The sequence below is a fragment of the Ostrea edulis genome, chromosome 6 (assembly GCF_947568905.1).
Source record: "Ostrea edulis chromosome 6, xbOstEdul1.1, whole genome shotgun sequence".
In the NCBI taxonomy this organism is placed as follows: domain Eukaryota; kingdom Metazoa; phylum Mollusca; class Bivalvia; order Ostreida; family Ostreidae; genus Ostrea; species Ostrea edulis.
The window spans coordinates 48,576,127-48,720,305 of NC_079169.1; the positions used below are offsets into that span (position 1 = coordinate 48,576,127).

A 144,179-nucleotide genomic window follows, 5' to 3' on the forward strand; every position below is an offset into this window, starting at 1 on the left:
GTTGACATTGTGACGGACTTAAGACACAGACAAGTCAAACTGACGATTCCTCAATCCCAAACAGATCAATTAGGCCAGTCGTCGACCTTGTTTTTTTTCCAGACACGGTTGGGGGGGGGGGGGGGCTGCTTGTCCAGTTGACTCATTTGTCAAAGCCGTAAGAAATCACAATGCCCCAGGGCAACAGTCAATTATTAGTTCATTTCGATGGCAATCCCCTAATGCGTCATTGGTTCACATCTATTTTGGGCAAAACCTTGAAATTCTGCAATATTAAGAAGGGGCATTTTAGGTCTCACTCATTTAGGATTGGGGCAGCTACAGAGGCAACAATGAGGGGGTATTTCAGATGTAGTAATCAAACAATGGGGTAGGTGGAAGTCAGGAACTTTTTAGCTCACCTGAACCGAAGGTACAAGTGAGCTTTTCTGATCACATTTTGTCCGTCTGTCTGTCCGTCTGTAAACTTTTCACATTTTCGATTTCTTCTCCAGAACTACAGGGCCAAATTCAACCAAAGTTGCCATAAAGCATCCTTAGGTGAAGGGGATTCAGATTTGTTCAAATGAAGGGCCATGTCTCTTTCAAAGGAAAGATAATCACAAAAATGCAAAAATGGGGTGGGGGTCATTTAAAAATCTTCTTCTCAAGAACCACTGAGCCAGAAAAGCTGAAATTTACATGAAAGCTTCCTGACATAGTGCAGATTCACATTTGTTAAAATCCTGGCCCCCGGGGGTCGGATGGGGTCACAATAGGGGATAAAAGTTTTGCATGCAAATATATAGGAAAACTCTTCTTCTCAAAAACCACTGAGCCAGAAAAGCTGAGATTTATATGAAAGCTACCTGATATAGTGTAGATTCTAAATTGTTAAAATCATGACCCCCGGGGGTCGGATGGGGCCACAATAGGGGATCAAAGTTTTGCATAAAAATATACAGGGACATTCTTTAAAAATCTTCTTCTCAAGAACCCCTGAGCCAGAAAAGCTGATATTTACATGAAAGCTTCCTGATATAGTGCAAATTCAAGTTTGTTAAAATGATGGCCCCGGTGGTAGGATGGGGCCACAATAGGGCTTCAAAGTTTTACATACAAATATATAGAAAAAATCTTTAAAAATCTTCTTCTCAAGAACCACTGAACCAGAAAAGCTGATATTTACATGAAAAACTTCCTAATATAGAGCGGAGTTAAGTTTGTTCAAATCATGCCCCCCTGTGGTATGATGGGGACCACAATAAGGGATCAAAGTTTTACATACAGATATATAGGAAAAATCTTTAAAAATCTTCTTCTCAAGAACACCTGAGCCAGAGAAGCTGATATTTACATGAAAGGTTTCTGACATAGTGCAGATTCAAGTTTGTTCAAATCTTGGCCCCTGGGGGTAGGATGGGGCCACAAGGGGGGGGGGGTCAAAGTTTTACATACAAATATATAAGAAAAATCTTTAAATATATTCTTCTCAAGAACCATTGGGCCAAAGAAGTTCACGTTTACATGAAAGCTTTCTGACATAGTGTAGATTCAAGTTTGCAAAAACTATGGCCTCCAGGGGTAGGTTGGGGCCATAATAAGGACTAAGGTTTTACATGTAAATAGATATAAAAAGTCTTCTGATATGGACCAAGGTGACTCAGGTGAGCGATGTGGCTCATGGGCCTCTTGTTCTTCTTACATTTGATTGTCTTAAGTTATGCATCGTAGATTTTGCATAGATTTGGTGAATGCATAGATAATTTTTGCCCATTATGTTGTGAAGTCTTGCTAACAAAGACCACGTTTTGCAGGAAAATCAATTGCAGTTTGGATCATGGGATCTTCCATTGTTCATTGGTCTGCCAGTAGGTCTAACAGTTGTCCTGGTGGGAAGCACCTTGCGCTCCTAGATAAACATGTTCAAATTTATTGGTTCGGTGTCACGGAATGAAATGGGAGCAGTTTGACTCTCTTTTTATAACAAATTAGGGAAAACCCCGGCACCTAGATATTTAATAGTGCACTTGGGATCTAATGATCTAGGGATTCTTCCTGGTCTAGAGTTTCTGAATTGCATAAAATGCTCCTTTTTCCGTTGTAAGTTGCTGTCCCCTGACACAACTATAATTTGATCAGACATGCTGTCACGCTTATATTGGCACAATGCCAAAAAAGCTTCTAGAGTAGATGCCATGCGCAAGGATGTCAACCGCAAGCACAAGAATTTTCTTAAAACAGAGAGGGGTTTAGTGATTAGGCACCCAACAATTACATATACCGAAAAACAGCTCTTTATGCATGACGACACTCACCTGAATGCATTGGACAATTCTGTGCTTCTTAATGACTTTCAAGGGGGTTTGAAAACCTTTTTATCAGATCCAAAACGGGACATCACTGTATATCCAGACGAACTGTAGGTTGATTAATAAAAATGGTAAGCGGTACTAATTCGATAATTTAACTGGCTTAATTATATTTTTATCTTGTTCTCTTTAGGTAAGGAACGGTGGGTGAAAGTTTTAGGCTCGTAGCACTGGAACACTGATACCGCCTTGTTGGTGGGTGAACTTGTATCTAGACAAGTCCATTTGGCGGAACTCGGGGATTACCACGAATCAGGATCTCGCTTAAATGTTGCTCTAAACTCTGTGTATTCCATCCTCATTACTGGGGGGAATGTGGGGGTCACCTTTGTTTACCTTAGGGACCGGCTTGACCCTTGTGGTATCAAGAGCACGTTTTGGGCTTATCCTTGTATATGGTACCAGGGGAGGCGGGATAGAGTGAGGACCTGAGTCAGTACTTGATTTCCTATTCACATGTGGCATTCTCTCTTGTTATGGTACCAGGAGGTCTCGCTCATCACGGTCACCCGTGGGTGCTCCTTTTGCCAGTTGATGGAGGCATTTGGTAATTCTCCGGTTTCCGCCTGGGGAACTTATACATTATAGAAGTGGATTGTGACAAATAGTCGCCACAAAAATTGTAATATTCAAGTTTTTTCATTAAGTTTTGTAATTTATACGATTTGTCACGTTCGTTTCTGCATCTGGAATTAATGTATATTTATACATGTATATTTATGATTAATTTTGTAGAATCAAAATTTGTAAAAGTTCCAAATCGTTTTGACTGGTGTTGTTGTAAGTGTGTCAATTGAACTCGCTATAAAAAGATTTGTGAATTTCGCACAGATTATAGTAGATATGATGTAAAAGGCCAGATGTATTGCTAACGTGACATAATGCACATCAAATATCAGACACTGTTCCTAAATTAAACACATTTTAATTATTGTCTCTCCGTATGAGATATCGATGTCTGGAAGGAAAAGGAAATATTCAATCATTCCCATAGCGTAGCAACAACAAAAAAGGAAGAAAGAACTGATGATTGATGTGTCTATATTTCCCAGGCTTACAAATAAAACGATACGTTCTGATACCATTGCTCGTTTTACTCAGCCTTTCATGTAACAAGAAACAAAAATGGAATATTGATATCTTTATATTTTCCAGGATTACAAGCAAAGCTGCATCTTACTATGCTTACGAGAAAGCGAAGAAACCGAACAGCAATTAATCTCATAAATTCAAGTGCCGTGGGGATCCTAGTTAGAATAGGTCCTTAGTACCCCTTGCTTGTCGTAATAGGTGATTAAATAAGGCGGTCCCTCGGATGAGACCACAAAAACCGCGGTCCCGTGTCACAGCAGGTGTTGCATGATAAAGATCCCTCCCTGCAGTAAGAACCGAGCAAAGGCCTACATTTTGCAGCCTTTCACCGGCAATGGTACCGTCTCCATATGAGTGAAATATTCTCGAGAGGGCCGTTAATCAATAATTAATCAATTAATCATTAATTCAACAAAGAAAAACGTTAGCGTTGGGCAAACAAAAACGTTTGGATATACTATATGTGGGACCAGGTGCATAGGCGGAGTAATGATCCCCTGTTAATCAGTCACATCCATCGCGAGTCTGTTAAACGGAGTATTCCATAGTCAATAAACGGTCTGATAGCATTCAATCTATAGCTGCTGGGATAAAGGTAGGACAAACCACAGAGTTAGAAATCCACCCCTAATAAAACGTTATTATCTTGCATCGTCGTTTTCAAACTTTTGATTTAAACATTCAAACATATATTCCCATTACATTTGTCTCAAACCTTTATCAGTCACTATGTTGATTATAAATGAAGAGAGAAAAGGAAATCATTAAACAAATCATTTTTACCAATATGTTCAATGCCTTACCAAGGCAGGTAAAATTCTAACAAAACACATTTGAATTTTCAAGCTTAAGGAGAAGAGAAGAAATATTATGCAGAAACGGTATTGTCATGGAATTACGATAATTAGACTTGTATAATCATTCTTCTGATCAAATATTTCAACTGATACAAGTAATTGTGCCCGTTTCCTTTCGTTTTATTTTGTACTTCAGTCTGAGTGTAATACAGGTCCGAGATATACATTTCACAATGTACGTGTATGACAACAGATACATGTAGAATAAAGCTTCTCTTCAAGACTAAAATATATTCTCAGGGAAGACGGTTGATGTACAGTTTAACATCGTAACATTGACATCCAACTACATGTAGCAAGTCAACAAAAATGTTAACTTGGTGTAAACGAAACAATCCAAAAATAAGGGATATTGACTAACTAATCATCTTACGTAAAACAGGATGAAACTCAAACGTGGGTCAGTGCATGTATCAATTAAAGAGTCGCACAAGCCTGGTATATGACGGAAGTGCATTCAATCATATATCTATAAAAATTTCTAATGATAAGTTGAGCATTAACATAATTTGATTTCCTCTTCTTCAAACATATAAATAAGGGTCATCTTAATGTTTCATTGTGTTCCTGTTATAAATCCATGAACAATTGAACATTGTGTACCCTACTATGAACTGGGTGGCGGTGGTAATCCTTACGGTAAACAGCTTTGGTAAGTATTTCAGGTCTACGTGCAAGCAATTATGATAATTGTTTTTTTTTAAATTAGATTTAATATTGCTACTATTTGACATTGCGACAAATATATGAAATACATGTATTTCAAAATGTGTCCATGGCTTATAAAGAAAATACGAGTAGGAAAAACTTTAAAAATAATTATTTTGACTACATATTACTCCGTTAACCAAATAGTGATATAGTGCTTAGGAAGGGTAAATGATCTCACTTCTGATATGTTTGCCCTACTTGCCTTTTTTAAAATTATTTGTATGTAGTATCTATCAGATTGATCACAGTTCATTATCCTCTCTCTTTTCATTGCACAAATATTATAATTCTAAGCAAAGAACTCATGTTATCGCAGCGTGAATGTTTGAAAGAAAACAATCTTTGAAACCTATTTCATAAAAACTAGATTTTCCTTGATCACAAAAACTATAACATGGTTTTAGATGATTGAAGAGTTACTCAGAGCTATATTTAACGCTATCAATCATGGAAAGACTGCTTTGAACAAGTCCGATTCTATGCACAAGTATTGTGAAATACATGACAATATTTAGCACGTCTTTAAGGTCAGGTTGGAATTTCCATGGACACTATTGTACTCTTTTCGTAGCTGACCTGTTTTGTATTGATATATGTCTGCATGAAAAAAGAATTATTTGGCTGTGAAATTCAATGGCACTCGTAAAAACTTAAACTCACTGACGATATTGAAAAATTTGCTAATGGTGACAATATTATGCACGATTAATACATTGCGTTTACTTGCTCTACTTTGGCATGATGTGTCTAAAAACGATTTGAGTGAAAAATATGGCGTTTCACTAGATCTGAAGTTGCGCTTTATCTGACGAGCATATAATCAAAAAACGTAGCAGGTAAAAATTATACATGCGGCCAAAAATGGGAAACGGTCAGTCTGATTAACCCCCCTTTTTGTAAGAGTCGACGGGCGGACATAGAAAAAAGGAGAGCAAGATTGAAGGTCTGGTTTTAATCAGGCTCTGGAAACGGCATACTCCCCAACTGACATCTAGATTCCGCAGTTCTCGGACAGGAGTAAATAGGAGCACTACCTCATTAACTGACCTCAAAGTGTGGACAATTCTCTCATTCTGGATGAAACGAAGCTCCAGCTATTCCTGGGAAAGTACGCAGAACACAGCGTTTCTTTGCTACATTGCATCCATCAGAAATGCCATATATTTATCTTTGAGGTTTTCTTTTGGGTCCATCAATTTCCTTCCAGGTCGAAGAAGCTCAGATACTGCGGATAAAATTTCCAGAACATATTTCCATTGGACCCTGTACATTGGGTAAAATGGATCTACTGCCAACATATACTGGATTATCTTCTGTCGAGATGTACTACTAACTCTTCTGGTGATGATCGTCAACCACATAAAAGGTTCTCTCTGCGAAGTCCTTAACGAATGTGTTGCTGTCTTGTGCACACTATCATAAACAAAACGTAGTAATCGTGTGGAGGGAGAATTTCCAAACATATAAACCTGTAGATATTATCTTTTGATAGTCTAGGATCGTTGTTTGTATTGAAGACCATATGAAACGTTTCAAGTTGCGAGGGTCGTTCCTGATTGTAAAAGAATGGAACATATGTTCTATATCCCTCATGACTGCTATCGTATCTTTTCCATGATGCTGGGAAAGTAGCTGTCATCAACTGAGATGCTTGCTTCATAATAGCTATGGGAAAATATCACACGATACTGCTTTATCATACAAAAATATCAACTTTTTGACCTCGGAGACGTCGAGATATGCCGGATAATTCATGAAAATTGAGCATTGTTCAGGGGGCAAGACTGCCGACTTGTTGAAGAGGACATGATTTGGTTGACGAATTCTATCTAAACAGGATTCTACTATCAGTGTTTCCAACCAAGACTAACCTCTGGGTGAAGGTCGAGTCAGGTTGCTAAATACTTTGAGACAGAACATGACGAAAATAAGGCGTATCCCTTCCAATAAGTAAGAGAATAAATGGAGTCAGCTGGAAAATCTAAAACTTAAAAAAATATGTTATCCATAAAGCATTACATATCTGCTTAATATTTGAATGAAACTATCAACTCAACTTTATGACTAACTTTATCTAGCAATAGTTCATTATTACATGTATATGAAGTTTATGTCTCTTAACTGATTCAATACATGGGAGCATTATCTGCGTATGATCAGTAAAGACAAGCTGCTGTAAATGAGTTCACATTGCTGGGATTTCAAGTGTCCACACAAGTGAAAATTTCTCGAGAGGGACGTTAAACAATATACAACCAAATATCGTTTAAAGTCAGCACGTTGCAAATTCCATAGTCGTTATCGTGGGCTTATTTGCAAATTTAACTGTCATTGAGTTGGATACCAATTGTTAGGCTGTTCTTTATGTATTCATTTTGATTACTCCGTTTACTTGATCAAGGTATAGGACTCTCCGTAGTTGTAAACGGTCAACACGGGGTGCTTACTCCTTCTAGACACCCGGTAGAATGCCCCAAATGTTTACGAAACGTCTGCTGTATTACATCGTAGTAGTAGGTCTATTACTATAACGCCACTGTCATCAGTTCAAATGTGTCCAGATGCTCGTGTTTGCCCTACTCTTAATTTTGTAGGAACTATGAGATCGATCACCATTCGTTATCTTCACTTTTCACACACGTACATATAACACCATTCCTTTGTTCTACATAGAAAGTCTGAAGATAATGAACAGTAATCAATGTCACAAATCCTCATACTTATCCCAAACAATTGATTCCCAATTTCGGCACTACTTAAAGATCGGATCCACACTTTCTGGGTGACAATATACATAGGGTACAAGTCTACTATTGCAAATTGTACGATATGATCCTCCAATTACACTTGTGTTGATCAGTCGAACATGGAAATATATGAAACTGTGAAATATTGCATTGATTTCATTCTAGGAGTTTACAATAGCGAAGTTGCAGTCTCCAGCCACACAATATCCAAAAATGTAACTTTATCGGAATCAGGTAAAATATATATCAAATCCCCAGGGTCTCCATTCCAGAATTACAAGAAAAACACAATCTACATATGGACTGTGACGGCTCCGGAAACTACTAACGAAATCCTTATCATAATGAAAGATCTGGATATTTCATATATTCCTGGACACCCTTGTGAGGACTCTATAAAGGTTTTTATTAGTTTGTAAAATCGTGAAATGCCCATGAAATGATTATTTATTTGAAATAACATATTTCAAAGTTGTTTCACTATGATCTTAATGACAATTATAGATACAAGACGCACATGATGTGTTATTCGAAGGATGCGGGAGAGCATGGAATTTCCCTATCTATGCTAAAGGAAACAAATTGAAGATAACACTGTTTTCTAATCGTGACGATCTTACAGGAAAAGGAATGTGGTTAGAACTGAGAGGTACATGCTAGTTTACTGAATTAATGATAACTGACTGAGAATCGTTGTTTAAAAAACAACAAAGGACTTTTGTTGTGGTAAACGGTTACATTTTAAGTGAAAGGCAAATATGCGTTTTTGAACAAAAATAGCATAAGCATTTGAGTCACAAATTCACGCAATGCCTCGTAGTGAACTTTCTTACAAAGCGCCTGATTTTTTCAATGTAATTATAGTCACTAAAGTAACATCACAGCCAACATCCAGCAGCATTAGGACAACTGCACCCGTAGATATGACGTTATCGACATTGGTAGAGACTACAAATGAACGTTTAGGTAATCATTTGAATATCTACAAAATGAATTACAATGCCTAGACTGTTTTGAGTTTGAACAATAGTGTCTGGATATGATAAAAAAGCGATAATTATTTAACAACCTCTTCCTGATTTTGTATTTTACATACGTTTCATGATATTCACTATTGTTTGTTAAACTAACTTTTTCATAACCGATTTGTAAAGGATCGAGGCCAAGTCTGAGTTTTGATGTGATTATTTATAAGAGGAAATACATCGATCCTCCGCTTAAAGGAATTTGCTTGCTATCATTTTTATTTATAGTGATAAACTCTCTTAAACAGTATACAGTGAGTTCATTTACAACATGTATATTTCTTTTAATGAAAAGTGAAACGAACATCAGCACGACCTACAAGCAGTGATATTCTACTGACGAATTCAGCTGACAAGGACGTTTCAAATTTTGTTGGAAATACAACTTTTTCTTCAAGTAAGGATAATTAAATCAATGAAAAAAGATTCTGTTGTAAAATATTATCAAATTGATTAAATAGTCAGGTATCCTCATCTTTATCTAAACCGCACAACGCGTTTCTTATCAATCATTCTGACGTTGAATTCAGGACGACCTATAACAAGAAAGATAACCCAGACTACATACATGTATATGACAAAGACGAGTACCACGGTGACAAGTGAAAGTCTGACAACGATAGGCTCAAGAGGTAGGTGTGGAATATAAAAATTTTAATTTTCTCGTTTACTTGTATGTGTTACTTAATTGGTAGATCAGAAACAAAATGGAAAATCATACAGATATCAGTACACAATCGCAATAAAGAATAACATGGACTTACCGCATGTATGTATGAACTCAAAACAGTCATCAACAATATGCGACATTCAAGGGGTAACGTAAGACTATTGTCAAGACTACAGTGTATTCGACAATTTGTAAGCCGGTATATGTATATCTGTCCTAAATTCCATTGTTAACAAAAGTTGGGCTGTTCATGTCACAATTCAATATGTGCTTAAAGTATACCAGAGTACTATTTTCAAGGAATGAAAGTAATTATTCCTCTTTTTATACGATATAAACCAAATTGGGTTAGTTTACGCATCATAAACCACGACGCGGTTTATCTAATAGCGTAAAATAACACCAACCGAAATTGCTCTAGCAAGAAAATGGAAACGGATCAACAAAACGTACTGTGACGTCATAGCTAGGACGTCATATAGTGGAACTAAACGCCAACTTTGTTTATATTATAAAAATTATTTTGATTAAGAAAAATGAACCAATAAAATCACGTGTTACAGGTAACGTCGAATTCTTCTTTTCCTTTTGCTCTATTTATCACTTTTATGAGTCAATTCAGTGCTTTACTTTAGATGATATATTATTGTGTAATATTGTTTATCTGTTTTATATTCCCCTGAGTGTATACCTTACTTACATGAGCTTTGTTGCAAATTACCTACATTCAGAAAACTTCATCTGGTATTCGAACTGCGGCCTTTTGAAAACTTTAGTGTATTTTCCCTCTAAATTTCCAAACTGGCACATTGTTTTACAAACCTAATACATTCGTAGGTAAGTACACTTTATTGAATTGCTTAATCTAATTCTAAGATATTAAATGTAAAATAAAAGTTATGTCAATACATTTTGATTTTGTCAGGATGTAGAATGATATCAACAAGCGAGGCCTGGAGTTAGGAGTCCGAGTCCCGCTCATTCCATGCCGCATCAAATCCAAGACGTAAACATGAGTTATAATTGCTCCTTCGCCAAACACTCGGCTTTTAGAAAAGACGATGATAACGAACAGTGATCAGTCTCATAATTCCTAATATGTAAACGGTGTGACCGTTGAGACGAGCGAAGACCCATGACATCTTACAACACGACTTTAGGCATTTCATTTAACGCGGGAAATATAACGCGGTTGATGTAAACAGTGCATTGTGATGTCATCATTAGCTGCTACATTATTTTCTTTCAAACCAATCAATTATCCACAACAAAACGTACGAAGGTATGGGAAAGCTTGTTTGGAATTTAAAATCATTTGTGGTACTTTCCAAACTATTTATTTGTTTTATCTACGGGGTTGTCAATGAAGTATACCGTAGTGACGGCGACATCTTTCCGGAGGCATTATGGGTAGTTTCCATCATTTTTCAGCTGATGAAGAGCAAACCACGTGACTCCATTGCGTAATCATTGGAGCGAGCTCGTCGCGTCGCTTCGCGACGCGAGCTTCGCTCTCTATAAAGAACATGTATCTCCACTAGGTCACCAACAGTTTTAGCTACATTTATAAAACAATCATTGAAAAATTTACATTTTATTCTTTCTAATAGATACACGTAAAAGGGTTTTGTTTTGTGGGGATATTATATCTCCCTGTATAATGTGAAGGTATTACATCTCTCTGAACGGTCGCGGTACATATATGTAGTTCATAGGTAGAGATTTCGATTCGAAATCGGTAGGTCGTGAATCCGAGCCCCACTAGTGCCATGGCCGCGTCAAACCTAAGACGTACCAATAAATAGTGATTGCTTCTTCGCCAAACGCTCGCCATTTAAAAGTGAGAATCACAGGTCTTTCGGATATGACCTTATAAACGGAGGCCACATGTCGCGACAGATGTTGACACATAAAAGAATCCTCACTACTACAGCCATAAGCGCTAATGACAGGTCTAAATTTGTGGTACTTGACTTACAACTGGTGACGTCTCAATGTGAGTGAAAATATCTCGACGGGACGTAATACAAGCAAATGATCGAACAAACGAACAAATATCTTTCTGTGTATCACTGTAAAATCTAAAGTTTAAATCGCTTTCCTTTCACTGACTTTATACAGGCAATTAAGTACTTCATTACCAAACTTTCACCCATACGTCTACATCGGGGTTGAAAATAGCTCACTTAGAAAGATTTATTTTTAAATACTAGTACATGTACCCGAACTGATTTGTAATACTTGATTTGGTCAGTCTGGTAGATTTTAAGACGACTGTATAAAATTAGTTTGCTATACTTTTTAAAAACAGATTCTGCTGTAAAACTTTTGAGACAGGTTAATCTACTTCATTGGTGAATTAAATTTCATCTTAGTTTCTTTACCACCAAAAAAAAACAACACCCAGTTTATGATTAAATTTCCTCTGTAAATGTGGTTCAGGTTAGCATATTGTTAATTTTGAAGTATTTTCTATAGTTTCAGAATAGAGTATTTGTAAAACTCTAATGAGTATATAAGTAAAATAACGAGTATCAATGTGTTATTGACAGTGTCAATTGCCGTGAATCAGTACGCGTATTGTGTAGTAAGTAAAGTAAATGTATGCGCTGAACATTCTAAAAGTACAAGTATAGAGTAATAAGTAAAAAGATACACAAATATAATCAGTGTACAATATGCGGTTCGTAGCACAACATATACAGTGTTGTGATGTAGCGTACAACAGTTGAGGTACATACACTATTTGAAAAACGTGCAACTTGATTTTATAGATCCAGGAGAAGTGGAATGGTGACCGGTGGAAACAGAGAGGTTCCGATATCAAATGGAGCTATTGTAAATTGTATAGACCCACCACCAGTGATCCGCCACCGAATATAAGTCAATAACTGAACTATAGCTGCAGTACCATTACAGTGAAAATGAACAACAATAATTAGTCTGAATTATTGTCCAATTAAAAATATAAAAAACGATATCGAAATGATAAAATGCCCTGTGTAACATTTTCATGGTATTTTGCTAAAATTAATAATGACAATTGCATTCCTTTTTATGTTAAAAGAGGGTTGTATAGGTGGCCAGATTCTTTGGAATAAAGGTTCACCAGCACATCAAGATAACTGTAGACCACAGGGAGGGACCTGTTTTGATACACTTATATAATATATGATATGATATTACTTGTGCGCACTGAGTGACATTACAATACACATAAAACTCACACAATGTTATCTAATTTGCAGATAATGTCCTATACATGTCTTTTGTTTAAGACATTGATACACTATACTTTTGTCTGTTGGAAATACGACACAAATTACACATGAGTTTTACATTGCATTGCTATGCATTTACGAAGGTTGCCCCACAATTCCGTGGACTGGGCTTATAACTTTTAAAGTATCGATTTAATTTAATAAAAACTGCTATATATTACTAATTATACCATTGTTGACCAATAGCCAACATTTCAACTGTGTTTTACAGGTACACTTATCCTTCGAATATGAAATCTTTCTTTGTTTTTCTTCATTTTTTTTAAAGCCGATATACCCAAAGTGCACATACCCTATGCAGACGATCTGTTGATTCCAAAAATTCCTTCGAGCTTTCGTACGGTCTGACATCTCTCCTCTTGCAGTGTCATCCTGTAATTTCATCGCATTTTCGTCGATTTCCTTCAGCAGACCTTTTCCTCTGGCGTACTGTCCTCATATCATTCAGAAAATGATTTATGCCAGGGAACGAGAAACATTTCTCTACGCTTCTGTCAATTTTAACTTCTTGTTAATCTCCATTAGAGCCAAGCCGAGTTCCGTGCAATTTTATGACTTCTCGGTGCGCCGCGTTTGACGCTGACAACACCATTTCAATCAAAATTTGCACTCCCTAACATGTGGCACGATAAGTCATAATTAATTTAGATATTACGTCATCATGATAACATTTTCCGGGTATAAATGAGTATCTAAACAAAATTTCTTCATCCCCATGGGGTCAATTTTGGTAGAGGAATACCTACTCTTTCTAAATATCTATTAAGTGTCAATATAGTATCAACAGCACTAAAAATGATGTTATTTAAGTGTTTTACACATAAACACTATATACCAAGTTTGGCCCCGCCCTGGGGTCAGAACCCCTACCATCCCGTGGGGATTCGGGTTCGAATAGGTCCTCAGTACCCCCTTGTTTGTCGTAAGTGGCGACTAAATGGGGCGGTCCTTCGGATGAGACCGCAAAAACCGAGGTCCCGTGTCACAGCAGTTGTGGCACGATAAATATCCCTCCCTGCTCAATGGCCATAAGCGCCGAGCATATGCCTAAATATTGAAGCCCTTCAACGGCAGTGGTGACGTCTCCATATGAGTGAAATATTCTCGAGAGGGACGTTAAACAATATTCAATCAATCAATCAGAACCCCTACCCCGGTGATCATGAAATTTACAATTTTGGTAGAGGCCTTACTGTTCTCCATCACAATGCATTTAGTTATTCTTACACATGTGCGGTTCCTGAGATGTTTGAAAATTGGTCAATTTTGGGCAGTTTTCGTCCTGCCCCTAAGGCCCCAAGGGTGCAGGAATCCTGAATTTTACAATTTATGTTCCCCTTGTTCCAAATGTTTTTATATTAATTTTGAAAAGAATTGGAATGATAGTCATCAAGAAGAAGTTAAAAATATCTATTGTTCACACATTTAATAACTGACCATTTTGGCCTCACCCTGATACCAAAAACCTCTACCCCTGGGATCATCAAATTTACAATTTTGGTAAAGGACTACCACTTCTTTCTAACTATCTATTTACTTTTAATCTAGTATCAATACCACTAAAGAAGATGCTATTTAAGTGTTGTACTTATAAACATTATATGCCAGAACCCCTACCTCGGTGATCATGAAATTTACCATTTTGGTAGAAACCTTCCTGCTCTACATCACCATGCGTTTAGTTTTTCTTACGTGTGTGTGGTTCTTGAGAAGAAGATTTTTGAAAATTGGTCAATTTTGGGCAGTTTTCCCCCGCCCCTAGGGCCACAGGGATGCTGGAGTCCTGAAATTTACAATTTATGTCCCTTTGTCCCAGTGATGCATTATACCAATTATGAAAAGAATTGGACTGATAGTTATTCAGAAGAAGTTAAAAATGTTCAATTGTTAACGCACGGCGCACAACGGACGACGACTTGCAGTTGAGTTGTCAGTTTGAAGTTAATGTCTACTTTCAATAAAATATCTAAGTATGAAGCAGAAGTGGATGACTCTGTGGTGTCTTTTATTTCAAGCTCACAGGGATATATCAAATCGACATATGAATGAAAGCTATCATTGTTAATAGACAAAACGTCATCGATATATCTAAAAGTCGAATTGAAGGTCACAGCGAGATATTTTTTCTTCTCACGTAGAAGTTTTTGAATAAATTCTGCTTCATATGAATATAAAAACAGGTCAGCTAACAACGGAGCACAATTCGTGCCCATGGGAATTCCAACAGACTGTTGGAAGACCTGATCACCAAAGACCACGAAGATATTGTCAATGAGGAACTCTAGCATATTTTTTATTTCAACTTCAGAGTACTTGTGCGTGGAATCAGAGTGGTGTTTAACAAAGTAAGTTTTTGAATGACTGATCACTATATATGAATATTTCCGCTACCCGTTTTTGTTGAAGAAGCAACTGTCTATGATGTCAACAAGTCTAGTCTTTAATTTATCGTGAAGAATGGTCGTGTATAGTGTTGAAAAGTCATAGGTTTTAATGTTATTGATTTGGGAAAAATTCTGTGATTTCAAGTTTACTAAAAGTTCTTTAGAATTTTTTAGAATCCACATTTGATTAACACCACTTCTGGCATATGTAGTCGCACAGTAAGTTTGAAGTTTCTCCTTCACAGCTGTTAACATTTTCGTGAGGAGCAAAGATAGGGGCTTGGTAGAGCACTTACTGGATCCAGCAATGCATCTTTGTTTGTAAGGGTTTTATGAAGTTTAGGAATCCAGTATAGGTACGGTAAATCATATTCATTCAACCCATTGACTGGGATATTAAATGTGTCCAACACTGAAACATGGTTTTGAAGAATTTCATCTTTTGAAAGGGCAGTTGAAGTATAAGTATGATTACCAAAAGTGGAATTAATGCCAAGTTCGTTTAAAATACAGTTGTAATAATGAGCCTTACAAACAAAGACAATGTTGTTACTAGCTTTGTCAGCTGGAACCAAAACATATTCCTCATGTAACCTATCTAATTATTTTATCACTTCTGGTTTACTAAACACAGAAGGATAGATGGTACGTACTTTTGTTTTCATGTGTCTAATGCGGGATTTTAATATCCCTCTTATGCTTTTAACCCATTCTGACAATGTATCAAGTTCTTTTTCATATTTAGCCCATCGTCTGGCATAATCTTTGACAGAACTCATAATAGAGATGAAGTTCTGTCGCCAATTAAAAGACCGAGGTTCTCTGTATTTAGGACCTTTAAGAATAAGTGATTTGAGGTCCTCGTTTTCAACGATATCAACATAGAAAATAGAATAACTCATCGAATCATATTCTTACATTTTGATTAAAATCTCAACAATTGCTTGCATCGAGACAATTTACCATCTATGCATGTGAAATTTGGATATCGATTGCATAACCAGAAATCAATCTCTTTTGATTTCTATACATAACCTCTTGTTATGCAATTGATCGATTAGCAGGCGTGCATGAGTAAAGGTTTTATTTCAAGAAAAGAAAATTTACAAACATAAAGATTAAAATACTTTGTTGATAAAATATTACTTATAAATGACTTCGGAAAGAGGATTTTCAAATTGTTTGATTATTATGTGCATCCTTCCGTTTTCTTCAATCTCCAAGTCTTGAAGTGGGTTGAATTTCAATGAATTCAGAAAAAAATAAAGAAAGTGACTTCGAGGTATAAATAACACAACATGCCTGTCTATTCACCTTTCGTGTAGGTTTGTCTGTGAATGATAACCACCGTTGATATTCTCTTGAATACTCACTCTTTCTAAGAACTGCGATGGTTTTAATCGGAGTTGAAATCTTAATATTTATGGCGTACATGTACTTAAATCCACCAGTGTATATGTAGTTCCTACCTCATCATAACAATTCGTATCAAAAATTAAACCGATCGCAGGTAAAGTTTAACCGCGAGGAATTTGCAAACATGCAACGTTCTGCAAATCGCAAGCGTTATAGAAAGGAGTTACCCCAAATACACATTCGCAATTATAGTGTACCCTTAGCTCCAAGAAAATTAAGATTTTAGAACTGAAACAGCAAGGGCACCAAAGTTCACGACTTTTCTTGAATATTTAGAATAAAAGAGGCATTTCAATTTATCCATCACAACATTTTCGATAATGTTCTTGAACAATTTTGGGACATGAATTTAGTCTGTTCTAGCTGATTAATTAATTCTTTATAATATCTCAGTTGAACTTTAAAATTATTAAAGATACTGGTAGATCTACAAAATTTTGAATTCTTGGAATGCTCACAAGAAGCATGAAATTTTTTTTTGTAGGTTGTATGTATATATCATGAATTCATGATTATTTAGAATTTAGAACTCTTTAAGGACTCAGACAATATATACATACACATATGCACGTATGCGGCATTTCTTGCACCCCTTCCATCTCATTGTATCTCGTTGCGTCATATCTAGCACATTCATTTACCAGCTTCATTCAATTCTTTGAAATTATGTGGAAAATCAATTTATGTATATAAATTGTTTAGGTCGTTTGGCTTGTTATTTTTAGACTAGGTTCTCATAATAGCCACTTCTTTATTTAGAACATGCAGAGTGCTCATGCGTAGGTTCTATATTTTTTCCAGCGCATGCGCTTTAGATTGGCTAGATTTAGTAAACATTGGCGAATTCAGATCTCATGGTTGTTTTCCTGCTATTTTCCCTTGGAATATTACTTTTGACATCAACTCTTCTGCACGAATCGATTCTTTATTCCCGTTGAACCTTCATGATCAGGTAATTTGATCGCTGTGGTACCTGTATTTTTTATATTTTAATAAGTTTCAACTCGGAGGAGCTAGACGCCATGCATGGAAATTTGTGAGCGTGCTTCTGTTTTGATGACTACAACCCTTTGTACTGTGTGCTAACTATTGCTAATGTCCTTCTCATCGGAGATTCACATATTCGCCGGTTTCAGCAGTATTTAAATGCCACAAACTTCGATTTCATTAATATAGCAGGTTTGGGTGCGCTACGCTTCTATGGTATTAGTGGCGGATCTATCGGGACGAGCATCACATCCAATCTATCTACTCCGTTGTGAGAAACTGGGGACCACGTCGTGTGATCGTGAATTTTGGCGGCAACGACCTAGACTCAACTGAGGATTTTTATTTCCAGCTTAGGATGTGGACTGTGTTGTGTTGCGATTAATTTGTTTTCTCACACAACTCAGTAGACGTTTTCACCTTTCAACTGTTGTTGTGTTGAGTTTTATTCAACGCCACAGAACCAGAAACATACCTCCCCATTTATATAACGCTCGTGTGAACGAAGCCAATTCATTAATAAAAAATAACGCGACTATGGCCAATATCCGGTTTTGGAAGCTGAGAGGTTTTAAAAATAGTGAACATAACATTTTCTGTGATGGGGTTCATTTCAATTGCCTGGGACAATATAAGTTTTTGAGACAGATCAGGGGAATTCTTTTAGCTTTTCTTGATACCAATACTTGTACCCTTTGAAGACTGGGGCTTCAGCGTACTATTATTTCCTGTCTATATTTTCATTTGTATATTTTTGTGATGTATATTTTTCTTTTTCCCAGCCGGATGATCTGTTTACTGCATTTATAATTCCAGCTGTTTGACGTAGGTGTTCCGGCGTTTACACTGTTGCATTTCCAGGGATATTTACTTTTATATTTTGCCTGGAGTAGGTAAGACATAAATTATTATTTTTACAATGGGATTTAAGTCCCCTTTAAACCACATTAGCCTTGGTGCTATATATGACATACTGCTTTAATTAATCATAGCAAGCCAGCCGTGGGCTATGTTAGTGGTTTGACTTTACTTACCTTGTGCCACATATAGTGGCCAGACTTAGTACATCACACCAGCCTTTGTGCTATGTATGTGGCTTACCTTATTTACTTTACTTACCTCATCATCCTTTGCGCTATATGTTGCGGTTTGGTTCAATTGAATCAAATCAGCCTTGGTGCTTCGTATATAGGCTTACCACATCAGCCTTTGTACTACGTTTAGTGGTTTGACTCATTTACATTACTTACCATATCAGTTTTCGTGCTACGTATAATGGGTTGGTTCTACTAAATCAAACCAGCGGTTGTGCAACGTTTAGTGGTTTGACCTAAATGGTTTAGACTGGCTTTCTTTTTATACTGTTGTACTTTTCTTGTGCAGGATGGCTTCCAGACCTAAACGAAGACGAACTAAACCTGCGTCCAATCCAACCATTGTTCCTGCTGCCGAACAAGTCACCCCTCAACCAGGTCCAAGCTCCCCCTTGCCTGATGTTAGTGCCATATTTCAGACATGCATGGCACAAGTCATGCCCACTATAGAGGACACTTTTAAAAAGTGCATGGAAAATTATTTCCAACAAACTCCTTCATCGACTGACAGCTCTCCAAATGCCAACCTTTCGCAGTCTCCACCAGCTCCGTCCCTTCTACAAGAACTTACAGGACACATCCAGCAAGAGATCTCAGGTACCAATAATTGCCTTTTCTCAGGTACCCTCCCCAATGCCCCTTCAGCTAAGACAACGATTCACCTTACTTTGGGTATTGACCAAAAAATTCGAACTGAAATTCACAGTGTGGAATACGTCAAATTTGCCGCACTTCTCAAACCTGCTGAGGCAGACTCTGATAGTAAGTAAAATTATCACACTGTGGATAAAGACGGTCAGTTAGTCTTTATTAAAGCCACCGACAAACCCACAGTTATTTCTTTGACCAGATGGATGGAATGTTTTCACATTTTTGTGGCTATCTACTCTGAAAAATACCCACAAGAAGTACCAAATTTGATGGCTTATGCCCAAATCATCCACAATCTTTCTCGCTCCAGTGGAGACAAGGCAGCCATCACTTATGATGAGCGATTTAGATTATGACGCCAACAGGACCCTGACTCCTGTCGTTGGCAGCATAAGAATCTTTAACTATTCCAAGAAGCAATAGTGTAGGGTTTGGAATTTAAGCTAAAATCCAAAACCCAGCCCTTTCGTGCCCCCCAGGCAAAACACAAATATTGCTTTGCCTATAACAGCACTGGATCCTGTCTTAAGGGATCGTCCTGCCCACACCCCCACGTGTGCCAAAATTCTGCCGCCAATCACCACCGCAGGCAATGTCACTCCACACCAAAACCCTATAGCAAGGCAGACGCCAAGCCCACGAACGCCTCCAACAAGGCATTGCCCCCTTTAACAAACTATGATCTCAGTATTGTTTCACCCATTAATGTTCACTACCTCCAGCATTATCTGTCAGGGTATGACCAAGCCCTCTCTAATTTCCTCATTGATGGGTTTTCTTTTGGTTTTAAAATTCCCTACATTGGTGAACGCAAGTTTCGATTATCTGATAACATATCCTCTCTCAAGGGGAAGGAACATATTTTGTTTGACAAAATCCAAAAAGAACTTGAAACAAAACGGGTAGCAGGACCTTTCATGTCACCCCCATTTCCCAATATACAAATGTCCCCCCTTGGTTTAGTGCCCAAAAAAGCACCTGGCGAGTTCCGATTGATCCATCATTTGTCTTTTCCGGACGGTGACTCTATTAATTGCCACATACACAAAGAAATGACTACTGTTAGCTATCAGTCTATTGATACAGCTATTTCTCTTATTAAACAGGTGGGAAAGGGGGCTCTCTTGGCTAAGACCGACCTAAAAAATGTTAACAAGGTCGTACTTGTAAATTGAAAGGCATCCCCTTTTTAGCTGTGACATGTAGCCGTCGGTGGCTTAGTAAAATATCAAAGTTTGAAATATACAATTTGCAATGCCCAAGCATGTTCATTAATACTTAAGATTAGAGGTTTGAGATTCGATTTTGTTGTAAAGTTCGTTGAAATTAAGAACAATACCGTCTTTTGAAATCAGGTTTGTTTGTTTTTGTTAAATCTCTATCGATATTTCTCAAATGACAGGTGTTTAAAGGTTTTGTTTATTTCGAGCACAAGGTTGTCGAGATTTCTATTGTATTTTTTTTTTGTAATAAAGAAAATCATATCCAAAAGGCAAGAATTGATAATCTTCTGTTGGTGATAAAATTCATTAAAATCTGCAAAAACTACATATTTGTTCTACTTCATTTACCTGTATTGACTTTGTCGTATCCAGCTGAAAATCAAATCAGCCATGTGATATTCCGTGTTAACCTAATGCTCTAAACACTCGTCAGGGCGCACGGTATTGTCGACTACACAATCGGAAATCCTCGAATGCCTCGTACATTCGACATAAAGCTCGGATGTAATAGGATGGCATCAATGAGAGAATTTCAAGAATTGTAATTTATGACGTATGTAACGTTGTGCAAGTAGTGCTGTATGTTGTGACGTCATGATTACCATTTAAAACTTGACGTACTTGGAAACGCTGCCTTAAATATTGTGGATTAATTCGCCAAAAGGATTGTAAATGCAATGTATATTTTCAATACACAATTACTTATGCTTAATATGTTATCTAAATCGCCGCATCTACAGTTAAATAATTTTGAATGATTAACATTTATCTATATTGAATTGAAGTAATAATGAATTTTGAAAAATTGAATTGATGTTATGTCACCTATGGACACAATGCTTTTTTATCTTCCTTACTCAAGTTAGCACTGTTGCGTGATAAAAATTCCACTAAACCTGTAAGGGAAATACGTGTTGCATGAAGTGGTGAAGATAACAAACAGTAATCAATCTTATAACTTCTATAAAGAATATGAAATTAAGAACAGGGCAACAATGGACCCCTGGACATACCGCAGGTGGGATTATATGCATAGGAGGAGTAAATATCCGCTGTTGACCGGTCACATACAGTAGATGTAACTGCGATATTCATGAAAATCAGAAAAATATGGTCGTCCTGCCAATGATAATTATGTATGCATTTATTTCCCATTGCAATTTTAGCATTGGCATCATTTGATTTCCTTATGTCAACATATATAAAAAGGGTGATGTTGATATTTGATTGTGTTCCTGGTATACAGTGATGCAGGTTGTTTCACCGCACAACGTGAACCCTAACATGATGTGGATGACTATGATAATCCTTATGTTAAACAGTTTTGGTAAGCATTTTCATATTATCTACATGAAAGCAATTACATGTTTTAGAACCACTGCTATTTGTCATTAATTTGGCGAGGGTCTGAAAGAGATTGACGACCACTGATAAATCTCCTCAATTCTCTTTATAAAACAATAACATATAGGACAAACACAGTTACTTGGAAAAAGCAAATGTGCGTTTCTATTAAGCGAGAAATTAACTCATGAGTATATTTACTCGTGATCAAATCTGTTCCTTTGTGCAATTGTAAATTTGCTACGTGTGTCCGTGTGATGTTAGGTACCGTGAGTAAATCAGTGTGTAATCTACCACTATGTTCATTTGTAATCATGACATCCATAAGAATGGCTTCATTCAGAAAAGAGATTTATTCCATATTTATTAATAATTTGAATTGAAGTAGGATGCTCCAATAAGCGTGAAATGTAAAGAAAACCACGATCAAATGTCTACTTTGAGAGTGATGTTCTTAAAAATTTCAATGACGAAAAATGGTTTGATAATCTTAGAATGAAGAAAAATACCTTTGTTTTTATATGCATAAAGATTAATGAAAAGGTATTTCCACCAAGAAACACCGTGGAGAAACCTCTCAGCGTAAAGATGAAAGTGGTAATTTCTATATACATGTATTACCTTCCATCTTCAAATTTGCGTTTCCACACAAAAGTAAAGAGATTTACACAGATCCCTGACTAGGTGTAAATATGCATACAAGAGTATTTTTGTATATATGGTAGTGTGTTTTTACAGGGAGATATGCTTATAGAAGTATATTTACGTATATGCAAATTATTTGCATATCAGTAAAATTTCGTTGTATGAAGGAATTTGTATCCTTTGTTGATCGGTCACACCAGTCATGAGCCTCTATCTAGATAAGGTAAAGAGTTGGTTTGTTGTATATTGTTTGACGGCTAATGGCGGTTGTGGTCGGTCGACAGGGTATGTTTACTCCTCTTGGGCACATAATCCCACCTCTGGCATACACAGGGGCCATGATTACACCACTCTCTATTTTGTATTTCTTATAGGAGTTATTAGATTGATCACTGTTTGTTATCTTCACATTTTCAGATATAGATATCGTATATAATGGAACATTGTTTCATGAACATGGAAAATTGATCATCCAATTTGTTATAGAATTGAGTTGATAGTTTACCGTTAAATCTATGTTCTGTGACAAATCTACATACCAATCGAACATGGAAGAATTTGTTGGTTATTTTATTTCCAGTTTACTGGGAAATATCAAATAGACATTGAATACATATCTATTGTTAATAGATGTATGTCTTATATTCTGGACCACATGAACGACTACTTTATTGTTAAATACATCATCCTGGAAAAATAATATATTTGTATTTTTATCATTATAATTACATTAATAACCAATGACATATTTACATTATTATAGCAGTATGTTTTGGTGTCCTTTTTCAAACATCTAGTTTGTATGACATTTTTACATACCAGTAAGCCTTGTAGAAGTTTTGTAAATCTAGTAATGACTTGATGAAATATGGAAGCATATTTTTCTTAAGAATTAAAGGCGGAACTAAGATGATTTAAATATCTTTATATGGTGACTAAATCTTGTAAGGGTTACATATTTCATGCACCACTTATTAAATCATATCTTTGTAATAAACATCTGTAATTTTTCCAGACAACCCTATCATGTAGTGATATACATGTATTACCGTATCGGACGTTAGTCTATAGTCAATTGAACTTCCGTTAAAAAAAGATCCGCTTGGCACATTTACCTACATCCAGTTTATCATTTATACGTCATCACCTTTGGATCACAATTTACACTAAGTACATTGGTACACTTATCCATCAGGTTATGTTCCTTTATATAATGTAAACTATATTTAAGGAATGACTTTAATTCTGGGGCAAGTTATACGAGTATAACCTGGTTTGGGTCAGTTTACGCTTTTTTATAATCCGCGGAAAGTTATACGAGTATAACCTGGTTTGGGTCAGTTTACGCTTTATAATCCGCGAAGCGGATTATAAAAATTCGTAATCTGACCCAAACCAGGTTATACTCGTATAACTTGCCCCAGAATTAAAGTAATTCCTTATAATTTAATGCAAGAGACAAAGATGCTAACCTTCGTTTATCAAAATGTACATAAACTCGGAAAAATACAAGTCAACTAAGGCGCGCTATGATTTACTTAGCAACAGCGACACGAAGTGTCTAGCTGCGAAGCCGAAGGTCGCCATCCTTTATCTTAGTTCTACGGAGCCTAGCCATTTATCAAAATATTGTTTATTATGATAGAAAATATGTGTAGACTATCCATGCAATGCGTATTTCGCTGCCCTATAGAGATAGAGATCGACTTTGAAGTCGCTCATCTTCGACAGATTGAGAAAATACGGGGAAATGCATTGTTTAGGCCTACCCAAAATAAATCTTCAAATATCAGAAAATGCAACAATTTACGGCTTTCAACTCTGTGAAAACGTTTACTAGATGAAAACTTATCCTTGTATGCAATGTTGTCGCTAACAGTAAATCCGACACAAGAAAATATGTAAGCAAGTAATAAATAGCGATCCACATGTCAATGTGTCTGACGTCATGTGATAAAATATGACGTATGAATTTTTGTTTGCTTTGTTGGAAGACGGATCAAGGAATGAAACAACGCACCCCCTTCCTTTTCCCCAGTGAGAAATGTATTTCAAAATGAACAGGGTAATGCTTACTTGGCAAATCATTAATTCGAATATAATATCTTTGTTTTAATCTATTATTCGACCATACATACAGAGAAAGATGTTTTACAACAGTGATTTGCGTACAAGTACATGTGTATCAAACCGAAGTATCTTATTGTGCACGTTGACTTTCTTATTCCATAGAGGCTGAAAACAGTGCTGCGATGTAAATTTAGAGAGAGAGAGAGAGAAAAAATAGTTCCGACATCTGGTTGTCAAGGGGAAGTGTCCCATACCAAACCAGGTTATACAAAAATAACTTGCGTTCCTCAATTGGAATTTGACCAATCAGAGACAAGGATACAATAAGAATTAAATTATTTAGAAATATTCTTAAATAATGAAATACCACACATGATTGTATTCTAGGAATTTACTACAGCGAAGGTGCAGGTTCCAAACACACAATTTCCAAAAGCATAACTTTACATCAATCCCAGGAAGCATCCATTAAATCCCCGGGGTATCCCACAAAGCATTACGAGAAAGACACAGTCTACATATGGACCGTGACGGCCCCGGGAACAACAGAGGAGATCACTATCAATATATTAGACATGGATATTCAATACACTAAAGGACTCCCTTGTGACGACTACTTGAAGGTTTTCTTGTTTTCTACATTAGGAATTTAACGCAAATGAAATCTTGAAATTCAATTTCTTATTGCTATTTATGTAAGAAAATGTACTTTGTTAATCGGAAAAACTGTATTTCGGTTTCCTCAATAACAGATACAAGACACAGATGATGAGAACTTCGCAATATTCAATCGATGCAAGAAACCAAGGAATAAAACTGTTGTTGCTACCGGAAACAAATTGAAGATAACGCTCTTTTCTAATTATGACGATCTTACAGGAAAAGGATTTAATCTAAGTTTGAGAGGTATTATACTGAACTAAAATGTTTTGATAACAGATTATAGATAAACAACGAATCACTATATAAAAAACTGTCTATCTGGCATTCTAAATCTAAATCTAAATTCCAAGCAAACATGAACTTCCGAGAAATCATTAAGATATAGTAATAGAAGTGATGAATTTCAGCAGAACAACATTGTCAGTTTATCTACAAAATGACTGATTCCTTTCATGTATCTGTAGTCACTAAAACCGAGCTAACAACAACACAAACAACAACCAAAGGCATTCCAACCACTACTCCAGTACCCATGACGTCACCAACATCGGTGCAAACTACAACTAGACGTTTCGGTAATCTTTTGAATGCCTCTAAGATAGAAAATAATGTTTAGAATTTTCCATTTTGACGAAAAGTGCTTCAAAATAAAACCTGTGCCAGAATTTCACCAATACAACACGCAATTTTATTTGTCTTCTGTCTGAAACGTGATATACACGGGATGATTGCAGCTTCTCCATCGTCAACTTCCCATATTTATGTAGCATTATTCCATTATCACCCGCATATGGTGTTTATATATTTCAACTGATTCGATATGCAAGAGCTTGTTCTCCGTATAGTCAGTTTTTAAATCGAGGTAAGCTACTGACGATACAGGGGTTTCAACAGTGTCGATTGAAGTCAGCATTCCGCAAATTCTATGGTCGTTACAACGATCTAGTTCGTCAATACATTCTATCATTGGGTCAAATGCTGTCTGACGTCTTTCATACCGATTGTTAAGCCGTTCTTGGCACACTGATTTTGACTACGGATAACCCCGTTTACCTGAACAGGGGTTCACGGCGAGTGTGACCGGTCGACAGGGGATGCTTACTCCTCCTAGGCACCTGATCCCACCTCTGGTGTGTCCAGATGTCCACTGTTCGTTATCTTCACCTTTCATATACCTGGTACTGAATTATGTGACATCATTTTCATTTCCTCGATTTATCAATTAAATGTCAACAAATAGTACAATTTCGTGATAATGTCAGAACATTTATAATTATATTTGCTTTATTAACAAGAAATATCAGTAATGATATGAGAGAATCAGCTATTGATAAATGTTGATAAACGTGTACTTATAGTGATTTCTTTTCCATTAATGTGTCATATTAAGTATAATAGTTAACATGTAGTAAGATACAGACATATAATATATTTGATAGAAGAACTATCATTCCCTTGATCATTTATTTTGTGAGCATTGTCAGCTGTGAAATACACTGAAGTGTTGGATTATCATAACACCCAAATGGGAAAACGATACAAGCTAATACGGTGTTTATTGAATTAAAGATTCATCATGCAATCAGTAGTAAAGAAAAGTACAAAACTATGATGCTAAACGAGTTTTGTTGAAATAAATTTCCATTGAAAGTTAGTCTTTCAAATAATTAAGATACTTACTTCCAGTGACGAATTCATGCAAATGTTCACTTGGTAAATCGATTTTGCAATTCTTATGTTTTATCCGTACTTAAAGTTAGACAGTGAACATATCTACAATGCGTTTGTTTCTTTCATCCTACATTGTATCTAAAGTAACGAAAACAAACCGAACAACAACACGACCAACACCGAAAAACATCCCAACAACTACTCCAGTACTCGTGACGTTATCAACATCAGTGCAGACTACATCTAACCATTTAGGTAATCTTTTGAATGTCTCTAAGATTGATTGCAATGTCTGGAGTTTTCCGTTTTGAGGGGAAATGCTTAAGAATAGACCTGGCGCCAAAATGTGAATAATACAACCCGGAATTCTATTTCTGTTTCGTCTGTAACGTGATCAACCAAGTACTGCATTGTACGACATCATCATTTTCATTTCGTCAATCCATCAATTAAATTTCAACACGTGACATTAATTCCACATTTAATAATCGTACTTATAATCTGATTTCCCTTTCATGAGATGAAATTATTCAAAATTACACTTCAGGTTTAAACACATTTCATATCCCGGTCAATAAAACGAATGGATATGAGTTACCATACCTATAATGGATTCCTAAATTTCACAAAAACCCTAACAAACATAAATACATAGCACGATCCAGTAAATGTACTACCAAGCCCCTATACTTTGCAACATAAGAAAATGTTACGCAGGTACATTAAAACAAGTTAGGAGAATGAAAGGCAAAGATAACGTACAGTGATTGATTTCATAAATCCGTCAAGGAATACAAAATAAAGATATAGGAAAACGCTGACCCCTAGACACGCCAGAGGTGGGATCAGGCGCCTAGGAGGAGTAAGCATTTCTTGTCGACCTGTCACACTCGCTGTGAGCCCTGTCTTAACTACGTAAACGTAGTAATTTTTAGTCAAAATCAGTGTGCCAACAACGGCCTGACAATCGGTATCAAACACCTCTAAGACCATTTTACACAATGATAGGTTATAAGGGCAAACTAGATCATTATTACGACAACAGAATTTGCAAACTGAAGACTTTAAACGATATTATTGAAATTCCTGTAACGTTAACTTGTTTGTCAGTAGCCTGTCTTGATTTAAAAACTGATCATACGTAGACCAAGCTCTTGCTTTTTTAATCAATTAAAACATATAAATACCATTTCCAGGTGATAATGGAATACTGCTACATACATATGGGATGTTGACAGTGGAGAAGCTGATATCATTTTGTTTGTCATAAAGTTGAGTTGTTAGTTTGCCGTTAATATCCATTTTCAATAATGGATTTATGTATTTATGAAACAATATCCCATTATCACCGGTGTATGGTGCGTATGTCTCTCAACTGTTTCGATACGTCAGAGCTCATTTAGTTTGGATGCGAGCAGGTTTGTACCAAATTTCAACAAGTAAATTAATTCACCCTTACCAATCTCAAAATTGTTTCACAAAGATATCGGTAGTGTTACCTGTTCCCAAACTGTCAGCTGATTTGCTACTAGGAAATTTCATATTTTAGATTTAAATTCATCATCAACTACCAAGGGATCACTGAAAACAAACGTGACAACTCTGACGACATCAATAACGACAACAGCAATGAAAACAGCGTCAGCAACGACGAAAACGTCGACGATATTACTGACGTTGACATCAGAAAAAACAATACCGCCAATGACACCCACAAACACTCCAACATTATCGACAGCAAATGCAGTCAATACTAATGCATCGTCAACACGAAATGCAACAACGGTAATCTCTACAACTGTTAGCACATCATTTCCTTCTGGAACATTTATATCAAGCCGATCAACACAGTATTCATCAGCCCAATCAATAACTAATTCCACACCTAGTCAAGCTGGTAAGAGTCTACCAAGATGTGGCTTCAAAGTAACATGAAAACAAAACTGAAAATGTAACTGATGTAACTACAAAGAAATCACAGAAAAGAGAAAAACAAAGTGCAATAGATTCTAACATAGAAATTTGTTTTATTTTTAAAGAACCATATATAAATGTTGTTTGTTTACAAACTACATGAGACGATTATCATTATTACAACATTATTATGATTTCAACTTACATAAATTAGGAAATGCAACGAAGACGACCCAAACGTCAACGGAGTTATCATCTGAAACGACATCGACAACATTTTTCCAAGAAGAAACATGTAAGTTAACTGTTTAAGAGGAAATTGGTTTTGAGCTTCCGTAAACTAAACAAAAAAGTATAGTTAGCAGCTTACGTATCAGAAGGAATTAAATAAGTAAGGGAAAGGACTATCTTGCTAAAGCATTTCCATGACAATACCATATGCATCCGAACTTTCAAAGCTTTTCATCACTTATAAACAGTTTTGGAAAAAATATTAAAAAGAAAATAAGATCATTGGAACGTACGAATAAAAGACATCTCTGAAATTCCTAAAGATCACGTAGATATTATCCGGTATATTTTCGTCAATAGCTATTACAACGATAATTGTTCGCTATGTTTCCCCTCAGTGTTACTGGTTTTGGCGATAGCAGTTGTGGAGATGACAGTGCTTGTCATTGGTGTTTTAGCTGTGCGAAGACATATACAAAAGTAGGTCGTCTAATTATATCAAACACTATTTACTTCATCGATGCCCTCAGTACATACGTTTACTCTCGTAATCTTATTAATTTACACGACTATATCTTGCGTTAAGATTTAACATTGAGCTCACGGCGGATTTGACCGGTCGACAGGGGATGCTTGCTTCTCCTAGGTACCTGATCCCACCTCTGGTATGCCCAGGGGTCCGTGTTTGTCCAACTCTTTCTTTTGTATTCCTTGTTGGAGTTATGATATTGTTCACTGTTCGTTATGTTCGCCTTTCATTTGAAATCACATGAATTTTATCGGTTCAATGCTGTCATATGTTACACATTATCCTATGGTTTGATTATCATAGTACTTCATATCCAGTACATTATCTGTACATATACAATACATTATTCCCTTATGTTCAGTGAGTCACCTGTACCGTTCCTTAAGTGGTATTTGAGTGTTCAATAAGTCATAATTACCCTCATTCTCTCAGCTTGTTACCTGTATGAGTTCAGTAAGATACGCTTAGCGTCTAATTAAGCTATGTGTACCTGTAGCTGCCGAGGAAGTTAATTAACACATACCCACCAAGTAAGCTATTTCTCCCAGAAAGTTACCTCAAACCGCGCAGGACGTATTCTGTATCCGCCCAGTGAGTTACTTCAGGAAGTTAATTGGCATCTGACCAGTAAGTTACAATAGGTGATTGTCTACAGCCAAACTCTATTAAACTGAATTCCGTGACCCAGTAGATTTACTCTTTTATATCCGTTATTGGTTATATCCTTTAACAAATTATTTCTACAGTTTAAAAATCACATCCTTCTCCCGATTCTTCACCTTTGTTCATGAAATAAACTAAAGAACAATAAAAAAAAAAAAAACGTTTTAAAATGTGTTTTAAGTCCCGTTGAGAATGTTTCATTCATCTCATATTGAGACGTCACCAGATGTAGGTAAGGTACCACCAACAAATTATTTCATTTTTTATTAGTGCAAGGTTTCATGTTTAGGAAATGAGATCATACATGTAGTTTTTCAAATGTATGTAAAAAGTAAATCATATGGTAGCCTGTTGTAAACATTAGATTCATATTTGATATCATGTCCCCGCATTGCTTACAATTAATTAAACATCAGCAGATATTATTTTTTGTCACTTGTATAATGAAAGGCGAAGATAACGATTAGTGATCAATCTCATGATTCCTATAAACAATACAAAATAAAGAGTTGGGCAAACACGGACCCCTGAATATACCAAAGATGGGATCAGGTGCCTAGGAGAAGCAAGCATCCTCTGTCGACCGGTCACACCCGCCATAAGCCCTATATTTTGATCAGGTATAATCAGATGATGCATCTCTCATACAATCTGTCAGTATTCTAAGGGATACGTAGCAAGGATTTGTTTGTTTGCTTTACATCTTTTCTCATTCATGTCATGTTGAGACGTCACAAGCTGTGAGTGTTACTTTAGACATATGCTTAGCGCTTACATCTGTAATATATGTCGCGACACGGGACCTCTGTTTTAAAGGTAATGTCCTTTAAAGATCGGTGATTCTCACGTTTGAATACCTATGTTTATGTATAAGGTTTAACGCGACCATGGTCTGAACGGGGCTCAAACTCACGACCTACCGGTTACGAAGCAAACGCTCTACCACTGAGCTATCGCGACCGGTAACAATAATGATTTAATTGATAGAAATAATCATTTATGACTAGTTAGTCCCTGATAACGAAATTAACATCCAAACATAAGTTGTGAGGATGCTCGATGGTAACAATAAAAATAGGAACATCCAGTAATTATAGTAGATGTAGAAGTATTAAATGTCAATAAAACTGATTGTCCAAGAAAAAGAATTTGTTCTGAACGAATAGAAAATACAAAAAATCAATGTATCTTTTATAGACGAGTTACTATAACCAGGAGACCCATCAAAGGAAATAATCGTCCAGTCTCTAGAAAGACAATTTATAGCATACCGAATGTGTACGACGTCATCCCATTCGATGAAGTAGACGATTCGGACGAGGAAAACCCATATAAAGATCTCCAAGATGGCGTTTATGATACGACATTCAAACGACGATCTCATCTATCCGGAAAACCGAATCGCGATGATTCCAGAGGAAGTTACTTTTCTCATTTTCTTCGAAATTCCAAAATTTTTGGGAGTTGGAAATTGAAAGAAAATCAGCCGATGGAAATGAAAACATTTAGAGGCTAACAAAAGCAAAGCAAAAGATTTAATTCATTTGCTGTAGCAGATAGAGCTCGGAAAGCTGAAGAGACAACATAGTAGCCTAATAATTAACAATGTAGACAAAAACAGACATAAAAGAAACATACGCAATACGTGCGTGTTGCCACGACAAGGCACTCTTACAGATCGAATTTCCTCTGTCTAATTTTAGAGCGTTGAAGTTATTAATTATGGGGTGTCCCGTTTCTGCTGACCAAATTACCATGAATAAGCAACCATTCCGTTGTCTGCTGGTCTTCTGACGAATTTCAATGTGACGTTTAGCTTTTAAAACTCATATTTAACCTAGTCTGTATGCATGAAAACAAAATTACGCCATTTGGAGCGTACAACACATCCGGACAAGTGAGGATTTCAATTTGTTACATGCGCCCCCTTCGGCAGAATTACTGGTTGCATATGGCCATGACAAGACAAAACCGGAACCAGTATCCTTCAACCTAAATATGATTATTATGCCCTGGTGGTTACTTTTATATGACATTCTAAGTTACCCTCCATTCTTCTCTTTCATTTGCCTCTGCTGTAATTCAAATTTCATTTACAGTGCATTATGAAGATTCGCATCAGGTCCGTGTATTTTGTTTCACTAAAGGATCTGTTGAATTGTTCTTGAATAATAAGCATATTGAACAGTCAGTTAATTACAATGAACATGTACTCTGTAGTATGAATACATTAGTAGTTTTACGTAGACTTGGCTTATCCTTTGCTACATGTATTTTGTACATATTAAAATGTCTTTACTTATGTAATGTAAATATTTCTCGTTTGTGAGGAGGAAGAGTCAGATTTTCAAAACAACTTTATATCCTTTTTTCAATTTAGTCCTTTTGATAAATAGAAGAAGACAGGACAGGAGAAGGAGAAAGAGAAGAGATGTATGAGAAAGAGAGAGAATGAGGTAGATAGAGGGAGATAAGAAAAAGGAGAGAGGGGGGGGGGGGGGTGAGATGGAGGGTAAAACAAGAGAGACAGTACTAGTACATGTATCTAACACCTTCCGATGTCTCTTTGTATCGTATCTGCAACATATATATCAATTGTACATGCATCGTAATGTACTAATGTCTTGTTACTTCAGAAATTCCAAAACATTAAATTAGATGAATACACGCAGTCTAGCTTGTATATTTTGATAATTGTAGTTCCTGTCCACGTCCTTGAAATGTTTCCCTGTAATGATTGCTAGGTCTCCATTATACAGCCTCAGTATTCCATACTATACAATTATTGACTTTCGGCATCGGTCAACCAATAAGCGATTATTAAATGATCGGGAATTCCATAACATTGTTGAATGAACAAAAAAAAAAATACTGTGAAAATCACAGTATTTTTGTTTTTGTTTTTTGTTCATTCAACAAATAAAACACATGTATCATGATACACTATAACAATATTTCAACAGACAAACCAACAAATTGTAATAGTAATAAAAGGTATTCATGATGCGTAATGTTCTTGTATATATTTTTATTTTCATGCTAAGTATTCCCTAGATTTATTTTCCTTTACATCTTCAAGAGTTATTTTCGCTGATAGTGTGAATTAGTTATTTTTCTATTCTGAAAGAGTTAATGTTGTTTACTCCCTGTTTACTTGTTCTGGGTGTGACCCACACCACCGTTCACCCTGAGCTCCTCAGATATTCATTCGTTTCCAGGCACACAGTGTAAGTGCATTGTGATATTTCTGCATATATATATATATATATATATATATATATATATATATTCTCATTCACTCTTAAAAGTATGGAAAACCATTATTGTCAGAAACTTTATATGTATAAAAGTACAGTTCTAACAATTTTTCTATGGAAAGTCATTTGTGTTATAAATACAGATTTTGGGCTTATATTATTACTTTTTGATAGTTCTTCAAGCTTTATTATTATAATTACCAATTTGTCATGTTTTCATTGTATTCAATTATATATATATATATATATATATATATATATATATATATATATATAGCTATCACATATGTTCTGTGAATTAATTAGTAATTAGAGCATGCATGTTTCTTTGTTACAGTCGTTTGCGCATATGTACATGTACATCGTCTAGAACTAGCACCGTGCACTTCGAAAGCAATAAAGTCTACTGAATTCCACTGACATCTTTGTGAAGTTTTATACATGTACAGTATCATGATTATACTATATGCGAACGAATGGGCAGAATATAATGAATCAGACTATAATTAGTAATGATTGCTACAATAATTAACGGCACAACATTTTACTTATCGATTCTTGCTTTTAAAACACGCGCAATCGTATCTAATCGATAAAATTTCAGAAAATACATTGCTGGTCAAGAGATAAATGCCGAATAAACTCTGAAAAGTTGATATTGAAATTATCTCACTCTGACATACACACCAGGCGGTCATTTCACTAACCGATCGTAAGTGTACCATTACGTTTGCAACCACTTTGACGTGCACGTATACGAGCGTTTCACAAAACCTGTCGTAGTTGTAGCACTTAAGATTGCGATTTATGTCTGACATTTGAACTCTTCTTTCTGTGGGGTAGATTTAAAAACAATCTTACCATGGTGAGAAATATCAGTTATTATTTCCTCGTGATTTTGAATATATACTTATCGTCTGCAGTGATTTATGAATAAATATTCATGTTGTCTGAATGGAAATAATGGAAATTTTGAGTCTGATCTATAGTGTAACATACAGAAAATTCCTAGAATCTTAAAAATATTATTTGGATAATTTTTATTGACTTCCACTAAACTTAGAATTGAAAAAAGTATATATATATATATATATATATATATATATATATATATATATATATATATACACCGCCTAACAGGTAAAGATCTACATTTTACAGAATTTTAAATGCCATTTCTTCTCAAATGAAATAGGCTAAGTTTCCAAATTATATTCAAAGGATAAAACAGGAATAAGAAAATGAACTGATAATGATCTTGAAAAAAACAATATATAGTACAAAAAACCTCATACAAGTATAGTAAATTGTATCCTATATCATAAATTATATGTTTTATCAAACCATGGGCATTTGTATGCATTCGTTTAATTCAACGTTTGTTGTAAAACTACGCAATATCTGTATAAATTTCAAACAAATCGCGGAACCTAGAGTATAATCAATATGTCTCTTAAATTACTAGAAATCTATTTTCCCATGTGTTTTTATTGCATACTTCTCTTTTTCCCGTTTAGGCATGTGAACATAATTATATATATCCGGTTTTACGTGATGGTTTATAATGCAAATCATTTATTTAAAATTATTATTGATATCGCACTTTTAAAATAACAAGGGGTCGAAGCCCCAAGGATCCAATAACGACCCTTCCCTCTCCTGTGTATAAAGCTTGTATATTCAATTTTTAATTACCTTCATCAAACTCTACAGAAACGCTCCACTATATAGCAGACTTCGGATTTAACCCCTCTCGCATTGCCAAATTATGATCATATCATATTTCCCTAGAAATTTGTATTATTCGTTATTTAAAATACATGTATTAAGATGTTAGTCACTTGCATCGGGATAGTGATAAAAGTTCCATCTCACAAAAAGGATGAGATTACGTCTACACTCTATCTTGGCTTAAATCGACACCTGCTTACGGGTACAGGTTAACATAAAGCTCTTAGCCCGTACACTTCCTGTTTCTCACACCTGTTTTTGTGCAGTTTCCTTCTTTTTTAAGAATGTATTCCCAAATCCTTTTTTCACATCATCAGCGTCCCCGGTCCCACAAGTGATTAATGCAAAGTTTATATTGTATAAAATTGAAGAAGTAAAACACAATGAATTGAATGTACATTTACGTGTGCCATGATGATCAAGTCTTGGAATATCCATAGGCTCAAATTGCGCTCATTTATTAGCTGACCTTTTTACATATTCTTACGAAGCAGAATTAATTCAAAAGATTGTACATGAGAAGAAAAATATCTTCTTGTTGCCTTCAATTTATGTAGCAATATACCATTATCCCTTGGATATGAAGTTATTGAGTTAATGTCTCTCGACTTATTCGATACGCACGAGCATGTTCGGCGTATGACCATTTAAGAGGTAGGCTACTGACAAATAAGTTGATGTTTCAGGGTTTCCGAAGTCTCGTTCAAAATCAGTATTTCGCAAATTCTAAGGTCGTTAACTCGAGTTTCTAGCCGTTTTCTGAAACGCAAATTCGGTCCATCTAAATTTTGACGTAATTAGTTAGTTGGACTGACTTATGACAAAATCTAAGCCTGTTTTGTAAAACGGGTCCAATGAAAGATCGTATCAACCAAACAGAACGTATCAAACTTTCTTATCATTTAATTATTACACTGTATATATCTGGCGTCGTCCGTACGTATGGCATCGATTAGTCATTCAAATAAACCTCAGTATTCAAATCATTATGTACCTAAATTTAACAACTCCAGATGCAATACTCTTATAATGTTTATAGCTATCTTATAACCCGGAAATGAAGATTAAGTGAACGGAAAGAACTAATACTTCCCAACGCCATTACAAATTTCATTTCCTTCATTTCCCGCCTAGTGCATCAGATATACAGCGCTCATCCTTTTCTTTCATGGCTAATAAATTTTCTTTTTTACAAATTAGAATTAAAATCAAATAAGAAAGGTTTCAGTACTAATCTGCACATGCGATGCATAACGACATACAAGGAAAGCAGTTAATTAGGGAATCAATATCTGGATTGGTAGGTACATGCTATGATTAACTACAATGGAAAATGTAATAATTTACATGATGGCAAAGAGACTGAAATATCCAAGGCATTCATTTGCATGAAAGTGAGAAATTTACATCTAGTTGTGTATGTAAGGATATTAACATGTCAGAGCTCCAAAGAGCTGGGAGACTTGAAAAGAGTAAAGAACTGAATTTGTAATATTTTTGCCTTTTTATCAAAATCAATGAACCGCATTCATCACGACGTGACAAGAAATATATCATAGGAGTTATGAGATTGATCACTGTTCGATACATTCACCTTTTTCATTCTGTATTACAATGAATTCATTATGCAAACATACTCAGCGGAAGCTGTAGCAACTGACAATATCTTCACGATTTCAGGGTCTTCAGCTACATATTCCGCTGAATTTGTTTCCCTAATGAATTCATTGTAATTCTTATTGATTTAGATGTATTAAAATGTATTACATTATACCTTCCTCTTTATATCTACCATATGTTTTCCTCCCTAAACATCTCCATCAGTCTACTCTGATATGTGTTTGTTAAGTTTCTCTGTATTTATCTGTTCAAGTGGGCAATGTCGTTATTGACAATGCATCATGTGCAAACTATTATGTTGACAGATGTTCCACATGGTCTGCAGTGGCAGATTTAAGGGGGCCATAGCTCCCCCCTAAAACTTTATAATTTAGGGTAAGTCGTAGTATCTTATTTAGAAAAATGTAAACGATAAAAGAAGCAATAATTTCTTTCACTTTCAGAGAAATAAATGACAAAATCTTTTGATTTACTGAATTACTTTTATGGGGAGAACTTACATTTGTTTTTAAAAAACCCTTAAAATTTGTGTCATTTTATCAATTTCGACTTATCAAAAAATGACAGAAAATAGTAAGAATAACTACATAAGATATGGGGCTCACGGCGGGTGTGACCGGTCAACAGGGGATGCTTACTCCTCCTAGGCACCTGATCCCACCTCTGGTGTGTTCAGGGGTCCGTGTTTGCCCAACTATCTATTTTTTATTGCTTCTAGGAGTTATGAGATTGATCACTGTTCGTTATCTTCACCTTGCATAAGAGACATATTTCAAGCCCTGTAAAATCTAGGAGTTTCCGGGAGCTTTGCCTCCTGAGTCCACACCAGGGCTTTGCCCTGGACCCATTGGGGGTCTCAAGGCGGCCCCTAGACCACTGCCTCATATCGTTAAGCCCTCTAGCCTCAGTTCCTCGATCCCCCCCCCCCCCGGTCTGAATATGTTGAAAAATTATCCCCCAAAAATCTTGTAAGCAAAATAGGTGTGTTGTCTAGATTTAAGTTCATTCTTGTCAACGGAATTATTACTGGAAAATTTTGATGCAATAGTCTCTCCTCATTTTAACTACTGTTGTGCTGTTTGGGGCAATGTGAAAAACAAGGACTGTCATCACAAATTATGTAAAGTTCACAAGTGAGCTGCTAGAGTCATTTCAAATCGAAATATTTATACAGACACCAACAGCACCGCTTGTCTTAACGTTTTCACTCTGGCAATTAAGAACTTATAGATTTGTTTTTGCTTTCAGTTTTTTGTGTGTATGTAACATACACTGTACCTGCATATGCTAATTTATTTTGTATCTGTATGATACTGCTGTCTATATATGTTTTCAGGACCACACTGTAAACTAGTTCTGAAACTAATTAGCACATCCTGTATACAATAAATAAAGAACATTATAATTATCATTATTATCATTATCATTATTATTACTCTTTGACACTAGATTGTTCAAGCTGATTGATTGAGTGCGGTATTACCCCGTTTTGGGTAATATTTCAGCCATTTTACGGCGGTTAACTAATGGAAATATGTTTGGTTGTGAGTGTTTGAGTTTCCCCTGACGGCCCCCAGTGAGCTGACTCTTTTTCGAAAATCAAGAAAACTGTCTTCTGTGTGCCAAGGGGTTAAGATCCTTACACGTCTCATGCGACGGATATATATGTATATTCAGGCTGAGCTTCGGAAAATAGGATTAGAAAAGTTTCTTTGAGATGAGGTGCATATGTTTATGAAAGATACAAATATGTATATGATAAGGCGAAAGATACAAATATGTATATAATTACGCGAAAGATACAAATATGTATATAATTAGGCGAAAGATACAAATATGTATATGATTGCGCGAAAGATACAAATATGTATATAATTGGGTGAAATATATAAATATGTATCAACAAAAGCACCTGATAAACAGGAAATCTGCGATTGAAGTATCCTGGCGGAAAGCGTCGAAATCCATGCCCTCATGTGAACGCTTATAAGCTCACCCAAATCCATGCCCTCGTGTATTTTCAAAATTGAACGCTTATGAAATCACCCAAACACATGGGACTCCGCCCTACACACCTTTATCTCGGGTTTATTTTCAGTCTTTATCTACATAGATACTTTAGAAATAAAGGTCTTTATGCTGTGGTGCCAACACTAATATGTACAGGAATGTCAATCATTAATTTCAATAAACGACACCCCCGCCCCACATGCGATATATGTATAATTCGAAATCGTAAATATCAGATTGATGAGAAATCATTTTTTTCCGAGAGCCACATGAACATTACTGCATTTCTGATGGGAAACATTGTAATTTGTCAGTGCATAATAATTACTAATACAGGACTCGTAATTTGTACATTCCCGATTAATGTAGATGGTGACATTGTGTACTTCTATCAAACGTTTCAGTGAATCTGCAGTCGTGAATATCATAATAATTTCCAACCTTGCAAAGACTGTGAATGAGTGCACTTTCCAGATATTCAGTAAATAACCTTTCCATTACAGTGTTTCAGCAATGGGACAATATTTATGTATATTTTGAGCGTTTACCACTGACCAAAATGGAAACTTTCTGTGCAGTATCTTGAATTCCCGATGATTATAAAGGAAGATGAGCATGATGAGAATTTCTATTTTCTGAACTATATATTTATTTTTATCTTCAACGTCCTTGTCATGTAAAAGTGGAGAGAGCGAGGCTAAAGTCATATGATTCACATAAAAAATCATTGTTTATTCCTGAAACATTATGCATGCATTGCTTTAAAATTAATCGTAGCTTCAATTATTTACTCTTCATTTAATGTCAAGAAATCATTCCTACGGTGTAACAAGAAAAAGAAGAAAATATGGATGCGCTTAATTTTCCCAGCCTTACGTGCAAAGTCACATGTTATGATGTTTATGTGTCTTTTCCTAAACCACTTAAAATGTTTGTCAATCAGAAGAGGTGTATGAGTGATCAGTCTTCACCGAACGATCTAAAGGTCAAATAAACTTGGAGTGAATTTATGTCGGTGAAGCATAACACTGTAGGGAAGGCGTTCTACATGTATCAATCGATGGAATTGTGACCTTCTTGAATTTCAATTTCGAAAGCATGATTTAGTACTAGACATTGTACTTACTTAGATGAATATACTGATAACGCCCCTTAGTGCAGGTCATTAAAGTAAATAAGGTCTGTCAGGGTCATATCCATTACCATATTTACAAAAAAGAAACACGGGTTTTACGCGTTTCTATGAGTTCTTTATTTGATTACTTAAATTCTGAACTGCACGCTGTGCACATCTGATGAGGTCCAATGCAGCTTTGATTAGTCTCATTTATGAACGTATAAAAGCATAGGCTGGCACAATTCTTAACTATTATTTGCGCATAATGAAGTCACTTTTCAATACAATTATGATGATGATCCCTATCAAATGAAAGTCTACGTTTGGATTTGACAAGCATGGATAACGAGTCAAAAAGAAGACTCGTGCATTGTTTTAAATATAAAAAAAGACTGACAGATTCACGTTGTGGCAGTCCTTCTCATTCAGAAGAATGATACACTTGTACCAGTAAAACGTGACTTATCACCCATTACGGTGTAGTGTGTAGAAAACCTGCTTCTACAGAAAACCTTCCCCATACACAAACTTCTCTATAAGAAAATATACCTTCATAGACAAAAACAATCCCCTGGGGAACATTTAATACGCCTTTTCATAAATTGATTTGAATTGTATATCACATCGAGGACAATTTTTATCCAATATAATTGTTTGTCCTTTACAAAAGTGATTGCCATTTTCACATTATAACTTCATAAATTTCACATCAAATATGTCTTCTTGGTTTGCAAAGTGATTGAAACTGTATAACAGTCAATGGGAGGACAATTTATTTTATTATCATCATTATTCATTTTACTGTTTGTTTATTTTTCCTATCTATCCAATCAGTTACAAGCGAAAATTAAAGAACTCACGTCAGTAACTTTGAACATCTTGCACGAAAGCTTCTCCATCGTCGACTTCCCATATTTATGTAGCAATATCCCATTATCACCTGCATATGGTGTTTATATCTCTGAACTTATTCGATACGCAAGAGCTTGTTCTGCGTATGCGCACTTTTTCAATCGAGACAGGCTACTGAAAAACAAGTTGATGTTACAGGGGTTGCAATAGTCTCGTTTAAAGTTAGCATTTCTTAAATTCTATGGCTGTTATAATGATCTAGTTTGCCAATATACATGTATATGTAACATCATTGGGTCAAATGCAGCCTGATGTGTTCCATATACCGATTGTTAGGCCATTCTTGGAACAATGATTTTGACTACGGATTACTCCGGGTTTACCTGATCAAGACATTGGGCTCACAGCGGGTGTAACCGGTTGTCAGGGGATGTGTACTCATCCTAGGCACCTGTTCCTTTTTTATTGAATATTCAACACCAAGATAGAGGTTCTTTAATCACTGTCTTCCCCTGAACTAACTCCCAACGCCTTCATCAATTTTGGAACGTTTTTAATCATTGGGTCAACAAACTTTAATTGATATATTTACTGTGTAAAGATAAAATTAAGATGTCATCCACTCATAGTTTTGAAAAAACAAACGCTTTTAACCACCTAGCTTTTAATGAATATATTTAGACCGCTTATTCTAAGTTCTTCTACATGAAAGCGTTTCCTGTTTGAATAGAAATGGCGGAAATGAGGAGAGAAGATGCTGTAATAGCTGCAGTTCCAGCCCTAACGCTGCCACCTCCTGATATTGTTAGACTCTTGCGGAAACTTTCAATACTGACGCCACCTCCTGCATGATCCACATTTGGATGTACGTCATCGTCTGTGTGTTCCAAAGCCTATGCTTTGGAGGGGTAGAGATGTTTTGGACTGTTCTCCTCAAACATGTATTTCTTTTTTGAAATTACTGGTGAAAGCCCAGACTCGTTTCGAGAGATTGTCCGTAATGTGTTTGCATTTCGGAGAAGAGCAAACCATGCACGCCACATACTTTCCCCAAGAGAATCGGGCGCTCCTGTTCATGCATGATCTGGTTGAGATGCTACCCTATACTTACTATCTGCTATCTGTAACAGTAAATGAAGAGATTAGTTCTTTCATTGAGCCATTCTACACTTATTTTCATTCTTTTGTATCTTGGCCAACCACAAATGAATGGATGCAAATGTTACAAGTTTGGCCTAAGTTGCCATATGCAGTGAGTGCTATTGATGGAACTTTTTTGAAATTTATAAACCAAGAACAGAGCCCCAGGAACTGTACTATTCTGGTTATAGACACTATCACGCTATTCATGCGCAGATTATCGTTGGTAATTCGGGTATCATACGGTACGTTAAATCTGGATTCCCAGGGCATCAGAATGATGCCCAACAGTATGCCCATTTACCCGATATTTACAACCCAACAGATAAATAGACAAAATCCAGTAGGAAGACGGAAATACAAAAAATACAGTAGAATACTTTCCATGCATAAATCCCTTGTAGAAAGATCCATTGCAAAGTTAAAAGCTTACAGAACTTTAAACACTGTTTGGCGTTACCCCAGATCTATTCTTCCAAATGTTGTTGAAATCATTGCAGGATTAATTTGATAAAAAGAATTACATGAATAAAATTCGGAAACTTTTGAAAAATCCTTTTGATTATGTTATTTGCATTTACAATGTAGCATATAAAGGGGGTGTAATAAACTAAGCAGAGTTTTTAGTGGGTAATGCGCTCCATACTGAATATCCGTGATCGCTATTTTGTAAATGTTCACCCAACCGAAAATGTCGATTAGGTGTTATGAGATTGATCACTCTTCTTTATCTTCACCTTTCATAGACAGGCTTTCAGACAACATTAGACACACAAACACTCAGACCCACGTTATCTTCACCTTTTCACATATATAAAAGCGCTTAATTCAAACAACCGATACACCAAAAATGACAAATGACATGGACAATATGATATTGTGAATTATTTTTGGGTCGACCTTTCCATTCTTCGGGACCAAATCAATAAAATGGAAATTAAAACTAACACTAAACATCAACTACAAAGGGTGAGAAAAAACAGAACGTCTACATATCCCTTACCAAAACGAAATGTTTACGGCAAATAGATTTGTTTGTCATAACTATTCACCAAAACATTGCAGAAGTTTGCCAGTAGTGGCAAACAGTTGTAGCAAAGTTCGGGTAAACATTTGGGACTTTTAAAAAGATTTACCATTAGTGGCAAACAGTTGCGGCAATTTTCTGCAAACAATACAGGTTTCTTGATCCGTCTATCAAAACATAAAATGCGTCATATCCTGCTAAATGACGTCACGTCGCATCGATTGACATCAATCGGATCACGCGCTCGTCCTTTCCCGTAACCGGTAAGAAGACTGGGACGTGGATCGGCGCAAGAATTGCATCAAATCGATGCATTTCCTCGCCGGAAGCACGGCCATGAATGAGGTTAAAAGGGCAGAACCGAAAACCTGTATATACAGTTTCGGCAATTTTCTGGCAAACAATACAGGTTAAATTTCTTGATCCGCATATCAAATCATAAAATGCGTCATGTCTTGCTAAATGACGTCACATTGCATCGATGGACATGTCGATAGCGATCTGTGAATTGCATTTGTATTTTACTGTGTCGGATTGAATTGGTGACAATGCTCGTGCTCTGGTAAGTTATAACGTAGTTTGATAAAACTTTAATGAAATAAACAGCCTCAAATCATTCTGCATTTTCTGTTACATATGGCGTATTTTGTGTGATGTCTGTCTGAGCGACTCCAAAGTCGGATCTTGTGCTGCGAAGTACTGTAAACAATAGACCTACATACTATATGTAGGGACAACTGCACTTTATCCCATATATTTAGCCTACTCATGTCTCCCTAATACCTATCGAGATTTGTTTCATACTCTAACTCCATCTTCATTTTTTAATTTGGTGATTATGGCAAGATGGCGGCCTTCGCTTCGTCGGTGTGTTGCGAAGTGAATCTTTGTGTGGCGCAAGCGATTTTTATTTATCGATGCTTTTTTACCTTTTTATGAATTAAAAGTTTGTACACTGTAGTTTCAACGAACGAAGCTAATAAACTTTAACCAATATTAATACTTGATGCAGAATATCACAGACGGGGAACACTTCTAGTATACCGGTCCCCAAAATATGGCGCTAAAATGTGTGTCGCCGAAGGCGGTTTAGTATATATATATATACGATCGCGTTAGCGATCAGTAAACTCGCTAAAAGGGAAAATATCACAAAAATAAGCCCAAATTCGAATTCCTTGTTAATAATGAAGTTTAAAAAACTTTTTTAAATCAGTTTTTAAAATCCGAAATGAAAAATAATGCAAGAAGACGTACATTTTTAGTTGCAAAATAAATGGAATCCGTTGTTGAGCAAAATGGTCACGTGCGATTTGTATACGTAATTCTCATGAATATTCGTATGATACGATGTCACTGGTGTTGATGTAAACAAACTGAACAGCTGATTTGCGATGAAATGCCCCTAAAACTGAAAGAATTTTTTTTGGATTTGTGCTGATGTAAGAGACTTGATTCACTGGTTAATAGGATTATCTGTTTTGATAAATTTGGACGGCAAAATCTGTGGCAGCTGTGACAACGGGGAATTTGGATTAACCCTTTCTCTACCGGCACATTTTAGAGGTTTTTAAAGACTAAATGACAATATTTTTACATCGAATAAAATCTGCATGTATCACGATTTGGGATAGGGATATGACATATAATTTTCTTAGGAATTGGACAGGGAATAATTTCTTATAAAGTTTGTCAAGGTATCCCATGACCTCAAAGAGATCTACGGGGTCAAAGGTCATATATATGTACATTTTTGCAATTTATTTTGTCTGAAATATATATATTACGACCCCTCTCAATAGATTAGAGTCAAAAATAGGAAATTCTAAATGTATGAGCTGATGTGCCTTTGAAAATACTACAAACGCATCACAATCAAATTAATCAAATTTATTGACAAACAAATATTTTTGGTTGCTAAGTAACAACACTCGTAGTACAATTTTGACCATAATTTGCATTTCTACATACATTTGACACGATTTAAACACAATTACATTGAATGATGATTAGTAAATGTCACATTATTTTAAAAATATGATCTTTAAATAAGTCTTAATCATTTTAAAAGGTTTAAAAAATATGATGAAGAGAATTAAGGTCAAAGGTCATAAAATGGAAACTTTGTACTTTATATACATTGTACATATCCATCATTTTCTAATAATATGACGTTTTGCCATTATGTTCCACTAAATAGAATAAATATTGCAACATTAAAACAAAGATCTTTATTGTTAATCTAAAATAATTTAATTTTTTGCGTTCAAATATATTTGGTTGCTAAGTAACAGCAGTTACAGCACCTTATCAAATGTTATCAAAAAGTACTACCCGTTTTTCCTCTGTAAGTTCAACGCATACGAATGTTCAAGTACTTACTTTCAATCACTAGATCTAAATGTACTTGCATCATATTTAACAAAAATGTTCTTATATTCAACCTCTTAAAACTTATTTCTAGACATCATTCCTGATACACTGTACTGGGTTGTTCCGAAAGGGGCATGCATTGGCCAATATCTGTCTATCGACTGGAACTTCACAGCAAACATGTATAAGATAATGCACGAAAATCTGGAAAAAAAAGAATTTCTGAATACTTTGCCATAAATACTAATGTATTGTCAGAGCTTTTGAATGCTCAATTGGCTCTGTAAATGTTTTCTATAGCCAAGGCCCTCATTCTCTCACCAGAGGGCGCGTTACGCAAGCTTCACATACACTTCTGTCAACGCTTGGAATCACGTGACAATATAATCACATGATATAAACAATTATTTTCGGTTTCCTTTCCCTTTAAAAGTTCAGACAACAGGTGATACATCAGGCTCTTTTCATAGCCAACTGACACTTTAATAAGTGCATATTTACCATTTAGCTGTTTGTCTTTTATTTCACAAGTTTTATCGTATTTTTACAGCCTTTCTTACTTTTGATTCCATGTTTACATTTAAATCTCCACCACGTGTATATCCTACATTCATACGCATATTATGAAGTAGTTCCAAATTTATGATCAGGAAACGGCGATTTTAAACAATTTACAGTAAGCATTAATTTGATTGCACCAAAAACATACCATAATATGACTAAATATTTAGTCCCAAACATAAATGTTGGATCAAAGAAACTTTTACAAGAATTCTCTAAAAAGCCGTTGACAGAGGTATAGTGCGAGGAGCGCACGGAACTCTGGGTAGAGAATGCCAAGGCCCTCTGAAAATCACTAGTATGCATTAATTACTTATGAAATTTTATCAGAGGTAATTGTAGTACACATCTAATAAATGGTTCAAGCCCAGTATTCCGACGGTCCGATAGTCCGACGGGCCGGTAGTCCGACAGTCCGACGGGCCGGTAGTCCGACGGTTCAATATTCCGACGGTCCGATAGTCCGACATGTTGACCATCACCAAAAATGTTAATTAATAGAGTTAAAATGTATTCATGTCAGGCATTATTTTAAGGAAATTACCAGAAACCGCCAAAATTGACACGGCCTGATTATAAATCAGACAATCAATTTCTGACCAGAATCATTTAAGTGTAAACTTACGGCGGCGTAGAAAGGCCATATATAAATATATTATTCGTTCGGACGAATTAGCTATTTGTTCGCACGAAATAGAAAATCGTTCGGACAAATTAGCAATTTGTTCGGACGAATTAGCTATTTGATCGGACATATTAGTAATTCGTTCGGACAAATTAGTAATTCGTTCGGACGAATTATGGATTTGTTCGGACGAAATACATTCGTTCGGACAAATTAGCCATTTGTTCGGACGAATTAGCTATTTGTTTGGACAAATTAGTAATTCGTTCGGACGAATTAGCTATTTGTTCGGACGAATCAGCAATTTGTTCGGACGAATTTGTTATTAGCTATAAGGCAACGCCAATGCCGTAGTCAAATACCGTAAAGTGTTGGTAGGAGAGCACAAAACTTAGATTGGGACACATGCTAAAATGGGATACAATTCCAAAATTTTCCACATAAACGTCATGAAGATGGCGACGGTAACCTACATAATCACCCCCAATCCCTGAAATAACAAGCTAAAAATGGTAGCAATCCCTACACCCTGCTCAGTCTTAAAAGTTTGAAGTAACTCATAGCATACCAGTACCAGCATGTATGGATCACATGTAATTTATGGTCATAAGCTACTCAGCGTATATAAAATACATGCATTTGGATAAAAGAGAAATCTATATGATTTTTCATTAGCCTGTCATAATCAGACTTTGATGTTACGTACCCCCCCCCCCCCCATTTCGGCTCAAACACACATTTCGTTTATATTTCTGTTGCAATATGAAGAAAATAATTCAAATTATGATAATAAATTATATCATTACAATGACGTAATATGTGTTTTCCTAACAGGCTGTGTTTTCTTTTCATAGAAAGATAATTTTTAATAAACATGGAAAAATCCTGGAAAATAGCCCTCTAACCAGCGGCCATGAATGCCCAGTCTGATTAAAACCACACCATCCCCCTTCTCATTGTACACTAAATCCACCCACTTCTTACACTCGCGCGTCAGGTAAGGAGATAATTCAGGAAAAGGGGGGATGTTAATCAGACGGATTGATGCCGGACCAGGACAGATTAAATGATGTCAGCTCTTAATAAACAATTGGGTGTTATTCACTTGGTTTAGATATCATAAAATATAAATATTTTCTTTCATGAAACGACAAATTATGGCATCAAATCGCGTTGATTAATCGTGAATTTTTCATAACAAATATGCAATTTTTTTTCTAGTCGGCCTATGTGGCTACATCAACTTACATGTACATGTTTATACTGAATGCATGATGGTTTGGGTCATCCTGCAACAGGAATTCCAGGGCATCTTCTTCTGACATCAGGTCGTTTTAAAGATGTAAAATACAAGCCTTCCCTGTGACAGTGAAACTATGTTGTTGTTTTCGTTGAAACGGAAACACGCGTGTTGCCAGTGCACACTTTCAGAAAACCCCGCGGGACCCGCTATAGGCCTATAGGCTATATGCGAACTTCTTTTTAGTTTTATTTGTTTGGCAGGGGGAAAATTATTACTACTCCGAACAAATGTAACGTTTATATCTGAAATTGAAGTATTTCATTTTTTTTTTTTAATTTACTCTGCCGATGTAACATTGTCAATAGGTGTTTTATGAAGTTACATGTAGGTTGTGTAACTGTTATATACCAATATTCGTTTTATGCTTTAAAAAAAAAGCAGAAAATACCTGGCTGATTATTTCATACGTATGTGTACATTGCTTTAGTGTATCAAAAGGTACTGAATTTACTAAAAGATGACAATAGTTTTCACCACTTTATTGTGCGACGCGCGTCGATCGCTTTTAGCGACGACGTTTTGTCGCTAATTTTAAAGAAAACCGCGCAGCATGTCCCAATTTCATTTTATCGTAATATAAAAACTACCGAGAATTATAACACGAATAAGGGCCCATCAAAATGGAAATGCCCTCTACTTTTACAGGCTGTATTTACTTTTCCCTATTTCCATATAAAAATACAGGTAAAACGCCGATATGTTTAAACATTGAGAAATAAAATCGTAAGAAAACGTTCATGTGCAAAAAATTGCCAGGCATTAAAAATAATTTTTATATCTTCTGAAAGCAGGGAATATATGCTTTTCAAAAATATAAAAAATATTGAATTCATAAGGAAAATAAAAATAAAAAAATCATATCGAGGGGAAAAATGACCATGCGAAAAAGCGTTGCGTCATATTTAGACGAAGCCATCCTTCACTTTAAATGCTTTTTTTAATTTAATGGCTTTACTTACTTTATTGATTTTTACATAGTCAAAAAATAGAGGAAATTTCCAAAAATATGATATATAGATCATATATCTTATGACCGTAGTTTCAAAGATTTAGAGGCACTCCTTTTGCGTTGCCCTGTTTTTACGCGCCACCGGTCAAATTGACCAGTACGGTAGAGAAGGGGGTCATATTCAAGCGACGGATTTGTATGGAGATGCAAATTTGCCAAAACCAGATTTCTATCAATATGCATACCAGAAATGTTTGCCAGAATCGTTTGCCGCAAATTTGCCAGTACTGTTTGCCACAAACTTGCCAGAACTATATGCCACAAAGCTCATTTGCATGGCAATTATGAATTTGCAGCAAACTTGCAGCAAACATTTGCCAGAGGTTTGCTGCAAACTTGCGGCAAAACTACCACAACTGTTTGCCAGAACCTTTCTATTTCGGTAAGGGTATCATTCACAAAATGATTTATGTCATTTGAACACCAGGGAACGAGAAACATTTCTGTATTTTAACTTCTTGTTAATCTCCATTGGAGCCAAGCCGAGTTCCGTGCAATTTTATGACTTCTCGGTGCGCCGTGTTTGACGCTGCCGTCGCCATTTCGATCGAAATTTGCACCCCCTAACACGTGGCACGATATGTCATAATTCATTTAGATATTACGTCATAATGATAACATTTTCCGGGTATAAATGAGTATCCAAACAAAACCTCCCCATCAATATGAATATACATGTACTCTCAGAAATGAAATGAACAATATTTTTCCGCGATTGTAATTCTGTTAAATAATTTTAATTCGCCATATTTACATTACGTCGCTTTATGCTTCTCTATGATGAAAAAACAAAAATATTCCTATATAATATTTATTAATATTAAAATTTATTATATTTTTTTTATTGAAAATTGTTTGCTCTTCATGTTGTAAAGTTTAATTTCTCAGTGACATTAGATAACTGAGAAACGCTGCTTGTCCATGGAATTTTGATACAACCCTCGTAGACACAACAGACAAAGTCTACTTAAGGACTATACTATTGCATAATACACTCCGTGGCGATCCGGGTTACAATAGGTCCTCAGTACCCCCCCTGCTTGTCGTAAGAGGCGACTAAATGGGGCGGTCCTTCGGATGAAACCGCAAAAACCGAGGTCTCGTGTCGCGGCGGGTGTGGCACGATAAATATCCCTCCCTGCTCAATAACCATAAGCGCCGAGCATAGGCCTAAATTTTGCAGCCCTTCACCGGCAGTGGTGACGTCTCCATATGAGTGAAATATTCTCGAGAGGGACGTTAAACAATATTCAATCATTCAACAATACACTCAACATTAGTTTCATCGGTACAATTTTAAAAAGAATGAAAATCACACGTATGAAATAAAGTTAACACTACATGTAACTCCTATAAGCAATACAAAATAGGTAAGTTGGGCAAACATGGACCCCTGGACACACCAGATATGGGATCAGGTGCCTAGGAGGAGTAAGCATCCCCTGACGACCGGTCACACTCGCCATGAGCCCTATATCCTGATCAGGTAAACAGCGTTATCCGTACTCAAAATCAGTGTGCCAAGAACGGCCTAACAATGAAACACGTCAGACAGCATTTGACCCAATGATAGGTTGTATTGACGAACTAGATCGTTAAAACGACCGTAGAATTTGCGAAATGCTGAATTCAATCAAGACTGTTGAAACCCCTGAACCATCAACTTGTTTGTCAGTGTCTTGCCTCAATTTAAAAACTGACCATACGCAGAACACCATATAATTTGTGAAATGCTGACTTTAAACGAAACTCTTGACAGCCCTTGCGCATCAACTTGTTTGTCAATACCCTGTTTCGATTTAAAATCTTATCACACGCAGAACAAGCTCTTGCATATCGAATTAGTTGAGATATAAACACGATATGCAGGTGATAATGCATATTATATTGCTGCATCAAAATGGGAAGTTGATGGAGAAGCTGAAATCATCCCTTTTGTCATAAAGTTGAGTTGTTAGTTTGGCGTTAATATCTACTTTCAATAAAATATCCAAATACGAAGCAGATGTTTAAGACTCTGTGACTTCTTTTATAGAGAGTTCACAAGGTTATATCGAATTGACATATGTGAATGCAAATTATTATTGTTAATAGATATACATACAAGAGCCCCATAAGCCTCATCGGTCACCCGAATAATAGTGAAAAAGTATCACTACTTCTATGGGCCATGAAATCTACAAAAAAAATCTTGCTCTGAATATATAAGCTAAATTCTAATGTTCAGCAACAATATAAACAAGATGTGTTCTTAAAACTTCACTGCTCTCAAAAGTGCATACGCTGATGAAAGGCTTTAAATACATGTAATAGGTGTATTAACATTAAAATATCAAAATATATGACTATTTTGGACTCATCCTTACATATTGTAAGTCATAACTCTTGGTTATGAAATTCACCATTTTTGTACATCCTTTTCTGCTATCTCTAAGTATGCTTTAGATTTTATACAGTATCAGCCAACTTACATATACATACTATATACTAAGTTTGGCTCCATCCTGGGGTCAGAACCCTTACTTTGGAGAAAATCAAATTTACAACTTTGGTAAAAGACTACCTGCTCTATCCATTTAGCATTATATACCAAGTGTGGCCCAGCCCTGGGGTCAGAACCCCTACCCCGGAGATCATGAAATTTACAATCTATGTCCCCCTTGTTCCAAATATGCTTCATACCAAATATGAAACGAATTGGAATGCTAGGTATCAAGAAGAAGTTAAGAATGTCTATTGTTCACACATTTAATAACTGACCATTTTGGCCCCACCCTGATACCAAAATCCCTACCCCTGGGATCATCAAATTTACAATTTTGGTAGATTGATTGATTGAATATTGTTTAACGTCCCTCTCGAGAATATTTCACTCATATGGAGACTTCACCATTGCCGATGAAGGGCTGCAAAATTTCGGCCTATGCTCGGCGCTTATGGCTATTGAGCAGGGAGGGATCTTTATCGTGCTACACCTGCTGTGACACGGGGCCTCGGTTTTTGCGGTCTCATCCGAAGGACAGCCACATTTAGTCGCCTTCTACGACAAGCAAGGGGTCCTCAGGACCTATTCTAACCCGTATCCCCACGGGATCAATTTTGGTAGAGGACTACCTGCTCTTTCTAAATATCTATTACGTGTCAATATAGTATCAACAGCACTAAAGATGATGTTATTTAAGTATTTTACACATAAACACTATATACCAAGTTTGGCCCCGCCCTGGGACTAAAATCCCTACCCCAGGGATCATGAAATTTACAATTTTGGTAGAGGCCTTCCTGTTCTCCATCACCATGCATTTAGTTTTTCTTACACATGTGCGGTTCCTGAAAAGATTTTTGAGAATTGGTCAATTTTGGGCAGTTTTTGCCCTGCTCCTAGAGCCCCAACAGTGCAGGAATCCTGAATTTTACACTTTATGTTCCCCTTGTTCCAAGTGTGTTTTATACTAAATTTGAAAAGAATTGGAATGATAGTTATCAAGAAGTTAAAAATGTATACTGTTCACACATTTAATAACTGACCATTTTGGCCCCACCCTGATACCAAAAACCCCTACCCCTGGGATCATCAGATTTACAATTTTGGTAAAGGACTGTCACTTCTTTCTAAATATATATTTACTTTCAATCTAGTATCAATACCACTAAAGAATATATTATTTAAGTGTTTTACACGTTAACACTATATACCGGTGATCATGATATTTACAATTTTGGTAGAGGCCTTCACCATACCATATTTGGCACACAGGTGGATCACCCTGAGACGATGTGTCGGGTACCTTTATGACCTCTATATGACCTTGAACTTTGACCTCAAGGTCAAAATTGAGTATAGAGTTTTGACATAGTCATACCATAAGACATGGGTGTATCACCATGAGACTATGTGTCATGTACATTCATGACCTCTTTATGACCTTGACCTTTGATCTCAAGGTCAAAATTATAGGTTTATACCATGGATTTGTGTTCGGACTATATCTTCCATTTTCTTCTACAAAGGCATACCATTTTTTTACACTCAGGAAAGAGTTAATTTATACCTATTAACAACACCCTTTGGGAGATTGGGGTAAGCGGGGGTATTCTTAGTGAAGATTGCTCACAGTACCTCTTGTTTCTTCTCATGTAGAAGCTTTCGAATAAACTCTGTTTAATAGAAATATAAAAACAGGTCAGCTAACAAAGGAGCACAGTTCGTGCCCATGGGAATTCTAACAGATTTCTGGAAGACCTGATCACCAAAAACTGCGAAGATATTGTCGATGAGGAACTCCAGCATATTTTTTATATTGACGTAAGAGTAATTGTGCGTGGTATCAGCAATTTTTTGGATGATTAATCAATACAAAGGAATATTTACTTTTTCCATTATTACTGTTTGAGATGTGAAAAGTCTTACGTTTTGATGTTGTTAATTTGAGAAAAGTTTTGCGATATCAAATTGTAGGCATTTGAATCGAGTGGGTGTTTTTTTTTTATCTCGTACACACATGGCTTAAACTCATTGCAATGTTTTCTGATTGCATGCTAGTCCTATATATTCGCAACTTATAACAGTCCTTATGTCTAAATTGTATCTGTAATGTGTGTAGGCGAGAAAATATCCAACCAAAACATCAAAAATGTTAAATAGGTCAACAAAACATGAACAAAATCTAAAATCGTTTTGATTGTGCGGATGACACTAATGATTCTATATGTTACTGAGACTTTTCGTATTTGACACACCTGTCACTATGTTTTAGAGTGACACTTGTCTGCAGAATGTTTACTGGATAACGCCCTCTTGAAATGTAGTGTTCCACTTGTATTGGAATTTCAAATTAATTTCCTGATAATGTACAAACGAATTTGTGAAAAGTCAATATAATGTAATCACATAGACAAACCAATGTTCAGTTGGTAGATTCGTTTTATGTATCGTGTAATGGGAAATACTTCAATTTTATCGTTCATACTGTTTTTCTACAGAATAAATACTCAAACATGTTTCATTCAAAGTGTTGCCCTTCAACAATCTGGAACATAGCATCGAATTTTCCCGTGGAAATATGTAGATATGTGGCGTCGGTGGCCGAGTAGTTAAACCGTCAGACTCTCGACCGAAACGTCGTGGGTTCGAGTCCTGGCCGGGGAGGGCTGACGTTGTGTCCTTGGGAAAGGCACTTTACATGAATTTCCTCACTCCACCCAAGTGTAAAAGGGGTACCTGGCTATGGACAGAGAAAAATATTGTTAGAATGTTAGTGCTCTAGCGCTTGTAATGACAGCTTGCACTGTATGCTTCCTAGGAGGCTGACAAAGTTCTAGATTGATATAAGGTCTGCCGGGGTAATAATGTACATTAATTATTGTAAAGCGCTTTGAGCATCATACGCTGGAAAAGGCGCTATATAAAACCAATTATTATTATTATTAGATATGAACTAACTTTTATAAAAGCACAAGGAATATATTTCGAGAAAAAACTTATCACAACTAGGGTTCCAATCCACACAGTTCTCATTGAATTTGGCTCCACTGTCCCTTTTAATGACTTTTCCTGTATACTTTTCACAATAAGGCAAACATTATTAAATCAGAGAATACAAATCTTATCAAACGAATTAAATAGCAAAATATCGCAATTTGCATTTTAAATATGCACCTCATTTCTGATAAGTAACTATATTTTTTCCAATCATAAAACACAAGTTAACATATCCGACAGTTGCATATTCGCTTTTTCACTTTAGGATTACCTTCAACAAGAAAGTTATCCCGGACTAAATTAACCACGGCTACAAGTGAAAGTCTGACAACGATAGGCTGAAGAGGTACATATGTGGGGGATATAAGATCTGAACTTTCTCATATACTTTTATTTGTTGGTTAATTAATAAATTCTAAATGAAATAAAATACAATCAAGATATAATAAACTGCCACAAAAGATGAAATATATCTACTCAAAACATTCATGAACGCTACAGGACTATCAAAGTGTAAATTCAAATTGTTATCACGAGTAACGGTTTTATTCCAAGAAAAGAAAATTTACAAACATAGAGATTAAAATGATTTGTTGATAAACATTCCTTATGAGTGACGTCGGAAAGAGGATTTTCAAATTGTTTGATTATTATGTGCATTTTGCCGTTTTCTTCAATCTCCAAGCCTTGAAGTGGGTTGAATTTCAATGAATTCAGAAAAAAATAAAGAATGTGACTTCGAGGTGTAAATAACACAGCATGCCTGACTATTCACCTTTCGTGTCAGTTCGTCTGTGAATTATAACCACCGTTGGTATTTCCTTGAATACCCACTCTTTCTAAAAACTGCGATGGTTTTAATCGGAGTCGAGATTGAAATAAAGCATTCTTGATTAATATTTAAGACGTACATGTACTTAAAACAACCAGTGTATCTGTAGCTCCTACATCATCATAACAATCCCTATCAAAAAATAAATCGATCTCAGGTAAAGTTTAACCGCGAGTTATTTGCAAACATGCAACGTTCTGCAAAGTGCAAGTGTTATAAAAAAGATTTACCCCAAATACACATTCGCAATGATAAGTGTACCCTTAGCTCCACGAAAGTATGACTTGTCCACAGGGGATGCTTAATTACTCCTCTTATGTACCTGATCTCACCTCTTGAATGTCCAAGGGACCTTGTTTGTCAAAGTCTGATATGTAGGAGTTATAAGATTGATCACTGTACGTTTTATGAATTCTCATGATTCCTATAAAGATACAAATTTACGAGTAGTACATACTAGAGATGGGATACGGTGTCTAAGGGGAGTAGACATCACCTGCCGATCGATCCCCATATCCCGATGAAGAAAATAACAGACTAGACATACTGTTAAGATGTCTACGTCTTAATGGTACATTCAGTATATTATTTGATGATTCTAAATTTAGTTTATATGATAAACATTCATTGATAGAAACTGCAAGATAGTTGTTCAATAGATGAGTTTACTACATATATCTTAACTGAGTTAGATTTCTACCTAAGAAGTTAGATAGTATCATTACTGTAATAGAGCGTGAAAATGGATTTTTCTTGCAGCATTATATACTACAGAAATGGTCTAACAGGAATTTATTCTTTGCTAACATTTGTGTCATTTCTATAATCACCTGAGCAGATACAAAATCTGAGCAGTTACTGATTCCCGATTCATAATAAAACATTTCCATATTTATATTTTTCCTTACTTGTTATTACAAATGTGCATGCAATAAATATGCTCTTCCAATTTTAGCGAATTCGTTTATAACAATGCTTTTGCATCAAGTGTATCACCAATGACATATTTGTCATTTCTACGTAAAATTACATCTGAAGTTTGACTAAAATCATCAACTAAACATTGTCTTTTAGTTTTGCCAACAAGAACCCATTAATTGCCATTTTATGTGACCTATATATGAACACTAAATTCAAATGTGAGTTTTCGGTCTCCAGCTCGGTCTGATCTCAGGTAGGCCTATACTCCCTCACTTTGTGTTTTTGTCGGCTCGCCGCAAATTGGAGTGGTAACGGTCGCAAAGCCGCCGTCTGTGTAAGAATTGTTTTAGTATTAACCAGCTGTTGTTTTTATACCCTCGTCTTTAGACGGGAGGTATGATGATACAGCAATGTACATGGATGTACTTCCGTCCGTTCAGAGTTTTCTTTTTCTAATTTCATTTCTGTCACTTACCAAGCTGAAACTTGCTATGTAGATTTTTTGTGGATCATTGTACATGTACATTGTATTGGAATTTTGACCCCTATTGCAGGAGTTTTGCCTCTTTCTTTGAAAATTATTGTTATATGGAGTCTACATAATTTTTCCGGCAAGCTCCTCCCATAAGTTTCAAGGGATGATCATCTTGCTTTACAGAGTCTTTGTATGGATATTGAAGCTATGCATTTGGCAGGGATTTTGATTTTCTTCGGATTTTAAGAAAAAAATACAGGTTGTTGAACTTACTCTGTTTTAGGAAATATCACAAATATAGTACATGAATTGTTCCGTCAACTCCTCCCACAGTTTTCAAGTGAAAACATTCGCATTTTACAGGGTGTTTATATGGTTATTAAAGGTATGCTAGACTTGCTCAAGTCTCTATATTTAACAATAAGTGCTCTCTTTAATACTTTTTAATAATGCCAAACATAATCGGTGACATTTAAGTATTGTAGAGAGCAGATGATTAGACTTCTGAAACACAGTAAAATTTGGACGAAATGTTAAAGTAATAAAAAAAGCATAGAGACTTGAGCAAGTCTAAAGTTGTGCATGTAGCAAGGATTTTGATTTTCTAAAATTCTTAACAAAATTACAAGTTGTTGAACTGAGTCCATTTGGAATAAATGTTATGTTAAATAAAGGACATGGTTGTCCTTATAATCCCTCCCATAGTTTAAAACGTATGAGTGCAAGGAGTTTGATTCTCAACAATGTTAATTTTCTTTTGCCAATAATATTTATATCCACATTTATTTCCCATCGCAATTTTAGCATTGACATCATTTGATTTCCTTTTGTTAAAACACATAAATAAGGGTGATCTTGATATTTGATTTTGTTCCTGGTATATAGTGATACAGGTTGTTCCACCGCACAACGTGAACCCTAACATGACGTGGATGACTATGTTAATCCTAATGGTAAACAGTTTTGGTAAGCATTTTCATATTATTTACATGATTGTAATTACATTTTTTTTCGAACCACTGCTATTTGCCATTAATTTGGCGAGGGTCTGAAAGACATTTATGATCAGTGATCAATCTCCTCAATTCTATAAATTATAAAAAAAAATAGAAGACAAACACGTTTACTTGGAAAAAGCATATGTGCGATCATACATGTATGTCTAAAGCCAAGAAAGCGAGAAATTAACTCATTAGTATATTTACTGGTGATCAAATTTGTTCCTAAGTGCAAACGTAAATTTGCTATCCGTTCCAGTGTGATTTTAAGTACATGTGTACCGCGAGTAAATCAGTGTGTAATCTATTATTCTATTCATTCATTCATATGTCGATTTGATATATCCCTGTGAACTCGAAATAAAGGACACCAAAGAGTCGTCCAATTCTGCTTCATACTTAGATATCTTACTGAAAGTAGACATTAACGGCAAACTGACAACTCAACTGTATGACAAACGGGATGATTTCAGCTTCTCCATCGTCAACTTCCCATATTTATGTAGCAATATTCCATTATCACCTGCATATGGTGTTTATATATCTCAACTGATTCGATATGCAAGAGCTTGTTCTGCGTATAGTCAGTTTTTAAACCGAGGTACGCTACTGACAAACAAGTTGATGGTACAGAGGTTTCAACAGTCTCGATTGAAGTCAGCATTTCGCAAATTCTATGGTAGTTATAACGATCTAGTTCGTCAATACAACCTATCATTGGGTCAAATGCTGTCTGACATGTTTCATACCGATTGTTAAGCCGTTCTTGGCACACTGATTTTGACTGCGGATTAACTCCGTTTACCTGATCAGGATATAGGGCTCACGGCAGGTGTGATCTGTCAACAGGGGATGTTTACTCCTCCTAGGCACCTGATCCCACCTCTGGTGTATCCAGGGGTCCATGTTTGCCCAACTATCTATTTGTATTGCTTGTAGGAGTTATGAGATTGATCACTGTTCGTTATCTTCACCTTGCATTCATTTGTAATCATGACATCTATAAGAATGGAACCCATTCAGGAGAGAGAGATTTATTCCATATATATTAAGCATTGTAATTAAAGTAGGATGCTCCAATGAGCGTGAAATTTGAAGAAAACCACGATCGAGTGTTTGGTTTGAGTGTTCTTAAAAAGTTCAATGACGAACAATAATTATTTAAAGACCTACATCAATTCAAACAAACCTTATTACCTTTACCCTTACCAAATACTTTACTTCCCTCTTTCTGAAATAAAGACACCATAACAAGTTTCACACTTTATTTGCCTTATTGTATACAGATAAATGTATGTACTTACCCCCAACCCCCTTGTGCCGATTCTTGGTCGTGGCAATTAAGCTCTGGTAGCTTTATGCAATACTGCTGTAAACTTCACCCTGATAATGGGCTGGCCGCCAAAATGACAAAATAAAATGCAAGGAACGTGAGGTCTTACATTAAAATAATCTGATATAATGCTGACTGGCTTGATATTATAGTGGAACTTGTTGTTTTCAATAATGATGATTTCTCCTTTGCCATCTTGATCTGTTTTAGAATGCTTTAATAATAGTCTTAATTTGCTTTGTTTTGGTACGAATTCTAAGTCCCGAAAGCTGACTGCATGGTTGGTATTATGAGAACCACCTCCTCTTAACTCCCCCACTCTGAAAAACTCAAAAAAGGTCATGGAATATGCAGCGGCAAAAAGCTGAACTTCATAGTGATTGAAACAAACAACTGGTAAAATGTGTAATTTTTTCTCTAATAAATCTAAAGTAATTGAATCTTGATTCATGGGTCCTAGCCTTTCTCCTATAACCTTCCAACATTTTTCTAACCATGAAATTTTGTGTTAGATCAAAATGATTGCTGTCTTTTGTGCAAAATTTCTAACTGACATAAAAGTTATAAACTGCACAATGTAATCTAATGTTGGTGGCCATAAAAATAGAAAATAGAAATAAAGCCACATTCTGACGTCTTCCTTAAATTCCTCAGTAATGTTGATAAGATGGTGAGATGTTTAATGTCGCATGTTGCATCATAAAACCTTCTATTAAATGCCCTAGCATTAGGTACACCCTTACTAAAAAAAAATAAGACTACCAACCAAACTCTGAATTTCCTTAAGCTAAAGAGACCTTTTGAACAAGGTAAAATTTAATAAACTTTTTTAATTGTACAACCTTGTCTGAAGGAATGCTAACCACCATATCAACAGTATCTATTTCCAAACCTAAAAATACAATTTTTGTTGCTGGGCCTACAGTTTTGTCATGTGCAAGTGTAAGACCAATGTGATCACTCAAGTTTGAAAAGCCCTCCATTAACCTTAAACATTCATCTGAGCCTACATGACCCCAAAATTGAAAATCATCTAAATAATGAAATATTGTGTCAAGCCCAGTCCGCTTTTTCAACTCCCAATGGAGGAAAGTACAAAATCTTTCAAATAAACATGAAATAGAACAGTCCATTGGCAAACACTTGTCGATGCAATACTTTTCTTCAAACTTAAATCCTAACAAATCAAAGTCTCCAGGATGAATGATTAATAATCTAAATGCTGACTTTACATCCATTTTTGCCAACTGTGTTCCTTTCCCCATTTTAACTACTATCTCTAGAGCCTGATCTAATGATGCATATTACAGAACACTTATCCAGATCAATAAAATGATTAACACCCTAATTTTCTGGAAAAGACAAATGAGTGATTAGTCTCCATTTTCCATCTGCTTTTGATACAAGCCCAATAGGTGAAACTTTTAGATTAATAATATGTTTACTGTCAAATGGCCCAGATTTTCGACCTAGTCCTACTTCACTTTGTGTTTTTTTGTTTTTGTTTTTTTCTCAAAATGATCACTGACAGACTTGAGTTTTCTTGCTTCTCGCCCTATTCGGGGACCCTCATAACCTAATCGAAAACCAAACTGAAAACCATCAGCCAACTCCTTTGTAATATTTTGGTCATTATAGTTTTTCAACAAACTAATTAATTTGCCAACTTTAATAGGTGTTTTACCTAAACTCTAAACATTAGAAGGATCCCTTATCTCCCCTACTTTGATACATCCCCCTTCCCCTCCAGCTGCAATGATGGGCTGTGTTTAATCTCCCATGGGCACGAAAATTCTGAGATCCCCTAAATCTCCTTTCAGATGGACCCCGTTCCTTATTAGAACAGAGTGCATAATGATAACTACCATTACATTTGATGCAAGAATGAAGATAACCACAGGGAGTTTTGAAACAGGACCCCTGATAATTGTATGTGTAACACTTTCTAAACTGACCCTGGTTAGTTGGAACAGGAGTCATGTCCTTGGTGTTAATATTCACTACATACAAAAGCCAGAGTTCAGAGTCCACTTCACTCCAAGAACCTGTACGATGCCTAGCCATCTTTAGCCTAAGCTGTTGGTCATAATTCTTAAAACCCTGATTTGAACAGCTACTAGCTGCTAATCTAACATCTCTCATATATTTCTACAGTTCCAAATAAACATTAGAGAAAATGAGAAAGGCATCAGTCCATTGCTCAATATTATTGATCTTCCTACTATATTTTTCAGCTGCCTGTAATTTGCCATTAACAAGTACTAGGGTTTGTTTCTGAAGTTCATTGTAATTTATGAGCATCTTGTCTAACTCAACATATTCACCCCTTATGATTTTATTTTTCAATTCTTGGGACACATTGAGGCTTAAACTATTTTTATAGCTGACAAATGAGTTTGTAAAGTTAGCCCCACCAGAGCCTAAAGTGGGTAGACTATCCGACACAGAACACATACCTATCTCCTCTCTATCACCTCCTCCCTGACCAACTTGTGTTACTTCTTTTATAGATGTGGGTCCCTTTTGTTGAACTGATGGCTCAGCGGAAACAACTTCAGAAGTTTCTGTTACTTCCGAATGGGATTCTGTGTCGTTTTTCTTTACCCGCACGGGTTCCGTTTTTTCTCTTCTCCTGCGAGTCGCCACTCTTCCCATTGAGACTTGTTTTGATTTCGGCATTTTCCCCGTTTTGCTTAGCCTACAACGTAGGATTTAAAACTGACTTTCTTATTATTTCCGAGCACGTTGTAACCCCATCAATGGTGAATCACGTACCATGTATGCATGCAGGATAAAATTAAAATCCATCAACATCGAATAATATCAACGTTTAATCGACAGAAGAAAACCTCAAGGCTTAGATTTCACTATATCAATATATCCAGATTAATCCGATGAACTGCATTAACGCAAAAACTATTTGTCCAGAATTCTAAACCTTCGCTTTTACCCGAAAATATTGAAAAGGAAGTAGAAGTTTATAACAATAAAAACAAAACCTCGCTGCAACTACAAATTTTCCGGAATAAAATTCCGGAATACACATCTGTCAATATCTATTCTGGCTTAAATAACCTAATTTATTGTACAGCAATAAATTGTATTAGATAATTTTAGAATGAATAAAATTACCTTTGAGGAACCTCTCAGCGTAAGGAAGAAAGTTGTAATTTCTATATGCTGGCTTGCATCTTCAAATTTGCTTTTCCTCACTAGAGTGAACTGATTTGCACTTACCCCTGACTAGGGGTAAATATGCATACAAGAGTATTTTTGTATTTATGATCGTATGTTTTACAGAGAAATATGTTTACATAAATACAATTATTTACATATATCCTAATTATTTGCATATCAGTAAAGTTTGCTGTATAAAGGATATTATATGTCCTGTTGATCGATCACAACAGTCGTGAATCCCCTGTCTAGATCAGGTAAACAGTTGATTCGTTGTATATTGTTTGACGGCTTTTGGCGGTTGTGACCAGTCGACATGGGATGTCGTGTTATCTAGATTACGTTCATTCTTGTCAACTGAATTATTACTGACATTTTTAATACAATTGTTTTTCCTCATTTTAACTACTTTTCTACTGTTGAGGGCAATATGAAAAACAAGAACGGTCTTTACAAATTATGCAGACTTCAAAAGCGAGCTGCTAGAGTGATTTTAAAGAGGAAATTTTATACACCTACAACATAAAGGATACAACAACGTAGATAGATTCCTCTGTCAGACTATTTTCTATATAGAACTATCATTCTTGTCTTCAAAGTTTTACATGGTCTAACCCCGATTATTTAGATGTTTTTCAGTATGTTCATGAAATTAGCAGTAGATCTACCAGATTAAGCCATAATAATTCATTTTATATCCAGAGAGCAAAGACACAATATTTTAGAAGATATTTTACAAATTACGGTTCACATTTATGGAATAATATGCCAGAATTTTAAAAATATTACCCAACGATTCAAACTTTTAAATCCGCTAATCTTAGAATTAAAACTATATATATTTGTTTTTGATTTTTTCAGTTTAATTATTTATTTATTTTAAGTTTTATTTTCAGCTTTAAATATGTAAATAGAGTACATACATGTATACAACATACCTTCATATACCATTTTATATTGTATCTGTACATATGTTTTCAGGACCACAATGTAAACTAGCTTTTAAACTAATTGTGCTATCCTGTTTAAATAAAGGGCATTAATATCATTATTATTATGTCCATTCCTCTTGGACACCTAATCCCACCGCTGTTATACACAGGTACCATGATTACACCACTTTGTATTTTGTATTTCTTATAGGAGTTATTAGATTGATCAATATTCGTTATCTTCACATTTTCATATATAGATATATGTAATGGAACATTGTTTCATGAACAGGGAAAATTGATCATCCAGTTTGTGATAGAATTGAGTTGGTAGTTTTCCGTTGAATATATGTTCTGTGACAAATCTACATATCAATCGAACGTGGAAGAATTTGTCGGTTCTTTTATTTCCTGGGAAATATCAAATAGAGATTTGAATACAACGAGTATTGTTGATAGATGTATGTCTTATATTTTCGACCATATGAACGACTAATTCATTGTTTTAAAAATATATCATCCTGGAAAAATAGAATATTTGTTTATTATCATTATAATTACATCAATAACCAATGACATCTGTACATAATGATGACTACAATGTTTTAAATAACATTATAACAGTATGTTTTTGTGTCCTTCTTCAGACATCTACTTTTTATGACATTTTTACATCAGTAACCCTGTAGAAGTTTTGTAAATCTAGTAATGACTTGATTTGTTCATAATACAACAAAGAAGCAATGATGAAATATGGAAGCATATCTTTCTTATGAAATAAAGGTGAAACTAAGATGAAATAATTATCTTTATATGGTAACTAAAATTGTGTAAGGGTAACATATTTCATGCACCACTTATAAGATTATATCTTTGTAATAAGCATGTGTAATTCTTCCACACAACCATATCATGTAGTGGTATGCATGTATTACCGTATCGGACGTTAGTCTATAGTGAATTGATCTGTTAAAAACATCCACGTGACACATTTACCTACATCCAATTTATTATTTATACGTCATCACCTTTGGATCACAATTTGCACTAAGCACATTGGTACATTTATCCATTAGGTTAGGTTCCTTCATAAAATGTTAAATATATTTAGAAATAGTCTTAAATAATAAAATACCACACATGATTGTATTCTAGGAATTTACTATAGCGAAGGTGCAGGTTTCAGACACAAAATTTCCAAAACCATAACTTTACATCAATCCCAGGAAGCATCCATTAAATCCCCTGGGTATCCCACAAAGCATTACGAGAAAGACACAGTCTACATATGGACCGTGACGGCCCCGGGAACCACGGAGGAGATCACTATCAATATATTAGATCTGGATTTGCCATACACTCCAGGATACCCTTGTGACGACTATTTGAAGGTTTTCTTTTGTTTCCTACATTAGGAACTTAACGCATATGAAATCTTGAAATTCAGTTTCTTATTGCTATTTATGTAAGAAAATGTACTTTGTTAATTGGAAAAACTGTATTTCGGTTTCCTCAACAACAGATACAAGACACAGATGATAACTTCGCATTATTCAAGCATTGCGACAAATCAAAGTATAAAACTGTTGTTACTACCGGAAACAAATTGAAGATAAAGCTCTTTTCTAATTATACATATACTACAAAGAGAGTTTATGATTTGTTCCATGAACTCCTCCCGCAGTTTTCAAGTGAGAATCTTCCTTTTTTACAGGATGTTTACATGGGTATTGAAGATGTGCAGATGGCAAGGAGTTTGATTTTTCGTCACGTTTTGAGAAAATTACTGTTATTGAACTTACTCAGTTTTCAGGAGCTATTACATAGAGAGTACATGATTTGTATATTTTGCCTTCCACAGTTTTCAAGTGAGGACCTTCTTATTTTGCAGAGTATTTCTATACGCATGGAAGATGTATGTGTGGCAAGGATTCTTATATTCTTCAATTGTTAAGAAAATGACAGGTTGTTGAATATAGTCAGTTTTGGGGAAATATTGCATAGAGAGTGTATGATTTGTCTTTTAGTTTTCCTTCGACAGTTTTCAAGTGAGGACCTACCTGTTTACAGAATAGTTGTATGGGTATGAAAGATGTGCATGTAGCAAGGATTTTGATTGTCTTCAATTTTAAGAAAATTACAGGGTGTTGAACATAGTTCGGTTTGAGGAAATGTAAAACTTATACGGTACCAATTTTGATGCACCACATGTACATTTGGAAAAATAATATCTTTTCAGTGATGCTCAACTGAAATGTTTGAAATTCGACATAACAATGAAGTTTTAGAGCTGTTATAGGGAAAAACAGTGTGCCAAAAAAGTGGAATCAAATTCGTCTAAGGATAAAAGCTATGCGTGAGGGAGATAATCCTTATTTTTGTAGTGGATTTCTAAATTTTATAACAGCAATTAAATATACTTCCGTATTTTCAAGCTAGTAACGAAGTACTTCGCTACTGGGCTGTAGAGACCCTCGGGAACTAACAGTCCAGATGCGCATTTCGACAAATAATGTCTCTTCAATGATGCTCAACCGAAATATTTGAAATCCGAAATAACAATGAAGTTTTAGAGCTATTATAGGGACATGTTATATTAAATAAAGTACATAGTTTGTCCTTATAATTCCTCTCACAGTTTAGAATCTATACTATTTATAACTAACTTGAAGATGTGCACAATGCAAGGAGTTTGATTCTCAACAATCTTTAATTTTCTTTGACGTTTTATATATTGACAAGGTGTTCAAGTTGGTCAAATCTGGATAAATATTTTACACACAGAACTCTTGGTTTGTCTATCTGCTTCCTGTCACAGTTTTAAGCTAAGACCCTTATTCATGTTATGCAAAGGAAGTATGTCACAGCCAGATACTACCTGATGTAAATTTCTACAAATCATGACTGAAGACAAGTACGCTATATAAACATTGTTACGGGCATACTATGTACCGTTTGCGGTACTCCTAGTCCTTATGTATCCACTGAACTGGAAAGCAACTATGTTAAGGACTTCCATAGTAAAATACAATATTATTATGTACAATATGCTGGAATTCGTATGGGCACAAATTGTGCTCCTTTGTTAGCCGACCTGTTTTTATACTCCTACAAAGCCAATTTTATTGAAACACTTCTACGTGATTAAAGAAAAAAATATCTTGCTTTGGCCTTCAATTCGATATTTACATATATCGACGATGTTTTATCTATTAATTAATGATAGCTTTCATTCATATGTCGATTCAATATATCCCTGTGAACTCGAAATGAAAACCACCGCAGAGTCCTCCATTTCTGCTTCATACTTAGATACTTTATTGAAAGTATATACCAACGGCAAACTAATTACCCAACTTTATGAAAAACGAGATGATTGCAGTTTCTCCATCGTCAACTTCCGATATCTATTTAGCATTATTCAATTACCACCTATATTTGGTGTGCATATCTCTCAACTGATTCGATACGCAAGAGCTTGTTCTGCATATGGTCAGTTTTTAAATCGAGGCAGGCTACTGACAAACAAGTTGTTGGTGCAGGGGTTTAAACAGCCTCGTTTAAAGTCAGCATTTCGAAAATTCTATGGTCGTTTTAACGATCTAGTTAGCCAATACAACCTATTATTGGGTCAAATGCTGTCTGACGTGTTTCATTCCGATTGTTAGACCGTTCTTGGCACACTGATTTCGACTCCGTTTACCTGATCAAGGTATAGGCCTTCCCGAAAATTTTTCTTTGTATTCTTAAATTTAGTGTGAATATGACAAGTTCCGGGTAGTAACACAGTCAGAGTGTGCAATATTTTAAGTATTATATGAGTATCAACCTATCAATGCTTTTCAAAACAGACAGTTGAATTCATTTCTATAAGAGGGTAAAAAAGTTAATGGAAACAAAAAAGAATTTCTTGATCGAGTCGGGTGTGATTTTTCGGGGGGGGGGGGGGAGAAGAGAGAATTTTAATAATCGAATTGGAAATCACGCACACATTCACTTGTTTACAGATGTCTCCAATAACGACTGACATAATTGTTTTGTATGAAATCAGAACAGAACTACAAAACTACTGAGTCCCAAAAGATGATGACAACTCATCAACTCAAAGCTCGGGTTTTAAGGAGGATCGACACGTGCATGGATCTTGTATATCATGGTACCCCTCCCCCCATCCCTCTAAAAAGAATTCATATAAAATATCAACGCTCTCACTGTTTTATCAAGGCTAAAATTATTCCATTACTACCAAACCTCTTTAAAAAAAAAAACAACAGATTACAGTCAAATAGGCAATTAAATCGAAATAAAATTTCATTTGTTAGATATTGCTCGATTGATATGAATTATTTTTCATAGGTGTTGTCGGGGGGGGGTGCCATATTCTCACATGTACAATGCACTCTTTGGGGAATAGGTAAGTTTGAACCCCCAATAGAATGGTTTTGACGCCTCTGTATCTTTCCTCTTTTATTCGTTTTAGCCCCCTTGAGATGTTTAATTATGTAGGCATGAAAACTTCGAAGCGTTGACAACGTTATGTAATGACGTTTTGTTCAATTGCGATGTTTAACGACAAAATCGTTGTAATACACGCTATTTTGAAGACCGGTTACAAAGAAAACTTTAGCGTTATCAGAAAAATGAAAGATATCTAGATAAAGTTTGAAGTCTCTAGATGTATTTTACAGTAACATTTATTTGTTTTAAGCATGGGCCATATTTGGCACTTTTTGAGCCAGGCTCTTTGGAGCCCCTCCCTCCCTTTTCGCCACAAATTTAGAAAATAATGTGGGTAAAACTCCAAATATATTAACCAAAATGGCTGTATTTACAGGTAAATGTACATACTCTTGCCGAATTATTAATGTAATGCTAAAACTTTATGGGGTTCACTTATAGTTATTTTATTTTCAAAACATTGCATGTGTAAATGTCAGTTTAAAGATGGTTGGACTTGTGTTTGAAAATTTCTAAAATTTGTGAGTAGTTAGCTGGAAATATGTCATTGTCGTCTCATTTACAAGTAGAGGCTGAGGTAAAAAAAAAAATTCGCCAATCGAAGGAGGTCAGTGGACATTTCCAGAATCCAGAAGTGTCAGTTTGACATACATGTACCTGTACGTACATCGTGTCAGAGCTTTTATCGCTGAATGTACTACATTGATATTGAAAAAGCAACATCTGATATTTTATCATAAATCTGACTGTGTTCAAACACGGGATAAAGCTCCTGTGAAAATTTATGCAATATATGATATATACTATCTATTTAACAAATAAGGACAAATTTACTTGGTTGATGATTAATGAAGACAGACCAGTAATTGTAAAATTCAGTGAATATTTAGTTAAAACTTTCAGAAAAAGGAGTGATGCGTTAAAACTGCAAAATCATTATACAGTCCACTCCACTTATATTGAAGTCGGTTATATTGAACTATCTGTTATATTGAAGTTAAAATAAATCCCCCAGTAGCAATATTTGTGTAGTTCAGCATTGGTTATATTGAACTTTGCATATAATGAACAATTCAGGTCGGTCCCCTGAATTTCATTATATCCGAAGTAGACTGTAGTTTATTATTCATATGTTGGTATAATACTGATATTGTCCATTTACTTGTGTATACACCTGATTCGCAATTCATATATGTATGTACTCGTTTCCCCAACATGCTACATCCACATGTAGTTTGTAGTCCATGTAACCTGAGGTTAATTTTGTAAACTTTCTTTTTTGCAATTTCCTTCTTTATAAGCTGTCTTGCTGTTAAACCTTCTGGACCCAAAAGAGAAATAAACTTATCTTATCTATACTAATTTCAGTCATAAAACACGTGTATTCCTTGGAAAAGGAGGGGATAGTTAGAATCATCAGTGTCTCGGAGCAGACCCTCTGTAGGAAATTACATCATCTTAACGATAGGGCATTTTATCGGGGGGTTCTCCTCTAATTATAACATTAATTTTATTTTATTTTTACATGCAAAGTTGGTTATTTTCACGTGTATAAAGGAAAGGCATGCATTGTGATTTTTTATTAACATTAACATTTGTTGGCGTGATCCCTGTAAAATTATACAGCAATATCTTTGCAACCTTCTGTACTGTTGATAATTACCCTTATCGAATATATTACCCGGAAGTCTTAAACTACTGTTATGCAAGCGCACTACGTTCCGGATCAAGGAAAGATAACTCATGTTTTTGGATTGGCCTATAGGGCTTACGGCGGGTGTGACCCGTCGACAGGGAATGCTTACTCCTTTTAGGCACCTGACCCCACCTCTGGTGTGTTGAGGTGTCCATATTTGTCCAACTCTCTATTTTGTATTGCTTATAGGAATTATAAGATTGATCACTGTTCGTTATCTTCATCTTTCATTTTGGTGTAAAATTACACCTCAAATTCACAAGTGTGATTACAATTGTTACTGTTAAACACCAAAACGATACTACTCATATGTTGAATCTGACTGAACTGTCGTAAATATCCCTCATGGTAACTTCCCGTGTGTCAATTGAATATCACGTGACGTGTCATTTTTGGAAAACATCAAGAGGCCCTACTTATAAAATGAAAGACCTCCCCTTTTTAGCTGTGACATGTAGCCCCCAGTGATTTAGTAAAATATCAAAGTTTGAAATATACAATTTGCAATGCGCCAGCATGTTCATTAATACCTTAGATTAGAGGTTTGAGATTTTATTTTGTTGTAAAGTTCGTTGAAATTAAGAGCAATACCGTCTTTTGAAATCAGGTTTGCTTGTTTTTGTTAAATCTCATCGATATTTATCAAATGACAGGTTTTTAAAGGCTTTCTTTATTTCGAGCTCAAGGTTGTCGAGATTTCTCTATTCTATTGTATTTCTTTCTTGTAATAAAGAATATTATATCCAAAAGGCAAGAAAGGACAATCTTCTATTGGTGATAAAATTCATTACAATCTGCAAAAAATACATCTTTTTTCTACCTCATTTACCTATATTGACTTCATCGTATCCTGCTGAAAATCAAATCAGGCCGGTGATAATCTGTGTCACCCTAATGCTCTAAACACTCGTCAGGGCGCACGGTATTGTCAACTACACAATCGGAAATCCTCGAAAGTAGCGTACATTCAACATAAAGCTCGGATGTAATACGATGGCGTCAATGAGAGAATTTCATGCATGGTAATCTATGACGTATGTAACGTTGTGCAAGTAGTGCAGTAGGTTGTGACGTCATAATTACCATTTAAAACAATGTTTTTTTTATCTTCCTTGCTCAAATTAGCACTGTTGCATGATAAAAATCCCATGAAACCTGTAAGGAAAATATGCGTTGCATGAAGTGGTGAAGATAACAAACATTAATCAATCTTATAATTTCTATAACGAATATGAAATTATGAACAAGGCACAAACAGACCCCTGGACATACCGTAGGTGGGAATATATGCCTAGGAGGAGTAAACATCCGCTGTTGACCGGTCACATACAATAGATGTAACTGCGATATTCATGGAAATCAGAAAAGCATGGTCGTTCTGCCAATGATAATTATATACGCATTTATTTCCCATTGCAATCTTAACAGTGACGTCATTTGATTTCCTTATGTTAACACATATAAAAAAGGATGATCTTGATATATGATTTTATTCCTCGTATACAGTCATACATGTTGTTGTTTACCCTAACATGACGTGGATGACTATCATAATGCTTATGGTAAACAGTTTTGGTAAGCATTTTCATATTATCTACATTAAAGCAATTACATTTTTTTTTCGAACCACTGCTATTTGCCATTAATTTGACGAGGATCTGAAAGAGATTGATGATCAGTGATCAATCTCCTCAATTCTATAAATTATATTTAAAAAAAGAAATAGAGGACAAACTCAGTTACTTGGAAAAAGCAAATGCGTGATCACATGCCTAAAGTCTTTCTATTAAGCGAGAAATTAACCCATGAGTATATTTACTCATGATCAAATTTGTTCCTTCGTGCAATTGTAAATTTGCTACGCGTGTCCGTGTGATTCTAGATACCTTGAGTAAATCAATGTGTAATCAATTATTCTATCCATTTATAATCATGACATCCATAAGAATAGCTTCATTCAGGAAACAGATTTATTCCCTATTTATTACGAATTTGTATTGAAGTAGGGTGCTCCAATGAGCGTGAAATTTTAAGAAAACCACGATCAAATATATGGTTTGAGAGTGATGTTCTTAAAAAGTTCAATGATGAACAATGGTTAGATAATCTTAGAATGAAGAAAAATATCTTTGTTTTTATATCTATAAGGATTAGTGAAAAATATTTCCAACAAGAAACACCGTGGAGGAACCTCTCAGCGTAAAGAAGGAAGTGGAAATTTCTATATATCAACTTGCATCTTCAAATTCGCTTTTCCTCACAAGAGTAAACAGATCTGCACATATCCCAGACTAGGTGTAAATATGCATACAAGAGTATTTTTGTGCATATGGTAGTATGTTTTTACAGGGAGATATGCTTATAAAAGAATATTTACATATATCCAAATTATTTACATATCAGTAAAGTTCGTTGTATAAAGGAATGTTTATCCCTGTTCATTGATCACACCAGCCGCGAGCCCCTATCTAGATAAGGTAAACGGTTGGTTTGTGGTATATTGTTTGACGGCTTACGGAGGTTGTGGCCGATCGACAGGGATTGTTTACTCCTCTTGGGCACATAATCCTACCTTTGGTATACATAGGGGCCATGCTTTCACCACTCTCTATTTTCTATTTCTTATAGGATTTATTAGATTGATCACTGTTCGTTATCTTCACATTTTCATAATGGAACATTGTTTCATGGACAGGGAAAATTGATAATCCAGTTTCTTATAGAATTGAGTTGATAGTTTACCGTTAAATCTATCTTCTGTGACAAATCTGCATATCAATCAAACGTGGAAGAATGTGTTGATTCTTTTATTTCCAGTTTACTGGGAAATATCAAATAGACATTTGAATACAACGAGTATTGTTGATAGATGTATGTCTTATATTCTGAACCACATGAACGACTATTTTATTGTTAAATACATCATCCTGGAAAATCAAATATTTGTTTATTATCATTATTATTACATTAATAACCAATGACATCTGTTCATAATGATAAATACAATTTTTAGAATAACATTAGAGCAGTATGTTTTGTGTCCTTCTTCAAACATCTAAATTTTATGACATTTTTACATATCAGTAAGCCCTGTAGAAGTTTTGTAAATCTAGTAATGACTTGATTTTTTCATAATGCAACAAAAAAGCAATGATGAATATGGAAGCATATCTTTCTTATGAAATAAAGGTAGAACTAAGATGAAATAATTATCTTTATATGTTGACTAAAATTTTGTAAGGGTAACATATTTCATGCACCATTTATCGGATTATATCTTTGTAATAAGCATCTGTAATTCTTCCACACAACCATATCATGTAGTGGTATACATGTATTACCGTATCGGACGTTAGTCTATAGTTAATTGAACTTCCGTTAAAAAGGATCCACGTGGCACATTCACCTACATCTAATTTATTCTTTATAATTCATCAGCTTTGGACCACAATTTACACAAAGTACATTGTTACATTTATCCATTAGGTTAGGTTCCTTCATAAAATGTAAAATATATATAGAAATATTCTTAAATAATAAAATACCAAACATGATTGTATTCTAGGAATTTACTACAGCGAAGGTGCAGATTCCAGACACTACATTTCCAAAAACATAACTTTACATCAATCCCAGGAAGCATCTATTATATCCCCTGGGTATCCCACAAAGCATTACGAGAAAGACACAGTCTACATTTGGACCGTGACGGCCTCGGGAACCACGGAGGAGATCACTATCCATATATTAGATCTGGATTTGCCATACACTTCAGGATTCCCTTGTGGCGACTATTTGAAGGTTTTCTTTTGTTTCCTACATTAGGAATTTAACTCATAAGAAATCTTGAAATTCAGTTTCTTGTTGCTATTTATGTGAGGAAATGTACTTTGTTAATTGGAAAAACTGTATTTCGGTTTCCTCAATAACAGATACAAGACAGAGATGAAGACAACTTCGCAATATTCAAGCAATGTGGGAAATTAAAGCAAAAAACTGTTGTTACTACCGGAAACAAATTGAAGATAACGCTCTTTTCTAATTATGACGATCTTACAGGAAAAGGATTTAATCTCAATTTGAGAGGTATTATACTGAACTAAAATGTCTTGATAACAGATTATAAATAAAGAACGAATCACTATGTAAAAAACTGTCTATCTGGTAAAGGTTTACACAAATCTAAATTCCAAGCCAACATGAACTTCCGAGAAATCATTAAGATATAGTAATTGAAGTGATGATATTTGGCAGAACAACATTGTCAGATTATCTACAAAATGACTGCTTCCTCTAATGTATTTGTAGTCACTAAAACCAAGCAAACAACAACACAACCAACAACCAAAGGCATTCCAACAACTACTCCAGTTCCCATGACGTCACCATCATCGGTGAAGACTACAACTAAACGTTTAGGTAATCTTTTGAATGTCTCCAACATAGAAAATAATGTTTAGAATATTTTTATTTTAACGAAAAGTGCTTAAAAATAAAACCTGTGCCAAAATTTCACCAATAAAACACGGAATTTTATTTTGCTTCTGTCTGAAACATGATATACCTGGTACTAAATTATGTGGCATCATCATTTTCATTTCCTTCTGTTATCAATTAAATGTCAACATATGGTACAATGTCATGATAACGTCAGAACATTTATAGTTATATTTGCATTATCAACAAGAAATATTGATAATGATATGACAGAATCAGCTATTGATAAATGTTGATAAACGTGTACTCATAGAGATTTATTTTCCTTCAATTTGTCATATCAATTATAATAGTTAACACGTACATGTAGTAGGATAAAGACATATAAGAATGTATTTGATAGAAGAACTATCATTCCCTTAATCATTTGTTTTGTGAGCATTGTCAGCTGTGAAATACACTGAAGTGTTGGATTATCATAACAACCTAACGGGAAACAATTCAAGCTAATACTGTGTTTATTGAATTAAAGATTCATCATGCAATCAGTAGTCAAGAAAAGTACAAAACTATGATGCTAAACGAGTTCTATTGAAATAAATTTCTGTGGAAAGTTGAGAACTTCGCAATATTCAAGCATTGCGACAAATCAAAGCATAAAACTTATGTTACTACCGGAAACAAATTGAAGATAACACTCTTTTCTAATTATGACGATCTTACAGGAAAAGGATTTAATCTAATTTTGAGAGGTATACTGAACTCAAATGTCTTGATAACATATTATAAATAAAGAACGAATCACTATGTAAAAATCTGTCTATCTAGTAAAGGTTTACATCAATCTAAATTCCAAGCAAACATGAACTTCCGAGAAATCATTAAGATATAGTAATTGTCGTGATGAATTCAAGCATAACAACATTGTCAGATTATCTAGAAAGTGAATCATTCCTTTAATGTATATGTAGTTACTAAAACCAAGAAAACAACACAACCAACAACCAAAGGTATTCCAACAACTACTCCAGTTCTCATGACGTCACCATCATCGGTGCAGACTACAACTAAACATTTAGGTAATCTTTTGAATGTCTCTAAGATAGAAAATAATGTTTAGAATTTTCCATTTAACGAAAAGTGCTTAAAAATAATACCTGTGCCAGAATTTCACCAATAAAACAAGGAATTTTATTTTTCTTCTGTCTGAAACGTGGTACTGAATTATGTGACATCATCATTTTCATTTTCTCGATTTATCAATTAAACAGCAACATATAGTACAATGTCATGATACCGTCAGAACATATATACATGTAGTTATATATGCTTTATTAACAAGAAATATTAATAATAATAATAATAATAATGATATGACAGAATCAGCTGTTCAGAAATGTTGATATACGTGTACTCATAGAGATGTCTTTTCCTTCAATTTGTCATATTAGTATAATAGTTAACACGTAGTAAGATACAGACATATAATATTATGTTTGATAGAAGAACTATCATTCCCGTAATCATTTATTTTGTGAGCATTGTCAGCTGTGAAATACACTGAAGTGTTGGATTATCATAACAACCCAACGGGAAAACGATGCAAGCTAATACTGTGTTTATTGAATTAAAGATTCGTCATGCAACTCCTGCTAGGCATCCCACCTCTGGTGTGTCGAGGGATCCGTGTTTGTTCAACTCTCTGTTTTGTATTGCTTGTGAGAGTTATGGGATTAATTACTGTTTGTTATATTTACCCTTCATTGAAAGACAAAGATAACTAACAGTGATAAATCTCATCAATTCCACAAGAAATACAAAATAAAGATTATGGAAAACACGGACCCCTGGACACACCAGAGATGGGATCAGGTGTCTAGGGGGAGTAAGGATTCCCTGTCGACAATCACACTCGTGGTGAACCAGGTAAACGGAGTAATCCGTCGTCCAAATCAGTGCCAAGAACGACCTGACAATCGGTATGAAACACGTCAAATAGCATTTGACCCAGTGATAGGTTTTATAGGAAAACTACATCATTATAAAAACCATTGAATTTGCAAAAATGCTGATTTTAAACGAGACTGTTAAAACTGCTGCACCATCAATTTGTTTGTCAGTAGCTTGCCTTGATTTAAAAACTGACCATGCGGAAAAGAAAGCTCATGCCTTTCGAATCAGTTGAGATTGATTGATTGTATATATTTTTCGTCCTTCTCGAGAATATTTCACTGATATGGAGATGCCACCATTGCCAGTGAAGGGTTGCAAAATTTAGGCCTATGCTCAGCGCTTATGGCCATTGAGCGGAGAGGGCTCTTTATCGTGTCACACCTGTTGTGACACAGAACCTGTTTTTCTGGTCTCATCCGAAGGACACCCCATTTAGTCGCCTCTTACGACAAGGAAGGGGTGCTGAGGATCTATTCTAACCCGGATCTCAACGAGGTTGAATCAGTTAAGATATATCCACACAATATACAGGTGATGATGGAATATTGCTGGATATATATGGGAAGTTGACGATTGAAAAGCTTACTTCAGTACCCAACGGTGAAATGAATTTTATGGGCTGGAAACGGATGTATTGTTATTCATCAACGCAGGCTTATAATTGTCAACATTTCCATTCTCATCTTTCAAACGAAATAATATAATGCGGCTATATTTGGTTGTTTCGGCGATGGTTGCGAACACAGTAACATGTTCTATATATGTAGATTACCGAGTGAATATTGACGATCTGGTTCAGTAATTCAACATTAAGTGACAAGCACTGCTCCATTCACATCTACTTCACTACTTTGTATAGTATCGGGGGAGGTATACTAAATTACGTATTATCACCACTTTGAGACATTGATTACTGTCCCTCGCTATCAAAACACAATCGTACTCAAGTCCACTTTGTTGTAGTAAATAATAAGAATTCTTCTAACTGCCCTAGTTTCGTTCACGATTGGCGAAAATCTTAATCTGTTGTTATTGTTTTATTGTGTCGCACACGTTGTTACTGTGTCGGGTGGAAATTGCACTGTGTCGGAGTTGCACAGCAAGAACACTGATGGAACATTCTGTAGCATCATACATTCGTCTGGTATTGCATCATTCTTCTTTCGGTGTTTATTAAGTTAAGCGTGTCTCTATTTTGTCTCTATATTGTTGAGATATCATTACTTTTATAATGTGGACGACATGCTACTGTAAAATACTCTGGAGTTTGGAGTCAATGTCTTTCTTCGTGAACTTTGATCTTAATGTTTTGACTGACTGTTTTCCAATCACATCGTAGTAGGCGGAGCCACGTTAGAGACCAGTGCTACCGTGTGAAAAAGCAGAACTTTGCGTTCGGGTTACTTGTAAGTTTCTGAATACATAGAAGACAGATTAAAACACCTTTTGATCAACATATCTAAAATTTAAACATTTATTTATTTATCACTTCAATGTTTGACTATGTACATCGATTATGTCTTTATTTTCTTATCAAAATGGGGATCTCGGTTAGAATAGACCCACAGTATCCATCCCTTGCTTGTACAAAGGAGCGATAAAATGAGGCTGTTCCTCGCATGAGACCGCAAAAAGCGAGGCCCATTGGCACAATAAAGATCCCTCCTTGCTCAATGACCATACGTGCAAGTGCTGAGCATAGGCCTAACTTTTGCAGTCCTTGACAGGCAATAGAGACGTACGTCTCTATCTAAGTGAAACATTATTGATCGGGGCGTTAAACTGTAATATGCAAACAAGAAACTCTTCTGTTAACACTTTCTTCGTAACACGAATTCTTTATTAAAATCAATCACCGTATGTTCTGATTCCTCCATTGATTTAGAAATCGGCATGGCTTAGAGGTTATAGTGCGCGTGCATGCTTTGTTCTTGTGGTCCCCTACAGTATATTTTTAAAACATTTCTAGCAACTTTGGAATGTTATTTATATTGCGTTTTTCGCATGAATTTATCCGACATACATAAGAACAATAGTACCGCAATAACCACTAGTAAAACCAAATAAAACGCTTATATTCATTCTCATTTCCATTTACTATGATTTGTTTTGTTTTTTTCCTTTGACAAGCACGTTGGGATCCGGGTTAGAATAGGTCCTAAGTAACCCCTTGCTTGTCTTAAGAGGAGATTAAATGGGGCGGTCCTTCGGATAAGATGGGACCGCAAAAACCGAGGAGTCGTGTCACAGCTCGTGTGACACGATAAAGATCCCTCCCTGCTCAATGAACATAAGCGCCGAGCATAGGCCTAAATTTTGCAGCCCTTCACCGGCAGTGGTAATGTCTCCATATGAGTGAAATATTCACGAGAGGGACGTAAACCAATATTCAATCAATCAATCTAAAAGATAATAAGTGAAAGCATTTTCAGTAAGAATTAATTTAAAAGAATATAAATTCATGTGTCTGGCTGTGTGTTGATAAATAGCTGTGTTGATTTGTCTTTCATTCATTTAGTAGTTCAATTCTTACTATATAAAGTATGCCTTTAATTTTCTATCATTAGAATGCGCTTAGCAAAGCTGAAAAAGGCATGCATAGTACATGTAGCTACATGTATATTTTGGGTAAATCTTTGTGATTTTTGTGGAACTAGTTTGGTGAAGTAGTAGGAGTGGATGTCGCGAATAAAACTGAACGTATAAAATCTAGATTTGTTGATCAACAGCTGTTTTAATTTGTCTTCCATGGATTCATCAAAAATTCAACCTAACCGCGAAACCCGTACAAAACGCCTGTATTCCCAACACAGTACTCCGCCTATTACGTTGTGATTGGACGAAAGTCAGTCAAAACAATTACCTAAAAGTTTCGTGCGGATAACGTTGAAACCAAACTTCGGAGAATTTCACATTAAGTGAGATTCCTTTTAGATTTTAATGATACATGTATTTAATATGTGTTACTTGCGATAAAAGGAATTCAGATACGATGGTCCATATTCTGTGATGCCTTCATTTTCATAGATGATTTTATTCCAGGAATTTCTTGTGAAGGAGATACTTTTTTCAACCACAGAATGCTACAAGAATTGGATGAAACATGCATTCAGTCCCCGGGATATCCAAACTATAATTATCCAAAAGACACAACCTACATATGGATAATCACAGCCCCAGAGACTACCGATGAGATCACTATCACGATATTAAATCTGGAAATCCATCATACTTTTGGTTACACTTGTGAGGACTACCTCAAGGTCTGCATTAGTAAACCAGAAAATCAAATCAAACTAATGATATGCAGTTCAGTAGTCTATATTAATAGAAGTGATAACATATTTTTGATTTTATTATTACTAACAGATACAAGATACAGAGGATGAGAAAGTCTCACTATTCAAACAATGCAGGAGATCGCGGAATAACACGATCATTACCAGAGGAAACAAATTAAAGATAACACTGTTTTCTAATTCTGACAACTTAACAGGAAAAGGGTTCAGGCTAAGCTTGAGAGGTTCATGTCTACTTACTAATGTCATCTACTTACTAATGTCAACATTGATTAAGTGAAAAATACTAACACACAATGATAAAAGTTTATTCCCTGGGTCATGGTTGGAGTTTTTTTTTTATCATTGTTAATATGTTTCCCGTATTATCATCTACCTATCGTTAAGATTTATACAGTGGGTCATTTACAACATGCCTTTTTTTAATATCTCCATAGTTACAAAGGTAAAGCGAACATCAACCAGGTCATCAACCAGTGGTATTCTGTCAGAGAATTTGGGTGTCATGGACATATCAACCTCTGTTGAGAATACAACGGTTTATTCAGGTAAACTTTTGACTTCCTGTCTAGGAGAGTAAAGGACGCCGTAGAGTTTGATCAATTGCGATGAATTACTTTTATAAAAACACTAGGAATATATTTTGAGAAAGAACTGATCACAACTGAGGTTCCAATCCACAAATAGGTCACATTAAATTTGGCTCCACTATCAGTTGGTTTTAAGGGCTTTTCCTGTATACCTTTTTCGCAATTAGGCAAAAATTATTAAGTCAGGTAATACAAATCTTATTAGATGAATTCAATCGCAGAATATCTTACTTATATTTTAAATATACACCTTGAATCTAATAAGGAACTATATTCTTACTAATCATAAAACACCTGTTAATTGCACTTTTGGTAATCGTCCTTATACCCCAACTGCCCAATCAAAAGATGCAATTCTTTAAAAGCATGCTTCAGTTTTAGACATATTGAATATCCCAGTAAGTGGGTTGGATGAATATAAGTTCTTTTGTACTTCCACTTAATAAAAACAAACACCGAAATAGCAAAACAATATTTTATTTTTTGTTTTTGCGTTCATTGTATAGCAGAAAGTCACTCTAATACAAACTTCAACATCAAAAACACAAACAGTTTAGAAAACTTCTGAAGTTTTCAATCTGACAAGCAGCTTATCATACTGGCTCACCAGCCTACCATTATCTGACTCGATAAGCAGCTTCTCAAGTACTGAATTAACACGACTTACAAACTGTAAAATAAACTTTCCCGTACAAAGTTTGAACGCCAGAATGAATACCATTCGAATCTCACTTCCCTTCAAAATCTTCAAGCCCCTAAATATCATTGGCGTTTCCAAAAAAGAAATTGATTTTATTCTAATTCACCTAGTTCAACCGAAATAAATTATATTTACCGTACCTATACTGCATTCTTAAACTTCATAAAATCCTTACAAACAAAGATACATTGCTGGATCCATTAAGTATTCTACCAAGCAACAATATTTGCTCCTCACGAAAATATTAATAGCTGTGAAGGAGAAACTTCAAACGTATTTTGTGACTACATATGCCAGAATTGGTATAAATCAAATGTGGATTCTAAAAAAATTCTAAGGTACTTTTAGTAAACTTCAAATTGCAAAGCTTTTCTCAAATCAACAACATCAAAACGCATGCTATTTCAACATTTTACATGACCACCCCTTACAATAAATTAAAGACTTGACTTTTTGACATCGTAGACAGTTGCTTCTTGAACAAAAATGGAAACCGCAAATATTCATATCTAGTGATTAGTCATCCAAACAATTACTTTGTTAAACGCCACTCTGATTCCACACACAAGTACGCTGAAGTTGAAATAATAATATGCTGGAGCTCATCATTGACTTTGTGGTCTTTGGTGATCAGGTATTCCAACAGTCTGTTGGAATTCCATGGGCATGAATTGTGCTCATATGTTAGCTGTCCTGTTTTACATTGTATATTTATATGAAGCAGAATTTATTCAAACACTTCGACATGAGAAGAAACAACATCTTGTTGTGGTCTTCAATTCGACATTTAGATATATCGACTACGTATTATCTATTAACAATAATAATTTTCCATCATATGTCGAATCGATATATCGAAGTAAACTCGAAATGAAAGACACCACAGAGTCGTCCACTTCTGCTTCATACTTCGATATTTTATTGAAAGTAGACATTAACGACAAACTAACAACTCAACTATATGACAAACGGGATGATTTCAACATCTCCATCGTCAACTTTACAAATTTATGTAGCCATCTTCCATTATCACCTCCATATGGTGTTTATATCTCTCAACTGATCAATACGCAAGAGCTTGTTCTGCTTATGGTGAGTTTTTAAATCGACACAGGCTACTGATAAACAGGTTGAGGTTTAGGGGTGTCAACAGTCTCATTTAAAGTCAACATTTCGCAAATTATATTGTCGTTACAACGATTTAGTTTGCCAATACAACCTATCATTGGGTTAAAATGCTATCTGATATGTTTCATATCGATTGTTAGGCCGTTCTTCACATGCTGATTTTGACAACAGATATCTTCGTTTACCTGATCAAGATATAGGGATTACGGTGGGTGTGACCGGTGGGCAGGGGGTGCTTACTCCTCGTAGGCACCTGGCCTCACGTCTGGTATATACAGGGGGTCCATGTAATTGATCACAGTTCGTTATCTTCAGCTTTCATGTTAACAGATTCGAAAGTTGCTTATCCCCTCTTTCACTTTAGGACTACCTTCAGGAAGAAAGATAACTCGGACTAAACTGATGAAAGATACGAATACCACTTCGACGAATAGAAGTCTGACAACGATAGGCTCAAGAGGTAAGTGTAGAATATAAGTTATGAACTTTCGCATGTACTTTTATTTGTTGATTGATTAACGATACGGGACAATTAAAGCGTAAATTCAAAATGTTACATACAAATATCAGCCTGGGTAACATTTTGATGCCACGAAAAGAGAATTTACAAACATCAAGATTAAAATACTTGTTTGAAATAATATTTCTTATAAATGACGTCGAAAAGGGCGATTTCAACCTGTTTGATTATAATGTTCATCTTTCCGTTTTCTTCAATCTTCAAATCTTTAAGTGGGTTGAATTTCACTGAATTCAGAAGAAATGAAAAACGTCACTTCGAGGTGTAAATAACACAGCAACCTGTCTATTCAGATTTCGCGTTGGTCGGTCTATGAATGACAACCGCTATTAATATTGCCTTGAATATCTACTCTTTCTAAGGACTGTGACGGTTTTAATCGGAGTTGATATTGAAATAAAGCAGTCGTGATTTTTACATAAGAAGTACTTAAATCCATCACTCTATATGTAGCTACTACATCATCATTATAACAGTTCCTATCCCAAATTAATCCGACCTCAGGTAAAGTTTATGACCAAGAGCCATTTCCAAACATACAACGTTCTGCAAATCGCAAGTGTTATAGAGATGATTCATCCCAAATATACATTTGCAATCATTGGGGTACCCCTCGCTCCAAGTAAGTATGGATTGTTTTCGCTGTGTAGTGTATGTTCATTCTACAGCAGAAATGTAGTATGTAAAATTGCATTCCAAGATTGCAGATTTTGTACCTCAAACACACCCTATATGCTTACAATAAATTCATTGCTTCTAAATATTTCTTTTCTGAATTTATGCTATAGTACACTATTGCATAAAACAGAGGAAATAATGTAATTTTAAGCGTAGTCGAGAGGATGGAAGATTCCAATTATACTAGATGGAAAAGAAGAAGGTGGATGATATGTCATTCGGAGAGTAGTGAGAAATATGGAATACGTATCGTAAGATTATGGAATAGTGTAGTAAGTATCTGACATCCTAGGTTGCTTAACTTCATTAACTAGATGTAAAATAGCATTTACCCCTCAGGTGTTTTATATTAATTGATAGTCGTTTGTTTACACACTTGTATTGATTACGGATTGCTCCGTTTATTTGATCAAAATATAGGGCTCATGGCGGGTGTGACTTGTCAACAAGGATGCTTAATTACTCCTCCTAGGCACCTGATCCCACCTCTGGTATGTCCAAGGGACCGTGTTTGCCCAAGTCGTATCTATAGGAGTTATAAGATTGATCACTATACGTTTTATGAATTCTCATGATTCCTATAAAAATATAAATTTACGAGTAGTACATACTAGAGGTGGAATACGGTGTCTAACGGGAGTAGACATCACCTGCCGATCGATTCCCATATCCCGATGAAGAAAATATCAGACTAAGCATACTGTTAAGATGTATACGTCTTAATAGTACATTCAGTATATTATTTAATGGTTCTAAATTTAGTTTATATAATAAACATTCATTGATAGAAACTGCAAAATAGTCTTGGCTGAGTTTTAGAGTTTTACGCATTAAGTTAGATATTATCATTATTGTAATAGAGCGCGAGAATGGATTTTCTTACAGCATTGTACTCTGCGCAATAGTCGTTTTAGTCATAAGTATTACATTTTCTGCTTACAATATATTACTATAGAGTAGTGGAGACCGATACATGTGTAAACTCTCGTTCATTATAGGATTAAACATTCATTTTAAAGAATGTATCGATGTGTAAACTCCAGACATTTTACTCACAAACTGAAGTAAAATGCGAAACACTTTTTATGTTAAGTTTATGGTTAAAATATCCGGAATTCACACATAAATAAATTCTTTAAAAAGAATGTTTGATTCTTATAATTCCAATTCATTGATTGTATTAACAATTTCAAAAAAATTAATAGTTGCCTCACACTACGTTATTTGTTTCCAGGCGTGTATGAATACATCGCATTTTCAGATATACAATGTATTGATGTGTAAACTCTCGTTCAGCTTTATTGTTGTGCAATCAAAACATTTGTAATAAATAACATTGGAATTATATAATATTATATGCTATTTTATTTAATTACTAGTATGATAGATTTACTTTAACTGGAGAGTCAGAAATGTGCAGAGCCAGGACGTTTTAGATCTCCAAGGAAGACGATCCCGAATGCAAAGAGAGATGATCGTGCCTCAGCAGGAGTAGCGGAAACAGCTGCCCAGAGAACCTCTGTTCCGTCTCCCTGACAATTATCATGTGTGGGACCACAAACAGAAGATTCAAATGAACTGGTGAATATCAAAATTGTTTTGTTTTTGTTTTTAAGTACAAAAATTGTAATGTTTGATTTTGAATGACGTAGTTATTGCATATGCAACATGTTTTTATGTCTATAATACTTTCTATTTATTTCGGAAAATATCAAATCCATATTTTGATTTTCCACACGTTTACCTTTTGCCAGTCTTCTCGAACACAATTTTATGTTCGTGCTTTACAAGAACTTCGTGTTCGATTCATTTCTTGTACAAAGAGTGGGGTTTTCAACATGCGGTAAATAAACATCACGCATTCGTCGGAAACTGTTTTAAAAAGTTAGATATGTAGATACCTTAGTAGAGTCAACTTACTTCGGTTCAGGGTAGAACTAGATATCCTTTATCCTAGCATTTTTCAAAGTCGATGTTTTCATATTTCGGTTATTCCAATGTTTACATTTAGCCTTGTCTTATATTACTTTGAGGTGTAAGGAAGTCTATCAGTTTTATAACACTTTATTTTTCACGGTGTATGGAAGTTTGTTAGGGTCATAACTTCAGATTCTCTTATCATTTTAGTACCTAGTTATTTTTCTTAATTCTGGTCATTCGGTTTGACTAACTTTATATTCTCCTCTGGTCATATCATTCATTTTCATTGGGAAACTTATTATTGGTTATCAACTGTTCTAAATCCATATTTTTATGCTATAATAATTTCTTTACACTTTACATGTGTTTTCATTTCAAACAAGGTGTTCAACATCCTTCTGATCCCCAATATTATTGACAGTGAGTTCGTTTACAGTCCCTGAAAGCGTACTACTACACCAGTGGAACGTTGAACGAAGGTTTGGAAACGAACGGTTTCGTTTGGGGAACGAACGCTGAACGGTTTGAACCGAATGGTTCTCAGCGAAAACAGAAGTTTTTATCGGGAACGAAACACTTTCAGATTGGGAACGAACGGTTCTCATCCGAGATCGGCACGCTTTGGTTCAAGATGGGAAAAATGTTTTGGCATCGATTTCAACTTCTGCATTTCTGATATATTTGATACTTTTCATGCATATATAAGTATTGCGGGAAAGAAAGAAATTACTTGCCGAAATAAAAATTTACATTTGATTAACCTTATGGATATTTTAAAATGGAAGGAAGGGGAATGAAAGTAAAGTAAAACATACAGTTATATGTGCCTTAAATTTCACATGGGGGTACTCACATATATACGTAATATAATCAATGGAAAACAACTTCACATTTTTGAAATACCTCATTTCATAACCGATTTCAATATCATTTTCATCCTTAACGCGAAAATATTTTTTCTCGATTATTTAACGCACAAGAAATTTTAAAGAGCAATGCAGTTTGTATATGTGGTTTGTGTAAACTTTAATCAAGGGTTCGTAGCAGAACAAATTTATATTGCAGTGCAGATGTACAAGTGTACAGCGCGTTAAACTGTATTCAGATTCTATTTTTATCATAATGCATAATTTGAATAAATGTATCACAAGTACATAAATGAACATATGTACATAAAAGGTGAAGATAATGAACAGTGATCAATCTCATAACTCCTATAGGTAACACAAAATAGAGAGTTGGGAGAGAAGCACCGACCTCTGATTAAACCAGAGGTTGGATCAGGTGCCTTGGAGGAGTAAGCATCTACTGTCCACCGTTCACCCCGTCATGAGCCCTATATCCTGATCAGGTAAACGGAGTTATATGTAGTCCAAATCAGCACATGCTAAGAACGGCCTAGCAATCAGTATAAAACAAGTCAGACAGCATTTGACCCACTGATAGGTTGTATTGGCAAACTAGATCGTTATAACGACCATAGAATTTGCGAATTACTGACTTTAAATGAGACTGTTGAGATCCTCTGCACCATCAACCTGTTTGTCAGTAGCCTGTCTCGATTTAACAACTGACCATACGCAGAACAAGCCCCTGCGTATCGAATCAGCTGAGAGATATTAACACAATATACAGGTGATGATGTAATATTGCTACATAGCTATGGAAAGTTGTCGATGAAGAAGAGAGAACGGACAGTATCATAGATGATATTATCAACATGGAAAAGGAAAATCCTGGTTTTGATTTAAAATTTGAATTGAATGATACTGTCACCACGAAGTATGAAAATGATAAGAGAATTCATGTCCAATTCTGACAGAGGTTCTGTGAATCTTTTCGTCTCGTTGGGTTTGATCTCCTCTGGCTGACATTTGAAATCTAAGCCCGAATTTTCATACTTCGTGGTGATGGTATCATCCAATTCAAATTTTAAATCAAAACCAGGATTTCCCTTCTCCATGTTGATGATATCATCTATGATATTGTCCGTATCTATATCAGACCCGCTTTCTCTGAGAGTGCTCTATGTTAAAAGTATTTCTTCACCTCTTCCCATCACTTCTGCTACATTGGACTAGCTTTCTTTAAATGAATGAAATAAAATATTACAGTAAAAAATTTCCGTTTGTTCAATTATTAGACAGTATCGGGTAGAACAACCACTCACCATTCATGTCTGAGTTCCTATTGTGTGATAATTTTACATATACAACAGTATTCGGCATCTATCCATTACGGACATTAAAAAGGCTTTGACGAAATTTGCCAAAATTTAAAGGGTACATGTATATCAAGGGGGCTAATGTCACCTGAAACAGGGACCTATAGTGCGGACTCAATGTCCACTCTCCCGTAAACTAGTAGATGTACACCGTTACTATTCCAACTCTTGATAATATTTCGCAATGATATGCCTTTCATTTGACCATTCTCTTTTGCGATACTGTTTTATACGCCCATCTTTAGACGGGACGCATTGTGGTATAGCGCTATTTGTACGTCCGTCCGTCCGTTCGAAGTTTTCTGTTTCTAATTCCCTTTCTTTGTGGAATGTCAAGATGAAACTTGCTATGTAGCTTCCTTGTGGATTATTTTGGATTAATTTGCAAGTTTGATCCTTTTTTACTTCTCTTGAAGGGGTTGTGTCCCTTTATTTGAAAATTATTGTTATATAGAGGGTACATAATTTGTTCGGGGAACTCCTCCCACAATTTTTAGGTGAGGATCATCTTGTTTTACGAAGTGTTTGCATGGATATTGAATGTGTGCCAGGGATTTTGATTTTCTTCACATTTTGAGGGGAAAAAACAGGCGGTTGAAATTAGTCTGTTTTAAGGAAATATTACAAAGAGAGTTTATGATTTGTTCCATGAACTCCTCCCGCAGTTTTCAAGTGAGAATCTTCCTTTTTTACAGGATGTTTACATGGGTATTGAAGATGGGCATATGGCAAGGAGTTTGATTTTTCGTCAAGTTTTGAGAAAATTACTGTTATTGAACTTACTCAGTTTTCAGGAGCTATTACATAGAGAGTACATGATTTGTATATTTTGCCTTCCACAGTTTTCAAGTGAGGACCTTCTTATTTTGCAGAGTATTTCTATACGCATGGAAGATGTATGTGTGGCAAGGATTCTTATATTCTTCAATTGTTAAGAAAATGACAGGTTGTTGAATATAGTCAGTTTTGGGGAAATATTGCATAGAGAGTGTATGATTTGTCTTTTAGTTTTCCTTCGACAGTTTTCAAGTGAGGACCTACCTGTTTACAGAATAGTTGTATGGGTATGAAAGATGTGCATGTAGCAAGAATTTTGATTGTCTTCAATTTTAAGAAAATTACAGGGTGTTGAACATAGTTCGGTTTGAGGAAATGTAAAACTTATACGGTACCAATTTTGATGCACCACATGCACATTTCGAAAAATAATATCTTTTCAGTGATGCTCAACTGAAATGTTTGAAATTCGAAATAACAATGAAGTTTTAGAGCTGTTATAGGGAAAAACAGTGTGCCAAAAAAGTGGAATCAAATTCGTCTAAGGATAAAAGCTATGCGTGAGGGAGATAATCCTTATTTTTGTAGTGGATTTCTAAATTTTATAACAGCAATTAAATATACATCCGTATTTTCAAGCTAGTAACGAAGTACTTCGCAACTGGGCTGTAGAGACCCTCGGGAACTAACAGTCCAGATGCGCATTTCGACAAATAATGTCTCTTCAATGATGCTCAACCGAAATGTTTGAAATCCGAAATAGCAATGAAGTTTTAGAGCTATTATAGGGACATGTTATATTAAATAAAGTACATAGTTTGTCCTTATAATTCCTTTCACAGTTTAGAATCTATACTATTTATAACTAACTTGAAGATGTGCAAAATGCAAGGAGTTTGATTCTCAACAATCTTTAATTTTCTTTGACGTTTTATATATTGACAAGGTGTTCAAGTTGGTCAAATCTGGATAAATATTTTACACACAGAACTCTTGGTTTGTCTATCTGCTTCCTGTCACAGTTTTAAGCTAAGACCCTTATTCATGTTATGCAAAGGAAGTATGTCACAGCCAGATACTACCTGATGTAAATTTCTACAAATCATGACTGAAGACAAGTACGCCATATAAACATTGTTACGGACATACTATGTACCGTTTGCGATACTCCTAGTCCTTATGTATCCACTGAACTGGAAAGCAACTATGTTAAGGACTTCCATAGTAAAATACAATATTATTATGTACAATATGCTGGAATTCCTATGGGCACAAATTGTGCTCCTTTGTTAGCCGACCTGTTTTTATACTCCTACAAAGCCAATTTTATTGAAACACTTCTACGTGATTAAAGAAAAAAATATCTTGCTTTGGCCTTCAATTCGACATTTACATATACCGACGATGTTTTATCTATTAATTAATGATAGCTTTCATTCATATGTCGATTCAATATATCCCTGTGAACTCGAAATAAAAAACACCACAGAGTCCTCCATTTCTGCTTCATACTTAGATACTTTATTGAAAGTATATACCAACGGCAAACTAATTACCCAACTTTATGAAAAACGAGATGATTGCAGTTTCTCCATCGTCAACTTCCGATATCTATTTAGCATTATTCAATTACCACCTATATATGGTGTGCATATCTCTCAACTGATACGATACGCAAGAGCTTGTTCTGCATATGGTCAGTTTTTAAATCGAGGCAGGCTACTGACAAACAAGTTGTTGGTGCAGGGGTTTCAACAGCCTCGTTTAAAGTCAGCATTTCGAAAATTCTATGGTCGTTTTAACGATCTAGTTAGCCAATACAACCTATTATTGGGTCAAATGCTGTCTGACGTGTTTCATTCCGATTGTTAGACCGTTCTTGGCACACTGATTTCGACTCCGTTTACCTGATCAAGGTATAGACCTTCCCGAAAATCTTTCTTTGTATTCTTAAATTTAGTGTGAATATGACAAGTTCCGGGTAGTAACACAGTCAGAGTGTGCAATATTTTAAGTATTATATGAGTATCAACCTATCAATGCTGTTCAAAACAGACAGTTGAATTCATTTCTATAAGAGGGTAAAAAAGTTAATGGAAACAAAAAAGAATTTCTTGATCGAGTCGGGTGTGATTTTTCGGGGGGGGGGGGGGAGAGAAGAGAGAATTTTAATAATCGAATTGGAAATCACGCAGACATTCACTTGTTTACAGATGTCTCCAATAACGACTGACATAATTGTTTTGTATGAAATCAGAACAGAACTACAGAACTACTGAGTCCCAAAATATGATGACAACTCATCAACTCAAAGCTTGGGTTTTAAGGAGGATCGACACGTGCATGGATCTTGTATATCATGGTACCCCTCCCCCATCCCTCTAAAAAGAATTCATATAAAGTATCAACGCTCTCACTGTTTTATCAAGGCTAAAATTATTCCATTACTACCAAACGTCTTTTTAAAAAAAATAAACCAGATTACAGTCAAATAGGCAATTAAATCAAAATAAAATTTCATTTGTTAGATATTGCTCGATTGATATGAATTATTTTTCATAGGTGTTGTCGGGGGGGGGTGCCATATTCTCACATGTACAATGCACTCTTTGGGGAATAGGTAAGTTTGAACCCCCAATAGAATGGTTTTGACGCCTCTGTATCTTTCCTCTTTTATTCGTTTTAGCCCCCTTGAGATGTTTAATTATGTAGACATGTATCGTGTCATAACATAAATTGCAATGACAAAGAGCTAGATTCAAAAAATGCCATAAATGGCCTATATATTTCTTGAAAAATAAATTATCGTGTCCTTTGAATTTATGTACCTTTTTCAAATCTACATTACTTGATCATAACATGTATGGGTCATTTTGGTTAAACAGGGTGATTACCTAGCATTGCTAACTGCCAAAACCATTAACGGATAGGAATTTTCCGGAATATTTTCGTGTTTTTGCAACTTTATGTCAATATTTAAAGTGGGGCGCGTTTTTCGAGGAGAAAAAATCAAGTATAAAACGAAGTATTACCATAAAAAGTATTTTTTACAATAACTCTTTTTCTCCGTGAAGAACTCGCCCCATGTGAAAAAATAGAATAATGCAAGGTGAAGATAACGAACATTGATCAATCTCATAACTCCTACAAGCAATACAAAATAGATAGTTGGGCAAACACGGACCCCTGGACACACCAGAGGTGGGATCAGGTGCCTAGGAGGAATAATAAAAGCCTATTGTCGTCTTGCCATCATTCTGGCGTGTGTAGAAACAAGAGTTGAAAACATTGTTTGTAAATACTACTGGATTTAGCAAGATATCAATAAAAGACACTTAAACATATTGTAAATCTTAATATCATACTCGTACAACTTTTTTTTATACGATAAAACTGTAGAACATTAAATTGGCAATAAAAGAAATATATATAGCATTCGTGATTTTCACCCGTTAGTCAAAGCATTTGACGTCACAATGCAATAGACGGATGCTCACTTAGCGCGGGCTCCCTAGTAAACATCGAAGTACTAGCTCTATCGCCATACAGACGGGAACATAATTTAGCGATTTGAAAACATGGGATCGAAATTGTAATTTTTGAAGTCAATTTCAATCCATTTTGGTTTGAATATATTTTATTGCATATATTTAATATGCAAAGGGTTCGAATACAAGTTCTAACAACTTGAGATTTTTCTCACCTACGATTAGTTGATAACATATGCAAAGACTTAATAAATACCATAATCATACATGTACATATAGCGTAAAATATATTACTACCATGAGAATCTGCTTGGATGAGATATTTCTGTGGATGTTTCTGTACAGCAGTAAACATTTCATTTCGAAAGAAAGTACGTTACGTCACATAATGGAGGCCTATATCACCTAATATTGCTACACATGCATGGAAAAGGAAAGAGAACAAATGTAGATAACGCCCCGACTTTCATTGAAAATAAATACCAAAAAATTGTATACTGTAAAAACAACAGAAATTGATTATTAGATGCAATTCTTGTTTATCTCAAATTATCTATGTAAAAACATTCAATAATGGTTAACTTCAATAACCTCTAGTAGATTCCTTTGTGTAAGTAGTGATCGACTTACTACACATTCTTTACGAGGGTTATGATAATCAAATATATATACATTAAAATTTACAACAAGTATTCAATGATCATTTCAGAGGCACGTATTGATCATTTTTCAAAAAAGGGGGAGGGGGCAGCCAGAAGAAAAACATTAAAAAGTATTGACAAGCATATAACATACGGCGTTAGATTCTAATTCGGGAGGGGGCGATATATGTGGGGTATAGTATACGGGTTGTCTCCAAAATAAAGAAAAATCTCCCAAGCTCAGTTTCTTCCATCGTGGGACATTTTTACTATCTACAATATATTTCCAATCTGCAGTCGTAGACCCTGTGTTGTGTTGATGGAAATGAGGCCAAGTGGACTTAACCATGAACATTCATGAACTTTCAAGATACATAACGCAACATCAAATTAATTAACGTCCATTCCACACCATCATAATGAATCACATTTATCTTGTACCTTCCATGGTTATTTACTTAACAGATGAATAAAAACTTAACAGGCATTTATTTGGTAATGTATCTTTGCATAAAACATTGTACAAGTTATGTGAAGAGAGACATCATACGACTTTATTCAAAATCTATCAAACCGCAAGTAATGCAACAACATCACATAAAAATACATAAATTGTTTATTCTTGAATGTAAAAATTATAAATGTGTATGTATTAAAGTTAATGAATAGAGAAATGAATACTACAACACGTTCATTTAAAGGGGAAGCAACTCAAACATAGGTATCGCCCATAGCTATTTTGAAAGGTGTGGTCTTGCAATGCATAAATATACTATTACTATTAAAAATGAGAATGCAATATTGCACAATGTTTTTAAATATGACACATTTTAATGCAAATAATGTTAATAAAGAAATAATAATAATAATAATAAACCACTCATTTAAAAATCCTGTCATCTTACATCATGTTTAAGTAAAACACAATTAAGGTGTTTAAGTGTTTTAAAGAATGCAATTAAAAATATTTACACGTTATAAAACATATACAAATGTTTTTATTATATTTTTTTTTTATTGAAAACGAGCCGTAAATCTTGCATATTGATTAAATAAAACACAGGTTAGGTGTTTGATTTTTTTTTCAAATTAAAAAATATATATCAACTCATAAAAAATGAAAAGAAAATACAATAATGATAGATGAAAATGTTTCCATGTGGAGATGATAGAATATGTATTCAGGATGGGTGTGGGTGAGTGTGTTATCTGGATGACGCTACAACAGACGATGAGTCAAACTGAGACAGCGACAATGATGAGAGCACCACAAAGGAGATGTTTGAACTTCTAGTCTTAAAATAAATAAAACACTTCTTCACATGTACTTACTTGCTTTATCAGGAATGCAACCTTTAGAATACACATGCACATGTACTTTGAGATGTTTCCCAAGTTAAAATTTTATTTATTTTGAGTACCGGTAATTTCATTTCGGATTTCGATGCAATGTACATACATGTCAAAATACATCTGTACAATATTATGTCAATATATATTTTTCATGATATTCACAGTTTGGGACTTTGTTCAATATTTTTATCATATACCAAGTTTCATCATAATAATCCCCTCCCACCCCCACCGCACCTCTCTCTCTCTCTCTCTCTCTCTCTCTCTCTCTCTCTCTCTCTCTCTCTCTCTTGGTTGATAAGAGACTCCTCTACTTCTTGGAGTATCATGTTATAAAAAACGTGGATTGGGGTGTGCTGAGATATTAAAACATTTATATTAACAAAGCACCAGTTTTTTTTTTAAAATAAGGACCTTACCGTAATTATAAAATGTGTAAATGTTTGTTAGGATGAGAGTCTAGGGGAGAGTTGGGGGGTGTTGGGTGTTATGAGGTGTGTGCGTGTAGTAATTGTTTTCTGTACAATGTATATTGTATGTGTTTTTGCTTGGCCCACATGAATCTAATATAAAAATAACGTACCCATTTAAACATTATGGATATTGTTTATCAAAATTAATTTCTTAGTTGTATTTATAGCAATATGGATACCCTCCCCCCCCCAACTCTCACACTCTCAACTGTCTCGCGGGGGGGTTGGGGGTTGGAGGGGGTATTACATGTGAGTAAATGCCGCTCTTGAATATAACTCTTTCACAGTTATCCATGATTCAGATCGCCATTGCTATGATTTAAGATCAGTGGCAATGTCTCTGGTGATCTGAGAATTGAAACTGATAAAATCGTCCTCCGAGTGGTGCATATATGGCGACTCTTACAAAGTGAAAAATAGACACGTTGTTGTCCGATGTTTTCAAAGCATCGTTTTATACAGGTTTGATAAAATACAAAAGAAAGAACTTGCAATAAATTGTAATTGCTCATATACCGAAGAATTACTAATCATAGAATGCAATGTTCTGAACTTACCTGTCTCGATCTAAAAAATAACATTCCACTAGATGCGGTATCGGCTTTACTCGTACCAAAACTCGTACCAAAACTCGTTCATATTCCGATTTGAAATTATCCAAGATCAGTAGTCTTGGTAACTGTCATCAACTAGTTCAACGTAAATGTATATCAAATATTTTCAAAATATTTTGTTTTTGAAATAACCAACCCAATATAGGCATGAAAACTTCGAAGCCTTGACAACGTAATGTAATGACGTTTTGTTCAATTGCGACGTTTAACAACAAAATCGTTGTAATACACGCTATTTTGAAGACCGGTTACATAGAAAACTTTAGCGTTATCAGAAAAATGAAAGATATCTAGAGAAAGTTTGAAGTCTCTAAATGTATTTTACAGTAATATTAATTTGTTTTAAGCATGGGCCATTTTTGGCACTTTTTGAACCAGGCTCTTTGGAGCCCCTCTCTCCCTTTTCGCCACAAATTTAGAAAATAATGTGGGTAAAACTCCAAATATATTAACCAAAATGGCTGTATTTACAGGTAAATGTACATACTCTTGCCGGATTATTAATGTAATGCTAAAACTTTATGGGGTTCACTTATAGTTATTTTATTTTCAAAACATTGCATGTGTAAATGTCAGTTTAAAGATGGTTGGACTTGTGTTTGAAAATTTCTAAAATTTGTGAGTAGTTAGCTGGAAATATGTCATTGGTGTCTCATCTACAAGTACAGGCTGAGGTAAAAAAAAAAAATCGCCAATCGAAGGAGGTCAGTGGACATTTCCAGAATCCAGAAGTGTCAGTTTGACATACATGTACCTGTACGTACATCGTGTCAGAGCTTTTATCGCTGAATGTACTACATTGATATTGAAAAAGCAACATCTGATATTTTATCATAAATCTGACTGTGTTCAAACACGGGGTAAAGCTCCTGTGAAAATTTATGCAATATATGATAAATACTATCTATTTAACAAATAAGGACAAATTTACTTGGTTGATGATTAATGAAGACAGACCAGTAATTGTAAAATTCAGTGAATATTTAGTTAAAACTTTCAGAAAAAGGTGTGATGCGTTAAAACTGCAAAATCATTATACAGTCCACTCCACTTATATTGAAGTCGGTTATATTGAACTATCTGTTATATTGAAGTTAAAATAAATCCCCCAGTAGCAATATTTGTGTAGTTCAGCATTGGTTATATTGAACTTTGCATATAATGAACAATTCAGGTCGGTCCCCTGAATTTCATTATATCCGAAGTAGACTGTAGTTTATTATTCATATGTTGGTATAATACTGATATTGTCCATTTACTTGTGTATACACCTGATTCGCAATTCATATATGTATGTACTCGTTTCCCCAACATGCTACATCCACATGTAGTTTGTAGTCCATGTAACCTGAGGTTAATTTTGTAAACTTTCTTTTTTGCAATTTCCTTCTTTATAAGCTGTCTTGCTGTTAAACCTTCTGGACCCAAAAGAGAAATAAACTTATCTTATCTTATCTATACTAATTTCAGTCATAAAACACGTGTAATCCTTGGAAAAGAAGGGGATAGTTAGAACCATCAGTGTCTCGGAGCAGACCCTCTGTAGGAAATTACATCATCTTAACGATAGGGCATTTTATCGGGGGGTTCTCCTCTATTTATAACATTAATTTTATTTTATTTTTACATGCAAAGTTGGTTATTTTCACGTGTATAAAGGAAAGGCATGCATTGTGATTTTTTATTAACATTAACATTTGTTGGCGTGATTCCTGTAAAATTATACAGCAATATCTTTGCAACCGTCTGTACTGTTGATAATTACCCTTGTCGAATATATTACCCGGAAGTCTTAAACTACTGTTATGCAAGCGCACTACGTTCCGGATCAAGGAAAGATAACTCATGTTTTTGGATTGGCCTATAGGGCTTACGGCGGATGTGACCCGTCGACAGGGAATGTTTACTCCTTTTAGGCACCTGACCCCACCTCTGGTGTGTTGAGGTGTCCATATTTGTCCAACTCTCTATTTTGTATTGCTTATAGGAATTATAAGATTGATCACTGTTCGTTATCTTCATCTTTCATTTTGGTGTGAAATTACACCTCAAATTCACAAGTGTGATTACAATTGTTACTGTTAAACACCAAAACGATACTACTCATATGTTGAATCTGACTGAACTGCCGTAAATATCCCTCATGGTAACTTCCCGTGTGTCAATTGAATATCACGTGACGTGTCATTTTTGGAAAACATCAAGAGGCCCTACTTGTAAAATGAAAGACCTCCCCTTTTTAGCTGTGACATGTAGCCCCCAGTCATTTAGTAAAATATCAAAGTTTGAAATATACAATTTGCAATGCGCCAGCATGTTCATTAATACCTTAGATTAGAGGTTTGAGATTTTATTTTGCTGTAAAGTTCGTTGAAATTAAGAGCAATACCGTCTTTAGAAATCAGGTTTGCTTGTTTTTGTTAAATCTCTATCGATATTTATCAAATGACAGGTTTTTAAAGGCTTTCTTTATTTCGAGCACAAGGTTGTCGAGATTTCTCTATTCTATTGTATTTCTTTTTTGTAATAAAGAATATTATATCCAAAAGGCAAGAAAGGACAATCTTCTGTTGGTGATAAAATTCATTACAATCTGCAAAAAATACATCTTTTTTCTACCTCATTTACCTATATTGACTTCATCGTATCCTGCTGAAAATCAAATCAGGCAGGTGATAATCCGTGTCACCCTAATGCTCTAAACACTCGTCAGGGCGCACGGTATTGTCAACTACACAATCGGAAATCCTCGAAAGTAGCGTACATTCAACATAGCTCGGATGTAATACGATGGCGTCAATGAGAGAATTTCATGCATGGTAATCTATGACGTATGTAACGTTGTGCAAGTAGTGCAGTAGGTTGTGACGTCATAATTACCATTTAAAACAATGCTTTTTTATCTTCCTTGCTCAAATTAGCACTGTTGCATGATAAAAATCCCATGAAACCTGTAAGGAAAATATGCGTTGCATGAAGTGGTGAAGATAACAAACATTAATCAATCTTATAATTTCTATAACGAATATGAAATTATGAACAAGGCACAAACGGACCCCTGGACATACCGTAGGTGGGAATATATGCCTAGGAGGAGTAAGCATCCGCTGTTGACCGGTCACATACAATAGATGTAACTGCGATATTCATGGAAATCAGAAAAGCATGGTCGTTCTGCCAATGATAATTATATACGCATTTATTTCCCATTGCAATCTTAACAGTGACGTCATTTGATTTCCTTGTGTTAACACATATAAAAAGGATGATCTTGATATATGATATTGTTCCTCGTATACAGTCATACATGTTGTTGTTAACCCTAACATGACGTGGATGACTATCATAATGCTTATGGTAAACAGTTTTGGTAAGCATTTTCATATTATCTACATTAAAGCAATTACATTTTTTTTCGAACCACTGCTATTTGCCATTAATTTGGCGAGGATCTGAAAGAGATTTATGATCAGTGATCAATATTCTCAATTCTATAAATTATATTTAAAAAAAGAAATAGAGGACAAACTCAGTTACTTGGAAAAAGCAAACGCGTGGTCACATGCCTAAAATCTTTCTATTAAGCGAGAAATTAACCCATGAGTATATTTACTCATGATCAAATTTGTTCCTTCGTGCAATTGTAAATTTGCTACGCGTGTCCGTGTGATTCTAGATACCTTGAATAAATCAGTGTGTAATCAATTATTCTATTCATTTATAATCATGACATCCATAAGAATAGGTTCATTCAGGAAACAGATTTATTCCCTATTTATTACGAATTTGTATTGAAGTAGGGTGCTCCAATGAGCGTGAAATTTTAAGAAAACCACGATCAAATATATGGTTTGAGAGTGATGTTCTTAAAAAGTTCAATGATGAACAATGGTTAGATAATCTTAGAATGAAGAAAAATATCTTTGTTTTTATATCTATAAAGATTAGTGAAAAGATATTTCCAACAAGAAACACCGTGGAGGAACCTCTCAGCGTAAAGGAGGAAGTGGAAATTTCTATATATCAACTTGCATCTTCAAATTCGCTTTTCCTCACAAGAGTAAACAGATCTGCACATATCCCAGACTAGGTGTAAATATGCATACAAGAGTATTTTTGTGCATATGGCAGTATGTTTTTACAGGGAGAAATGCTTATAAAAGAATATTTACATATATCCAAATTATATACATATCAGTAAAGTTCGTTGTATAAAGGAATGTGTATCCCTGTTCATTGATCACACCAGCCGCGAGCCCATATCTAGATAAGGTAAACGGTTGGTTTGTGGTATATTGTTTGACGGCTTACGGAGGTTGTGGCCGGTCGACAGGGATTGTTTACTCCTCTTGGGCACATAATCCTACCTTTGGTATACATAGGGGCCATGCTTTCACCACTCTCTATTTTCTATTTCTTATAGGATTTATTAGATTGATCACTGTTCGTTATCTTCACATTTTCATAATGGAACATTGTTTCATAGACAGGGAAAATTGATAATCCAGTTTCTTATAGAATTGAGTTGATAGTTTACTGTTAAATCTATCTTCTGTGACAAATCTGCATATCAATCAAACGTGGAAGAATGTGTTGATTCTTTTATTTCCAGTTTACTGGGAAATATCAAATAGACATTTGAATACAACGAGTATTGTTGATAGATGTATGTCTTATATTCTGAACCACATGAACGACTATTTTATTGTTAAATACATCATCCTGGAAAATCAAATATTTGTTTATTATCATTATTATTACATTAATAACCAATGACATCTGTTCATAATGATAAATACAATTTTTAAAATAACATTAGAGCAGTATCTTTTGTGTCCTTCTTCAAACATCTAAATTTTATGACATTTTTACATATCAGTAAGCCCTGTAGAAGTTTTGTAAATCTAGTAATGACTTGATTTTTTCATAATGCAACAAAAAAGCAATGATGAATATGGAAGCATATCTTTCTTATGAAATAAAGGTAGAACTAAGATGAAATAATTATCTTTATATGTTGACTAAAATTTTGTAAGGGTAACATATTTCATGCACCATTTATCGGATTATATCTTTGTAATAAGCATCTGTAATTCTTCCACACAACCATATCATGTAGTGATACACATGTATTACCGTATCGGACGTTAGTCTATAGTCAATTGAACTTCCGTTAAAAAGGATCCACGTGGCACATTCACCTACATCTAATTTATTCTTTATAATTCATCAGCTTTGGACCACAATTTACACAACGTACATTGGTACGTTCCTTCATAAAATGTAAAATATATATAGAAATATTCTTAAATAATAAAATACCAAACATGATTGTATTCTAGGAATTTACTACAGCGAAGGTGCAGATTCCAAACACTACATTTCCAAAAACATAACTTTACATCAATCCCAGGAAGCATCTATTAAATCCCCTGGGTATTCCAAAAAGCATTACGAGAAAGACACAGTCTACATTTGGACCGTGACGGCCCCGGGAACCACGGAGGAGATCACTATCCATATATTAGATCTGGATTTGCCATACACTCCAGGATTCCCTTGTGGCGACTATTTGAAGGTTTTCTTTTGTTTCCTACATTAGGAATTTAACTCTTAAGAAATCTTGAAATTCAGTTTCTTGTTGCTATTTATGTGAGGAAATGTACTTTGTTAATTGGAAAAACTGTATTTCGGTTTCCTCAATAACAGATACAAGACAGAGATGAAGACAACTTCGCAATATTCAAGCAATGTGGGAAATTAAGGCAAAAAACTGTTGTTACTACCGGAAACAAATTGAAGATAACGCTCTTTTCTAATTATGACGATATTACAGGAAAAGGATTTAATCTAAATTTGAGAGGTATTATACTGAACTAAAATGTCTTGATAACAGATTATAAATAAAGAACGAATCACTGTGTAAAAAACTGTCTATCTGGTAAAGGTTTACATCAATCTAAATTCCAAGCAAACATGAACTTCAGAGAAATCATCAAGATATAGTAATTGAAGTGATGATATTTGGCAGAACAACATTGTCAGATTATCTACAAAGTGACTACTTCCTCTAATGTATTTGTAGTCACTAAAACCAAGCAAACAACAACACAAACAACAACCAAATGCATTCCAACAACTACTCCAGTTCCCATGACGTCACCATCATCGGTGAAGACTACAACTAAACGTTTAGGTAATCTTTTGAATGTCTCTAACATAGAAAATAATGTTTAGAATTATTCATGTTAACGAAAAGTGCTTAAAAATAAAACCTGTGCCCAAATTTCACCAATAAAACACGGAATTGTATTTTGCTTCTGTCTGAAACATGATATACCTGGTACTGAATTATGTGACATCATCATTTTCATTTCCTCCTGTTATCAATTAAATGTCAACATATAGTACAATGTTATGATAACGTCAGAACATTTATAGTTATATTTCCTTTATTAACAAGGAATATTAATAATGATATGAGAGAATCAGCTATTGATGAATGTTGATAAACGTGTACTCACAGTGATTTCTTTTCCTTCAATTTGTCATATCAATTATAATAGTTAGCACGTAGTAGGATAAAGACATATAAGAATGTATTTGATAGAAGAACTATCATTCCCTTAATCATTTATTTTGTGAGCATTGTCAGCTGTGAAATACACTGAAGTGTTGGATTATCATAACAACCTAACGGGAAATAATTCAAGCTAATACTGTGTTTATTGAATTAAAGATTCAGCATGCAATCATTAGTCAAGAAGAGTACAAAACTATGATGCTAAACGAGTTCTATTGAAATAAATTTCTGTGGAAAGTTGGACTTTCAAATCATTAAGATACTTACTTCCAGTGACGAATTCATGCAAATGTTCACTTAGTAAATCGATTCTTGCAATTCTTATGTCTTATCCGTATTTAAAGTTAAATAGTGAACCTATCTACAATGTGTTTCTTTCTTTCATCATATCTAAAGTTACGAAAACAAAACGAACAACAGCACCACCAACACCTAAAGACATTCCAACAACTACTCCAGTACTCGTGATGTCATCAACATCGGTGCAGACTACATCTAACCATTTAGGTAACCCTTTGTATGTCTCTATGATACATTGCAATGTCTACAGTTTTCCATTTTGAGGAAAAGTACTTAAGAATAAAACTGTTGCCAAAATGTTAATAATACAACCCGGAACGTGATCCACCTGGCACTGCATTATACGACATCATCATTTTCATTTCCTCAATCTATCACCTAAATTTCAACACGTGACATTAATTCCACATTTACTAACCGTACTTAAAATCTGATTTCCCTTTCATAAGTTGGAATTATTCAAAATTACACCTCGGGTTTAAACACATTTAATATCCCGGCCAATGAAACGAATGAATATGAGTCACCATACCTATAATGGATTCCCTAATTTCACAAAAACCCTCACAAATATAAATACATATCAGGATCCAGTAAATGTACTACCAAGCCCCTATACTTTGCTCCATCAGAAAATGTTACCCGGGTACGTTAAAACAAGTTAGGAGAATGAAAGGCAAAGATAACGTACAGTGATTGATTTCATAAATCCGTCAAGGAATACGAAATAAAGATATAGGAAAACATTGATCCCTAGACACACAAGAGGTGGGATCAGGCGCCTAGGAGGAGTAAGCATTCCTTGTCGACCGGTCACATTCGCTGTGAGCCTTGTCTTAACCAGGTAAACGTAGTGATCCCTAGTCAAATCAGTGTGCCAACAACGGCCTGACAATCGGTATGAAACATGTCAAACAACATTTGACACAATGATAGGTTGTAAGGGCAAACTAGACCATTATTACGACAACAGAATTTGTGATTTCAAGACTTTAAACGAGATTATTGAAATTCCTGTAACATTAACTTGTTTGTCAGTAGCCTGCCTTGATTAAAAACTGATCACACGCAGACCAAGCTCTTGCTTTTTGAATCAATTAAGACATATAAATACCATATGTGGGTGATAACGGAATACTGCTACATAAATATGTGAAGTTGGCGATGGAGAAGCTGAAATCATTTTGTTTGTCAAAAAGTTGAGTGGTTAGTTTGCCGTTAATATTCATTTTCAATAATGGATTGATATATTTATGAAGCAATATCCAATTATCACCGGTGTATGGTGCATATGTCTCTCAACTAATTCGATACTAAGAGCTCATTTTGTTTGGATGCGAGCAGGTTTGTACCAAATTTCAACAAATAGATAAATTCATCTTTACCAATCTGAAAATTGGTTCAAAAGGATTTTGGTAGTGTTACCTGTTCCCAAACTGTCAACTGAGTTGCACGAAAGGTACTTGAAAATTTCATATTTTGGCTTTAAATTCAGGATATTCTTCATCATCAACGACCAAGGGATCACTGAAAACAAACGTGACAACTCTGACGACATCAATAACGACAACAGCAATGAAAACAGCGACAGCAACGACGAAAACGTCGACGATATTACTGACGTTAACATCAAAAACTACAATACCGCCAATGACATCCACAAACACTCCAACATTATCGACAGCAAATGCAGTCAATACTAATGCATCGTCAATACAAAATTCAACAACGGTAATCTCTACAACTGTTAGCACATCATTTTCTTCTGGAACATTGACATCAAGCCGTTCCACAGTGCATTCATCAGCCCAATCAATAACGAATTATACACCTAGTCAGTCTTTTACCCATCTCCAAATGAATGGAACAACCATCATATCCTCATCAGCCGGAGGTTCAACAACGGCAGTTCAAGCTGGTAAGAATGCTACCAAGATGTGGCTTTCAAGTACATGTAACATGAAAACAAAACTGAAAATGTAACTGATGTAACTACAAAGAAATCACAGAAAAGAGAGAAGCAAAGTAAAATAGGTTCTAAAGTAAAATTTGTTTTATTTTTAAACAACCATATATAAATGTTGTTTGTTTACAAACTACATGAGACGATTATCATTATTACCACATTATTATGATTTCAAATTACCTAAAGTAGAAAATGTAACGAAGATGACCCAAACGTCAACGGAGTTACCATCTGAAACGACACCGACATCATTTTTCCAAGAAGAAACATGTAAGTTAATGTAAAACGTATACGGTACCAATTTTGATGCACCAGATGCGCATTTCGACAAATAATGTCTCTTCAGTGATGCTAAACCGAAATGTTTGAAATCCGAAATAACTATGAAGTTTTAGAGCTAAATATAGCCAAAAACAGCGTGCCAAAAAAAGTGGAGCCAAATTAAATGTTTAAGAGGAAATTGGTTTTGAGCTTCTTCCGTAAACTAAAGAAAAAAGTATTGTCAGCAGCTTACGTATCAGAAGGGATTAGATAAGTAAGGGAAAGGACTAGCTTTCGAAAATATTGCCATGACAATATCATATGCTTCCTAATTTTTGCAGTTTTTCATCACTTATAAACAGTTTTGGAAAAAAATATTAAAATGAAAATAAGATCATTGCAACTTACGAATAAGACACATCTCTGAAAGATCATTTAGATATTACCTTGTATGTTTTCGTTAATAGCTATTACAACGATAATTGTTCGCTATGTTTTCCCTCAGTGTTACTGGTTTTGGCGATAGCAGTTGTGGAGATGGCAGTGCTTGTCATTGGTGTTTTAGCTGTGCGAAGACAAAGACAAAAGTAGGTCGTCTAATTCTATCAAACACTATTTACTTCATCGATGTCCCCAGTACATACGTTTACTCTCGTAATCTTAATAATTTACACGACTAGGTCTTGTGGTAAAATTTAACATAGGGCTCACGGCGGATTTGACCGGTCGACAGGGGATGCTTGCTTCTCCTAGGCACCTGATTCCACCTTTGGTATGCCCAAGGGTCCGTGTTTGCCCAACTATTTCTTTTGTATTCCTTGTTGGAGTTATGAGATTGTTCACTGTTTGTTATGTTCGCCTTTCATTTGAAATCACATGGATTTTATCGGTTCAATGCTGTCATATATTACACATTATCCTATGGTTTGATTATCGTAGTACTTCATATCCAGTACATTATCTGTACATATACAATACATTATTCCCTTATGTTCAGTGAGTCACCTGCACTGTTCCTTAACTGGTATTTGAGTGTTCAATAAGTCACAATTACCCTCATTCTCTCAGCTTCTTACCTGTATTAGTTCAGTAAAATACGCTTAGCGTCTAATTAAGCTATGTGTACCTGTAGCTGCCGAGGAATTTAATTAACACATACCCACTAAGTAAGCTATTTCTCCCAGAAAGTTACCTCAAACCGCGCAGGACGTATTATATATCCACCCAGTGAGTTACTTCAGGAAGTTAATCGGCATCTGACCAGTAAGTTACAATAATCGCTAGGTGATTGTCTACAGCCAAACTCAATTAATCTGAATCCCGTGACCCAGTTGATTTACTCCTTTATATCTGTTATTGGTTATATCCTTTAACAAATTATTTCTACAGTTTAAAAATCACATCCTTCTCCCGATTCTTGATCTTTGTTCATGAAATAAACTAAAGAACAATAAAAAAAAAAAGACTTTTAAAAATGTGTTTTAAGTCCCGTTGAGAATGTTTCATTCATCTCATATTGAGACGTCACTAGTTGTAGGTAAGGTACACAAACAAATTCTTTCATTTTTTTATTAGTGCAAGATTTCATTTTTAGGAAATGAGATCATAGTTTTTCAATTGTATGTAAAAAGTAAATCATATGGTAGCCTGTTGTAAACATTAGATTCATATTTGATATCATGTCCCCGCATTGCTTACAATTAATTAAACATCAAGCAGAGATTATTTTTTCTCACTTGTATAATGAAATGCGAAGATAACGAATAGTGATCAATCTCATAATTGCTATAAACAATAGAAAATAAAGAGGTGGGCAAACACGGACCCCTGGATATACCAGAGGTGGGATCAGGTGCCTAGGAGAAGCAAGCATCCTCTGTCGACCGGTCACACCCGCCATAAGCCCTATATTTTGATCAGGTATAATCACATGATGCATCTGTCATACAATATGTCAGTATTCTAAGGGATAAGTAACAATGATTTGTTTGTTTGCTTTACATCTTTTCTCATTCATGTCATGTTGAGACGTCACAAGCTGTGAGTGTTACTTTAGACATATGCTTAGCGCTTACATCGGTAATATATGTCGCGACACGGGACCTCTGTTTAAAAGGTAGTGTCCTTTAAAGATCGGTGATTCTCACTTTTGAATACCTATGTTTACGTATAAGGTTTAACGCGACCATGGCCTGAACGGGGCTCAAACTCACGACCTACCGGTTACGAAGCAAACGCTCTACCACTGAGCTATCGCGACCGGTAACAATAATGATTTAATTGATAGAAATAATCATTTATGACTAGTTAGTCCCTGATAACGGAATTAACATCCAAACATAAGTTTTGAGGATTCTCGATGGTAACAATAAAAGTAGGAACATCCAGTAATAATAGTAGATGTAGATGCATTAAATGTCAATAAAACTGATTGTCCAAGAAAAAGAATTTGTTCTGAACGAATAGAAAATACAAAAAATCAATGTATCTTTTATAGACGAGTTACTATAACCAGGAGACCCATCGAAGGAAATAATCGTCCAGTCTCTAGAAAGACAATTTATAGCATGCCGAATGTGTACGACGTCATCCCATTCGATGAAGTAGACGATTCGGACGAGGAAAACCCATATAAAGATCTCCAAGATGGCGTTTATGATACGACATTCAAACGACAATCTCATCTATCCGGAAAACCGAATCGCGATGATTCCAGAGGAAGTTACTTTTCTCATTTTCTTCGAAATTCCAAAATTTTTGGGAGTTGGAAATTGAAAGAAAATCAGCCGATGGAAATGAAAACGTTTAGAGACTAACAAAAGCAAAGGAAAAGATTTAATTCATTTGTTGTAGCAGATAGAGCTCGGAAAGCTGAAGAGACAACACAGTAACCTAATCATTAACAATGTAGACAAAACCAGACATAAAAGAAACATACGCAATACGTGTGTCTTACCACGACAAGGCACTCTTACAGATCGAATTTCCTTTGTCTAATTTTAGAGCGTTGAAGTTATTAAATATGGGGTATCCCGTTTTTGCTGACCAAATTACCATGAATAAGCAATCATTCCGTTGTCTGCTGGTCTTCTGACGAATTTCAATGTGACGTTTAGGTTTTAAAACTCATATTTAGCCTAGTCTGTATGCATGAAAACAAAATTACGCCATTTTGGAGCTTACAACACATCTGGACAAGGGAGGATTTCAATTTGTTACATGCGCCCCCTTCGGCAGAATTACTGGTTGTATGTGAACATGACAAGACAAAACCGGAACCAGTATCCTTCAACCTAAATATGATTAGTATACCCTGGTGGTTACTTTTATATGACATTCTAAGTTACCCTCCATTCTTCTCTTTCATTGCCTCTACTGTAATTCAAATTTCATTTACAGTGCATTATGAAGATTCGCATCAGGTCCGTGTATTTTGTTTCACTAAAGGATCTGTTGAATTGCTCTTGAATAATAAGCATATTGAATAGCCAGTTAATTACCATGAACATGTACTCTGTAGTATGAATACATTAGTAGTTTTATGTAGACCTGGCTTATCCTTTGCAACATGTATTTTGTACATATTAAAATGTCTTTACTTATGTAATGTAAATATTTCTCGTTTGTCAGGAGGAAGAGTCAGATTTTCAAAACAACTTTATATCCTTTTTTCAATTTAGTCCTTTTGATAAATAGAAGAAGACCGGACAGGAGAAGGAGAAAGAGAAGAGATGTATGAGACAGAGAGAGAATGAGGTAGATAGAGGGAGATAAGAAAAAGGAGAGAGAGGGGGGTGAGATGGAGGGTAAAACAAGAGAGACAGTACTAGTACATGTATCTAACACCTTCCGATGTATCTTTGTGTCGTATCTGCAACATATATATCAATTGTACATGCATCGTAATGTACTAATGTCTTGTTACTTCAGAAATTCCAAAACATTAAATTAGATGAATACACGCAGTCTAGCTTGTATATTTTGATAATTGTAGTTCCTGTCCACGTCCCTGAAATGTTTCCCTGTAATGATTGCTAGGTCTCCATTATACAGCCTCAGTATTCCATACTATACAATTATTGACTTTAGGCATCGGACAACCAATAAGCGATTATCAAATGATCGGGAATTCCATAACAATTTTCACAATATTTTTTGTTGTTCCTTCAACAAATAAAACATATGTATCATGATACACTATAACAATATTTCAACATACAAACCGACATATTGTAATAGTAATAAAAGGTATTCATGATGTGTAATGTTCTTGTATATATTTTTATTTTCATGCTAAGTATTCCCTAGATTTATTTTCCTTTACATCTACAAGAGTTATTTTCCCTGATAGCGTGAATTAGTTATCTTTCTATTCTAAAAGAGTTAATGTTGTTTACTTCCTGTTTACTTGTTTTGGGTGTGACCCACACCACCGTTCACTCTGAGCTCCTTAGATGTTCATTCGTTTGCAGGCACACATTGTAAGTACATTGTGATATTTGTGCATATTTATTGTTGTATATGTCATTACAGTGTGTATCATTTGCTATAATTAAGAATTTAGACTGTATCAGTAATTCTCTCATTCACTCTTAAAAGTATGGAAAACCTTTATTGTCAGAAACTTTATATGTATAAAATTGTGTTATAAATACAGATTTTGGGCTTATATTGTTACTTTTTGATAGTTCTTCAGGTTTTATTATTATAATTACCAATTTGTCATGTTTTCATTGTATTCAATTATATATATATATATATATATATATATATATATATATATATATAGCTATCACATATGTTCTGTGAATTAATTAGTAATTAGAGCATGCGTGTTTCTTTGTTACAGTCGTTTGCGCATATGTACAGTACCCGCAACGTTATTCTTGACATTCCTATCGTGTTCTATCGTGCGTGTATCCTATCGTATCGTGCGTGTATCCTATCGTATCGTGCGTGTATCCTATCCTATCGTGTATCAGGTTTTCCGTTTTCTATCGTGTTTTGCGTTTATCAGGTCTATCGTGTATCGTATTATGCGTGTATCAGGTTTTCCGTTTATCGTGAAAATCGTTTATCGTGTAGCTTCGGAAACTATCGGGATCGTATATTAAATCTAATGAAAAAGTAAGATACTTTCCGAAAGCTGTATTCGTTTTGTTAAAGAAGCTATTTTTAGGAATCGAGGAAAGACAGTATATTTGAAGGAGAACATAAAGCTGTTGATTTTAAAGCAGAAAAAGAGCTATATCTCTGTCCAGAGAGGGTGAAAATTTATCGCAATGTCATTCTGTCTGGAAAGTAGGCAGTGGTTTGCCGAGCAAACCGAGGACAGTAAAACTGAAAGCTCCTTCATCTGGAGTTCATAAACAGTTCCTTGTCTAGAAACAATTATTTGTAATTAACACTAACAGAGAAATAGAAAGTTCCGATCTGAAAGGAAAAATCAGTAAATTACATTGTTTATTACATATATTTTAATAATGGTTCTTTTTCTTCCGATTTTGTTCACCTGTTTTCAACTTAATATATACCAACTACTGAACTTGTGCGCGTTCTTATCTATCTGATTTTGTGTATCACCCGTGTTTTGACAGTAAACATTCTCAGGGGCATTGTATTTCACACATTTAGAAGATTAAGTTTTAAAAGAGTGCAAGGGTATATTGCATCTCCCAAAGTTCTGCTCAATTGGGCACGATTCAGCTGTCATCGTTGTTGGTTTTTTTTTATTTGTACATGTACATGTACACATATATACCAATAGTCGTACGTGTAGATAATGGAAATGTATGCTGGTTTTGATGATTATTTGAATTTTTTTTTTACATGCTAAGCACAAACATTTAATTTAAAGCGTTTCTAAATTGCGACTTAAAATCAAGCCGGGTTTCGTATATGTTTTTAATAGTTTATTTATTTTTTGTTAACAAAATATCAATTCATATGAATATGTTCCAATTACTTATGACTATCAATTATCACTCATAGTGTAGAAATATCTAACATATGAGCATATGGTGTAGTGCAGTGGATTGAATTTAAAGCGGTCATTATGAAAATAATTGTAGTTGTTGAAAGAGCGGTGAAATCAGAGCTTGATGCAAACTAACCCCCCTCCTCGCTACACACAAAATATTACTTAGTTTTATTTGATATCCAAGATAATAGACAACAGAATAAGAGAGCTATTGAAGCATGATATCACTACATTATATTCCATTTTGTTAATTCCCTGTTTAATTGCTAAACACTCGGTATCAAGTGTGAATACCACGGGTCCTCGGAGATGACCTTAAAAACAGACGCCCCGTGTCACGGTAGGTGTGGCACGCTAAAAAAACCCTCACTGCTCAATGGCCGTAATTGCCGAGCATAAGCCTAAATTTAAAAGCTCTTCACCGGTCATGGTGACGTTAAGCAAGATAAAAATCAATCACTCCATTTATGATTCATATCTTAAACATTCAAGGTGACAATATACGTTTTAGAATCATTGGCTGAGAAAATTCATATAGGTATCAAATAATGAATTCAATACCGTATATAGTTTAGCTTCCGGATTTTAGCTGTAATGACGTTAAAGAAAACATAAATAGAATTTTAAAAAAATAAACGTACAACCGTGGATAATTACATTATATGCTTTAGGTATATATTAAGTATTGAAATCCTTCAATATCATTATCAACATAATGAAATTATTTTGTACGTATCAAACTTTCGTTCTGTCTAAATTGTTTCTAAATTTACAACATTTCTATCAGGTTTTCCGTTTATCGTGAAGATCGTTTATCGTGTTTTGCGTTTATCAGGTCTATCGTGAAGATCGTTTATCAGGTTTTGCGTTTATCAGGTTTACCGTGTATCCTATCGTATCGTGCGTGTATCCTATCGTATCGTGCGTGTATCCTATCCTATCGTGCGTGTATCGTGTTCTATCGTTTATCATGTCAAGAATAACGTTGCGGGTACTGTACATGTACATCGTCTAGAACTAGCACTGTGCACTTCAAAAGCAATAAAGTCTACTGAATTCCACTGACATCTTTGTGAAGTTTTATGCATGTACGGTATCATGATTATACTATATGCGAACGAATGGGCAGAATATAATGAATCAGACCATAATTAGTAATGATTGCTACAATAATTAACGGCACAAAATTTTACTTATCGATTCTTGCTTTTAAAACAAGCACAATCTTATCTAAGCGATAAAATTTCAGACAATGCATTGCTGGTCAAGAGATAAATGCCGAATAAACCCTGAAAAGTTCATATTGAGATGAGCTCATTCTGAGATACACACCAGGCGGCCATTTCACTAACCGATCGTAAGTGTACCATTACGTTTACAACCACTTTGACGTTCATATATACGAGCGTTTCACAAAACCTGTTGTAGGTGTAGCACTTAAGATTGCGATTTATGTCCGACATATTTGAACTCTTCTTTCTGTGGGGTAAATTTAAAATCAATTTTACCATGGAGAGAAATATCAGTCATTATATCCTCGTGATCTGGAATATATACTTATCGTCTACAGTGATTTATGGATAAATATTCATGTTGTCTGAATGGAAATAATGCAAATTTTGAGCCTGATCTATAGTGAAATTCCTAGAATCTTAAAAATATTAATTGGATAATTTTTATTGACTTCCACTAAACTTAGAATTGAAAAAAGTACATATATATATATATATATATATATATATATATATATATATATATATATATATTCAATAAATTCTTTTTTCTTGGTATCGAGGTAGAATAAAGTCAAAAAATAAAATCCAGTACTCAAACTTTTATCTATAGCGCTTTCGCCCTGCGGGCTCGTCAGTAGATTTTTAAACAATGTAAACAAGTTCCATTATGACGTCATCCTCGTGACGTTATGTGGGCAACGTTAAACATAACACAGTCACGATTTTGACGTCAGAACATTATACAATGTTAATGTTAGGCACTTTTAAAAATACAGACATATTTAAAATAGTTCACTTTGTAAGTTTTAAGCGCCTCTGAATTCCTGTACATTAAAGGAGACATTCTACGTGAAATGTACATGTTAAATAACATGAAATAAAAATATTAACAGTTTAGTATCGGCTTAAACAGTTTTATGAAATAGTTTTCCTTGGCTCTGCGTAATTGTTCATTTTCCTCTTTTACTTTGTAAAATGGAAAAATATGAAAACTGCCTTTCCTATTCTTCAACAATCAGAAACATTAAATGACCTCATTCAGACCACGGATATACTCCACAGCAGACGTCAACCACTGAATTTGAAAAAAAATTCTCACTAAAGCCAAATTTACATCAAATCCCGAAAAACCAGCAGTCTTCAAATGCGAGGATCCACGATGCAGTACTTGCCAATTTATACAAACCGGCCACTCCATAACTTTCAAAAACGGAATGAACTTCAATGAAAATTCAACTATGACGAGTAAATCTAAAAATCTACTTTATTGTATGACGTGCCCTACATGTGGAGAAAACTATATAGGTCAAAGAGGAACCAAATTGGCTCACCGTGTTCGTGTACATAAACAACAGATCAGAGATCCCACAATAAGAAACACACCGTGTAGCGGACATTTTGATTCGTGCGGGGAGGGCAGTTTTTATATTTTTCCATTTTACAAAGTAAAAGAGGAAAATGAACGATTACGCAGAGCCAAGGAAAACTATTTCATAAAACTGTTTAAGCCGAAACTAAACTGTTAATATTTTTATTTCATGTTATTTCACATGTACATTTCACATAGAATGTCTCCTTTAATGTACAGGAATTCAGAGACGCTTAAAACTTATAAAGTGAACTATTTTAAATATGTCTGTATTTTTAAAAGTGCCTAACATTAACATTGTATAATGTTCTGACGTCACAATCGTGACTGTATTATGTTTAACGTTGCCCACATAACGTCACGAGGATGACGTCATAATGGAACTTGTCTACATTGTTTAAAAATCTACTGACGAGCCCGCAAGGCGAAAGCGCTAGAGATAAAAGTTTGAGTACTGGATTTTATTTTTTGACTTTATATATATATATATATATATATATATATATATATACCGCCTAACCGGTAAATATCTACATTTTACAGAATTTTAAATGACATTTCTTCTCAAATGAAATAGGCTAAGTTTCCAAATTATATTCAAAGGATAAAACAGGAATAAGAAAATGAACTGATAATGATCTTGAAAAAAACAAACAATCTATAGTAAAAGAAACCTCATACAAGTATAGTAAATTGTATCCTATATCATAAATTATATGCTTTATTAAACCAATCGCGGAACCTAGAGTATAATCAATATGTCTCTTAAATCACAAGAAATTTATTTTCCCCATGTGTTTTTATAGCATACTTCTCTTTTTACCGTTTAGGCATGTGAACATAATTATATATATCCGGTTTTATGTGCTGGTTTATAATGCAAATCATTTATTTAAAATTATTATTGATATCGCACTTTTAAAATAACAAAGGCTTGAAGCCCCAAGAATCCAATAACGACCCATCCCTCTCCTGTGTATAAATCTTGTATATTCAATTTTTAATTGCCTTCATAAAACTCTACAGAAACGCTCCACTATATAGCAGACTTCAGATTAAACCCCTCTCGCATTGCCAAATTATGATCATATCATATTTCCATAGAAATTTGTATTATTCGTCATTTAAAAATACATGTATTAAGATGTTAGTCACTTGCATCGGGATAGTGATAAAAGTTACATCTCACAAAAAGGATGAGATTACGTCTACACTCTATCTTGGCTTAAATCGACACCTGCTTACGGGTACAGGTTAACATAAAGCTCTTAGCCCGTACACTTCCTGTTTCTCACACCTGTTTTTGTGCAGTTTCCTTCTTTTTTAAGAATGTATTCCCAAATCCTTTTTTCACATCATCAGCGTCCATGGTCCCACAAGTGATTAATGCAAAGTGTATATTGTATAAAATTGAAGAAGTAAAACACAGTGAATTGAATGTACATTTACGTGTGCCATGATGATCAGGTCTTGGAATATCCATAGGCTCAAATTGCGCTCATTTATTAGCTGACCTTTTTACATATTCTTACGAAGCAGAATTAATTCAAAAGATTGTACATGAGAAGAAAAAATATCTTCTTGTGGCCTTCAATTTATGTAGCAATATACCATTATCCCTTGGATATGAAGTTATAGAGTTAATGTCTCTCGACTTATTCGATACACACGAGCATGTTCGGCGTATGACCATTTAAGAGGTAGGCTACTGACAAATAAGTTGATGTTTCAGGGTTTCCGAAGTCTCGTTCAAAATCAGTATTTCGCAAATTCTATGGTCGTTAACTCGAGTTTCTAGCCGTTTTCTGAAACGCAAATTCGGTCCATCTAAATTTTGACGTAATTAGTTAGTTGGACTGACTTATGCCAAAATCTAAGCCTGTTTTGTAAAACGGGTCCAATGAAAGATCGTATCAACCAAACAGAAAGTATCAAACTTTCTTATCATTTAATTATTACACTGTATATATCTGGCGCCGTCCGTACGTATGGCATCGATTAGTCATTCAAATAAACCTCAGCATTCAAATCATTATGTACCTAAATTTAACAACTCCAGATGCAATACTCTTATAATGTTTATAGCTATCTTATAACCCGGAAATGAAGATTAAGTGAACGGAAAGAACTAATACTTCCCAACGCCATTACAAATTTCATTTCCTTCATTTCCCGCCTAGTGTATCAGATATACAGCGGTCATCCTTTTCTTTCATGACTAATAAATTTTCTTTTTTACAAATTAGAATTAAAATCAAATAAGAAAGGTTTCAGTACTAATCTGCACATGCGATGCATAACGACATACAAGGAAAGCAGTTAATTAGGGAATCAATATCTGGATTGGTAGGTACATGCTATGATTAACTACAATGGAAAATGTAATAATTTACATGATGGCAAAGAGACTGAAATATCCAAGGCATTCATTTGCATGAAAGTGAGAAATTTACATCTAGTTGTGTATGTAAGGATATTAACATGTCAGAGCTCCAAAGAGCTGGGAGACTTGAAGAGAGTAAAGAACTGAATTTGTAATATTTTTGCCTTTTTATCAAAATCAATGAACCGCATTCATCACGACGTGACAAGAAACATATCATAGGAGTTATGAGATTGATCACTGTTCGATACATTTACCTTTTTCATTCTGTATTACAATGAATTCATTATGCAAACATACTCAGCGGAGGCTGTAGTAACTGACAATAATATCTTCACGATTTCAGGGTCTTCAGCTACAGATTCCGCTGAATTTGTTTCCCTAATGAATTCATTGTAATTCTTATTGATTTTGATGTATCAAAATGTATTACATTATACCTTCCTCTTTATATCTACCATATGTTTTCCTCCCTAAACATCTCCATCAGTCTCCTCTGATATGTGTTTGTTAAGTTTCTCTGTATTTATCTGTTCAAGTGGGCAATGTCGTTATTGACAATGCATCATGTGCAAACTATTATGTTGACAGATGTTCCACATGGTCTGCAGTGGCAGATTTAAGGGGGCCATAGCTCCCCACTAAAACTTTATAATTTAGGGTAAATCGTAGTATCTTATTTAGAAAAATGTAAACGATAAAAGAAGCAATAATTTCTGTCACTTTCAGGGAAATAAATGACAAAATCTTTTGATTTACTGAATTACTTTTATGGGGAGAACTTACATTTGTTTTTAGAAAACCCTTAAAATTTGTCTCATTTTATCAATTTCGACTTATCAAAAAATGACAAAAAAAGGTAAGAATAACTACATAAGAGACATATTTCAAGCCCTGTAAAATCTAGGAGTTTCCGGGAGCTTTGCCTCCTGAGTCCACACCAGGGCTTTGCCCTGAACCCACTGGGGGACTCAAGGCGGCCCCTAGACTCACTGCCTCATATCGTTGAGCCCTGTAGCCTCAGTTCCTGGATCCCCCCCCGGTCTGAATATGTTGAAAAATTATCCCCAAAAAATCTTGTAAGCAAAACAGGTGTGTTGTCTAGATTAAGTTAGTTCTTGTCAACGGAATTATTACTGGAAAATTTTGATACAATAGTCTTTCCTCATTTTAACTACTGTTGTGCTGTTTGGGCCAATGTGAAAAACAAGGACTGTCATCACAAATTATGTAAAGTTCACAAGTGAGCTGCTAGAGTAATTTCAAATCGAAATATTTACACAGACACCAACAGCACCGCTTGTCTTAGCGTTTTCACTCTGGAAATTAAGAACTTATAGATTTGTTTTTGCTTTCAGTTTTTTGTGTGTATGTAACATACACTGTACCTGCATATACTAATTTATTTTGTATCTGTATGATACTGCTGTCTATATATGTTTTCAGGACCACAATGTAAACTAGTTCTGAAACTAATTAGCACATCCTGTATACAGTAAATAAAGAACATTATAATTATCATTATTATCATTATCATTATTTATTACTCTTTGACACTAGATTGTTCAAGCTGATTGATTGAGTGCGGTATTACCCCGTTTTGGGTAATATTTCAGCCATTTTACGGCGGTTAACTAATGGAAATATGTTTGGTTGTGAGTGTTTGAGTTTCCCTGACGGCCCCCAGTGAGCTGACTCTTTTTCGAAAATCAAGAAAACGGTCTTCTATGTGCCAAGGGGTTAAGATCCTTACACGTCTCATGCGCCGGATATATATGTATATTCAGGCTGAGCTTCGGAAAATAAGATTAGAAAAGTTTCTTTGAGATGAGGTGCATATGTTTATGAAAGATACAAATATGTATATGATAAGGTGAAAGATACAAATATGTATATAATTACGCGAAAGATACAAATATGTATATAATTAGGCGAAAGATACAAATATGTATATGATTGCGCGAAAGATACAAATATGTATATAATTGGGTGAAATATATAAATATGTATCAACAAAAGCACCTGATAAACAGGAAATCTGCGATTGAAGTATCCTGGCGGAAAGCGTCGAAATCCATGCCCTCATGTGAACACTTATAAAATCACCCAAATCCATGCCCTCGTGTATTTCCAAATTGAACGCTTATGAAATCACCCAAACACATGGGACTCCGCCCTACACACCTTTATCTCGGGTTTATTTTCAGTCTTTATCTACATAGATACTTTAGAAATAAAGGTCTTTATGCTGTGGTGCCAACACTAATATGTACAGGAATGTCAATCATTAATTTCAATAAACGACACCCCCGCCCCACATGCGATATATGTATAATTCGAAATCGTAAATATCAGATTGGTGAGAAATCATTTTTTTTCGAGAGCCACATGAACATTACTGCATTTCTAATGGGAAACATTGTGATTTGTCAGTGCATGATAATTACTAATACAGGACTCGTAATTTGTACATTCCCGATTAATGTAGATAGTGACATTGTGTACTTCTACCAAACGTTTCAGTGAATCTGCAGTCGTGAATATCATAATAATTTCCAACCTTGCAAAGACTGTGAATGAGTGCACTTTCCAGATATTCAGTAAATAACCTTTCCATTACCGTGTTTCAGCAATGGGACAATATTTATGTATATTTTGAGCGTTTACCACTGACCAAAATGGAAACTTTCTGTGCAGTATTTTGAATTCCCGATGATTATTTAGGAAGATGAGCATGATGAGAATTTCTATTTTCTGAACTATATATTTATTGTTATCTTCAACGTCCTTGTCATGTAAAAGTGGAGAGAGCGAGGATAAAGTCATATGATTCACATAAAAAATCATTGTTTATTTCTGAAACATTATGCATGCATTGCTTTAAAATTAATCGTAGCTTCAATTATTTACTCTTCATTTAAAGTCAAGAAATCATTCCTACGGTGTAACAAGAAAAAGAAGAAAATATGGATGCACTTAATTTTCCCAGCCTTACGTGCAAAGTCACATGTTATGATGTTTATGTGTCTTTTCCTAAACCACTTAAAATGTTTGTCAATCAGAAGAGGTGTATGAGTGATCAGTCTTCACCGAACGATCTAAGGGTCAAATAAACTTGGAGTGAATTTATGTCGATGAATCATAACACTGTAGGGAAGGCGTTCTACATGTATCAATCGATGGAATTGTGACCTTCTTGAATTTCAATTTCGAAAGCATGATTTAGTACTAGACATTGTACTTACTTAGATGAATATACTGATAACGCCCCTTAGTGCAGGTCATTAAAGTAAATAAGGTCTGTCAGGGTCATATCCATTACCATATTTACAAAAAAGAAACACGGGTTTTACGCGTTTCTATGAGTTCTTTATTTGATTACTAAAATTCTGAACTGCAGGCTGTGCACATCTGATGAGGTCCAATGGCAGCTTTGATTAGTCTCATTTATGAACGTATGAAAACATAGGCTGGCACAATTCTTGACTATTATTTGCGCATAATGAAGTCACTTTTCAATACAATTATGATGATGATCCCTATAAAATGAAAGTCTACGTTTGGATTTGACAAGCATGGATAACGAGTCACAAAGAAGACTCGTGCATTGTTTTAAATATAAAAAAACACTGACAGATTCACGTTGTGGCAGTCCTTCTCATTCAGAAGAATGATACACTTGTACCAGTAAAACGTGACGTATCACCCATTACGGTGTAATGTGTAGAAAACCTGCCTCTACAGAAAACCTTCCCCATACACAAACTTCTCTATAAGAAAATATACCTTCATAGACAAAAACAATCCCCTGGGGAACATTTAATACATCTTTTCATAGATTGATTTGAATTGTATATCCCATCGAGGACAATTTTTATCCAATATATTTTTTTGTCCTTTACAAAAGTGATTACCATTTTCACATTATAGCTTCATAAATTTCACATCAGATATGTCTTCTTGGTTTGCAAAGTGATTGAAACTGTATAACAGTCAATGGGAGGACAATTTATTTTATTATCATCATTATTCATTTTACTGTTTGTTTATTTTTCCTATCTATCCAATCACTTACTAGCGAAAATTAAAGAACTCACGTCAGTAACTTTGATCATCTTGCACAAAAGCTTCTCCATCGTCGACTTCCTATATTTATGTAGCAATATCCCATTATCACCTGCATATGGTGTTTATATCTCTGAACTTATTCGATACGCAAGAGCTTGTTCTGCGTATGCGCAATTTTTCAATCGAGACAGGCTACTGAAAAACAAGTTGATGTTACAGGGTTGGCAATAGTCTCGTTTAAAGTTAGCATTTCTTAAATTTTATGGCTGTTATAATGATCTAGTTTGCCAATATACATGTATATGTAACTTATCATTGGGTCAAATGCAGCCTGATGTGTTCCATATACCGATTGCTAGGCCATTCTTGGAACAATGATTTTGACTACGGATTACTCCGGGTTTACCTGATCAAGACATTGGGCTCAGAGCGGGTGTAACCTGTTGTCAGGGGATGCGTACTCATCCTAGGCACCTGTTCCTTTTTTATTGAATATTCAACACCAAGATAGAGGTTCTTTAATCACTGTCTTCCCCTGAACTAACTCCCAACGCCTTCATCAATTTTGGAACGTTTTTAATCATTGGGTCAACAAACTTTAATTGATATATTTACTGTGTAAAGATAAAATTAAGATGTCATCCACTCATAGTTTTGAAAAAAAAAAAACGCTTTTAATCACCTAGCTTTTAATAAATATATTTAGACCGCTTATTCTAAGTTCTTCTACATGAAAGCGTTTCCTGTTTGAATAGAAATGGCGGAAATGAGGAGAGAAGATGCTGTAATAGCTGCAGTTCCAGCCCTAACGCTGCCACCTCCTGATATTGTTAGACTCTTGCGGAAACTTTCAATACTGACGCCACCTCCTGCATGATCCACATTTGGATGTACGTCATCGTCTGTGTGTTCCAAAGCCTATGCTTTGGAGGGGTAGAGATGTTTTGGACTGTTCTCCTCAAACATGTATTTCTTTTTTGAAATTACTGGTGAAAGCCCAGACTCGTTTCGAGAGATTGTCCGTAATGTGTTTGCATTTCGGAGAAGAGCAAATCATGCACGCCACATACTTTCCCCAAGAGAATCGGGCGCTCCTGTTCATGCATGATCTGGTTGAGATGCTACCCTATACTTACTATCTGCAACAGTAAATGAAGAGATTAGTTCTTTCATTGAGCCATTCTACACTTATTTTCATTCTTTTGTATCTTCGCCAACCACAAATGAATGGATGCAAATGTTACAAGTTTGGCCTAAGTTGCCATCTGAAGTGAGTGCTATTGATGGAACTTTTTTGAAATTTATAAACCAAGAACAGAGCCCCAGGAACTGTACTATTCTGGTTATAGACACTATCACGCTATTCATGCGCAGATTATCGTTGGTAATTCGGGTATCATACGGTACGTTAAATCTGGATTCCCAGGGCATCAGAATGATGCCCAACAGTATGCCCATTTACCCGATATTTACAACCCAACAGATAAATAGACAAAATCCAATAGGAAGACGGAAATACAAAAAATACAGTAGAATACTTTCCATGCATAAATCCCTTGTAGAAAGATCCATTGCAAAGTTAAAAGCTTGCAGAACTTTAAACACTTTTTGGCGTTACCCCAGATCTATTCTTCCAAATGTTGTTGAAATCATTGCAGGAAATCATTGCAGGATTAGTTTGTAAAAACGAATTACATGAATAAAATTCGGAAACTTTTGAAAAATCCTTTTGATTATGTTATTTGCATTTACAATGTAGTATACAAAGGGGGTGTAATAAACTAAGCAGAGTTTTTAGTGGGTAATGCGCTCCATACTGAAGATCCGTGATCGCTATTTTGTAAATGTTCACCCAACCGAAAATGTCGATTAGGTGTTATGCGATTGATCACTCTTCTTTATCTTCACCTTTCATAAACAGGCTTTCAGACAACATTAGACACACAAACACTCAGACCCACGTTATCTTCACCTTTTCACATATATAAAAGCACTTAATTCAAACAACCGATACACCAAAAATGACAAATGACATGGACAATATGATATTGTGAATTATTTTTGGGTCGACCTTTCCCTTCTTTGGGAGGACAAGATAAACACCAAATCAATAAAATGGAAATTAAAACTAACACTAAACATCAACTACAAAGGGTGAGAAAAAACAGAACGTCTACATACCCCTTACCAAAACGAAATGTTTGCGGCAAATAGATTTGTTTGTCATAACTATTCACCAAAACATTGCAGAAGTTTGCCAGTAGTGGCAAACAGTTGTAGCAAAGTTCGGGTAAACATTTGGGACTTTTAAAAAGATTTACCATTAGTGGCAAATAGTTGCGGCAATTTTCTGGCAAACAATACAGGTTTCTTGATCCGCCTATCCAAACATAAAATGCGTCATATCCTGCTAAATGACGTTACGTCGCATCGATTGACATCAATCGGATCACGCGCTCGTCCTTTCCCGTAACTGGTAAGAAGACTCGGACGTGGATCGGCGCAAGAATTGCATCAAATCGATGCATTTCCTCGCCGGAAGCGCGGCCATGAATGAGGTTAAAAGGCCAGAACCGAAAACCTGTATATACAGTTTCGGCAATTTTCTGGCAAACAATACAGGTTAAATTTCTTGATCCGCATATCAAAACATAAAATGCGTCATGTCCTGCTAAATGACGTCACATCGCATCGATGGACATGTCGATAGCGATCTGTGAATTGCATTTGTATTTTACTGTGTCGGATTGAATTGGTGACAATGCTCGTGCTCTGGTAAGTTATAACGTAGTTTGATAAAACTTTAATGAAATAAACAGCCTCAAATCATTCTTCATTTTCTGTTACATATGGCGTATTTTGTGTGATGTCTGTCTGAGCGACTCCAAAGTCGGATCTTGTGCTGCGAAGTACTGTAAACAATAGACCTACATACTATATGTAGGGACAACTGCACTTTATCCCATATATTTAGCCTACTCATGTCTTCCTAACACCTATCGAGATTTGTTGCATACTCTAACTCCATCTTCATTTTTTAATTTGGTGATTATGCCAAGATGGCGGCCTTCGCTTCGTCGGTATGTTGCGAAATGAATCTTTGTGCGGCGCAAGCGATTCTTATTTATCGATACTTTTTTACCTTTTTATAAATTAAAAGTTTGTAAACTTTAGTTTCAACGAACGAAGCTAATAAACTTTAACCAATATTAATACTTGATGCAGAATATCACAGACGGGGAACACTTCTGGTATACCCGTCCCCAAAATATGGCTCTAAAATGTGTGCCGCCGAAGGCGGTTTAGTATATATATATATATATATATATATATATATATATATATATACGATCGTGTTAGCGATCAGTAAACTCGCTAAAAGGGAAAATATCACACAAATAAGCCCAAAGTCGAATTCCTTGTTAAAAATGAAGTTTAAAAAACTGTTTTTTAAATCAGTTTTTAAAATCCGAAATGAAAAATAATGCAAGAAGACGTACATTTTTAGTTGCAAAATAAATGGAATCCGTTGTTGAGCAAAATGGTCACGTGCGCTTTGTATACGTAATTCTCATGAATATTCGTATGATACGATGTCACTGGTGTTGATGTAAACAAACTGAACAGCTGATTTGCGATGAAATGCCCCTAAATCTGAAAGAATTTTTTTTTTATTTGTGCTGATGTAAGAGACTTGATTCACTGGTTAATAGGATTATCTGTTTTGATAAATTTGGACGGCAAAATCTGTGGCAGCTGTGACAACGGGGAATTTGGATTAACCCTTTCTCTACCGGCACATTTTAGAGGTTTTTAAAGACTAAATGACAATATTTTTACATCGAATAAAATCTGCATGTATCACGATTTGGGATAGGGATATGACATATAATTTTGTTAGGAATTGGACAGGGAATAATTTCTTATAAAGTTTGTCAAGGTATCCCATGACCTCAAAGAGATCTACGGGGTCAAAGGTCATATATATTTACATTTTTGCAATTTGTTTTGTCTGAAATATATATATTACGACCCCTCTCAATAGATTAGAGTCAAAAATAGGAAATTCTAAATGTATGAGCTGATGTGCCTTTGAAAATACTACAAACGCATCACAATCAAATTAATCAAATTTATTGACAAACGAATATTTTTGGTTGCTAAGTAACAACACTCGTAGTACAATTTTGACCATAATTTGCATTTCTACATACATTTGACACAATTTAAACACAATTACATTGAATGATGATTAGTAAATGTCACATTATTTTAAAAATATGATTTTTAAATAAATCTTAATCATTTTAAAAGGTTTTTAACAAAAAATATGATGAAGAGAATTAAGGTCAAAGGTCATAAAATGGAAACTTTGTACTTTATATACATTGTACATATCCATCATTTTCTAATAATATGACGTTTTGCCATTATGTTCCACTAAATAGAATAAATATTGCAACATTAAAACAAAGATCTTTATTGTTAATCTAAAATAATTTAATTTTTTGCGTTCAAATATATTTGGTTGCTAAGTAACAGCAGTTACAGCACCTTATCAAATGTTATTAAAAAGTACTACCCGTTTTTCCTCTGTAAGTTCAACGCATACGAATGTTCAAGTACTTACTTTCAATCACTAGATCTAAATGTACTTGCATCATATTTAACAAAAATGTTCTTATATTCAACCTCTTAAAACTTATTTCTAGACATCATTCCTGATACACTGTACTGGGTTGTTCCGAAAGGGGCATGCATTAGCCATTATCTGTCTATCGACTGGAACTTCACAGCAAACATGTATAAGATAATGCACGAAAATCTGGAAAAAAAGAATTTCTTAATACTTTGCCATAAATACTAATGTATTGTCAGAGCTTTTGAATGCTCAATTGGCTCTGTAAATGTTTTCTATAGCCAAGGCCCTCATTCTCTCACCAGAGGGCGCGTTACGCAAGCTTCACATACACTTCTGTCAACGCTTGGAATCACGTGACAATATAATCACATGATATAAACAATTATTTTCGGTTTCCTTTCCCTTTAAAAGTTCAGACAACAGGTGATACATCAGGCTTTTTTCATAGCCAACTGACACTTTAATAAGTGCATATTTACCATTTAGCTGTTTGTCTTTTATTTCACAAGTTTTATCGTATTTTTACAGCCTTTCTTACTTTTGATTCCATGTTTACATTTAAATCTCCACCACGTGTATATCCTACATGCATACGCATATTATGAAGTAGTTCCAAATTTATGATAAGGAAACGGCGGTTTTAAACAATTTACAGTAAGCATTAATTTGAGTGCACCAAAAACATACCATAATATGACTAAATATTTAGTCCCAAACATAAATGTTGGATCAAAGAAACTTTTACAAGAATTCTCTAAAAAGCCGTTGACAGAGGTATAGTGCGAGGAGCGCACGGAACTCTGGGTAGAGAATGCCAAGGCCCTCTGAAAATCACTAGTATTAATTACTTATGAAATTTTATCAGAGGTAATTGTAGTACACATCTAATAAATGGTTCAAGCCCAGTATTCCGACGGTCCGATAGTCCGACGGGCCGGTAGTCCGACAGTCCGACGGGTCGGTAGTCCGACGGTTCAATATTCCGACGGTCCGATAGTCCGACATGTTGACCATCACCAAAAATGTTAATTAATAGAGTTAAAATGTATTCATGTCAAGCATTATTTTAAGGAAATTACCAGAAACCGCCAAAATCGACACGGCCTGATTATAAATCAGACAATCAATTTCTGACCAAAATCATTTAAGTGTAAACTTACGGCGGCGTAGAAAGGCCATATATAAATATATTATTCGTTCGGACGAATTAGCTATTTGTTCGCACGAAATAGAAAATCGTTCGGACAAATTAGCAATTTGTTCGGACGAATTAGCTATTTGATCGGACATATTAGTAATTCGTTCGGACAAATTAGTAATTCGTTCGGACGAATTATGGATTTGTTCGGACGAAATACATTCGTTCGGACAAATTAGCCATTTGTTCGGACGAATTAGCTATTTGTTTGGTCAAATTAGTAATTCGTTCGGACGAATTAGCTATTTGTTCGGACGAATTAGCAATTTGTTCGGACGAATTTGTTATTAGCTACATGTATAAGGCAACGCCAATGCCGTAGTCAAATACCGTAAAGTGTTTGTAGGAGAGCACAAAACTTAGATTGGGACACATGCTAAAATGGGATACAATTCCAAAATTTTCCACATAAACGTCATGAAGATGGCGACGGTAACCTTCATAATCACCCCCAATCCCTGAAATAACAAGCTAAAAATGGTAGCAATCCCTACACCCTGCTCAGTCTTAAAAGTTTGAAGTAGGCCTCAAGTCCCCCCCCCCCCCCCCCCCCCCCCCCCCATCCACGGGGCATAACACAATTAATAAGGAAATCAATTTTTGTATGGAACGACAATAATGCAATTATGCGTCAATCAGAGCCTATCTAAGTTTTTCAACGGAAATCTTTATACCAATTTTATGGTATACCTTTCTTTATAGCAAATAACAATTTTTGAACAGAAATTTCTTGCACTAGAATTAAGGGGAGGATGTTATCAAACAACATTTGATATAAAGATGAGGATCTCGTTTGGGGTCCCAGAAGTGTAAGGAGGGGGCACATACATACTCTTGTCTCCACTCCCTACTTTTGAAAGTGTTAAGGGAACACGAGTAGGCGCGTGGCATCATTTTTGAAAGGGGGAAGCTGGGGGCCTGCCAGAAAGGATTAGTGGGAGGGGGGAGGCAGCCGAACCAAAAAAAGTTTTAACATGTAAAAAAGAAGAAATGAAATTTTTTTAAAAAGTGGGGAAGGGATCACCCCCCCCCCCCCTCTGTTGCTACGTCCTTGACGAGTATCCGCTGTAACCCTCCCTACAAGCCTATAGATATATGTATATATGTATACCTACATGTATCTACATAGCTCTCTATAAAGACACGATGAAAATGTTCCTTAAATTCAGCATACATACAGACAGACATACATACAGACACACACACAGCGAGTAGGAATGAATGAACCCACGGGTGATGGAGAAAGGAACGAAGCGTAATCAACCGTGGGCTTCCGACGATGCCGAAATATATACATGTAGATGTAGGTGGGTACCTGTAAAGTGCGAAACGAAACGAAATCTACCGAAACGAAAACCCACCGAAATGAAATGAAACAGATTGTATAACCGAACTCTTTAATTAGAAATGGTATCTTAGGCCCCTGTGAAAATTACCATATATAAATAAAATTCGCTTCCCCTTTGATATAGGCTTTCAGCTTGACTGATACACAGTTTTAAAAGCTGGAAAGGGGGGGGGGGGGGGTGAGTAAGCAAAATGTACATATCCGAAGTTGATTAAATAACATGTGCAATTATTTTCAGATCAATAAATTTCAGAACGGAGAGTTACAGTCTCAGAGGTCTGGCGAAACACACTAAACAAGGGGTGGGGTCGCTGGCGTTAGATCCGTGTTTGGGTATAGATACATTGTTTTAAGGAACTGGTGTCTGAGAAATTTGAAAGCAGGAAGAGCTCTTAACCTTTTATTTTATCTCTAACTGCTGAGGTGCGAGTACTTTCAATAATGGAAAAAGTTAGATAGTATACCATATTATATGAATGCAATTCGGTAAAATATATATATGTGTGTTATTAAAAATTATTATTGATATGTAGTGAGTCTAAATATAACTCTATCATTTGTTTTGTTGCTAGGACGGGGAATTGAAAACGGAACGGAAAAAAGAATTTTTTATGCAATAATATCAGGAGGAGGTCAGCATTTTGTAAACTCAAAAGGCTTATGAACAAGGGAAGCAGAAATTGCAAAGAGAACGGGAAGACACCCTCAGAATCCACCGTTTGATATACTACATACAAATACACAATATCCACATGTATACATATATTTGACTTTAGAGCAAAAAATACTGAAACGTGTATTTATGCCGAACTGTAACCCTCTGTTCTGAAATTTATGGATCCGAAACTAATTGCACAGGGTATTCAATCAACTTCGGATATGAAATTTGTGCTTACTTCCAACTTTTAAAACTTTGTATCTGTCAAGCCGAAAGCTTAACCACAATGGGGAGGCAAATTTTATTTATATGTGGTAACTTTAACAGGGGTTTAAGATACCACTTTAAATTATTATAATTAATAGAGTTCGGTTATACACCATTTTTAATTATTATAATTAATAGAGTTCGGTTATACAATCTGTTTCGTTTTCGTTTCGGTGGGTTACGTTTCGGTAGATTTCGTTTCGTTTCGCACTTTACAGGTACCCGATGTACATGTAGGTCGAACCCGTTCAAAGTTTTCCCACTGTGCGATGTTTTGCTCTTGTGACGTAAAAAATCGCTCTGGCACACGGCACTTAATCTGTTTTCTGCTGCCTATTACATATGTACATAGCGATCTCTTATATATGTGGCCACAAATTATCGGAGTTTCGGACTCTCGGACTACCGTACCGTCGGACTATCGGAGTGTCGGACTATCGGACCGTCGGACTACCGGACCGTCGGACTACCGAACCGTCGGACTATCGAACCGTCGGAATACTGGGCGGTCACCCATATGAATGTGTTAGACGCACAGCAAGATTAATTTTGGTAAAGATAATCTTTTTATTATGCATTTTATTATTCGTTTTAAACTGAAAATCACCGTCACAATATCGGTACTTTAAAACTAGTAATACCTGTACAATTCCTCTTCAGTGAGAGGATGTGAACTTCCTTGGGAAGTATAATGACAATCTTTCCCCCTAGACATGACCATTTCAGCATAATGGTTGGTGGCAATACAGATGGAAAAAACCAAATCTTCTGTCAAAAACAGCTTCCTAAAATCTGCAGTTTTCTGAATAATCGGGTCCAATATCTGAAAGGAAATTGCCAATAAAATGAGTATTGGCCACCATACCTTTTTTGTCAGCATTTAGAAAACTTGCCATACCTTATAATTAGAAACAGAATAATTTTCCATTTTTTTTGTCTCTTTTTGTATGTATGTGATACCTAGTAATGCAGTAAAAAAAAAAAAACCCAGTAAAACACGCATTTCAGTGTACCATGATGCCGTGATTCCATTTGTGAATGTATTATCTGGATTTATTTATTATTATTTATTGTTAACCAAATATATACAGATTTAAACCTGTATTCAACCTCAAAGAGTCATACCAACTGAATGTCAGGTTGTCACTCTGAATGAAATGCCACAGTTCTTGGATCAGGTGTCCCTGTGTCCTTCACATCAGCATCCTTCCATCGCATGCCTGGATTTGCCAGCAGACTGTCACTAGAGGACGATACCTGGGAGCTTCCAACTAAATATTGGGATGGCAATACCCTTTTTAAAGATGAAAAGAAATTACAATTAAGAATTGTTGGTTTATGTTTTAAAGCAAAATATAAGTTTCATGGTAGCAAGGGACAGTTTCGCACTTAAGTACAGCTCAAATTTATTTAAAGATAGAGATGTCCTGTATTTAAAGTGACATTTGATAGGGGATTTCGTACGTACATGTGTTAGAAATGAATGGAATAATTTATTATACATTGCAAGTGTAGCAGTGTGCGTAATGAAAAAAAAAAGATATGCATGATGTAGGTGTCAGCATTATTCCTAGCATATACATGGGGGGGGGGGGGTACTGAAGAAATTCAGGTTAAAACCTACAGGATCCAGCGAAAATACTGCAACTCTGAGGGAAAGTATGTGACCCCAGATATAAAAGTAGAATTGAACTGGTTCTTCATGGTACACAGTGTCTAAATCCCCTTGCATGGTACTCTGATGGCGTGTGGATTTAGTCGAAATTAGAGAAATTCTAGGCAAGATTATAACTCATAGCATACCAGTACCAGCATGTATGGATCACATGTAATTTATGGTCATAAGCTACTCAGCGTATATAAAATACATGCATTTGGATAAAAGAGAAATCTATATGATTTTTCATTAACCTGTCATAATCAGACTTTGATGTTACGTACCCCCACCCCCCATTTCGGCCCAAACACACATTTCGTTTATATTTCTGTTGCAATATGAAGAAAATAATTCAAATTATGATAATAAATTCTATCATTACAATGATGTAATATGTGTTTTCCTAACAGATTGTGTTTTCTTTTCATAGAAAGATAATTTTTAATAAACATGGAAAAATCCTGGAAAATAGCCCTCTAACCAGCGGACATGAATGCCCAGTCTGATTAAAACCACACCATCCCCCTTCTCATTGTACACTAAATCCACCCACTTCTTACACTCGCGCGTCAGGTAAGAAGATAATTCTGGAAAAGGGGGGATGTTAATCAGACGGATTGATGCCGGACCAGGACAGATTAAATGATGTCAGCTCTTAATAAACAATTGGGTGTTATTCACTTGGTTTAGATATCATAAAATATAAATATTGTCTTTCATGAAACGACAAATTATGGCATCAAATCGCGTCGATTAATCGTGAATTTTTCATAACAAATCTGCAATTTTTTTTCTAGTCGGCCTATGTGGCTACATCAACTTACATGTACATGTTTATACTGAATGCATGATCGTTTGGGTCATCCTGCAACAGGAATTCCAGGGCATCTTCTTCTGACATCAGGTCGTTTTAAAGATGTAAAATACAAGCCTTCCCTGTGACAGTGAAACTATGTTGTTGTTTTCGTTGAAACGGAAACACGTGTGTTGCCAGTGCACACTTTCAGAAAACCCCGCGGGACCCGCTATAGGGCTATAGGCTATATGCGAACTTCTTTTTAGTTTTATTTGTTTGGCAGGGGGAAAATTATTACTACTCCGAACAAATGTAACGTTTATATCTGAAATTGAAGTATTTCAATTTTTTTTTTAATTTACTCTGCCGATGTAACATTGTCAATAGGTGTTTTATGAAGTTACATGTAGGTTGTGTAACTGTTATATACCAATATTCGTTTTATGCTTTAAAAAAAAAGCAGAAAATACCTGGCTGATTATTTCATACGTATGTGTACATTGCTTTAGTGTATCAAAAGGTACTGAATTTACTAAAAGATGACAATAGTTTTCACCACTTTATTGTGCGACGCGCGTCGATCGCTTTTAGCGACGACGGTTTGTCGCTAATTTTAAAGAAAACCGCGCAGCATGTCCCAATTTCATTTTATCGTAATATAAAAACTACCGAGAATTATAACACGAATAAGGGCCCATCAAAATGGAAATGTCCTCTACTTTTACAGGCTGTATTTACTTTTCCCTATTTCCATATATAAATACAGGTAAAACGCCGATATGTTTAAACATTGAGAAATAAAATCGTAAGAAAACGTTCATGTGCAAAAAATTACCAGGCATTAAAAATAATTTTTATATCTTCTGAAAGCAGGGAATATATGCTTATCAAAAATATTTAAAAAAATATTGAATTCATAAGGAAAATTAAAAAAAATCAGATCGAGGGGGGAAATGACCTTGCGAAAAAGCGTTGCGTCATATTTAAACGAAGCCATCCTTCACTTTAAATGTTTGGTTTTTTTTATTTAATGGCTTTACTTACTTTATTGATTTTTACATAGTCAAAAAATAGAGGAAATTTCCAAAAATATGATATATAGATCATATATCTTATGACCGTATTTTCAAAGATTTAGAGGCACTCCTTTTGCGTTGCCCTGTTTTTACGCGCCACCGGTCAAATTGACCAGTACGATAGAGAAGGGGGTCATATTCAAGCGACGGATTTGTATGGAGATGCAAATTTGCCAAAACCAGATTTCTATCAATATGCATACCAGAAATGTTTGCCAGAATCGTTTGCCGCAAATTTGCCAGTGCTGTTTGCCACAAACTTGCCAGAACTATATGCCACAAAGCTCATTTGCATGGCAATTATGAATTTGCAGCAAACTTGCAGTAAACATTTGCCAGAGGTTTGCTGCAAACTTGCGGCAAAACTACCATAACTGTTTGCCAGAACCTTTCTATTTCGGTAAGGGTATCATTCACAAAATGATTTATGTCATTTGAACACCAGGGAACGAGAAACATTTCTGTATTTTAACTTCTTGTTAATCTCCATTGGAGCCAAGCCGAGTTCCGTGCAATTTTATGACTTCTCGGTGCGCCGCGTTTGACGCTGACGTCGCCATTTCGATCGAAATTTGCACCCCCTAACACGTGGCACGATATGTCATAATTCATTTAGATATTACGTCATAATGATAACATTTTCCGGGTATAAATGAGTATCCAAACAAAACCTTCCCATCAATATGAATATACATGTACTCTCAGAAATGAAATGAACAATATTTTTCCGCGATTGTAATTCTGTTAAATGATTTTAATTCGCCATATTTACATTACGTCGCTTTATGCTTCTCTGTGATGAAAAAACAAAAATATTCCTATACAATATTTATTAATGTTAAAATTTATTACATTTTTTTATTGAAAATTGTTTGCTCTTCATGTTGTAAAGTTTAATTTCTCAGTGACATTAGATAACTGAGAAACGCTGCTTGTCCATGGAATTTTGATACAACCCTCGTAGACACAACAGACAAAGTCTACTTAAGGACTATACTATTGCATAATACACTCCGTGGCGATCCGGGTTACAATAGGTCCTCAGTACCCCCCCTGCTTGTCGTAAGAGGCGACTAAATGGGGCGGTCCTTCGGATGAAACCGCAAAAACCGAGGTCTCGTGTCGCGGCGGGTGTGGCACGATAAATATCCCTCCCTGCTCAATAACCATAAGCGCCGAGCATAGGCCTAAATTTTGCAGCCCTTCACCGGCAGTGGTGACGTCTCCATATGAGTGAAATATTCTCGAGAGGGACGTTAAACAATATTCAATCATTCAACAATACACTCAACATTAGTTTCATCGGTACAATTTTAAAAAGAATGAAAATCACACGTATGAAATAAAGTTAACACTACATGTAACTCCTATAAGCAATACAAAATAGGTAATGTGGGCAAACACAGACCCCTGGACACACCAGATATGGGATCAGGTACCTAGGAGGAGTAAGCATCCCCTGACAACCGGTCAAACCCGCCGTGAGCCCTATATCCTGATCAGGTAAACAGAGTTATCCGTAGTCAAAATCAGTGTGCCAAGAACGGCTTAACAATCAGTATGAAACACGTCAGACAGCATTTGACTCAATGATAGGTTGTATTGACGAACTAGATCGTTAAAAGGACCGTAGAATTTGCGAAATGCTGACTTCAATCGAGACTGTTGAAACCCCTGAACCATCAATTTGTTTGTCAGTACCTTGCCTCAATTTAAAAACTGACCATACGCAGAACACCATAGAATTTGTGAAATGCTGACTTTAAACGAAACTCTTGACAGCCCTTGCGCATCAACTTGTTTGTCAATACCCTGTTTCGATTTAAAATCTTATCACACGCAGAACAAGCTCTTACGTATCGAATTAGTTGAGAGATATAAACACCATATGCAGGTGATAATGCATATTATATTGCTGCATCAATATGGGAAGTTGATGGAGAAGCTGAAATCATCCCGTTTGTCATAAAGTTGAGTTGTTAGTTTGGCGTTAATATCTACTTTCAATAAAATATCCAAATACGAAGCAGATGTGGTAGACTCTGTGGCTTCTTTTATATAGAGTTCACAAGGATATATCGAATTGACATATGTGAATGAAAATTATTATTGTTAATAGATATACATACAAGAGGCCCATAAGCCTTATCGGTCACATGAATACTAGTGAAAAAGTATCACTACTTCCATGGGCCATGAAATCTAGAAAAAAATCCTATTCTGAATATATAAGCTAAATTCTAATGTTCAGCAACAATATAAACAAGACGTGTTCTTAAAACTTCACTGCTCTCAAAAGTGCATACACTGATGAAAGGCTTTAAATAATAGGTGTATTAACATTAAAATATCAAAAGATGTGACTGATTTGGACTCATCGTAAAGTCATAACCCTTGTTTATGAAATTCACCACTTTTGTACAGCCTTTTCTGCTATCTCTAAGTATGCTTTAGATTTTATACAGTATCAGCCAACTTACACATACATACTATATACTAAGTTTGGCTCCATCCTGGGGTCAGAACCCTTACTCTGGAGAAAATCAAATTTACAACTTTGGTAAAAGACTACCTGCTCTATCCATTTAACATTATATACCAAGTGAGGCCCCGCCCTGGGGTCAGAACCCCTACCCCGGAAATCATGAAATTTACAATCTATGTCCCCCTTGTTCCAAATATGCTTCATACCAAATATGAAACGAATTGGAATTATAGGTATCAAGAAGAAGTTAAGAATGTCTATTGTTCACACATTTAATAACTGACCATTTTGACCCCATCCTGATACCAAGATCCCTACCCCTGGGATCATCAAATTTACAATTTTGATTGATTGACTGAATATTGTTTAACCGCCCTCTCTAGAATATTTCACTCCTATGGAGACGTCACCACTGCCGGTGAAGGGCTGCAAAATGTCGGCCTATGCTCGGCGCTTATGGCCTTTGAGCAGGGAGGGATCTTCATCGTGCTACACCTACTGTGACACGGGGCCTCGGTTTTTGCGGTCTCATCCGAAGGATCGTCCCATATAGTCGCCTTCTACGACAAGCAAGGGGTCCTGAGGAACTATTCTAACCCGGATCCCCATGGGATCAATTTTGGTAGAGGACTACCTGCTCTTTCTAAATATCTATTAAGTGTCAATATAGTATCAACAGCACTAAAGATGATGCTATTTAAGTATTTTGCACATAAACACTATATACCAAGTTTGGCCCCGCCCTGGGACCACAATCTCTACCCCGGGGATCATGAAATTTACAATTTTTGGTAGAGGCCTTCCTGTTCTCTATCACCATGCATTTAGTTTTTCTCACACATGTGCGGTTCCTGAAAAGATTTTTGAAAATTGGTCAATTTTGGGCAGTTTTTGCCCTGCTCCTAGAGCCCCAAGGGTGCAGGAATCCTGAATTTTACATTTTATGTTCCGCTTGTTCCAAATGTGTTTTATACTAAATTTGAAAAGAATTGGAATGATAGTTATCAAGAAGAAGTTAAAAATGTCTATTATTCACAGATTTAATAACTGACCATTTTGGCCCCACCCTGATACCAAAAACCCCTACCCCTGGGATCATCAAATTTACAATTTTGGTAAAGGACTACCACTTCTTTCTAAATATCTATTTACTTTCAATCTAGTATCAATACCACTAAAGAAGATATTATTTAAGTGTTTTACACGTAAACACTATATACCCGGTGATCATGATATTTACAATTTTGGTAGAGGCCTTCCTGCTCTACATCACCATGCATTCAGTTTTTCTTACATGTGTGTGGTTCTTGAGAAGAAGATTTTTGAAAATTAGTCAATTTTGGGCAGTTTTGCCTCGTCCCTAGGGTCCCAGGAATGCTGGAGTCCTGAAATTTACAATTTATGCCCCCCTTGTCCCAATGATGCTTTATACCAATTTTTAAAAGAATTGGTCTGGTAGTTATTAAGAAGGAGTTAAACATGTTCAATTGTTAACGCACGGCGCACAACGGACGACGACGGACGACAACCAATTACAATAGGTGACCTGAGTAAAAATATCGTAGATATATCTAAATGCCGAGTTAAAGGCCACAGCCAGATAGTTTTATACCCCCGAACGAAGTTCAGGGGGGTATATAGGAATCACTCTGTCTGTCCGTCTGTCTGTCTGTGCAGATTCGTGTCCGGGTCATAACTTCTTTGTTCTTTGACATAGGCATACCATATTTGACACACAGGTGGATCACAATGAGATGATGTGTTAAGTAGCTTCATGACTTCTATATGACCTTGACCCATGGGCTCAAGGTAAAAATTAAAGGTGTTTTTTTTTTACAATGGATTCGTGTCTGGGTCATAGCTTCTTTGTTCTTTGACATAGGTATACCATATTTGGCACACAGGTGGATCACCATGAGACGATGTGTCGGGTACCTTTATGACCTCTATATGACCTTGAACTTTGACCTTAAGGGCAATATTTATTAAAGGGTTTTGACATAGTCATACCATAAGACATCGGTGTATCACCATGAGACTATGTGTCATGTACATTCATGACCTCTTTATGACCTTGACCTTTGATCTCAAGGTCAAAATTATAGGTTTATACCATGGATTTGTGTTCGGACTATATCTTCCATTTTCTTCTACAAAGGCATACCATATTTTTTACACTCAGGAAAGAGGTAATTTATACCTATTAACAACACCCTTTGGGAGATTGGGGTAAGCGGGGGTATTCTTAGTGAACATTGCTCACAGTACCTCTTGTTTCTTCTCATGTAGAAGCTTTTGAATAAACTCTGTTTAATAGGAATATAAAAACAGGTCAGCTAACAAAGGACCACAGTTCGTGTCCATGGAAAATTCCAACAGATTTCTGGAAGACCTGATCACCAAAAACTACGAAGATATTGTCGATGAGGAACTCCAGCATATTTTTTATATTGACGTAAGAGTAATTGTGCGTGGTATCAGAGTGGTGTTTAACAAAGTAATTTTTTGGATGATTAATCAATACAAAGGAATATTTTTTTATTTTTTTCCATTATTACTGTTTGTGATGTTAAAAAGTATAATCTTTAATTTATCGTAAGGAATGGTCGTGTCAAGCGTTGAAAACTCTTACGTTTTGATGTTGTTAATTTGAGAAACGTTTTGCGATATCAAATTGTAGGCATTTGAATCGAGTGGTTGTTTTTTTTTTTTTTATCTGGTACACATATGGCTTAAACTCATTGCAATGTTTTCTGATTGCACGATAGTCCTATATATTCGCAACTTCTAACAGTCCTTATGTCCAAATTATATCTGTAATGTGTCTAGGCGAGAAAATATCCACCCAAAAACATCAAAAATGTGAAATAGGTCAACAAAACATGAACAAAATCTAAAATCGTTTTGATTGTGCGGATGACACTAATGATTCTTTATGTTACCGAGACTTTTCGTATTTGACAAACCTGTCACTATGTTTTAGAGTGACACTTTTCTGCAGAATGTTTACTGGGTAACACCCTCTTGAAATGTAGTGTTCCACTTGTATTGACATTTCAAATTAATTTCCTGATAATGTACAAACGCATTTCTAGAAAGTCAATATAATGTAATCACATAAACAAACCAATGTTCAGTTGGTAGATTCCCATGTATCGTGTAATGGGAAATACTTCAATTTTATCGTTCATACTGTTTTTCTACAGATTCAAAGTGTTGCCCTTCAGCAATCTGGAACATAGCATCGAATTTTCCCGTGGGAATATGTAGATATGAACTAACTTTTATAAAAGCACAATGGATATATTTCGAGAAAAATACTGATCAGAACTGGGGTTCCAATCCACACACAGTTCTCATTGAATTTGGCTCCACTGTCCCTTTTAATGGCTTTTCCTGTATACTTTTCGCAATAAGGCAAACATTATTAAATCAGAGAATACAAATCTTATCAAACGAATTAAATGGCAAAATATGTCAATTTGCATTTTAAATATGCACCTCATTTCTGATAAGTAACTATATTTTTGCCAATTATAAAACACAAGTTAACAGATGCGACATTTGCATATTCGCTTTTTCACTTTAGGATCACCTTCAACAAGAAAGTTATCCCGGACTAAATTAATGAATAAGACACTTACCACGGCTACAAGTGAAAGTCTGACAACGATAGGCTCAAGAGGTACATATGTGGGGAATATAAGATATGAACTTTATCATGCCATTTTATTTGTTGCTTAATTAGTAAATTCTAAATGAAATAAAATACCATCAAGATCTAATAAACTGCCACAAAAGATGAAATATATCTACTCAAAACATTAATGAACGCTACGGGACTATCAAAGTGTAAATTCAAATTGTTACCATGAGTAACGGTTTTATTCTAAGAAAAGAAAATTTACAAACATAAAGATAAAAATAATTTGTAGATAAAATATTCCTTATAAATGACGTCGGAAAGAGGATTGTCAAATTGTTTGATTATTATGTGCATCCTTCCGTTTTCTTCAATCTCCAAGTCTTGAAGTGGGTTGAATTTCAATGAATTCAGACAAAATAAAGAACGTCACTTCGAGGTGTAAATAACACAGCATGCCTGACTATTCACCTTTCGTGTCGGTTCGTCTGTGAATGATAACCACCGTTGATATTTCCTTGAATACCCACTCTTTCTAAGAACTACGATGGTTTAAATCGGAGTTGAGATTGAAATAAAGCAGTCTTGATTAATATTTAAGACGTACATATACTTAAATCCACCAGTGTATCTGTAGCTTCTACATCATCATAACAATCCCTATCAAAAATTAAATTTTAACCGCGAGTTATTTGCAAACATGCAACGTTCTGCTAATCGCAAGTGTTATAGAAAGGATTAACCCCAAATACACACTCGCAATGATAAGTGTGCCCTTAGCTCCAAGAAAGTATGGATTTCCATCTATAGGTAGTGTATGTTCATTCTACAACAGAAACATAGTCTATAAAATTACCAAGTCGTCATTCCAAGATTGCAGTTTCTGTGCATCAGACACATCCAATATGTATACAATAAGTTCATTCCTTCTAAATATTTCTTTTGCGAAGTTATGCCATGATATACATGTACTATTGCATGAAACAGAGTAATTCATGTAATTTTAAGCGTACTCGAGAGGATGGAAGATTCCAATTATACTAGATGGAAAAGAAGAAGGTGGATGATATGTCATTCGAAGAGTAGTGAGAATTATGGAATACGTATCGTAAGATTATGAAATAGAGTTGTAAGTATTTGACATCCTAGGTTACTTAACTGCGCAAACTACTCGTAGTTTTTAAATAGCATATATTTCTAAAGACTTTCATATCAACTGTTAGTCCTTTCTTTACACACTTGCATTGATTACAGATTACTCCGTTTATTTTATCAAGATATAGGGCTCATGGGGGATTTGACTTGTCGACAGGGGATGCTTAATTACTCCTCCTATGTACCTGATCTCACCTCTGGAATGTCCAAGGAACCTTTTTTGTCAATATGCAAGTCTTATATGTAGGAGTTATAAGATTGATCACTGTACGTTTTATGAATTCTCATGATTCCTACAAAAATATAAATTTACGAGTAGTACATATGTACATACTAGAGGTGGAATACGGTGTCTAAGGGGAGTAGGCATCACCTGCCGATCGAGCCCCATATCCCGATGAAGAAAATATCAGACTAGACATACTGTTAAGATGTCTACGTCTTAATGGTACATTCAGTATATTATTTGATGATTCTAAATTTAGTTTATATAATAATCATTCATTGATAGAAACTGCGAGATAGTTGTTCAGTAGATGAGTTTACTGCAGATGTCTTAACTGAGTTGGATTTCTACCTAAGAAGTTAGATAGTATCATTATTGTAATAGAGCGTGAAAATGGATTTTTCTTGCAGCATTATATACTATAGAAATGGTATAACAGGAATATATTTTTTGCTAACATTTGTGTCATTTCTATAATCACCTTAGCAGATACAAAATTTGAGCAGTTACTGATCCCTGATTCAAAATTAAACATTTCCATATTTACATTTTTCCTTACTTGTTATTACAAATGTGCATGCAATAAATATGCTCTTCCAATTTTAGCGAATTCGTTTATAACAATGCTTTTGCATCATGTGTATCACCAATGATTTATTTGTCATTTCTACGTAAAATTACATCTGAAGTTTGACTAAAATCATCAACTAAACATTGTCTTTTAGTTTTGCCAACAAGAACCCATTAATTGCCATTTTATGTGACCTATATATGAACACTAAATTCAAATGTGAGTTTTCGGTCTCCAGCTCGGTCTGATCTCAGGTAGGCCTATACTCCCTCACTTTGTGTTTTTGTCGGCTCGCCGCAAATTGGAGTGGTAACGGTCGTAAAGCCGCCGTCTGTGTAAGAATTGTTTTAGTATTAACCAACTGTTGTTTTTATACCCTCGTCTTTAGACGGGAGGTATGATGATACAGCAATGTACATGTATGTACTTCCGTCCGTTCAGTTGTCTGTTTCTAATTTCATTACTGTCACTTACCAAGCTGAAACTTGCTATGTAGATTTTTTGTGGATCATTGTATATTGTATTGGAATCTTGACCCCTCTTGCAGAAGTTTTGCCTCTTTCTTTGAAAATTATTGTGATATGGAGTCTACATAATTTTTCCGGCAAGCTCCTCCCACAATTTTCAAGTGAGGATCATCTTTCTTTACAGAGTGTTTGTATGGATATTGAAGGTATGCATGTGGCAGGGATTTTGATTTTCTTCGGAGTTTTAGAAACAAACACAGATTGTTGAACTTACTCTGTTTTAGGAAATATCACAAGAAGAGTACATGAATTGTTCCGTCAACTGCTCCCACAGTTTTCAAGTGAAAACATTCGTATTTTACAGGGTGTTTATATGAAAGTATGCTAGACTTGCCCAGGTCTCTATGTTTAGTAATAAGTGCTCTCTTTAATACTTTTTAATAATGCCAAACAAAATTGGTGACATTTAAGTGAGGTAGAGAACAGATAATTAAACTTCTGAAACACAGTAGAATTTGGACGAAATGATAAAGTAATAAAAACAACATAGAGAATTGAGCAAGTCTAAAGTTATGCATGTAGCAAGGATTTTGGTTTTCTAAAATTCTTCACAAAATTACAAGTTGTTGAACTGAGTCTATTTGGAATAAATGTTATGTTAAATAAAGGATACGGTTGTCCTTATAGTCCCTCTCATAGTTTAAAAAGTATGAGTGCAAGGTGTTTGATTCTCAACAATGTTAATTTTCCTTTGCCAATAACATTTATATCCACATTTACCCATCGCAATTTTAGCATTGACATCATTTGATTTCCTTTTGTTAAAACATATAAATAAGGGTGCTCTTAATATTTGATTTTATTCCTGGTATACAGTCATACAGGTTGTTCCACCGCACACCGAGAACCCTAACATGACGTGGATGACTATGATAATCCTTATTGTAAACAGTTTTGGTAAGCATTTTCATATCATCTACATGAAAGCAATTGCATGTTTTCGAACCACTGCTATTTGCCATTAATTTGGCGAGGGTCTGAAACACATTTATGATCAGTGATCAATCCCCTCAATTCTATAAATTATAAAAAATAAAGGACAAACACGTTTACTTGGAAAAAGTAAATGTGCGATCATAAGCCTAAAGCCTGTATATTAAGCGAGAAGTTAACTCATGACTATATTTACTCATGATGAAAATTGTTCCTTTGTGCAAATGTAAATTTGCTATGCGTTCCCGTGTGATTTTAGGTACATTTGTACCGTGAGTGAATCAGTGTGTAATCTATTATTCTATTCATTTGTAGTCATGACATCCATAATAATGGGTTCATTCAGGAGAAAGAGAATTATTCCAGATTTATTAAGCATTGTAGTTAAAGTAGGTTGTTCCAAAGAGTATGAAATTCGAAGAAAGACAAGATCGAGTGTTTGGTTTGAAAGTGGTGTTCTTAAAATTTCAATGACGAACAATGATTATTTAAAGACCTACATCATTTCAAACAAACCTTATGACCTTTACCCTTACCAAATACTTTACTTCCCCCTTTCTGAAATAAAGACACCATAACAAGTTTCACACTTTATTTGTCTTATTGTTTTCAGATAGATGTTAGTGCCTACCCCCAACCCTCTTGTGTCGATTCATAGTCGTGGCAATTAAGGTCTAGTAGCTTTATGCAATACTGCTGTAAACTGCACCCTGGTAAGGAGCTGACCACCAAAATGACAAACTAAAATGTCAGGAACTTGAGGTCTTACATTCAAATAATCTGATATAATGCTGACTGGCTTGATATTAGAGTGGAACTTCTTGTTTTCAATAATGATGATTTCCCCTTTGCCATCTTGATCTGTTTTAGAATGCTTTATTAATGTGCTGTTTTGGTAAGAATTATAAGTCCTGAAACCTGACTGGTATTATGAGAACTACCTCCTCTTAACTCCCCCACTCTGAAAAAGCCTGAAAGGCCATGGAATATGCAGTCGCAAAAAGCTTAACTTCACAGTGATTGAAACAAACAACTGGTAAAATGTGTAAACAAAATTTTTTGTGTTAGATCAAAATGATTGCTATCTTTTGTGCAAAATTTCTAACTGACATAAAAGCTATAAACTGGAAAATGTAATCTAATGTTGGTGGCCATAAAAATAGAAAAATAGAAATAAAGCCACATTCTGGCGTCTTCCTTAAATTCCTCAGTAATCTTAATAAGATGATGGGATTTTTAATGAAGCTTGTTGCATCATAAAACCTCCTATTAAATGCCCTAACATTAGGTACACCCTTACTGAAAAAATTAAGACTACCAACCTAGCTCTGAATTTCCTTAAGCTGAAGAGACCTTTTCAACAAGGTATATTTAATAAACTTTTAAATTGTACAACCTTGTCTGAAGGAATTCTAACCACCATATCAACAGTATATATTTCCAAACCTAAAAAATACAATTTTTGTTGCCGGGCCTACAGTTTTGTCATGTGCAAGTGGTAGACCAATGTGCTCACTCAAGTTTGAAAAGGCCTCCATTAACCTTAAACATTCATCTGAACCTACATGACCCCAAAATAGAAAAACATCTAAATAATGAAATATTGTGTCAAGCCCAGTCCGCTTTTTCAACTCGCTATGGAGGAAAGTAGAAAACTTTTCAAATAAACAACATGAAATAGCACAGCCCATTGGCAAACACTCGTCGATGTAATACGTTTCCTCAAACTTAAATCCTAATAAATCAAAGTCTCCAGGATGAATGATTAATAATCTAAATGCTGACTTTATATCCATTTTTGCCACTGTGTTCCTTTCCCCATTTTAACTACTACCTCTAAAGCCTGATCTAATGATGCATATGCTACAAAACACTTTTCCGGATCAATAAAATGATTAACACCCTGATTTTCTGGAAAAGACAAATGAGTGATTAGTCTCCATTTTCCATCTGGGTTTTTTTTTTTTGGTACATGTACTAGCCCAATAGGTGAAACTCTTAAATTAGTAATCGGTTTACTGTCAAATGGTTCAGATATTTGACCTAGTCCTACTTCACTTTATATTTTATTTTTTGTTTCCTCAAAATGATCACTGCTAGACTTGAGATTTCTTGATTCTCACCCTATTCGGGGACCCCCAAAACCTTATCGAAAACCGAACTGAAAACCAGCAGCCAACTCCTTTGCAATATTTTGGCCATTGTAGTTTTTCAACAAACTAATTAATTTCCCAACTTTGATAGGTGTTTTACCTATACTCCAAGCATTAGAAAGATCCCTTATTTCCCCTACTTTGATACACCCCCTTCCTCTCGAGCTGTAATGATGGGCTGTGTTTAATCTTCCTTGGGCACGAAAATTCTGAGGGGCCCCAAATCCCCTTTGAGATGGACCCCGTTCCTTATTAGACCAGAGTGCATAATGATAACCACCATTACATTTGATGCAAGAATGAAGATAACCACAGGGAGTTTTGAAACAAGACCCCTGATAATTGTATGTGTAACACTTTCTAAACTGACCCTGGTTAGTTGGAACAGCAGTCATGTTCTTAGTGTTAATATTCACAACATACAAAAGCCAGAATTCAGAGTCCACTTCACTCCATGAACCTGTAGGATGCCTAGCCATTTTCAGCCTAAACTGTTGGTCATTATCCTTAAAACCCTGATTTGAACACCCACTAGCTGCTAATATAACAGCTCTCATATATTTCTACAGTTCCAAATAAACACTAGAGAAAATCAGAAAGGCATCAGTCCATTGCTCAATATTATTGATCTTCCTACTAGATTTTTCTCATTTTAACTACTGTTGTACTGTTTGGGGCAATATGAAAAACAAGGACGGTCTTTACAAATTATGCAAACTTCATAAGCGAGCTGCTAGAGTGATCTTAAAGAGAACATTTTATACACCTACAAACATAAATGATGCAGCAACTTAGATGGATGCCTTTGTCAGACTATTTTGTATATAGAACTATCATTCTTGTCTTCAAAGTTTGCATGGTCTAACCCCCCATTATTTAGATGTTTTTCAGTATGTTCATGACATTAGCAGTAGATCTACCAGATTAAGCAAAAATAATTCATTATATATCCAGAGAGCAAAGACAATATTTTCGAAGATCTTTTACAATTTACGGTTCATAGTTATGGAATAATATGCCAGAATTTTTAAAATATTACCCAACATTGCAAACTTTTAAATCCGCTTATCTTGGAATGTATTTTCATTCAGGAAATTAAAACTATATAGATTTGTCTTTGATTATTTTCAGTTTAATTATTTATTTTAAGTTTTATTTTAAGTTTTTAATATGTAAATAGAGTACATGTATGTATGCAAAATACCTTCATATACTATTTTATATTGTATCTGTATAATACTACTGTCTGTATATATGTTTTCAGGACCACAATGTAAACTGGTTTTTAAACTAATTGTGTTATCCTGTTTAAATAAAGGACATTATTATCATTATCATTATGTCTACTCCTCTTGGGCACAAAATCCCACCTCTGGTACATGTATACAAATGTACACAGGTACCATGTTTGCACCACTCTCTATTTTGTATTTCTTATAGGAGTCATTAGATTGATCACTCTTCGTTGTCTTCACATTTTCAGCTATAGATATCATATATAATGGAACATTGTTTCATGAACAGGGAAAATTGATCATCCAGTTGTGATAGAATTGAGTTCATAGTTTTCCGTTAAATATATGTTCTTTGGCAAATCTACATATCAATCGAACGTGGAAAAATTTGTTAGGTTGGTTCTTTTATTTCCAGTTTACTGGAAAATTTCAAATAGATATTTCAATACAACGAGTATTGTTGATAGATGTATGTCTTATATTCTGGACCCTATGGACGACTAATTTATTGTTAAATATATCATCCTGAAAAAAATAAAATATTTGTTTATTATCATTATGATTACATTGATAACTAATGGCATCTGTACATAATGATGACTACACTTTTTTAAATAACATTATAGCAGTATGTTTTTGTGTCCTTCTTCAGACATCTAGTTTTTAGGACATTTTTACATATCAGTAAGCGTGTATAGGTTTTTAAATCTAGTAATGACTTGATTTTATTATAATGCAACAAAGAAACAATGATGAAATATGGAAGCACATCTTTCTTATGAAATAAAGGTGAAACTAAAATTAAATAATTATCTTTATATGGTGATTAATTATATCAGATTAAATCTTTGCAATAAGCATCTGTAATTCTTCCACACAACTATATCATGTAGTGGTATACATGTATTTCCGTATCGGACGTTAGTCTATCTGTTAAAAAAAATCCACGTGACGCATTTACCTACATCCAATTTATTCTTTATAGGTCATCACATTTGGATCACAATTTACACTAAGTACATTGGTACATTTATCCATTAGATTAGGTTCTTTCATATAATGTAAAATATATTTAGAAATATTCTTAAATAATGAAATGCCACACATGATTGTACTGTAGGACTTTACTACAGCGAAGGTGCAGGTTCTGGACACAAAATTTCCAAAAGCATAACTTTACATCTATCACAGGAAGCATCCATTAAATCCCCGTGGTATCCCACACAGCATTACCAGAAAGACACAGTCTACATATGGACCGTGACGGCCCCTGGAACCACGGAGGAGATCACTATCAATATATTAGATCTGGATATTCAATACACTCAAGGATTCCCTTGTGACGACTATTTGAAGGTTGTTGTTTTTTTGTTTTCCTACATTAGGAATTTCACGTAAATGAAATCTTTAAATGCAGTTTCTTATTGCTATTTATGTGAGGAAATGTACTTTGTTAATTGGAAAAAACTGCATTTCGGTTTCCTCAATAACAGATACAAGACACAGATGATGAGAACTTCG

The 144,179-nt window shown here is 35.2% G+C and overlaps 3 protein-coding genes and 3 long non-coding RNA genes across 6 annotated transcripts; all 6 read left to right on the top strand.

Annotated features, from left to right (window-relative positions):
• Positions 1-8,297: 8,297 nt before the first annotated feature.
• On the top strand, positions 8,298-11,011 carry LOC130046822 (uncharacterized). The gene is made up of 4 exons (XR_008795833.1): positions 8,298-8,407; positions 8,623-8,724; positions 9,079-9,180; positions 9,314-11,011. It is a non-coding gene; the product is annotated as an uncharacterized LOC130046822 (long non-coding RNA).
• A 6,326-nt stretch (positions 11,012-17,337) lies between these two features.
• Positions 17,338-19,180, top strand: LOC125672853 (uncharacterized). The gene is made up of 3 exons (XR_008795834.1): positions 17,338-17,486; positions 18,338-18,414; positions 18,905-19,180. It is a non-coding gene; the product is annotated as an uncharacterized LOC125672853 (long non-coding RNA).
• A 9,263-nt stretch (positions 19,181-28,443) lies between these two features.
• On the top strand, positions 28,444-33,046 carry LOC125647626 (uncharacterized). The gene is made up of 4 exons (XM_056141923.1): positions 28,444-28,779; positions 29,011-29,091; positions 29,426-29,507; positions 31,417-33,046. The coding sequence occupies exons 1-4, from the start codon at positions 28,512-28,514 to the stop codon at positions 31,733-31,735; spliced, it is 750 nt and encodes a 249-aa protein (XP_055997898.1). The 5' UTR covers positions 28,444-28,511; the 3' UTR covers positions 31,736-33,046.
• A 4,088-nt stretch (positions 33,047-37,134) lies between these two features.
• Positions 37,135-64,385, top strand: LOC125647632 (uncharacterized). The gene is made up of 4 exons (XR_008795835.1): positions 37,135-37,202; positions 54,592-54,672; positions 57,440-57,520; positions 64,150-64,385. It is a non-coding gene; the product is annotated as an uncharacterized LOC125647632 (long non-coding RNA).
• A 6,276-nt stretch (positions 64,386-70,661) lies between these two features.
• LOC125647221 (uncharacterized) lies at positions 70,662-84,731 on the top strand. Its single transcript, XM_048873916.2, has 10 exons — positions 70,662-70,723; positions 72,714-72,949; positions 73,081-73,234; positions 73,457-73,567; positions 74,557-74,664; positions 78,581-78,801; positions 78,908-79,061; positions 79,275-79,385; positions 81,620-81,715; positions 83,858-84,731. The coding sequence occupies exons 1-10, from the start codon at positions 70,681-70,683 to the stop codon at positions 83,887-83,889; spliced, it is 1,266 nt and encodes a 421-aa protein (XP_048729873.2). The 5' UTR covers positions 70,662-70,680; the 3' UTR covers positions 83,890-84,731.
• A 12,504-nt stretch (positions 84,732-97,235) lies between these two features.
• Positions 97,236-107,801, top strand: LOC125647224 (mucin-5AC-like). Its single transcript, XM_056139823.1, has 9 exons — positions 97,236-97,313; positions 99,286-99,521; positions 99,653-99,806; positions 100,029-100,139; positions 100,923-101,033; positions 102,322-102,744; positions 102,982-103,062; positions 103,559-103,640; positions 105,551-107,801. Exons 1-9 carry the CDS (start codon positions 97,271-97,273, stop codon positions 105,867-105,869), a joined length of 1,560 nt encoding a protein of 519 aa, XP_055995798.1. The 5' UTR covers positions 97,236-97,270; the 3' UTR covers positions 105,870-107,801.
• The last annotated feature ends 36,378 nt before the right edge of the window (positions 107,802-144,179 follow it).

Bases quoted from the DNA above. Each gene is read 5' to 3' on its own strand.
- LOC125647221 (XM_048873916.2), top strand. From the start codon at position 70,681: ATGACGTGGATGACTATCATAATGCTTATGGTAAACAGTTTTG. The intron at 70,724-72,713 runs GTAAGCATTTTC...ATTGTATTCTAG, and splicing joins GCTTATGGTAAACAGTTTTG to GAATTTACTACAGCGAAGGT. The intron at 79,062-79,274 runs GTTCATGTCTAC...ATATCTCCATAG, and splicing joins GTTCAGGCTAAGCTTGAGAG to TTACAAAGGTAAAGCGAACA.
- LOC125647224 (XM_056139823.1), top strand. From the start codon at position 97,271: ATGACGTGGATGACTATCATAATGCTTATGGTAAACAGTTTTG. The intron at 99,807-100,028 runs GTATTATACTGA...ATGTATTTGTAG, and splicing joins ATTTAATCTAAATTTGAGAG to TCACTAAAACCAAGCAAACA. The intron at 103,641-105,550 runs GTAGGTCGTCTA...TATCTTTTATAG, and splicing joins GTGCGAAGACAAAGACAAAA to ACGAGTTACTATAACCAGGA.
- LOC125647626 (XM_056141923.1), top strand. From the start codon at position 28,512: ATGAAAACAGCGTCAGCAACGACGAAAACGTCGACGATATTACTGACG. The intron at 28,780-29,010 runs GTAAGAGTCTAC...TACATAAATTAG, and splicing joins TTCCACACCTAGTCAAGCTG to GAAATGCAACGAAGACGACC. The intron at 29,092-29,425 runs GTAAGTTAACTG...GTTTCCCCTCAG, and splicing joins ATTTTTCCAAGAAGAAACAT to TGTTACTGGTTTTGGCGATA.